Source organism: Lontra canadensis, unplaced genomic scaffold (assembly GCF_010015895.1).
Source record: "Lontra canadensis isolate GAN:19392208 unplaced genomic scaffold, GSC_riverotter_1.0 scaffold1, whole genome shotgun sequence".
Lineage (NCBI taxonomy): Eukaryota > Metazoa > Chordata > Mammalia > Carnivora > Mustelidae > Lontra > Lontra canadensis.
In genome coordinates this window covers 106,399,287-106,543,465 of record NW_022630995.1, presented here as the reverse complement: position 1 = coordinate 106,543,465, position 144,179 = coordinate 106,399,287, and the positions used below count along the sequence as shown (strand labels likewise).

The 144,179-nt window shown below is 38.8% G+C and overlaps 2 protein-coding genes across 3 annotated transcripts; one reads left to right on the top strand and one right to left on the bottom strand.

Annotated features, from left to right (window-relative positions):
- The first annotated feature begins 43,938 nt into the window (after nt 1-43,938).
- Nucleotides 43,939-110,071, top strand: METAP1 (methionyl aminopeptidase 1). Of its 2 annotated transcripts, none has more exons than XM_032861197.1 (11): nt 43,939-44,197; nt 76,657-76,708; nt 84,724-84,833; nt 85,977-86,037; nt 90,288-90,379; nt 91,553-91,636; nt 94,202-94,340; nt 95,883-96,014; nt 99,539-99,682; nt 103,561-103,626; nt 108,268-110,071. In XM_032861197.1, exons 1-11 carry the CDS (start codon nt 44,084-44,086, stop codon nt 108,429-108,431), a joined length of 1,158 nt encoding a protein of 385 aa, XP_032717088.1. In that variant the 5' UTR covers nt 43,939-44,083; the 3' UTR covers nt 108,432-110,071. The 2 variants fall into 2 exon arrangements, with proteins under 2 accessions (XP_032717088.1, XP_032717078.1); XM_032861187.1 differs by having other exon boundaries at nt 43,940-44,197; nt 84,721-84,833.
- Nucleotides 110,072-118,256: 8,185 nt separating this feature from the next.
- Nucleotides 118,257-132,776, bottom strand: LOC116869747 (alcohol dehydrogenase class-3). The gene is made up of 9 exons (XM_032861174.1): nt 132,673-132,776; nt 129,189-129,290; nt 127,221-127,362; nt 126,608-126,695; nt 122,787-123,006; nt 122,393-122,653; nt 121,373-121,508; nt 118,726-118,864; nt 118,257-118,601 (listed from the first exon to the last, which is right to left on the bottom strand). The coding sequence occupies exons 1-9, from the start codon at nt 132,682-132,684 to the stop codon at nt 118,577-118,579; spliced, it is 1,125 nt and encodes a 374-aa protein (XP_032717065.1). The 5' UTR covers nt 132,685-132,776; the 3' UTR covers nt 118,257-118,576.
- Between the last annotated feature and the right edge of the window lie 11,403 nt (nt 132,777-144,179).

Genomic DNA, 144,179 nt, shown 5'->3' with positions numbered 1-144,179 from the left:
ATTGTTGGTCATATGTAACTTATAAGGGTTAGTAATCAGGACAGATTTAAAATGATTGCTGTTTATCAGCCTCAAGAAAATTTTCAAGAAATTAATATTAAGGTGCTTTGTCAGAATCTGCCAAATGGAATTCCTAGTTTGAATGCTAGTAATTAATATGACATTTAATTCATCAAGAGATTGTGAATAGAACTGATGAAAAATGTGCTTTAAACTATGAAAATTATGGTTGTAGAAGATGAAGGAGTATGTTTGTGTGACTCTTATATCAATCTTGGTGATTTCTTTCTTTCTTTGTTTTTTGATTTTTTTTTTTTTAGATTTTATTTTTAAGCAATCTCTATACCCAACATGGGGCTTGAAATCACAACCCCAAGATCAAGAGTCACACACACATTCCACCAACTGAGCCAGCCAGGCACCTCAGTCTTAGTGACTTCTAACTCAAAGAACATGATTTTATTTTGATTGTGTGTTTGTTCATTGCTGTTTTCTTTCTTTCTTTTTTTTTTTTTAAGATTTTATTTATTTATTTAAGAGAGAGATACGGAGATAGTGACAGGGAGCATAAGCCCAGGAGGAGAGGGAGAAACAGGCTCTCTGCTGAGCAGGGAGCCTGATATGGTGCTTAATCCTAGGACCCTGGGATCATGACCTGAGCCTAAAGCAGACGCTTAACTGACTGAGCCACTCAGACGCCCCTCATTGCATGTTTTCATCCATGCACTGATAACAAGGAACAAGTGTCGAGAGACTGATACAATTGACTCTACATGAGAGCTCCTTGAAGAAATAGCATCTTATACTTACAACTTTCGAGGATCCTATTAGTGAAAATAAAGTTCAGAACGCCCTGTGTAACCTTAATGACATAAGTCGAAATGTTTTGTTTTGTTGAAACAAAGTGATGTTTCGGAAAAAAAGAAAAAAAGTGCTGTTTCAGAAGTGGTAGGAACAAAATGGGAGTGTCCTTAAACTAAAGAGAATATGTTACTTGGGGACTTAGCATAAGTAAAAAGAGGGAAATTATTCGAGAATCTCTTTTAAATGGAAGAACTTAGAAAAGACAAGAATGGGGGACGCTTGGGTGGCTCAGTGGGTTAAGCCTCTGCCTTCGGCTTGGGTCACGATCCCAGTGTCCTGGGATCGAGCCCCGCATCGGGCTCTCTGCTCAGTGGGGAGCCTGCTTCCTCCTCTCTCTCTGCCTGCTTCTCTGCCTACTTGTGATCTCTGTCTGTCAAATAAATAAATAAAATCTTAAAAAAAAAAAAAAAAAAAGACGGGGCACCTGGGTGGCTCAGTGGGTTAAAGCCTCTGCCTTCAGCTCAGCTCATGATCCCAGAGTCCTGGGATCGAGCCCCACATTGGGCTCTCTGCTCCGCGGGGAACCTGCTTCCCCCACTCCTCTCTCTCTCTCTGCCTGCCTCTCTGCCTACTTGTGATCTCTGTCTGTCAAATAAATAAATAAAATCTTAAAAAAAAAAAAAGACAAGAACGAATCTAAGTCTCAGGAACAAGGAATTTGAATGACTCTTAAACCTCTTCTGTTATTTGCACTCCGCATGTCTGCTTCATTTTCTTTCACAGCAAACTGTCTCCAAATTGTAGGAATCATGGCTGCCCAAAACTCTAAACTTCACTGTCATCCTATAGGCCTCGCTGCAATAGTGGTACTGACCCCATCGTTCTATGCTAAATTAGTCGCAGGGAAGGAAGTGTTCTAAGTCATGGGCCCCCATCTAGACCATAGCTGATGAAGTCCAACAAGGATGGGTTGATACGATTGGTCTGACTTAGGTTATACACTTCTCTTGGACCAGTCAACTTTGCCTGGGAAAGGGATAGTGTTTATAACAACGTAGTAACTTCTGTGTGAGTCAGAGAGTTGGAGGGGAGGGAAGAGTAGATTACAGACAGGTGAAAGGAGTGATCGGCTGCCAGGAAAGGAGTGTAAATTTAGAATAGAAGAAAAACAAAGACAAAAGCTTCATTAAAATCATACACAGGAGCACCTGGGTGGCTCAGTTGGTGGAGCGTCTGCCTTTGGCTCGGGTCAGGATCCCTGGGGTCTCTTGCTCTCAAATAAACAAAAATCTAAAAAAAAAAAAAAAATCATACAAAGATGGATAATTAACTAGATCAACCAATCTTGATAAGATAAATAAGCTCTAATAGAATAAAAACTGAGGTTATTTTTTTTAAAGATTTTATTTATTTATTTATTTATTTGACACAGAGAGAGAGATCACAAGCAGGCAGAGAGGCAAGCAGAGAGAGAGAGAGAGAGAAGCAGGCTCCCCACCAAGCAGAGAGCCCGATGCGAGGCTGGATCCCAGGACCCTGGGATCATGACCTGAGCCGAAGGCAGAGGCCCCAACCCACTGAGCCACCCAGGCACCCCGAGCATATTTTGAAAGAACAATAATATGAAAACATCCAGAGGAATACATATCCGTGTATTAGCAATGGTAATTTCTGGAGAATGTGTGGGGGGAAGGATTGTGCAGACACATCCATGTTTTACATGTCTATAGTGTTCGAAATTTTTATGATTATATGTACATCTGTAGTGTACCAAAGCTTGTGAAGAAATAGCAAACAAAGACAGAGGACCCAAGACTCTTTAAAAGTCTGTTAAGCAAGAGTAATAGAGGAATATTGTATACTGGGAAACTAAAAGAGGTATCGTGTATGATGACAAACTCACCAGAACCTATAAAATGTAACGGTCACCAGTTCCATGAATTTTTTTTTTTTAATTTATTTGACAGACAGAGATCACAAGTAGGCAGAGAGGCAGGCAGAGAGAGAGGAGGAAGCAGGCTCCCCGCTGAGCAGAGAGCCTGATGCGGGGCTCGATCCCAGGACCCTGGGATCATGACCTGAGCCGAAAGCACAGGCTTTAACCCACTGAGCCACCCAGGCACCCCACCAGTTCCATGAATTTGAAATGAACAGAGAGAACAGTTTTTCGGCTCTCTGGGGGAAGAATATCTGCAAAAGAAGTAACACCCATTGATGAAGTAGGTGTGATACTTACATGAGGTCGCAAAAGTGCACTGAAGTTCAGATAGATAAAAAAGAAAATGAAAGGTGCCTGCGTGGCTCAGTGGTTAAGCCTCTGCTTTTGGCTCAGGTCATGATCTCAGGGTCCTGGGTTCGAGCGCCATATGGGGCTCTCTGCTCAGCGGGGAGCCTGCTTCTCCCTCTCTCTCTCTGCCTGCCTCTCTGCCTACTTGTGATCTCTCTGTCAAATAAATAAATAAGATATCTTAAAAAAAAAGAAAGATGTGTGATTAGAGGAATCTGACGCAAGAGAAAGTTAGGGGCCGTTCAAAGATTTCTAAGGCCTATGTTGTAGAGATAAAGCCATAACCAATACCCCCAAATGAGGCAGAGAGTAAATTTAGTTGGTTCAAGAAGCTAAAAGCACAGTATGATACAGTGATGAGTTTCCCTAGTGAGAATGGAACTCAGAAGTGTAATGTGTTGTCCGTTTAGGTAGAACTTGACATTTGTTTTAACAAATTTAAAAATTGCCAGGTGCTACTCTAAGCAGAGATACAATTTCAGTTTAGAGCAGATCTTTTTTGGGGGGGGGAGGGGAATAGAATCACTTTTAGTTATATAAATGCAAGAACCCAGGCACCCCATACCCTTTATTTTGTCTTGACAAAGGCTGCCTCTCCACATGCTTCTTGATATGCAAATTTTCTTGGAAAACAAGAAGCCTCCGGGGTGGAAAGGAACCAAGGCCTTGACCTCTTCTTGTCTGATATTCCAATTTATTACAATCTATTTAATGGATTGAGATGGTCTCAAATGATGTCTTTTGGCAGTAAAGGACACCAAAGGTACCAGGAATTAGCCATGAAGAAAGGGGGAATCTGGGGACAGGAAAAAATCCCTACGTCTCATAGCATATGGTTCATGAGTAATCTTTTCTCCTTTCTTTTTTTTTTTTTTTAAGATTTTATTTATTTATTTATTTATTTGACAGAGAGAGAGAGAGAGAGAGAGAGCATGTGGACAAGCAGGCAGAGCTGCACCAGAAGGAGAGGGAGAAGCAGACTCCCTGCTGAGCAGGGAGCCCTATGTGGGGCCCAATCCCAGGACCACGGGATCAAGACGCTTAACCAACTGAGCCACCCAGGCACCCTGCTTTTCTTTGTTCTACCTCATAACTTACTTGTCTAGGAGAGTGTGTCCTTAAATTTGTAAAAATGCTATAGTTTAGGGGGCACAAACCTGGAATGATCTGTGCCCCATTTGGATCAGCAAGGTATTATTGTATTAGTAGACAGAATCATAACTCCAAACTAGAGCTGTTAGTGAACTGGTATGTTTCTCCAATTCCCTTTTCTGTGGCTAAGAAGTTTAGAATTAGAACAGGCCTTTTTGGACTGAGTAAGTTTCCAGACTTTTTAATAATTCAGTGCGTAATGCCAAAACAGAGCATATTCCTCCAATAATGAGTAGAAAATAACAAAATTCAATAAAGATGTCCCAGGTATAAATTTAGAGAAGCACAATTGGATTGCGATTTTATTTTAGTTTTTTATTTATTTTTTTAAAAGATTTTCTTTTTAAATTTATTTAACAGAGAGACATCTCAAGTAGGCAGAGAGGCAGGCAGCGGGAGGGGGGGGTTGGGGGGAGGGAAGCAGTTTCCCCACCCAGCAAAGAGCCCGATGTGGGGCTCGATCCCAGGACCCTGAGATCATGACCTGAGCTGAAGGCAGAGGCTTTAACCCCTGAGCCACCCAGGCACTCCGGATTGTGATATTTTATTAAAAAAAAAATTTTTTTTTTTAAGATTTTATTTGCCAGAGAGAGAAAGAGAGTACACACAAGCAGGCAGAGAGGCAGGCAGAAGAAGGGTCCCTGCTGAGCAAGGAGCCCAATGCGGGACTAGATCCCAGGACCCTGGGATCATGACCTGAGCCAAAGGCAGCAGCTTAACCAACTGAGCCACCCAGGTGTCCCCGGGTTGTGATTTTAAACTGAAATGAAGTGGTTGCAATATATTCTGCCTGAACAATTATGCTTTAACAAGGGAGAGGTAGTCTCCCTGTCATATTTAAAAGGAAAGTTGAGAAGGATAATTTTGGCTGTTCCACTTGCATATTCAGGGCCTTGAAACACAAATATGGTAGCTGATCTGTGAGCCAGGAATCTCTCCTTATTCTAGACTAACACAGTTGGTGACACTTGTGGTTATTAAATAGGATGTAAAACCTAAAGGTAGCCCGATAAAATTAATCCTAAAAAATTGCTTCCAGATGAATGCTAATGAAAATAAGTGGAATCCAAAATATTATTAATCTCTCTTCTACCTAAACAAACATGTTTCTTTTCCTGAATTCTTTATCCTGGTTATTAATAAAAATCCTCTTCTGGTCACTATGTTTTTCTACAAATCTTGTCATCAGCCCTCCCGTGACTCTCTGTCTCATCCTCCATATTTAGAAAATCATCAGGAGGGATGCTTGGGTGGCTCAGTGGGTTAAAGCCTCTGCCTTTGGCTCAGGTCATGATCCCAGGGTCCTGTATTGATCCTGTACAGGATCAAGCCCTGTATTGGGTTCTCTGCTCTGCAGGGAGGCTGCTTCTCCTTCTCTATCTGCCTGCCTCTTTGCCTACTTGTGATCTCTGTCTGTCAAATAAATAAATAAATAAAATATTTTTTAAAAAATCAGCAGGAATAAACATTTTTTTTTAACATTCCCAAATATTTCCTCATCTCTTCATTCTCACTACGTTAGTGTAGTGGACATCTTTAGATCCCTAGCTCAGCTTTCTCCTTCCTCTGGTAACAGTGATTCTCTTCTTCTGATGGCCTACTCCTCTCCCTCTCTAACCCTGTGGTCTGACTGGAGTCCCTCTCAGAGATCTCCTTACTCCGACCACAAGTGGAAGCATAGGACCCAGGAGAGGAAATGAAAAGGGAAGCTATAACTTGAAAGGAAGTGCTTCAGACAGTTAACCTTCTGCAAGTCAAGGTTAATGTGGTGGTCTTGGCAGATGACTCCCCCGCTGTGGTCCCTCCCCAAGTGATTAGCCTAAGTCAGTAATTCCCTACTATTGACATTTGGGGTCTGATAATTCTTGGTTGTGGGGGCTGTTGGGTGCATTGCAGGATGTTTGACAGTATTCTTGGTTTCTACACATCAGATGTCAGTAGCACCCTGCCCCGAAGTTGTGACCCAAAAGCCTCCAGATATTGCCAAATGCCTCCTGGAAGGCAAAATCACCTCAGGTTGAGAACTACTGGTCTAAGCTATTTATGATGATTTTCTTACTTTTGCCAATGGTAGATTTAGGACTGGGTCCCTATCCTCAACCCGGCCAATGTGTTATTAAGGAATTGTCCACTAGAGGGCTTCTAGGAAGCGTTCCTCACTCCTAGGAAAGTAACCTAAAAAGAGACATTCTTGCTAGAAGTTTTCTCCATGTGAGTACTTAAATTGCCGCACCTATTTTGTAATCATAGAAGAACAAGTCTAGGATGAAGGCACTATGGAGGGAGAAATGGAGAAATGGAGGAATGTAGAGAAATCCAAGAAATGGGCATCCTTAAGTACTGAGCTGATGATTTCCTTCCTATACACAATCCTATGTTCCTATACACAATCTTATTTCTGGAATACCACTTATTTTTGACTATATATACACTAATTTACTCATTTGGTGCATATATACATACGCATATATATGATAAACAGCAGTATACATAGTGTACTCCCATTTAGGTAGGCATATATTTTTGAGTATATACACACATTTTTTAAAAAAGATTTTATTTATTTTTTTGACAGACAGAGAGAGATCACAAGTAGGCAGAGAGGCAGGCAGAGAGAGAGGGGGAAGCAGGCTCCCCGCTGAGCAGAGAACCCGAGGCTGGGCTTGATCCCAGGACCCTGGGATCATGACCTGAGCCGAAGGCAGAGGCTTAACCCACTGAGCCACCCAGGCGCCCCCATTTTTTTACATATATAATATTTTCACATAATGTTTGTAGGTGATGCTTCCATAAAAATATATAGAGAAATTCTTCCTTCTTTTCATTGTAAGTGATTCCATTTTATAGATGAAGGAGGATTTATTTAACCAGTATCCTGGTGGTTTTTATGTGCTTTTTTTAAAACGTTTTTTTAAGGCAAGAATGGTTCAACAAATTTCCATATACATAAGTCATTTCACATGTGAGTATGTGCACGGAAGAGAACCCAAAAGAGGAATTGTTAGGTAAAAAAAGTGTATGTGATTATGTGATTCTTGTAGATAATTGTAAAATGTCCCGGACAAATAATAAAGTATATAATACTCATTAGCAAACCGTGACAGGACCTACTGACTCATCCCCTCATGAACAAAGTCATCAAACTTATTGTGCTTTAGTAATTTCGTGAAACATGATATCATAATGTTGTAGTTTGTCTCTCCTAATGAATCAAATTGAGTGTTTCCTCCTGTATTTGAGAACCATGTGTAATTTCAAGTTTTATGAAATGTCTTTTCATATGTTTGTCCATTTTTCTATTGAGTTGTGAGATCATTTTATTATCGACTTTAAGAAGCTCTTTATGTATGAAGGAAATTTTCTCTTTGTGGCATGAATTGGAAATACTTTTTTCCCAGTTTATAGTTTGTCACTTTTCTTAACTGTTGATGAGTTTTCCTATTCAAGAATTAAAAAAAAAAATTTTAATGTGATTCATTTTATCAGTTTTATGCTTTATGGCTTATGGGGTTATTTCCTACTTAGGCTATTCAATCTTATTTTAAGAGTATGGTTTGTTTGGTTGGTTGTTGTTTTAAGTAGGCTCTATGCCCAACGTGGGGCTTGAACTCATGTCCCTGAGATCGAGTTGAGGGCTCCATTGACTGAGACAGCTAGGTGTCCCTCTAAGGGTATGTATGTTTGTTTGTTTGTTTGTTTTAATCTCTCTTTTGTGTACTTTATGTTTTTATTTTTACATCTTAAGTTTAAACCTTTGAATTATTTATGTTTTTTGAAGGAATATGTTATTTAAGAATCCAACTTTATTTTTCTAAACTATCATCCAGTTGTACCATATGTTCTTTTCTTTCTTTTAGTTTGTACATTTATTTATTATTGTTGGGCTTTTCTTCATAGTTGCATTTATGAGCAGTTCTATCCAAGTCTGTTTTTTTTTTAAGATTTTTACTTATTTATTTGACAGACAGAGATCACAAGTAGGCAGAGAGGTAGGCAGGGAGAGAGGAAGAAGCAGGCTCCCTGCTGAGCAGAGAGCCTGATGCGGGGCTTGATCCCAGGACCCTGAGATCATGACCGGAGCTGAAGGCAGAGGCTTTAACCCACTGAGCCACCCAGACACCCCCCAAGTCTGTTTTTGTCCGAAAAATATTATTGATGACTTCTCCTTGGTTGCTCATTCTCTCTCTACCTGGGAACTATTAAACTGTCCTCTAATTATTAGGGATGGGTATATTCTCTTTGTTATAGCAACCAGTATCCCTTACTGTGATATGGAATATGTACAAACCCGGCTTCTGAAGCCTGAACGTTGGATTGTGTCTGTTGTTTACTAACTGTATGCCCTTGATCTTCTTAATATCTCTGTGGCTCAGTTAACTCACTGTCAAATGAGGCTATTGTGAGGATTTAGTGAGTTTATGCTTGTAACACATCTAAAATGATGGCTGGTGTATAGGCAATGATCTGTAGGTGTTGGGTATTTCGAGTACAACCCTCCTGTGGCTAAGAAGAGGGAGGAAGTGGGTTGAGGCCCTGGGCAACTTGAAAGCTTTGTGGTTCTTGGGCTTTTGATTTAGAAATAACTCAGGCAGTCTTGCTCAGAGATTGTGTTCTTAACCTCTAATGTTAATGCTTCTCCTTCAATTTTTCCTCAATTTTGTCCAAATGCTTCTGTATTTGGAAGATGTTTCACAAAGTTTGGAAAGAACACATTTTAATTTTTTAATATGGAAAATTCCAAACATATGCAACAGCAGTAAAAATCGCAACAAACTTCATTCCAGCTTTAACTGTTACCAACTTATGGCCTTCAAAGTTCTTGGTATGAGGTTCCCTAGCTTCCACACAAATGAGGCTATTGTCTTAGGACCTAGGACAGAGATGATCTCTGGGCTGGTACCTATCCCTCCAGGTTTCTAGAAAGTTTCAAACCTAATACTTGAGCTATCCTTATTAGCTGCTTTTTCTTGCAACTCTAACAGCTTCTACAAGATTGTTACATCTGTCCCACCCTGGTATTTCCATTGTAATTCCCTTATTCTGAAGATTTTGTTTATTTTTTTAAAGTTAATTCTTCACCCAACGTGGGTCTCAAACGAACGACCCCATGATCGAGAGTTACGTGCTCTGCTGACTGAGCCAGCCAGCTGTCCCATATTTCCCTTACTTCGAACCTTCCTCACTCTGCACATCTAAATCATGGCAATAGCAGCCTCACTGATCTTCCTGTACTCAGACTTCTACGTCCAGTCCACCCTTCTCACTGTTGAGAGATTACTCTTCTTATACCTCAAAGCCTAATGACAACACTCAGAATCCCAACAACTGCTTTCAGTTATCCAGAGAATAAAATTCAAATTCTCTTTTTTCCACAAGGATCTGAGATAGGCCTTTTTAGCCTTTCATTAGAATAGTTTTAACTACATACTATCGTTCTTCAGTTCTAACATGCTGTTGATCATGACATATGATTGCTTTAATAATAGCCTTTGGGTCAGGAAACAAGAGCACAGTGGGCCCTATACATCATGGTTAAGATACACCATGATCTCATAAGGATTAAAATGTAAAGACATATTTAATGATTCTTTTTTTTTAAAGATTTATTTATTTATTTGACAGAGAGAGAGAGAGATCACAAGTAAGCAGAGAGGCAGGGGAGGTGGTGAAGCAGGCTCCCCGCTAAGCAGAGAGCCCAACGTGGGGCTCGATCTCAGGACCCTGAGATCATGACCCCAGCTGAAGGCAGAGGCTTAACCCACTGTGCCACCCAGGTGCCCTATTTAATGATTCTTATAATCACAGATACAGTATTAGGGAAACAGCAAGAAACAGATGGCATAATAAACTGGATGATTCGAGGAGAGTTAACAAGGGAATTACTTATAAGACATGGCCAAAATTTATGTAGTCACAGGAAATGGTGCAGCATCCTTAAGGCTAGCTCTGGGATAGGATGGGGAATATTACAACCTCTAAGTCTGAAGGGGCAAGCGAAGGACCATTACCAAGACCCAAGTGTATTGAATGGGTCTCTAAACAAGAGGGAATAAGGCAGGGAAACGGGGCAGGGCGGGGTATGGGGAATAGATATCCCTACTTCACTCTTGCCCCACCTTCCTATCTTCACATTAGCTGAACCCAATCAGAACCCAAAGGAAGGGGGTTGGGGGTTTGGGTGAGCCTGGTGGTGGGTATTAAGAAGGGCACGTATTGTATGGAGCACTGGGTGTAGTGCATAAACAGTGAATCTTGGAACACTGAAAAAATAAATAAAATAAAATAAAATAAAATGGGGGTCGGGGAAGAACCCAAGGGAAAAGCAAGTTTATGAGTGCAGTAAATTTTCTGGCGCACAGAACATGATGAAGCAGAGTGGAACACAACTAGAAGGGACATGAAAGGAGCAAATGAGAGATATCCTGCACAACTTCCATCCCATTCACTCTCCTCGTAAACCACAGATTAAACTGCCACAGGTCTGTAGAGTTTGTGCTCTGCATCTAGTCTTCAAGCCTAACTTAAATTCCACCTTTTCCATGGAGGCTTTTTGGTTTCTTTAGTCAATTTGTCCTCCAATGTGTTCCCATTAAATTCCACTTAAGAGATTGAAATTTTACACTTTATTAAGAGCTGCCTGTATATTTATCTTCTCTGGCATGGTATAAACTCTTTGATGGTGAGGGACATTTTACAATCATTTTGTCTCCCGCTTCCCCCCAACCCCCCAAAACACACAAAACTGCCCGTCTCAATGTCTCCTGCCCAGAAACAAATATTTCAGAGCTGGAAAAAGTCCTAGAAACATCCAGTTCAACTATCTCATTTTATGGGTGAAAAAACTGGGTCTCAAAATCGGTGTTGGTAAGAGCCCAATAAATGCTAGTTGAAGTGAAAATGAAGATTCGGCGAAATAGGTCAAAAGATATCTTCTAGAGTGCTTTGAAAACAGTGGGGAAAAAATTACTTTCTTGTAAAGAATCTATGGTGACCTTTCACCTGTAATACAGTCTGTGATTTTGGTTTTTACTCAGGCTTTGACGCCCTTATAAGAAGAATGAAATAACGCATGTGGGGTATCTTAGCAGAGTGGCTGGCACATGGTAAACTTAAAAAGGGGTATTTGTTCTAGGGTGATTATGGTGAGTTCTTTCAAGAATTTAGAAATAAGAAAATAAGATTTTCTTCTAATACTTAACTTTAAAATTAAACACCAACAAATGATGGAAAACTCATACATTGTAATAATACCTACCTGTTAAAAGAATAACATACATTTCTAGTTATTGACATAGAAAAATATCTATAGTATGTTATTGACTTAAAACAGCACATGATGTAAAGGCATTTATAATATAATACTTTTTTTTTTAATTAAAGATGATTGGGAGGGAAGTTTACCAAACTGTTAAGGATGGTTTTAACTGGGTAGGAGGTCTCTGGTTTATTTTATTTTATTTTATTTTTTTAAGATTTTATTTCTTTATTTGACAGAGAGAGACACAGCAAGAGAGGGAACTCTAGCAAGGGGAGTGAGAAAGGGAGAAGCAGGCTCCCCGCTGAGCAGGAAACCCCATGCCTGGCTCAATCCCAGGACTCTGGGATCATGACCTGAGCCAGAGACAGACGCTTAATGACTGAGCCACCCAGGCGGCCCTGATTTTACATTCTTTATGCTGTTCTGAAATATTTAAGTGTATTATAACCAGCTTGGGGTGGTTGGGGGATGGACATTGGGGAGGGTATGTATTATGGTGAGCACTGTGAATTGTGTAAGACTGATGAATCACAGGGGCACCTGGGTGGCTCACTGGGTTAAACCCTCTGCCTTTGGCTCGGGTCATGGTCCCAGGGTCCTGGGATGGAGCCCCGAGTCGGGCTCTCTGCTCAGCGGGGAGCCTGCTTCCTCCTCTCTCTGCCTGCCTCTCTGCCTACTTATGATCTCTGTCTGTCAAATAAATAAATAAAATCTTAAAAAAAAAGACTGATGAATCACAGACCTGTACCCCTGAAACAAGTAATACATTATACATTAATTTAAAAAATAAAAATAAAAAATAAAATCAGAAAATAAATGTTATTCTCATGTCAAAAGCAAAAACCAATAACGGTAAAGTCACCTTAAATAGAATGACTTCTAGACCAACTTGACTGGACTGTAAAAGATAGAAAACATTAACGTATCAAAAGAAAGAATGCCGGTGTCAGCCAATAGGGACTGGTCTGCTATGGAAGCACTGAATGAGAAGAGTCAGAGAAACTAATTTAGGCAGTATTCATCCAAGTACTATCCAAGAGAGGGAGAATCATGGCCTGTGAAGGGGCTTTATAGACAAGACCATTCCTATTGTGTTGATGAGTTATTTCAGGCACTCTCAGCCTAATGACATTAAATTATAACAAAAGAGAGAGAAAAACCAAACCTATCATGTTAGGAATGAGAGAGAGAATGAAACCAAAAATTCTGAAAAGATTTTTTAAAACTTACATAAGCATGTTTTATACTAACTTTTTTGCAAAAAAAATTTTTAAAAAGAATTTAGTCAAGGAATGCCCTAGTGGCTTAATCGGTTAAGTGTCTGACTTACCGCAGCCAAGAAGAGTCATGGATAAATACTCCAGTAAAAACAAAAAATTGAGAAGATGGTCAGAGTTAACACTCCCCAAAACAAAAGGCTTAAATGGTTTAAGTGATAAATTATATCAGATTTTAGAGAGCAGGTGCTATATATTCTATTTAAATATTTTGCAGCAAATACAAAAGATGGAAAACTTTTCAATTAATTTTAAGAGGCTAACATGACTCAGACATCAAAACCAAAGAACAAAACTTAAAATTAAATCTATAGGAACAATCACTTAAAAATAGAGGAAAGGGGGGCGTTGGGAGATGATTGAAAGGGAGCAAAAAGGGGCACTTGGGTGGTTTAGTGGGTTAAGCCGCTGCCTTCAGCTCAGGTCATGATCTCAGGGTCCTGGGATCGAGTCCCACATCAGGCTCCTTGCTCAGTGGGGAGCCTGCTTCTCCCTCCCCCTCTGCCTGCCTTTCTGACTACTTGTGATCTCTCTCTCTCTCTGTCAAATAAGTAAAATCTTAAAAAAGGGGGGGGGCAAAAAATACAAACTTTCAGTTATAAAATAAATAAGTCCAGGGATATAATGAACAGCCTGGTTACTATGTTAATAATACTGTATTGCATATTTGGAAGTTGCTAAGAGAGCATATCTTGAAAGTTCTCATCATGGGGCATCTGGGTGGCTCAGGTGGTTAAGCGTCTGTTTGCCTTCGGCTCAGGTTGTGATCCCAGGGTCCTGGAATTGAGCCCCATGTTGGTCTCTCTGCTCATTAGGGAGCCTGTTTCTCCCTCTCCCTCTGCTTATGCTCTCTCTGTCAAATGGATAAATAAAATCTTTAAAAAAAGAGTTCTCATCACAAGATGAGATATTTTAACACATGTTAACATAATAACATACATTTTTAGTTATTGACAGAAAAATATCTGTAATATATTACTGACTAAAACAGTACATTATATAAAGCCATGTATAACATAATACTCTTTTTTAATTGAAGATGATTGGGAAGAATGTTTACTGTGTATGTTTACCACTATATATGTTGATGGATGTTACCTAGACTTATTGTGGTGATCAATTTTCAATATATACAATTATTGAATCATTATGTTATACACTTGAAACTAATATAACATTTTATATTGATTATACCTCAATAAAATAAAAAAAAAGAGAAAAAAGATTCCAAATAAAATATTAGGGAAATATATCCATGTGTCTTAAAATGAATCATGGCAAAATATGATTTATTCAAGCAATGCAAAATAATGCATTTATTAAAAGCCTATTATATGTATGCATGTATTGGGTGTAAAACTGATGAATTTAAGCCCTTAATCAGAAAAAGTTCACAAACTCAGCCGGATAACTACTGAAAGTATGTTTAATAAAAATTCAGTGCCCACTTCAGATTCAAACTAGAACTGTGATCTACTTCTTTATTATCATAATAATTACTTATAATTACTTATCTGAAACAAATAGCCAGTTAGTCATTCTTAACAATGAAATCCTACAGATATTCCTCTGAAGACGCTCCTGGACATTTTCATTCTTTTTGAAATCTTTACCAAGACAATAGTTGTTAAGTCTTTCTCTATGTATTCACTTAAGTCAAGTTTCTGAACATAGCCCAGAAGCTTCAATACCTACAAGCCTGGGCAGATGGCATAAATGAATGACATAGCCAGGTATAATAAAGTCTTTTTTTGCTGCAAGAAAGAATGCTATCCAGGTAATAGCAGACTGTAGGTGTTTCACGAAATAAGAAGGAAGGGAAGGGGGAAGATATTTACTAGGATATGAACAGTGATGGTGTTGTGTGGTAGGACTAATTAAAGACTACTTTTTCGTTTCCTTTATCCTTTTTAACAGGGATGAAATTTTCTTTAATGAGCATGTACTTTTAAAAATAAAAATTATATTAAGAAAAAAAGAATGCTACCTTCTTTTTTCAAGAAATGTATGAAACATGGGTATAAGGAAGGTTTCCTGTCCTCTGAACTTTATTACGAGAAACACAGCAATGCAAGTATAAGGGTAAATGTCAACTGACGACAGCATTACTGTGGGAAAGCTCTTTGGAGTGATGAGAGCCGGGTGTGCGCTTGCTGGCAGACAAGCAGAAAAACACGAGGAGAGCTTCAGGTGTGACTCTATCAGTCTGACTCTTACATGTAACTGTGAACAATTAACAAATCAGAGGTGGGCCTCAGGGATATGATGAGGGCATTTTAAGTCTCTGTTTACATTATGAAATGGAAGAAATTGTTCCATAGGACAAAAATTCCCCCAAAAGATAGTGTTGAAATATTTTTTTTAGACCATGTTCATATGATGACCAGACTTCTGAGGTGTCTTCCGGTAATATTTGGCTTTGGTTTGCCTTAGTCCCTTTGTAATTTGGGATCTCTGACCCTGCATGTTGCCTTGCCCATCAGTACTATCCCCTGTTCCCAGGATTTCCCTTAAGTCACAGAATTTTCTAATTCATGGTCACATCTCCTGGATAGCTTTTTCTCTTCAGCACACATAACATTTTCTATCTTAAAAATGTCTTAATGTTTAGTTTTTAGCATATGTAAAACAAATGAGTGTCAGATAATTTTGAAAGTTCAAATTTTTAAAATTTTTAAAACACTTTTTTTAAAATTTATTTGAAATAGACTGAGAGTGAGCAAGAGAGAGAGAGTACAACCAGGGGGAGGGGCAAAGGAGGAGAGAGGAGGACTGGGAAGAAGGCTTGGGGCTTGATCTCAGGACCCTGAAATCATGACCTGAGTGGAAAAGGCATATGTTGGGTGCCTGGGTGGCTCAGTGGGTTAAGCCGCTGCCTTCGGCTCAGGTCATGATCTCAGGGTCCTGGGATCGAGTCCCACATGGGGCTCTCTGCTCAGTGGGGAGCCTGCTTCCCTTCCTCTCTCTCTGCCTGCCTCTCTGACTACTTGTGATCTCTCTCTGTCAAATAAATAAATAAAATCTTAAAAAAAAAGAAAAAGCATATGTTTAACCAACTGAGCCACCCAGGCTCCCCAACTTTTTTGTTTTGTTTTGTTTTTTGTTTTTTGGTTTTTGGTTTTTGGTTTTTTTACTTAAAATGAAGAGTATTCGTACATAAGTTAAAGGAATAATAGTGGAAATCAATTCTGCTTTATCATGTGTCAGGCAACGTTCTAAGGACTTTATCTATAAAATCTCATCTAATCCCCCCACAACCCTATGAGATATGTACTGTTATTATCCTCATTTTCAGACAAGGAAATAGGCATGGAGATGTGAAGTACATTGTACAGTCTTGCGCTTCTAACACATACGGCATCAAAGTGTAAACCTACACTGTGTGGCTGGCTCCAGTCTCTCCCCCAGCCACTTTGCCATGTTGCTATAAGACCACAGGCCAAAACACTGAAGGGAAACAGTCCTTCCTTTACACATGCCAACCATTGATTTGCTACTCATTTATCATACTATTTGGAATGCATACTATGAAAAAAAAATGCTCTTCTGGGAATAGTAAAAACATTAAAAAGCAAACAAATAACCAGCAGGTGCTACAGAAACTGAAGAAATATGTAAACTCAGTAGGAATTTAATAGATTAATCAATTATATTAGTGATTTATTATAATCAGATTTGCAGTTAACTCTTATTTTTATATTTTTAGAGAAAGAGAGAGAGAGGTAGAGGGAGAGAGAGAGAATCTTAAGCAGGCTCCATGCTCAGGGCATGAGCCTGACTCTGGGCTTGATCTCAAAACCCTGAGATCATAACCTGAGCCAAAATCAAGAGCCAGCTGCTTAACCAACTGAGCCATCCAGGCGCCCTGTGCAGTTAACTTTAATCCAGTTCATGACAAATTGTTCTTTTTTTTTTTAAGATTTTAAAAAATTTTTATTTGTTTTTATTTATTTATTTGAGAGTGAGAACGAGAGAGAGAGCACGCATGTGCACAGGAGCAGGGGAAGAGGGGCAGAGCAAGAAGCAGACACCCTGCTGAGCAGGGAGCCCAATGTGGGACTTGAACCCAGGACCCTGGGATCATGAACTGAGCTAAGGCAGTTGCTTAACTGACTGAGCCACCCAGGCTCCCTACAATTGTTCTTGAATTCCTAATAAATGTTTTTGACATTTCTCAACAAAACTAACTGAAAACTTCATTTTATTTTCTCTATTTAATTCTGTTTAGTTTGGATAAAAATTTTGCTTTAAGCCAATCTAATTTAGTCACTCTCTTTGAATTATCATGATAGATTCAGTCTTTATTTGTTATTCAGTCCTATGAATTACTGACAGCTTTCTAAATTATTCTAAGATTCTGGAGTGCGATGATTTATTATTTGTGCAATAATTTCTGCAAAGCTGCGGAAACCTGGCAAGTCTATAACTGATTACATATATTAGACTAAGCATTTGGCTCTGACATGAAGTAGGTTTTGTTTTTCTCATCTCTACAGTATTTTCTGTCACTGTGTTATCACTTCGCTATCTATAGGAATGCCTTATTTCTGTTTTAGTGGTGTTGAGAGCATATGTATTTGCGCACATTACTTGACAATCTCCTTTTAATCTGGAAGATAGAACTGGGAAAGAACAATATAGCCAATGGTACTGAAGTATAGGGTGGAGAAGCAATTTGAAATTAGGGTAAGTTTCAGGCATGAGCAGGGATGTCTGGCAAGCTGGTAGGAGAACGTTTGTATGAAAACAAAGTTAGTATCTTGTAATAAATCACCTTGAAGAAGACCAGGTCAGAAACAATGGACTTGAGTTTGTCAGAGAGCATTATCAGGAAGAGAATGGTGCTCTGCCGGCCTCCTGGTGGCTGTTATTTTGCTCAGTCTCTTTTAGAAGTGGATATCTAGGGCCTAGGGAGACACAGGGCTCTAAGTCAAAAGTGAATGGGTGGCTCAGTAGGTTAAGCGGCTGCCTTGGGCTCAGGTCGTGATACTGGGAACCAGGGATCAAGCCCCTCGGGCTACTTGCTCAGCAGAGAGTCTGCTTCTCCCTCTGCCCCTCCCTTCTGCTCATGCTCCCTCTCTCTCTCTCTCAAATAAATAAATACAATTTTAATTTAAAAAAAATTGAAAGTGTGTTTCACTGAAGGCCTTAAAACACTGACACTGCTAGTTTGGATTGTCCCACTCAGAACTGACAGGGGAGAAGCCTGTTCCTTCAGTGCTTGGTGGCAGACGCTGGCAGGCAGAACCAAGGCTAAGACCAATAAGAACTGCCATGCCTGTTGGAGCAGAGCAGAAGATGGGACATCCCATGCAACACAGCAGTGTCCGCAGCAAACTTGGAAACCGCAGTGCCCATCAAGTGATCTTGATCTCTGAACATCAGCAGAACTCAGCAGAAGTTGCCATGCACAGATCCTGCTAGGGAAACAATGCTGGGGGAGAAGTTTCAGGTTCCTGTGAGCAAATGTGGTACCTGGTGGGTGGTTGCTGAATCAGGGTGTGTTGGTGAGCATATGTGAGACACCCACTGAACATGCCTAAAACACCTCAAGAAAGTGAGATTTCAAAAAAGAACTGAAGTCCTGCATTATGCAGGTGATGACATAAGCCAGTGACTAGTGGGCTATTCCTCTTACCATGGCCTTATTTGCATCTACAAGCTGGTGGAAGCTGGACAAATCGAAATGTTAAATAATCTAAAGGTCAGAAGTCATCATCAGAACTATTGAGGATTTTGAAGGGAACCTGTGTCATAACAATTTAGAGACAAATAGAACGTATCGTCTGATTTTGTAGCTATAGGCTACCTTGTTGTATAAGGTCTTACTTAAGACTAAATAACCCAGACTCTGGAGCATGTACCCGTTTGGACTCCGGTCATTGCCTCACAGAGGTCATGGAACCAAACCATGTCTGCATGGGGTAGGAGAGGCTTTATCCCCAAAGGTAAACATATGTTTATATTCTGGAAGCAGTATTTCCATTCTTTATTCTACCTTTGATAGTAACACTGAACAAGCTAAGCCTAGATATTGGTCTGCCCACAGCCCCTTGTAAGAGGTCGTTGCCTGTAATATTTTTCTAGAATTTTACTTCTACATAGAATTTTCTTCTCGTATAAAATCACCCTGTCATCTTAGCCGCAACTAGTGTGAACAAAGGCAGTTAGTTATCTGATCTGAGGAAAGCCAATAATCCATTTAGTCAATAATATATGAGTTGATCTTTCGTGGAAACTCTGTTGGAAATAATTGTAGTTAGTTAGGCTGATGAATATCATCTTTCCTTGAGAGGTGTTCAAACAGTAGCACCTGCAAAAACTGAAAGACAAAGATTGATAAAAGCTAGTTAGTTGAAGTCTATAAGAAGGAGAAGTCAAGAATGAGGAGATGCTGAAATTAGCTGATGCCATTATTTTGAGAGAAAGAAGATGGTCAGTTTATTGGTGGCACCTGGAGCAGGACAATCAGACACAGATAAATTGATTCTTTGTTATGGTCCAGCGTACAGTGAAGGTCACTGGAAGGTTACTGAGTCACTAGATCTGCTGAACATCAGGACAGACCTTGCAGTTCCCAAGCCATATCCTATCTCCTTGAGTCCTGGTAACTTGAATATGTCTCTATTCCTGTAACCTTCTAGACCCTAACTACCTCCTACACTACTGCAATGAATTTTGTCAGTTAAAAAAAAATGACTTGAATAGTGTACTTGTTTACATGATATACCTCATAAAGTTAATAATATGAGAATGACAATCTGAAATCAGAATTTGAGACTAATGAATTAGTAAATATCCTATCTTCAACGGTCTGTAATTGTTATGTATTTTTAAAAAGATTTTATTTATTTATTTGAGAGAGAGAGAGATTACAAGTAGGCAGAGCGGCAGATAGAGGGAGAGGGAGAAGTAGGCTCTCCGCTGAGCAGAGAGCCGGATGTAGGGCTCGATCCCAGGACCCTGGGACCATGACCTGAGCTGAAGGCAGACACTTAATGGACTGAGCCACCTCAGGCCCTCCTAATTGTTATGTATGTTGAGCATAAAATTTGAACCCAAGCTTCCAGGTATCTAAGGCAAATATTTAAACAAAATAAAAACAAAAACATTTTGAAACATTTAACATTTAATTAAGGCCAGATCTGTGCTTTCTTCACCAAGAAGTATGTACTAAGGATGGATATTGAAGTTGTCAGGAAAACTTTCTGGCTCTTATTTCAAACGGCTAAGCCTCATTAAAGGGCAGACGTGGCAGGCAGAGACAAAATTGCTGGGAAAAAGATGAAGTAAAAGAACTTCCCTCACTTTGGAACAGAAAGATTCTATATGTTCATTGGGGTCCAGAGGACTTGGGTTTTAGATACAGGAACCTAGATCATGCTCTCAGGAAGTATTGTTAGGGAGGGAGCAAGATGGACCTCAGAAAGGGATGGCTGGAGACCCCATGCTTGGAATTCTTGAAAAAAATATCCATGCTGCAAATTGGGTGCAGAAGCAGCCGAGAGCTGATGGACCTGAGCAGGACCAAGCAGACAGAGCATGATTCAGGCTGTGAACAGATGACCAACAACCAATAACCTTTCTTCCACCTGAGTGATGCCTTGGCACCACAGAAGACTCCAGAACCATGAACAGCCCAGGGTAGGTTGGGGTCAGCTCCAAGAATGAACAAGGTTTAATTTCCACACACCTGGTGGAATGATGACGGCAGTAGGGCTCAGCATCAGGAAGCACCTTGATAGAAAACATTTTTGCACCTCTGTCCCTGTGACCTGAGATTCACAAAGCAATATCTTGCATTATGGGAAAAGAGAGAAATACCAAGATCACTTGTTAATTTCAAATGAATTGTAGTGGCTGTGACGACAGGCTCTTTCAAATCACAAGCCAAAATGACATGCTAGGGAAACTTAAATGATAGGGCTTTAAAGTAAGGCAGACAAATGACTGTCCTGCAGTCAGGCCCCCTGCCCCCAACTAGAATGAATCTGAAAGGTCATTTGGGATATTAGTAGTTCACGCCATTGTGTTGCCATGCCGCCATGGATGGCCACTGCGGTCCTATACCATTCTGGTGACTCAGCGCCTCTTTGTAGCTGCTCTTCCTGCTATCCCATTCTCTCCATTGTCTTTCTTAGCTTTTGCCATTCATGGTTTCCGACCACTGTTGGGTTTTGTTGCCTCACAGCATCTGATTATTGCCTTTTCTCTGGGTATTTGCTTGGTTTTGTCCTTTTCATTTTCGGAATTCTACCCCATAATAAACTGCTGACCTACTCTGTGTGCTAGACACTCAGCCTTTGCAAAAGAGGATCCTGGGCCATCCATTCAGCCATACAGCCGCCTCCTTTCAGTGGAGCTCTCACACCTGGATCATTTCCGCTGCGGGCAGCGAGATGTGTTCTTGGGCCTTTCTGAGCCTACCTCAACAAGGAGTGTGTTAGGGACAGACTCTTTGAAAATAATAATAGTAATAACTAACACTTAGGGAGTGCTAACTGCGGGCTGGACGTTGTTCCAACCTCTGAAAAAATTCCCATTTGACAGATAAGAAAGCTGATACCGTTAGAGGTGAGCAATATTTCCAAGGTCACACGCCGGTAAGCAGTACAGCCAGGATTCTAACCCAGCAATCTGGCTTTTACCCACTACATTTCCAGTTTGCCTGAATTTAAAGAAACCTACACCAGAGCTGCTGTGCACAGCAGAGTTGATGACTAGTGGCTCAGATTTTGTGTTCATAGTGGAGAGTTGTCATTGGGAAGCAGCTGCCCAACCAAAGACTATGTTTTCTGGTCTCCCCCTTTTTTTAAAAAATAAAATTAGTTTATTTACTTTAAGTCAGTCCCACACCCAACTTGGGGCTTCAACTCATGACCCTGAGATTAAGAGCCACATGCTCCACTGACTGAACCAGACAGGCACTCCTGTTTTCTAGTCCCTTTGAACCTAAGCAAGAATATATGACTGGTTCTTGTCAATGTGAACACAGGTGATGTGTTTCACATTCAGGTCAGAGAAGTTAGTGTCTGGTGTGCTTTCTTCATACCCTACTCTTTTTCCATGGGAACTTGGAATCCACCTGTTTAAGGTGGTAGTGCCATAAGATGGAAAGTGCCTGTTTCTCTGAGATGACCACTTGGAGATGGGTACCTCGGAATGTGACTGTGTTTGTAGATAGGGTCTTTAAAGAGGTAATTAAGGTAAAATGAGATTGTGTGGATGGGTCCTAATGTAACAAGACTGGTGTCCTTATAAGAGATTAGGACACAGATAGCACAGGCCAAAGGATGGCCAAGTGAGGGCACAACCGGAAGGTGGTCATCTGCAAGCCAAGGAGAGTGGTCTCAGAAGAAACTAAACATAACAACACCTTAACCTTGGATTTCTAATCTCCAGAACTGTGAGAAAATAAACTCTGTGAGCAATATTTTGTTACGGAAGCCCTAGCAAACTAATAAATTCTAAAAGGCCCTCTGTCCCTCAGAATTAACATTCTGCTTCTTTAAATCTCCTAAATAAATCCTCACAGGTATAATCTTGCATAGTGTGGGTAGAATTTTTATGTATGAGTCGATCTCTAAATATTGTGAACACAAACCTTTTTTTTTTTTATTTTACCAGTTCCACGGCCAAGAGCACTTTTCAAAGTGCTCTTTGAATGAACACGACATTCCTGTGTGTTAGAAGTTGTGCCTTTATTTTCTGAATTGAGACAATTAATCCAACTCTTCAATTAAGTCAGGAATATTCACACCAAGCTGCCGATTGCAGTTCAATCTTTGAATATCACTAACAGAAAGATTCTTTTAATAATCTCACAAATTCAGTAAGCATTTTTTTCCTAAGTGGAAAAGAAGATAGAGATCTGATTATTGTAAATATTTTTCTTCAATATTCAAAACTATAAGGAGCATAACATGGTTTTGTTGGGGACCTCTATTTTTGTTTATTTTAAGGAAGCTTTAGAAGAGTAGTTTCACTAATATCAGACTTCTTCAGAGAATCCTCTAAAAGCGTTTTATGGTTGGGACGCCTGGTTGGCTCAGTCAGTTAAGCATCCAGCTCTTGATTTTGGCTCAAGTCATGGTCTCAGGTGTGAGATGGAGCCTTGCATCTTGCTCTGCACGCAGTGGGGAATCTGCTTCTTTCATTCTCTCTCTCCCTCTGCCCTTTCCCCTGCTCATGCTCTCATGTTCTCTCTCAAATAAATAAATAATTAAAAAAAAAAAAAGCATTTTATGGGGGCACCTGGGTGGCTCAATGGGTTAAGCCTCTGCCTTTGGCTCAGGTTATGGTCTCAGGGTTCTGGAATCGAGCCTAGCATCGGGCTCTCTGCTCAGCAGGGAGCCTGCTTCCCCCTCTCTCTTTGCCTGCCTCTCTGCCTACTTATGATCTCTCTCTCTCTGTCAAATAAATAAATAAAATCTTTTTTATTTTTAAAAAGAGGCTTTACTTCAGTCTTAAAATTTAAAAAAAACCCAACATTTTATGGTTATGTCCTATTCAGTTTTTATAAATTATAAAACCAAATATTTATGGATAATGACCAATGTTTTAAATATGATAACATGATATAAAGATTTGGAATACTATGCTGTTTATCATTGTAAAAAATACCAGAACACATGGAGAAAACAATGATAAAAATATAAAATTACTTAGGAATCTTAGAGATGCATTGTTAATATTCTTGTTGTAAAGACTATTATTTTTTTTAAGTTAATTATTTTAGTAATCTCTACCTCCAATGTAGGGTTTGAACTCATGACCCCAAGATCAAGAGTTGCATGCTCTTCCAACTGAGACAGCCAGGCGCCCCTGTAAAAACTATTATTGAAAAAACCTTGCCTAAATGCACCAAGTATTTGGGAAGAAATATGGTTTACCTGTAAGACAAGGAAAGAGAATGGAATTGCATTATTCAGTTACATTATTCATTTTGATGCTGATGAGATTGGACTAAAGCAAAATAAATAGCTTATGCAATCCCACGTTGCACATTGACACTTTGAATTATCAGGAGACACTTGATTAGGCATCATCACACTGTCACACAGGCCATTCTCACACAGCAGCTGTACTCACAGCTGGATGACGTCGCATTCTCACAAAGGCATTCTGACCTTGGTAGCATGTCTGACCTCTCCTTTGAGCCTTCTCCGCTAGCTTCTGCAGATCTCACCTCTAGCACTGCTCTCAGACATGCCCAGAATGGAGCTGAAATGGAGTCCTGCCATAAATCAAGGTCCATGAATGGATACTATACATTTCCTGATTTATATGCTACGTGGTATGTGTTCCTTTGAGGGACATAAATCTATGCAAATAGAGTAACTAGAAGGCATGATGGAGAAGGAGCATTTCGTTTCCTAAGAAAGAAAGAAGAAATCAGTAAGCTTGTTTCTTGTGAGTGTACCACCCAGCAGTGCCGAAGGGCAGCTGTAGAGGGACTTAGAAGAAGCTTGACTCAGCTATCGGAGAAGAAGCAGAAGAATTTATCAAACAAACAGATGCTTGTCTTTCATTTCCAAACTGGTTTGGTGTAGTGTAGTTGTCTTTCCTGCCATTTACTTGGAAGGTATGACAAACCATTCTGTGTAATTTGAGCCCAGTGTGAAAGATGTAAAAGAATTATACTTCCCCTTGTTTCTTTCCTGGGCCTCTGTCTTTACTAAAAGGGTTGCCATGAACATAAATTATTTCCTTGTATATAAATTTTAGACGGGTAATCAAATCTCTATCTTTTAGATCCTGCTAGCCTATCGATGACAAGTTACTTCCACAGTTCAGATGATAAATAAAGTTTAGAATCTGCCAAGTGACTTTGGTGTTAATACATATGTCAAATATTTCGCAATTTATGGATATTTGTCTATCTCTAATCACTCAAAGATTTCACTTTTTAAAAATTTATCACAGGAATTCAAGACAGAACACGAGAATGGTACTGATAGTACACTACATTTCCAAATCCACTTCTTAAAAAAAAATCACTTTTAGTTCAACTTGTATGCGTAATCAATCTTAGAACAGTCTTACAATACTTTGAAGAATATGTCAGCAGAAATAAATTCAAGCAACTCTTCAATATCTCTTGCTGCCTCAAAGGGTTAGCAGATGATGCCTCTTGACATTTTAATTTGTTAAACAGTATTGAGGGAAACCAGACTGTAATGTGGAACACATATTTCAAATTAAACTTTGTAGTGCTTGGTTGATATTTATCTGAGGCATTGCATTTTCAAGTTGTATTAGCACAGAATTTGAGTCAATTAATTCTGAGGCTGACTTTTACCTGAAACATGTGTTTTCCATGAAAAGTAGTAAAGATGATCTCAGGAGTCTGCTAGTCTTTTGAGTTTAGTACTCTTTCTTAGACACTATTTTTTAGAAATTCAGGTTAAAGAATCCCCATCTTTATAACTGGACTGAAATCTGAAACTTGTAATTAATTAAAAAGAAATAGAAAAGATTGAACTAATAGTATGGCTATCATATTTATTATAAATAGCATATTGTGTTATTTAAAGAAATAATGTTTTGGGGCACCTGGGTGGCTCAGTGGGTTAAAGCCTCTGCCTTCGGCTCAGGTCATGATCCCAGGGTTCTGGGATTGAGCCCCACATTGGGCTCTCTGCTCAGCAGGGAGCCTGCTTCCTCCTCTTTCTCTCTTTCTCTCTCTGACTGCCTTTCTGCCTACTTGTGATCTCTGTCTGTCAAATAAATAAATGAAATCTTAAAAAAAAAAAGAGAAATAATGTTTCTTCTTTTAAAAATAACTTTCCCCCTTCATTTTAAGAACATATTCACTGACAAACCATGAGAGACTCTGGACTCTGGGAACCAGACTGAGGGTTACAGAGTGGAGGGATTGGAGGAGGAGTAATCAGGTGGTGGATATTAAGGAGAGCATGTGTAATGATGAGCACTGGGTGTTACATGCAACTGATGAATTGTTGAACACTACATCAAAACTAATGATTGAACATAACAACAAAAAAATAAATAAAAAATAAAGTCAAATTTCGGAGACACTAAAAAAAAAAAGAGCATATTCAATAAGAATACTGGAAAATACAGAAATGCAAAGAAAAAAACCCCTATTTGTCATTGTTCCACCATGCAATGATAGATATTATCCATATTTGAGTACATTTCCTCTGTGCTTTTTTATGCTTCTGTTTTGAGCTTCTGTTTGTATACAATTATTTTTTTATTCTGCTCTTTTTAGTTAATAATAGTAATACCACTTACCTATGTTAACACATATCTTTACAAATAATTTTAAAGGATCATACAATTTTCTGTTAAATGTGGATCTTTAAATTATTTATCTAGTCCCAGGTCATTAGGTATTTAGGTTGATGTAAGTTTTAGCTTTTGTAAAATATATTACTGTGAACATCTTTGTGCCTAGAACAAAAGCTTAATTTTGAATTTTATTTATAAAGGCTTTCTTCTCAGAAGGGAAATCACATTTAAAGACCTTAAAAAGAAAAGGACACTACAATCAGATACCATCAGAAACTTATGAGAATGCTGTTCAAGGACATTATTTTGCCAGTTATCATTCTTTTTTTAAAAGATTTTATTGATTTATTTGAGAGAGAGAGAGCATCAGTGGCGTGGGGAGGGACAGAGGAAGCAACAATGACCAGCATTATATATACGACTTCCTGTAAAACACAGCGCCATGACCATATACATTTATTTTCTCTTCTCTTCTCTTCTACTCAAAGCTTCATTAAAGAAGCTCAGTCTGTTAAGCATCTTACTCTTTCAACTCAGGTCATGATCTCAGGGTTGTGAGATTGAACTTCAAGTGGAGCTCTGCCCTCAGTGAGGAGTCTGCTTGGGATTCTCTCTCTCTCCCTCTTCCTCTGCCCCTCCCACCTCTAAAGAAATATGAAATAATGGCACAGAAAGCAGTGACTCCAGGAGCTGGCCAGAATAAAGGGAAAATATGCAGACTCTTTGCTGGGGATTGAGATTGTCAGATATATACAATTTCTTGGCAGGAGATAAGAGAATTATTTTCTTGAATAACTTAAGAGGAGGAGAAAAGACCACCAAATAATAACATTTTGGGCTCCTAACACCAGGGATGACTTGTTGTCTGAAATATTCAGACAGAAACTTAGAGAAAGGGTGGAAAATGTAAAAAGGAACTTAAGAGTCACATAAGACACAGAAAAGAAATTGAATATATGTGTAAATGGAATTTACTTTTAACATATGTGTAATGAGAGATACTACGAATATTCAAAATCCAACTAGAGTCATCAAGCCACAGAGCCAGGAAGCAATAGACTGTAAGCAGGATAAATCCAAAGAAAATCATGTCTGGGCACATCATAGCAAAACTACTGAAAATCAAAGGCAAAGAAGGAAATCTTTAAAATATTCTGGGGGGAATCACTGTCAAAGGAACAACAACAAGGCTAACAGCTGGCTTTTTAAACAGAAGTCCTAAAGACCAAGAGCTATTAGAATGATAACTTTAGGGGCGTCTGGGTGACTCAGTCACTTAGGCTCTGCCTTCAGCCCAGGTCACAGTCCTGGGGTCCTGGGATTGATTCCCACATCGGCTCCCTGCTCAGTGGGGAGTCTGCTTCTCTCTCTCCCTCTGCCTGCACCCCCCCCCACTTATGCTCTCTCTCTCTCAAATAAATAAAGTTAAAAAAAAAAGAAGTATAACTTTAAAGTCCTTTTTAGGAGTGCCTCCATGAATCAGTCTTTACATCTTTTTTCCTTTTTTGTTTCAAAGTAATTTTTAAAAATTGAGATATAATCCTTATATCATAAAATTCACCTTTTCAAAGTATACAGTTGAATCGTTTTTAGTATATTTACAAATTTGAACAACCATGTCCAGTATCTGATTTTTGTCATGCAAAAAGAAACCCTCAGTCACTCTGTATTCTCTTTCCACCTTCATCCCTGGAAACCACTAATTCAATTTCTGTTTCAATGGATTTGCCTATTTTGGACATTTCATATAAATGGAGTCATACAATATGTAGCCTTTTCTGTTTGGTTTCTTTCACTTAACATAATGTTTTTGAGATTTCCCCATGTTGTAGCATGTATTAGTCTGCCATTCCTTTTTATGACTGAATACTGTTGTTGCATGGATATAACACATTTTTAAAAATTCATTCGTCAGTTGATTGACATTTGTGTGGTTTCCAGTTTTTGGAAAATAAATGTATGGATTTACTTCTGGACTCTCAATTCTATTTCATTGATTTATATGCCTACCTATAAACCAGTACCACAGAGTTGTGTATTTTTTGTGAAAGCAGTTATTTATTTATTTGATTCTTGTCAGAACCTTCAAGAATACAAAGTTTATGTTGTCTGTTGTATCCTGAGAATCTAGAATAGTGTGTAGGGTATGATAGGTAGCAATAAAGCAGGCTAATTCTATCGCATTTCTGCAGTAAAAATTATTATTGGAGATACAATTTACCATATCCATTATCTAACAAATACCTGGATGTTGTAGATAAGCCCAAGGATATGCTTTATGTGGTTCATAGCTGAAATGTGCATTTGTGTAATCTCATTGTGCTTTGTTACTCTGTGCACATATACACATAAAAACATACACAAATATGTACATTGCTAATATTAATTGTTAAAAATTCTAGTAGAATTAAAATATGTACATGCAAAAATTAAAGCGTTTGAATCAGGGTCAAAGTACCACCTCAAAGTAGGTCAGGCAATTTTCACAATACCTACAGCTAGGTAACTTATAAATTGTAAGCAGAGTTTATTATACAATGCATTAGAAAAAATGACAAGCATACATAAAATATTATTTTTTAAAGATTTATTTATTTTACAGAGAGAGAGTGAGAGAGAGTGAGCAGGCAAGCAGGGGGGAGGGAAAGGGGAAGAGGAAGAGAAGCAGACGCCTCTCTGAGCCCAGAGCCAAACATGAGGATCGATCCCATGACCCTGAGATCACAACCCGAGCTGAAACCAAGAGCAGAGGCTCAACCAACTGAGCCACCCAGGTGTCCCCATAAAATATTATTTTATAAATACTTTGCATAGGATGAGGCTACTTTTCTTGAAACAATCTTAAACTTAGAGAAATTATAAGTACAGTACAAAAATTATCTTTTCTTTGACTGTTTGAGAGAAAATTGCCTATCTGATGTCCATCACCCCCTAATTCTTTAGAGTGTATTTCCTACAATGAAGACATTCTCCTCTGTAATTACACTACCATAAAAATCAGAAAATTACTCAGTAATACTTCAGTAATACAGAAATAAATAAAAAATAAAAAGACAAAAAAATCAGAAAATTAAAGAAAAAAGAAAATCGCCATTGACACATTACTACCATCTGATCAGCAGACCCCATTTAAGTTTTACCAGATGTTCAAACAATGTCCTTTAGAGCAAAAGAATCCATTTCAGAATCATAAGTTTTTTTTTTTTAAAGATTTTAAGTATTTATTTGACAGAGAGAAATCACAAGTAGGCAGAGAAGCAGGCAGAGAGAGAGAGGGGGAAGCAGGCTCCCCACTGAACAGAGAGCCTGATGCGGGGCTTGATCCCAGGACCCCAGGACCACAACCTGAAGACAGATGGTTAACGCACTGAGCCACTCGGGCGCCCCTCATGAGTTGTTTTTAATTGTCATGTCTCTTTAGTTTCCTTTGTCCAAAAGCAGTTTCTTAGTTCTTCTTTTATTTACCACACTTTAACTTTTGATTATATTAAGGCATTTGTCTATATAATGTTCCTCAATTTTGGTTTGTCTGATGTCTCTTCACGACCAGATGCAAGTTATGCATCTTTAGAAGAGACATACATTGTCATTGAATCCTATCATGTGGAACACTATTTTGATTTGTTCCCTTGATGATACTGTTTGCTTTGATTACTTAAGGAGGCAGCTGCTGGGCTTGTCAACTCTGAAGATACTTTTCCTCCTTTATAATTAACAAAAATTTGTGGGACAGTATTTAAAATTGTGTAAAGATTCTATTCCTTACCAAACTGACAATTTATTCGTTTATCATTTTATAGCAATAAATGATTTATGAATCATTATCTCTTACTTTATTTAATGGGCTATAATTTATTACTCTTATTATCATTATTTTGGTTCCTGTTAGTAGAGACTGATATTTAGAAGCCAGAATCTAGCACTAGGTATGATATTTGCTTTTGGGATGATGAAGGTCTCAACCTCATTCAGTGGATAGAGCTAGGGAATGGAATGTGTCTTTATTTACATACAAATATATACTTACAATTAAGTGTATATTTATATCTATATCCATATTGCTATATGTTGAACATATCTCCATATGTTGAAAACCATAGCGCACACCAATTCCTCCAATTTCATTCACTCCCACAGGGATTTTTTTTAGTGTTCCCCCTTTCCATGTTTGTAACTACCTTCTATGACAGAGAGTGAACTAGCTTTGATTATTCTTAACATATTTATTTGTTGGATCCGGCATATACAACTAATCCTTATTGTTCTTCTTGACCTCCTGTGAATGCGTTTTCTTTTTTTCATACCTGAGCTCCCACACCCCACATCAGACTTCTCCTTCACTGGTATGATTTCCTCACCCAACTCAGGCTGGGACACTCCACATCTGCCCCCTTTCCCTGTGGGCCTCCTCACAGCAGCTAAGCTTTGACTACCCATATTGGCCCACCCCTCTGGAGGGAAACCCACCTGATCCTCTATTAGGCTAAGGTGCCCTCCTGTGCAGTTACCCTCCCCAATGTACTCAAGGGTTGACTTCTCTTGCTAGCCTATCCCTCTTCTGGGCATGTCCTTCTCACCTTGCTCTGGTCATGACACTCCAGGTGGGACCATCACAGAGAAGTCATTATCATCATGTGGGGCTCTGACACCCTACCCCTGGCCATCTTCTTTGGAGCGACAGAGCTTGAGCAAGATGAGAAGGGAGTCCCCAAAGAAAAGATGCCTAGCCTGAGTGGGGTGCATACAGTGTCAGGCTCTGATACTTGACATCAAGCTGTCCCTCACGTGGACTCCTTCCAAATCCTGTTTAGGCTCAGATACTCTGTTCTGAGCTGCACTGGCCGCCACGCCTGAAGAAGGAGAAGACTCCTTCTTCACCTTTTAAACTCTGACACCCTGTGTCAATTGGTTCCTCTCACCTTCCCATGGAAACTTTTCTCATACCTCCTGGTGCTAAATACTGAGAATCTCTTGAAAAAAGAACTAATTAGAAGGGTTTGCTCCTTCAGATATCAATACTTATTATAAAATTATATTAATTAGGGCAGTACAATATAGAACCAAGGGATAGTCAAGAAGACCAATATCACTTAATAGCATCAAGACACAAATACACTCACATATGGACCTTTGATTTAAAATGAAGATGGCAAACAGAGCAGAGGGAAAAGGGTGGACTTCAAAAAATGAAGCTTTTGTGTCCTGTTTAAGAAATTGCTGCTTTCCACAGTGTCATGGAGATATTTTCCAATGTTATTATCTAGAATCTGTATTATTTTTCCTTTCACATCTATATCTATCATCCCCAGAAACTGAATTTTTCTGGACTATCCGGGAAAAAGAAAGAAAGAAAGAAAGAAATGTGGGCTCAACACAGAAGTCTCAAGGAAGTTAGACTTCTTGCATGGTGGTTAGGTACCAATGGGGAGTATTCCAAGAGGAATTAAAGTTGAAGCTGCAGTTCTCTTAAGGTCTGACCTCAGAAACTCTAGTATTCACTTGATCCAAGAGTGTTCATCTGTGAGGAAGAATGAGGTGGCAATGATGCAAATCTTGAAGTGGAGCCCTTGTTGCTTCAGAAAGGAATAGAAAGGATTAGTCTCTTGGCCAGCAGATTGAAATTATAAGCCATTCATGTGAGATTTTGGAAGTAAGATTTCAGGAAAAGGTGCTTCTGGCTCTGTTTCCTAAGGAAGGCAGACACTGCCATGATGTTATTAGAGAACAGGTCTAGTAATAGAGCAGCAGAGCATTTGCTAACCAATCTCCCCAGACCCATCTCTGGGAAATAAGACTCTTGAGAAACTACTAGATAATCAGTGGATCTTAACAGCAGACAGTGATAAAGTTGTAGTCACTTTAGCTGACACAAATTCAAATTAAGGTATTTTGAAAAGCTAAAAAAAAAAGATAAGTGGATGTTATGTACGTTCATACGTGGATATTTCATTCATTTATTTATTCTACAGATAACTATTGAATGCCATAGCAAAGACTGGCTAGATGCTGATCAAACTCATTTTCTCCTATTTTAAGGCTACAGTGACTACACTTTCTAGTATCACTTGGAATATGATGTGGCCAGAGACTGACTTCTGGCCCGTGGAATGGCCTGGAGTGAAGTATACCACTCTCAGGGTTGGCCTGTTGAATCTCATGCACAGGAATGTTCGTGTGTCAGCCTATCCTCAAGAGATGATTCCAAGAATCTATAAGGTGGGTGGAGATAAAAGACGGGTCTGGAATCTATGATAACTAAGAGGGCAGGACTTCCCTTCTTCCCTAGATGATCTATACCTGACTCTGACATAAAAGAGATACAAACGTTTTCCTTAAGCCTCTGAGTTTTGGGATTGTTGTAACAGTTAACCTTCCTGATTAATAGTAATGCAGTGCCTATTCTGTACCAGCCCTCATTCTGGACACAGTAGCAAACAAGCAAAAGAGATAAGGTTTCTGCTTTTACAGGACTTGTTATAGAAAAGAAGGCAAACAATAAATAATAATCCTTTACATTCATATGGTGCAGTTTATAAAGTATTTTGTAGCACCAATTCATTTGATCTTCATAATATTTTACAGATGAAGAAACAAAGCTCAAAGATTTCCACGCCTCGCACAAGACAAAGTTAGCAACTAGATAGATAAAGCTCAGTTTTCTGACTCCCAGCCTATTGTTTATGCCATGTTTCTTCAATATAAGGGTACAACAAGAACAAAGAAAGAGTTTTTGTCAGAAAAATCCATTATTAAATTTTATTTTAAAATGACATATTATGTGGAAGTGTGAGAATCTTTATGGCTGTACTGATTGTAAGAGCACAATGTGGAAAACAAAGTAAATGTCTGTCAGCAGGAGAATGCATATATTGTGGTATATTCAGGGAATAGAATACTCTATCATAGGGAACATAAACAACCGGGAGCAGTAAATTGTCCACAAAGATGAATCTCACAATCATAATGAAGATTGAAGGTAAGATGAAGACTAAAAATGGTATAATGCCACTATAAAATTTGAAGATATTCATGGGAACAATAAATACCAACTTTAGGATAATGCCTCCCCTGCAGGAGAGAGGGAGGCTGTAGGGAAGGGATACACTGAACACTTGAACTGTATTGGCCGTTTCCATCTGAAGATGGGTGGTAGGTACAATGTTGTTCTGGATTATCTTCTATTTGCCCCTGTGTATCCATGTTCCACCCTTGCCAATCCAGCCCTGAAAGGCTGACTTACAGGGTCCGCTGTAGATCAATGGGCTCTTTATCTTTTTTAGCTTTTAGAGGATTGAAAGGAGGGAAGAGAATGAGGTCTAAGACTGACTTCAATGTAGCTTTGGGTTAGCTAGGTCTCTTAAGCAAAGCTTTCAGCTCCTGGTAGAGGCCCTCTCCTCCCAACTTACTCTTTGTTTTGGTATTTTCCCAATTCCCTCACTCCTTCAAGCCTAGGAATAGAAATGTTGCCCCATTGTTTTCTCTGTTTATTGCACTATTTTTGTTGTTTTTCCAAGACACTGACTTGCCTTGGTACATAATATCTTTAGGAAATCCTTCACTCTTCTCAAATTATCCAGCTTGAGAGTATCATAGGCTTCTTGCTAGGTTCTAAATGATAACCTAGGTATTCTCTCTTTCTGTCTCTAAGCACACACATACACACACACACACACACACAATCTTTTTTCTTTTTTGTATATATGAAATAATTTGTGTTTACAAAAAAAATTAAGGAAAAACATTTGTTGAGCACTTATATGATAAGCATTGTGATAGGGTTAAGGATTGGGAATAGAGAGAAAAACAAGATATAAACCTTATATCACAAGAAAGTCGCAGTAGGAAAGACAGGTGAAAAATTATAGGCAATGAAGTATAATGGTTAAAAGCAAGGGATTGATAGTCAGACTTTCAGACTTGAGCTCAAGTCCAGGCTAAGCCACCTACTGACTATGTGATCTTGGGCTAGAACCTTCCTCACAGGGTCATTGTGAACATTAAAAGTGAACCCATTAGCATCTATACTTACTATATGCTAAGCATAGATACATGCTGTGATCTATTTGTGCTTAGCATAAATTAAGTCTTCAATAAATACTACTTAAAATTATTGTTAATTGGAACAATAGTACTTTGTGTCTGGTTTAGAGGTAACACAGAGAAGGTATTGATTAGCTGGAGCTGAGGTCACTGAAGTTTAATGGGTGAAGTAATGTCTGAGCTGGATCTTGAAGAAATAGTAATTTCACCAAGAGATCAAATAGGGAAAGGCAGTTGAGGCAGAGGAAACAGCATCTATATGAACATGGAAAAATGAAATAGCATTGTGTGTTTAGGGAAACATGAGTGGTTTGTTATTGCTAGAGGGTTGAGGCCAAGGCATGAAGAACAATGACAGATGAGGCCAATGAGTTAAGCAAGGGCTTACTACACAAAAAGAACCTGGTTTGGGCTTGATCCTGCAGGTCATGAGCATCTAGAAAAAACTTTCAAAACTTTCTTTTATATTGAAATATTTTCAAACCTAGAGAAAAGTTACAAAAATTGTAAAAAGAACGCTGGTATACCCAAGGCCCCTACTTGTTAAGATTCTGCTACAAATGTCTTACCATTTGCTATCTCTCAGATATGAACATATAAATGTATGAATTATATATTCAATATATAATATATATATGAATTACATATTTGTGTTATTCTGAACCAATATTGTAACCATGATATAATTGTCAAAATCAGGGAATTCTTAAGGATACAATACCATCTTTATATTTCCTTTTTGGCAGAAACTTGTTTTCTTTTCATCCAAAATACAACCCAGTTGTTGTATCTCTTTAGTCTCTTTTGATCTGGAAGAGTTCCTCAAATCTTTCTGTCTTTGGGATATTGACATTTTGAGGAGTACAGATCATTTATATTGTATATTGTTTTCTGTTTGGGTTTGAGTGATGCTTCCTCATGTTAGAATCAATTATGCATTTCTGTCAAGAATACCACAGAAAATAGATTATGTTCTCAGTGTTTCATATCAGAAGGTGCACAATTTGTCTCATTACTGATGATTTTAACTTTGATAACACAGTTAAGAAAATATCTGCAAGGTTTCTCACTGTGAAGTTATTATTTTGCTTTTTTATTATTTTAAAGATTTATTTATTTGAGAGAGAGAGAGAGAGAGAGAGCGCACATGTGTGCACACATGCATAAGTAGGGGGAGAGCCAGGGGAGAGGAGAGGGAGAGAGAGAATGTCAAGCAGACTTCCCGTTGCAGGGCTCCACCTCATGATCCTAAGATCATGACCTGAGCTGAAATCAAGAGTCAGGAACTCAACTGATTGAGGCACCCATGTGCCCTTATTTTCCCTTGTTAAATGATAAATATTTTGTAGGGATTTACACTGAGACTATGAAAATATCCTGTTCCTTAAGAACCTTTCACCCAGTGAAAGTGTCTGTGTTTTTTTTTTTTTTTTTTAGCATCTGTTGATGATTCTGGACTGAATAAATTACTGCTATAATGATTGCCAAATAATGATTTTCTAACTCTGTTATTCTTTCCATTATCTTTTTTTCTAGTTTTATTTTATTTAGTTAATTTATTTCTTAAAAGATTTTATTTATTTATTGAGCAAGTGAGCAAGAGAGAGAGAGAGCATGAGCAGGGTAACGGGCAGAGGAAAGGGGAGAAGCACTCTCCTGATGAGCAGAGAGCCTGATGTGGGACACAACCCAGTGTGGGACCATGACCTAGCCAAAGGCAGATGCTTAACTGACTGAGCCACCTAGGTGCTCCTTTATTTTATTTATCTGAAGTGTAGTTGACACAAAATATTACATTAGTTTCAGGTGCAAAACATAGTGATTTGACAACCCTACACAGTATGTGATGCTTAACACAAGTGTAGCTACCATCTGTCACCGTACAGTGCTATTTCAATACCTTTGAGTATATACACTGTGATGTACCTTTCATTGTCATGACTTATTCATTCTATAACTGGAAGCCTGTACTTCCCATTCCCGTTCATCCATTTTGCCCACCCCCCTGCAAATCTCCCCTCTGGCAACCATCAGTTTGTTCTCTCTCTTCTTGCTTTTTGTTTCTTCATTTGTTTTGTTTTTTTAGATTCCACATGTAAGTGATCATACAGTATTGGTCTTTCTCTTATTTCACTTACCATAATATTTCTAAGACCATTTATATTGTTACAAATGGCACAATCTCATTCTTTTTCATGGCTGAGTAATATTCCTTTTTAGATACCTGTACCATCTCTTCTTTATCCATTCATCTACCAATGGACACTTGGGTTGCTTCTGTATTTTGTCTATTGTTAAGTAATGCTGCAATAAATATAGGGGTGGATATATCTTTTCCAATTACTGTTTTTGTTTTTTTTGTGTAAATACCCAGTAGTGGAATTCCTGGTGTTTGTTGTATTTTTATTTTTAATTTTTGGAGGAAGCTCCACACAGTTTTCCACAGTGGCTGTGCCAATCTGCACTCCCACCACCAGTGTATGAGGGTTCTTCTTCTCCATATCTACGCCAAGTCCTGTTATTTCTTGTCTTTTTTATTTCAGCCATTCTGACAGGTGTTAGGTGATATCTCATTGTGGTTTTGATTTGCATTCCCTTCATTAGTGAGGTTGAGCTTCTTTTCATATGTCTGTTGGCCATCTGTATGTCTTTTTGGGAAAATGTCTATTCAGATTCTCTGCCTATTTTTAAGTTTTTAAAGAAAATTTCATTTTATTTTATTTTTTAAAGATTTTATTTATTTATTTGATAGAGATCATAAGTAGGCAGAGAGAGGGGGGTGGGAAGCAGGCTCCCAGCCAAGCAGAGAGCCTGATGCAGGGCTCGATCCCAGGACCCTGGGATCATGACCTGAGCCGAAGGCAGAGGCTTAACCTACTGAGCCACCCAGGTGCCCCTAAAGAAAATTTTTAAAAACATTTTACTTATTTATTTGAGAGAGAACACGAGAGAGAGAGAGAGAGAGAGAGAGAGAGAGGAAGCGAGCGCATGAGGATGAGCATGCAGAGAGGGAGAAGCAGGCTCTCCGCTGAGCAGGGACCCCAATGCAGGGCTCTATCTCAGGACCCTGAGATCATGACCTGAGCCAAAGGCAGCCACTCATCCAACTGAGCCATTCAGTGCCCCCTGCCCATTTTTTTAGTTGGATTTCTTTTTTTTGGTGTTGAGTTGTATAAATTCTTTGTATTTTAGATATTTACCCCTTATCAGGTGTATTGCTTGCCAGTATCTTCTCTCATTCAGTAAGCTGCCTTTCTGTTTTGTTGATAATTCCTTTGGTGTGCAAAAGCTTTTTATTTTGGCTTAGTCCTAATAGTTAATTTTTGCTTTTGTTTCCCTTGCCTGAGAGATATATCCATAAATATTTTGCAAAGGCTGATGTCCAAGAGATTGCTGCCTATGTTTTCTTTTATATTCAGGTCTCAGATTTTTGTCTTCAGTCCATATTGTGTTTATTTTGTGTATGGTGTCAGAAGTGGTCCAGGTTCATTCTTTTGCATGTGACTGTCCAGTTTCCCCAACACCATTTGTTGAAGAGATTGTTTTATCCCCATTGTATATTCTTACCTCCTTTGTCATAGATTAATTAACCATATTGGTATGGATTTATTTCTGGACTTTCTATCCTGTTCCCAATGATCTAATTCTGTGCCAGTACCATATATCAGTTTGATTACTATAGCTTAGTAATGTACTTTGAAATCCGGGATTGTGATATCTCCAGTTCTTTCTTAAGATTGCATTGACTATTCAAGGTCTTTTGTGGTTCTATACAAATTTTAAGATTATTTTAGTTATGTGGAAAATGCTACTAGTATTTTGATAGGAATTGCCTTGAATCCATAGATTGCTTTGGGTAGTATGAACATTTCAATGATGTTAATTTTTCCAATTGATGAACACAGAATATCTTTCCATTTGTTTATGTTGTCTTCAATTTCTTTCACCAATGTCTTACAGTTTTCAGAGTATAGGTCTTTCATCTTCTTGGTTAAGTTTATTCCTAGGTATCTTTTTCTTTTTGGAGCAATTGTTAATGAGATTGTTTTCTTAATTTCTCTTTCTGCTGGTTTGTTATTAGTGTATAGAAATGCTGCAGGTTTCTGTAATTAATTTTGTATCTTGCAATTTTATTGAATTAATCAGTACTAATAGATTTTGGTGGTCTTTGGGGTCTCCTGTAAACAGTAACATGTCATCTGCAAATAGTGAAAGTTTTACTTCTTCCTTACCAATTTAGATGTCTTTTATGTCTTTTTCTTGTCTGATTGCTACAGCTGGGACTTCTAGTACTATGTCAAATAAAAGTGGTAAGCATGGATATGCTTGTTTTGTTCCTGATCTTAGAATAAAGCTCTCAATTTTCTTCCAATCTCTTAGTTGACAATCTATTGTAAAGAAGGGCTTAGTTTTGTCCCCCATTTGCTAGTTTATTTATGTATATTTATCAGTATGGGCTCATGGAATACTATTTTTCTTCAGTGTGTTATCATCTGATACTATGATTATTTATTCTAGTGCCCAAATTGTATTCAGTTTGGCCAGTGGGAGATGCTTCAAACTGTCTACTGTGTCCTTTCTACAGTCTCCATAATTTTTGTGCTCTATTTCATGTGCTGGTACAATGAGACTTTCCAGACTTGTACTTTCTGTGCTCTGGTCCTGGAATGAGCCAGCTCTCCAAAGAAATCTGATTCCTTTTAGTGGAGAGTAGTATTTAGAAACCAAGATCTGAAAATTAAGTGTGCTCATTGCCTATGGGTCCCCTTAGTGGTCAGAATCTCATATACATAAATACACACACATCCATATTACCTATCCATTAATCAAAACCTTGAGTTCACATCAATATTTCTAATACCAATACAACACCACATGATTCACCTAGCCTTCATTGTTTTCCTATTTGTAACTCCCTCCTCAGACAGTGATAAACTTGGCTTTCATTATCCTTAATTTAGTTACTTATTTGCTATTTTCCCTTTTATGTTCCAAGCCCCTGATCTCCTTGACTGTGTCCTTACCTTTGGCCTTCATGGTCCATAGATCTCCTTAATACTGTTTCCTTAACACAAACTCTGCAGGTTCTGGCCACCTTTTGACTCTGGCTCCAACTCTCCAAGCCCCAGATTAGTGAAGGATTTTAAGCAGGGAAAGGCATGATCAGATTTATCTCTGAGAACAATCAGCCTGGTGGTAGGGTAGATTCGATGCATTAAAGGCAGTTAAGAAGTCACTGTAATAGTCTGAGCAAAGGCTTAAAATGGCCTAAATTAAAGCTGCAGCCATAAGAATAGAGAGCACACATTAAAAAAAATATTTAGTGGATAAAATCTACAGGACTGATCAATTCATCTAATGGGGGGATAAGCAAGAGAAGGGGCCTAATTTTTAACTTGTGAGGCAAGTGGGTAGAGGATGTCACTAAGCAAGACAGGGGAGTAAGGAGAAAAAGCGGATGTAAAGGGCAAAAGTGGGTAAATAGAAAATAATTGTTTCTTTTTGGCCATGCTGGATTTGAGATGTCCATGGACACTAGAAATATAGTAGCTAGTTGGACGGATGGCTTTGGGCATGTGCTTAGACACGATCTCAAAAGTGCTCTCTGCCCAGAAGTCCCAGGAAACAAGTGCCTTCCAAGGCCAAAGGACTCTTTATCATTTATCAGTGCCAAATTCTGAGATTCTGAAGTCCACTCTTTGTCCTCGAAGTGGGTTGGCTGAACTTTGCATATAGGAATTAAAACAAAAACAGGATGTCCAATGGGGACTTTGAGTTAAAATCTCAGAAGGAAGAGAGGAATAAAACCGGGACTCTGACATAATTTTGTAAAAATCTCCCATTTTGTCATTTTTTTATGCTTAAATAAGAGGGGTCTGCATGATTATCTTAAGAATAGTCAGAAAGATGGTCTTAGGAAGTTTATCTCACTGAACAGCTGGTTTTGTGGAAGGTGAGGAGGACCATGGAAGGAGAAGTTAATGGCAAGGCTAACTAATTATCACTTATGGGGTTCCTAAGCACTTCACAAAATCTATTCAATGCAATTATCATAAAACTCTATGGGTAGTTACACTGGCCGGTATTTTTCAGATATGGAAAATAAGGTTAAACAAGTTTCTCATGAGAACAGGACTAAGGAGAGAGTGTTGGAGGTAGAGGTTTCAACCCAGGTCTGCCTATCTTAATGCAACATTCTGTGTTCTTAATTGCCCCACAGCATCGCTTTCCTGAAGGTATGAGGACACAGCATCCTCCAGAACAGATAGCCGGCAAAAGCAGAGACTTTGCAGGCTTTTCCTGGTTGAGAAGAAGCCCGAGGGCCTTTTGGACTAGAATTATCAAAAATTCCTGTTCCTCTATTTGATTAGCTTAATCTGAACACAACCCATCAGGGGACAACAAACTGGAATTCCTCCAGATTTGATGGAGAAAGATTGCAAGAGATCTAAACATACTACAAGATAGAAGGGGATGCTGTAAGACTTACAACCCATAATACATGATGGTCTCAAACACAGAAAGAACTCTCATGTAGAAAAGTAATAGAATTTAGTGTTTTTCCTAAATTTAAGATTAATTCATGGCATAATATTATGTGAAAATGTAGAATAAAAATTTTTATCAATAACTGCAAATATGTAAACACTGAATATGCATGTGGATAAGGACCGAAGGTGATGTAGGAAAGACGGTGTCAGGGTTCAAAGCTGACGGCCAAGAAAGAATTCTCAAGACGTCTTTAGTGCAAAAAGGTGATTTTATTAAAACATGGGGACAGGACCAGTGGCCAGAAAGAGATACACCGGGGTCGTGAGGAGTGGTGCATTATATACTTTCCAGTGGGGAGTGGGTTAGGGATAGAAAAAGTCTCTAAGGAATTTTGGAAGCAAGGTTTCCAGGACCTTGAGAGGGCTAGTTATTGTTGGAACAAGGTCAATTATTACTATCTAATGAAACGTTAGTCATGAGACCTTTCAGATGTATATCAGTGGGCCATGTGCTTACGGATGATTGCCAACACGTATCTTGGGGGGTTTAGAGATAAAGGAAGTTTCCAAAGGAATTTTTAATATGTTAAAGTAGACTTACAAGATCCGAGTTGGGGGGGTTGTTCAGGCTAGGATTGCCTTTTGCCCTTAGCAAAGTATTAACATTGAGGCAGTTGAGTCCCTAGAGGAATGTCACTGCCTGTTTCAGGGACTTGTCAGTGGGCTCTGGGTAGTAAGGAAATTAGTAATTTTTCTTCTGCCTTTGTTTCCCACATCAAAGGTAACAAGGACAAATGAAGCATTGATGTGTTTAGGCAATGGCAGTGTGGCCAATTTGTCTTGGCTTTTTTTTTTAAAGTATTGTTCTGCAAAAAAGAAAATTTGACAAAAGCAAACACATACAGGAAAACATACAAATGCTGATAATCAGAGAAAAATGTTCAGCCTCATTATAATATAAAATAAAAAAACACGATACAATTTCCCATTTATCAAAATGACAAACATTAAAATAAATAATAGCCAGCACTAGTAAAGTCTCAGGAAATAATATGTCAGAATAGTTATGACCAGATTGTAAATTTATATACTTTTTAAAAAAAAAGATTTTATCTATTTATTTGAGAGAGAGTGAGAGAAAGTGTGCACAAGCAGGGTGAGTGTCAGGCAGAGAGAGAGGGAGAAGCAGCCTCCCGCTGAGCAGTGAGCCATGTGCGGCTCATCCCAGGACCCTGGGATCATGACCTAAGCCAAAGGTAGACACTTAACCGACTGTGCCACCCAGCCACCTCTTATATACACTTTTTAAAGGAAAGCTTGACAAATCATATTATAAGAAATAAATAGTGACAACCCTTTGATGTAGTAGTTCCACTTTTAAGAATATATCTTTCAGGCACCTGGGTGGCTCACTCAGTTAAGAATCCCACTCTTGGTCTCAGCTGGCCGTGGTCTGGGGTTGTGAGTTTGAGCCCCATGTTGTGCTCCATGCTAGGTGTAGAGCCTACTCAAAAAAAAAAAAAAAAAAAAAAAAAGCATATATCCTAAGTAAATAAGGATGTACACAAAGTTCTAGCTAAAAGGGTATTCACTGAGGGGCGCCTGGGTGGCTCAGTGGGTTAAGGCCTCTGCCTTCAGCTCGGGTCATGATCCCAGGGTCCTGGAATCCAGCCCCGCCTCAGGCTCTCTGCTCGGCAGGGAGCCTGCTTCCTTCTCTCTCTCTGCCTGCCTCTCTGCCTACCTGTGATCTCTGTCAAATAAATAAATAAAATCTTAAAAAAAAAAAAGGGTATTTCACTGAAGGCTTGCTTATAATATGTAACAATTAAAAATAACTTACATTCTTATTACTAGTGAATGTGGTTCAGTAAACTAAACATACAATAGAATATCATGCAGATGTTAAAATTATGTGGTATTATTTATTAAGTCAATAATTTAATGGTTTAATGATAATTAAATCAATAATAAATCATACTATATTTAATGACAAAAAAGGAAGTTCACGATGTAATAACCAAAGAAAGCAATTAACTAAAGATTCTTCATGGTTTTAAATTTTAAATTTTTTTTAACAAAAAAATATTTTTGTTAAAAAATATCATATATACCTATACACATATGTAGCATTTATATATATATATATATATGCATCTATACACACATATATTTAGTGGTTGATATCTTTTTGTTCAGGTCTTACTTTTTAAAGTGTATTTGGGGGCACCTGGGTGACTCAGTCCATTAAGTATCTGCCTTCCACTCAGGTCGTGATCCCAGGGTCCTGGGTTGAGTCCTGCATCCAGCTCCCTGCTCAGCAGAGAGCCTGCTTCTCTCCCTCTCCCTCTGTGCCCACCTCCCCACTCTCTCCTCTCAAATAAATAAAATCTTTTACAAAAATGTGTTTGATTTTATTATTATTTGTGCTGCTTACACAGCAAAACATATTAAAAATAAAAGTAACTGAGTTTTTCTCCTCTATTAAATGTTAAATTAAAAAAATATAGATTAGATAACACAAAGTTCACAATACTTAGTTGATGATCAATAAGTATTAGTCCCTCTCCGTTCCGTAGTGACACATATTCAAGCACAAGTTCGAAAATGGCAGATCTGGGATGTAGTTGAAGAGATCTGGGCAACAAGTTGCATCACAAGACCTCTAAATCTCCTTTCAACCCTGATGATTCAAAATTAATACAATTCTTCCCTACTCACCTTTTAAATAATCGACTGGGATAACACGAAATTGTTTTATTGAATATCTAGTAGTTGTAGTGTTACTATTACTAGCATTGTACATTGTGAATGGGGGTGTGTGTATGAAGAAAATCAGGCACGAAGGAGGGTTGATGCAAATCTCAGCCCATCTCCTCCTGACAGCTCTCTGGCTCCCCTTTTTGTGAATGACTGAATCGTGGTCCTTAGGCCTCAGAGCAGACACTATCCGTGAGAAACAGAACTTTAAAAAAGGAATTACTTTCCTTTTCCAAGAAGCTGCCGGGTGACCAACGCAGAGGAGCGGGGCGCCCTTTCCAACCTCCTGTGAGTGTGGGGGACATTCAAGACCCTGCGATCCACTAAGGCAGGACCAGAGCGCTGTCTCTCTAGATACACACGGCCCAAGACATGAGGGCCCCTCCCCGCCGGCAGCACCTGGCCTTCTCTGACCAGGGCCAGGAGGTCGCTCTCTCCCGGGACACACGTGAGACCACGCGGAGCCGGCGGAGGTCTCTGCCACGATCCCTCGCAGCCCCCACGTGCTCGCCTGGCGCCGGGAGGCGGGGGCCGCCGGCGGGGGCGGGGCGAACGCCGCGGGGCGGGGCGCCAGTTGCGCGCGCGGGGCAGGGGCGGGGCGCGCAGCGTGGTCTGGGCCGGCCCGGCGCTCCTCCTGCTTCCGCGCCCAGGCCCTGCGGGCCGAGCTCCTCCCCTGGCTCGGCCTCTGTCCCCTCCTCTGCCCTTTCTCCTCCTCCTCCTCCTCTTCCTCGGTGAGGCGCTCCTCGAGCAGCCAGGCAGCATGGCGGCCGTGGAGACGCGCGTGTGCGAGACGGACGGCTGCAGCAGCGAGGCCAAGCTCCAGTGTCCCACCTGCATCAAGCTGGGCATCCAGGGCTCGTACTTCTGCTCCCAGGTAGACGCCTGCTCCCCCTTGGCGCCGCTGCGGCCGGCGGACTTCCTCCGCTCTCCGTCTGCCCTCGCGGCCGGTCGGGACGCGCTCCTCCTCTTCCACCCACCCGGGCGCGCCGGCCGCGCTCTCTCCTCCACCAGCCACTGTCGCCGCCGCCCCCTCCCGCCTCCGGGGATCTTGGGCCCCTCCGACGCGGGCGCGGTCTTCCAGCGGCCATGTGGGCTGGGGGCGGAAGCGGACTTGACCCGGGCAGCCCGGCGGTTCTAGGTGAGGGGCGGCTTCCCGAAGCGCATCCTCTGCCCTTGCTGGGACTGTCAGGTGTGCGGGCTACCCGAGACAGGTGGGGACGCCCCGGGGAGGGGGCAGCCTCAGCCGTGCGTATCCCCACAGCCGCAGTTCCCGGCAGCACTCTGGTCGTGGTCGCGGGGCGTCGCGGGGCCGGGTAGTCAGGCACTTTGGTCCCGGCGGGATTGGGGGTGGGAAGAGACCCGTTGGGGTTTTGAGGAGTGGGTTGCCCGGGGTCGCAGAAGACGAGGAACGCTAGCTCCAGCCCCACCTCTCTCCTTGTGTTTTACTACCGCGCTTTGACACTTCAGCAACTTTGGGCTTGGGGATGGATAGGGGTCTGTAATTCATTCGTTTGCTTTGGCATCCAAAATTATTAATTTAGCAAACCATAAGTTAGCGCTATGAGTCACCATTCTCATTTACAGAATTTGCCACTGAGTGAAAAAGTCAGTTCCATTAAGGGTTATGCTTTAAGGCATGGTGTATTTTAATAAGTTTTGTGCAGTGGAGCAAACCCAGCACTGAATGGGGTCCTGACTGAAACGTGTGCTAGTGTTTATGTTTACTGAAAAGCACTCGTGTTCCGGTTGCATTTGGACACTCAGAGTATCGGCAGGGCCGCAGTGGTATGGCTCTTAGTTCCAGTCCAGGTCTGTTGAAGAGGGAGACGCGTGAAAGTTCATGTATTAAATTAGCAGCGTCCTGTGGGGAGAAGAGCATGAACAAAGAGTCTGAAGGCCTGGTCAGGGCTCTGTCTTTGCCAAGTACTGTGCAATCTTGAACTAGCCAAGTTACCTAACCTTTCTGAGCTGCACTCCTACCACTGTGCAGAGGGGAAGATGATACTCTTACTTACATATTTCTCAAGGTTGTTCTGGAGCTCAAATTATCCAGTGAATGTGAAATGCTGGTAAGACGTGAAGCATTATTTTCTTCTTTTAAAGGCTGTTTGAACACTGCCATATGAAAAATATGAATGATTGGAATGAAAACAAATAAGAATAGTATGTACAGGTAATATGAATATTTTAAATATAAAGTATGTAAATATAAAGACATGTAAAATACAAGTAAATCCTTCAGGCCACACGACTTGTACATAAGCTATTCTAAGAGATCCTGGCTATGTTGTATAGGTCTTGTTTTTAGATAGGATATGATTCTTGACCTTGTTAGTATCATTTGGAAAAAGTTGCACATGAGAAGTGTTGCTCTTTCTAAAAATAGCATTGGGACTACTCAGCATGCTAAACGTGGTATGAGTCTTTTTGTTTCTTTGAAATAATTTTCAAATTTTAATTTGTTGAAGGCTATGTGGGACCTGGATTTAAAACAAAAAACCCAATAATTTGCTTTTGGAAATTGTGTACCATGAGTGGAATAATGTGGTTTACCTTGAGTTTAAAATTAGGTTGCATTTTGTAATGCTGAATGAGTTAATACGTATAGACACCTACTTGTTGAGATTTTGACTGTGAAACCATACTCATCAGGCATAGATGATACTCTCTTAGGCATGGTATTATTCAGTAGAAAGAACATTGTCTCCTTAGGATTTGTGGAAAAATGCCAACATATTCATAAAAACATGACATAAGGCATCTCCTCGCCACTTCTGATCATCTTCAGTGGTCTGTCTTCTGTCTGCCTGCTTCTCTGGTCCCCTGCCTGGCTGTCTGGCCAGCTTATGTGGGAACAATCTGAGAACAAAACTATAAGAGGCCATAACAGAGGTAAGCCTTTCCCAGTTACTTACTCACAACACCTTGATTTCCTTTAGGATATTTTATACAATCAGTAGTTATCTCATTTATTTTCTTATTTAACTGTTTTTTAATCACAAGGTGAGGTTTGTGAACAAGCTATCTTGTTTACTGTCCTCTCATTTCTCAATACAATGCTATACATGCAGTAGGTGGGCATAGAATGTTTGCGTCAATGATAAATGCATCACAAAGCTGAATAAAGAGGTATATGCTACATTTGGATCATGACTCCATCATTTACTAGCTGCATGATTTTGGGCAAATAAATTTACTTCTCTGTTTGATGTTACATCCAGTGGGCCCATGGATAGTACAGGATTTGGGTGTAAATACTAAGTGTATGTAAAACACTTCACACATTAGTAAATTTAATCAATGTTAGGTCTTCTTGTTTAAACATTTTTAAAAAACATTTATTTATTAGAGAGATACACATTTGCAGGGGGAGGGGTGTTGGGGGACAGGGAGAGAATCTCAAGCAGACCCCTCCCCCCTCAACTGAGGGGGGAACCCATTGCCCAGCCCAGTCTCAGGACCCTGAAATCATCACCAGAGCCAAAATCAAGAGTTGGATGCCCAACCGACTGAGCCACCCAGGCACCTGTCAATGTTAAGGTCTTTGTAGTATTATGCTGTGTTTTATGCTTAAGGTACAAAAATATTTTTATCTAAGATTCCTTAATTTATTTTTTTTGAGTTGGTTTTTTTTTTTTTTTTTTTTTAATCTCTGCATCTAATGTGGGGCTTGAACTCACAACCCTGAGATCAGGAGTCACATGCTTTTCTGACTTAGCCAGGTAGGTGCCCCTAAGATGTTTAATTTTAAGAAAAGTTTTGGCTCTCTATATGAATAAAATCCCTTTTACTTGAAAATTGAGCTTTTCTGATGTTTGATGGCATTTCCTTATAGAAGTGTTCATTGTTATTTAATAGTAGTTTACTAATTTTAATAGTAGTGTAATAGTTTATGCCTAGTTCCTAGGAGTCTGTAAAAATATTTTGAGGGTGAAGGCTGTGCTTTACATATTTTCATTTTCTCTACCTTGTACACTGTAGGCATTCAGGTTTTTTTTTTCAGGAATTCAGTTTCTTAATGAAAAGAGGTCGTCATTGGGCCTGACAAGGAAAACAAAGAGCATTCAAGCCCTTAGTAAATAGCTCAGGGCAGATGCTACCTTGTCTGTAAAGGATCAACTGAGGACATGAGTGATTTGTAACCACTTATAAGATGTAAGAACTTTAAAGAGTATAGTATGAGTGGAAGGAGACTGGGTTTATAGTCTGACCTGAGTTAAATCTTTACTACCATGTCCTTGGCCAAGTTTTCTCTTAAGTTTGTAGTAGAGGGTTAATGGTGTATCCTCTTCATGGAATTGATGGGAAGGTGAATAAGAGAGCATGCAAAATACTTAGCACAGTGTTCAGTGAGTGGTTTTATTATGCATGTAGTTTCATGTCTAATACTATTACACCTAGTTATAAGGAAGGTTTTTTGTTTTGTTTTTTAAGATATTTTAAAATTTATTTGCCAGAGAGGGGGAGAGAGCGTGCGTGAGAGCGCACAAACAGGGGGAGCAGCAGGCAGAGTGAGAAGCAGCCTCCCCTCAGAGCAAGGAGCCAGATGTAGGACTCAATTTCAGGACCCTGGGATCATGACCTTAGCTGAAGGCAGATGCTTAATCAACTGAGCCACCCAGGTGTCCCAATTATAAGGAAGGCTTAAAAATGTTTAAGAAGTATCATTTGTTTATGAAAATTTTATTTTTGTTTTTTTAACTACAAAAACAAATTTTGTTTCTCCATAATAGCTTTTGAAAAATAAAATTTTAAAAGTTGTTATATTAGTAACACCCACGGAAATCAAACAACTAGAAAAAATGTAATAAAAGCAATGAAAGATCTCTACACTAGAAACATACATATCATTGCTGAGAGAAATTAAAAGCTAGGAATGGAGGTACATATAGGTATACATATAGAGGTATATGCACACACACACACACATACACACCTATTTTATTTTTTTTTAAAGATTTTTTATTTATTCATTTGACAGCGATCACAAGTAGGCAGAGAGGCAGGCAGAAAGTGAGAGGAGGAAGCAGGCTCCCTGCTGAGCAGAGAAGGCAGAGGCTTTAACCCACTGAGCCACCCAGGCACCCATATACACCTGTTTTATTGTGCTTGCTTTATTGGGCTTTACACCTACTGTGGTTTTTACAAATTGAAGATTTGTGACAATCCTGTGTCAAGTCTCTTAGCCCCATCTTCCTTCCTTCCTTCCTTTCTTTCTTTCTTTCTTTTCCATTTTTCTAATTGTCTCTGTCACATTTTAGTAATTCTCACAGTATTTAGAACTTTTTCATTTTTTCTTAAAGTTTTTAGTTTGAGAATAGTTGACACACAATGTTACATTAGTTTCAGGTGTACAACATAGTGATTCAGTATGTCTCTACCTCAGGCTGTGCTCACCACAAGTGTGCTACCGTCTGTCACTATACAACACTATTACAGTATCATTGACTATATGTCCTATGCTGTGCCTTTTATTCCTGTAACTTACTTGTTCTGAAACTGGAAGCCTCTATCTCCCACTCCCCTTCACTCATTTTGCCTCTCCCCCTACCTCCCCTACTCCTGCTTCCATCTGTTTATGAACATTTTGAACACATTCTTGGAGTAGATTCTTTCAAAGGAGCAGTAGCACGGTAAGGTGATTTGGGTCTCCAGGAAGAAAGTACGTAGCTGGGCATCTTGGGAGTTGGATTTGGAACTGAGGAAGGAATTGCCCTTCCAGCATGTAGCAACTTTGAAATGTCACTGTACCCTCTGAAACTCTTGTCCTTCCATAACAAAGTTCCTTCCTAATAATGCAGCATGTTTCTGGAACTCATCTTCATCACTGATGGAGATATTACCATATTATACTTTGTATTTATAAGGATTATCTTTAAATTCCTCGCATTATCTCATACCATCCCTAGGTACTGCTGTAAGTTAGGTGGTTGGGTACAACTGTCATAGCTTCTTATAAAGATTATTGATCTTGCAAAGACCAATGTTGGTTTGAGGACATTGTGGTCAGTGGAGATATCCTTTTATTGACATGCTTATATTATAAACAGTTATGCTGGGGTTTGGGCACGAGTTATATTTATATTCTAGTAGAACTTTTAAAAAGCAAGCATCATTTGGTTGGTAGGTAATCAAAAGTTGAAGTCTTTATTTAACTCAGTTTTTTTTTTTTTTAAGAGATTGAAGGGCTGGCGGAAGTAGGTGTGATCTTATATTGTTCATACAGTTTGTAGATAGAAGTTTTAGTCATTTTTTGGGGGGTGAATCTTTTTCATACAAAATTTTTATTTTCTTATTTTTGTTTTTTTTTAAAGTTTTATTTATTTGTCAGAGAGGGAGAGAGAGGGAGAGAGAGAGGGAGCACAAGCAGGGGGAGTGGCAGGGAGAGGCAGAAGCAGGCTTCTCGCTTAGCAAGGAGGACTCTGGGATCATGACCTGAGCAGAAAGCAGATGCTTAACTGTGCCACCCCGGCATCCTAACATACAAAATTTTTAGTTTGGTATTAGTAAATTTGGTAGGGGTTGATGTAATAGACACATATGCACATAGCTAAACACATACTTAGCTCTAAATGTTAGAAGAGAGAAGCAATAGCATGGTAACTCCTGTACTAATAAGGAATTGTCCCTGGTATTGATAGCAAACCCATTTAGTAGATGTACTGTAGTCAGGCATACTCCATAGAGCAACCATTATAAATCTCTGCATAGTAAAGTTTTAATGTAATGGAGTATAAATACAATTATTACCCTTCCTGGTTGATCGTGAACCTCTCCCGATCTCCTGTTTTAACATGAGGCATTTGCTTATTCATGCTTGGGCAGGTAGTACTCCTAGCTCAACAATTATGTGTTTTTATTTCAATTCTTTGATTGGTATCAGTCTTGTGTCTGACTTTGAATAAAGAGCAATTCAACATACTCTGTAAGCTAGGTCTTTTTTGCTATGTGTTTGGCAGCTGTAGTTGAACCTGGTAGAAGGACCCTGTGATACTTCCCTCAAATTATACATTTCACACAAGTTCTCTTCTTGTAGCACTGTTCACAGTGGCTAAGTCGTGGAAACAACCAGGATGTCCATGGATGGGTGAATGGATAAATAATTTGTGGTATATACACACAGTAGGATACAACATAGCCTTAAAAAGAAGGAAATTCTGCAGTATGCCACATTGTGCTACCTAAAATAAGCCAGTTAGAGAAAGACACTGGATGATTGCACTTACATGAGGTATCTAAAACACTTGAGTTCATGGAATCGAAGAATGTAATGGTGGCTGCCAGGGGCTGGGAGGAGGGAGAAATGGGGAGCACTCATCAGTGGGCTCAGAGTTTGAGTCACACACGATGAATAGGCCCTAGACATCTGCTATTCAGCATTGTGCCTACAACAAAGAAAATTATATTGACACTTAAATTTGTTAAGAGGGTAGATTTCATGTTAAAGTGTTCTTACATTAAAAAAAAAGTTCTGTTTTATTGCAAGGTTCCATAGGGACTTCTTCCTGATGACACTACCGCTGTGCCATGTCTGGTGGAAAGCATTCCTAAAATCCTGTTAGCTGGGGTCTGCTCGTGTGGCATTATTTGGGTCATAGGCTCAGGCCTCTACTGGTTAGGGTATAAAAGATAAATGAAATTGTGACTTTCCTTATGGTCATAAAGTAAGAGGAAACAGAGACTTCTCCATATTACGAACCTGTATTTAATGATTCTACCTTGATAAAAGGTCAAAAGGGCAAACTTTGTATCTGATTCTGAAGGCTGCTTTGTCCTTTTTGTCAAGCTGTGAGCTTAAATCATTGAGTAAAATAGGTAACTGTAGGTGCCTTTAGATAGGGCATGGCTTTTGTTTTTTTCCTCAAATGGGGCATGGCTTCTTGGGTTGGGGATTTATTTTATTCCTCATTATTTTCCTAATTGGCACTACTGATAGGTTTGACTATTTGAATACTGATAGCTTTGCATTGTTCACTACTAAATAAATGCAGAGAAATTTAAGTGCAGTTATTATGTGAATAATTTAGTATTGTTTTTGAATTGAGGTTTTATGTACCTTAAAGTCAGTTATTAATTTTTTTTACTCAGTTATTATTAGATTTTGAGTAGAATAAAAAAACTAATAGTGAATCATTAATAGAATCTAAAACAAAAATGATAGAATAAATGCCTATATACTTAGCACCTAAGTTCTTAAAAAGAACATTAGTAGTAAAACCGGAAGGTTTCACTGTGTTCCTCACACAAGAGGAACTACTTATCCCGAATTTTGTGTTTATCATTCATTTGCTTTTCCACGTTTGATTCCTTAGATAATGCATTGTTTACTTTCGATGTTTTTGAAACTTTTATAAATGAAATCACTGCTAGTATTGTTATGCAACTTGTTTTCTTTAACATGTTTTTGAGATTCATTCACGTGTGTAGCTCTAGTTCATTCATTTTTTATTGCTCTGTGGTATTTCAGTGAATCCATATATCATAGTTCATTCATTTCTTTGTTAATGGAAATTTGGGTTGTTCCAGGTTTTTGTTCTTGTATAGTGCTGCTTTAAATATTCTTTTTTATTTTTTTTAAAGATTTTATTTATTTATTTGAGAGAGAGACAGTGAGAGAGAGCATGAAAGGGGAGAAGGTCAGAAGGAGCAGACTCCCCATGGAGCAGGGAGCCCGATGCGGGACTCGATTCCAGGACCCTGGGATCATGACCTGAGCTGAAGGCAGTCCCTTAACCAACTGAGCCACGCAGGTGCCCTGCTTTAAATATTCTTAAGCCAAACTCCTGGTGCCTGTGTGCAAGAGTTTCTCCTGGGTATACACCCATCAGAAACATTCTTTAGTAATAGAATATGTATGTGTTCAGCTTTGTTTTGGTGGTGCCAAATTGTTTTCCAGCATGATTATACTTATACTTCTGTCATCAAAAGCTTTATATTGTTCCATATCCTAGCTAAGACTTTAAATTAACAGACATTTTGATTTTTATCAAAGTGGTCTTTTATGTTACTTATGAATAACAACATCTGTTGGGCTATTTATATATTTGTAAACCTGTGAAAATCTAAGTGTCCTTGAGGGACTTAAGGTTACTTGTACAGACAGGAAGTACTTTAAAAAAAGATAAGTGGTTGAATCAGGATGTTGTGCACCTGAAACTAATATTATATGTGAAGTTTGCTTTATTTAAGAAAGAAAATAAATCATGAGGTGGTGCTAAGTGAAAGAGACAAGGAGTTATTTTTCCCCTTACTTATTTTACAACTTTATTGTTTCCCTAGCTTTTTGTTGTGAAGAATTTCAAACATATAGAAAAGTTTAAAGAAGAATATTAATAACTAATTGCAGTATTCTCATCACCTAAATTAACATTTTGCCCTGTTTGCTTTATTTGTGTCTGCTTGTGTGTGTATTGCATTTGTGTATTTGTTGAAACATTTGAAAGTCACAGACAACATGACACCACACCTGTTAATTATTCAGCGTGCCTCTTTTAATGACAAGGACATTCTTCTTTCTTGTTTACAATGCCATGATTACATTTAAGAAAATGGACAGGAATTCCAACATTATCTAACAGTCAATCCTATTCAGATTTCCCAGTTATCCCCTAGGCATCTTTAATAGTTGTATTTTTTGCTTTTTATTATTTTTTGAAATTAATATCATATTGGAGCTCACAAGTAGCATTTGCTTGTCATGTCTCTCAGTCTCTTAATTTAGAAGAGTCCTCTCATCTTTATTTCATGATGCTGACTTTTTAAAAGAGATTAGTCAGTTGTCTTGTAGCACGTCACATATTCTTGATTATCTCATTATTTCCTCAACATCACATATTCTTGATTAACTCCTTATTTCCTCGTAGTGTCTTTAAGTTGTTCTTTTATCCCCTGTATTTTCCTTCAGCCAAATATTATGTCCAAAGGCCTAATTAGAATCTGTCGAGATTCACTTGAAAAGACTCCTAGGTGATCCTGCATGCCTTGTATTTTATCACATTAGGAGACACAGAATGCCTGGTTGTTCCACTCCAAAATTTGACATATGGTTAGAGAGGTTGCTGCCAGATCACCACTGTAAACATGTATTTTTCACTTTGCAGTGACTGTGTAATCTGTAGGGTGATACTCTGGCATGATGAGAATATGCTTTTCTTCATGATCTTTCTCCAAATGGTTTTAGTATCCATGATGGTCGTTGCCTGATAATTATTTCATTAAGGGTTTGCACATAGTGATTCCCCTTCCAGCCCCATTCTGTCATTTACTGTCTGATTTTTTTTCCCCCTCTAAGGAAGTTCTTCCTCATCAACTGGTTAATAAAAACTATGTTCTCCCTAAAAATGGTAAGATTCCTACTTAGAAGACATGTAATGGTAATATATTGGTTACTTCCAGGGATCACAAATGTTTGTTGTAGTTTCCCCATTTTTCAGTATAGGGACCTTTGGATTTTTTCCCCCTTCATTCCCCTGCCCCGAGAGAGAGAAAGAGAGGCTTGCGAGTGCAGTGGGGAGGGGCAGAGGGAGAGAGAAAGGAGAGAGAGGGAGAGAGAGAGAGAGGAACCAGACTCCATGCTCAGCGGGAAGCTGGAAGTGGGGCTCAATCTCATGACCCTGAGATCACAACCCCAGCCAAAATCAAGAGTCAGGTACTTAACTGACTGAGCCACCCAGGTGCCTGTGCCTTCATTGAACATTAAAATAAGTTGCAATCCTTATTCTTTTGGATGTTCAGATTGTCTCAGTTTGTCAGTGATAACCACTTTCAGAGTGGTTTCTATATCCTTTTGACCCTCCTGCATTAGTCTCTGATTGCTTCCTGGCCTTCTGGCACAAGACAAATCAGATTTACCTTGTAATTTCCCTATCCCAGATCTGGAATCAGTCCTATTTCTAAGGAGCTGTTGTTTCTGGTAGGAAAGTCTTTAGAACTCTAGATGTTGGTGCTAAGTATATTTTATGCCCCTGGAGTGCCCTTGCCTGTAGGAGAAGGAGTAGTAACATCTTCAAGGAACTTTGCTGATGGCTCTATGAGGGACACAAATAAAACCTCTATAGGGCAGCTTTTTCAAAGTCGCATACTAAATTGGTGAAAAATGGTATAGGTAAAGACAGGAAGGCCTCCTGAAGGAGGTGAGTTAAGAACTGGATTTTGATAAGTTACAAAAGTAACTAAAAGTGGAAGGGTAAATCAGAAAGTGCTCATTAGAGTGTAGGAGAGGATATTCCAGGGGAAGGATAGCTTATGGAAGTAGAGAAGCCAGCTGAAAAAGTGTGTTATAGTAAATAGAATAGCTTTACTGTAGTGGAGGGTCTGAGTCCAGAGATACATAAGTAAATAAAGTCATTGATAGTAGGTATAGAGACCTTGCTGTTACATTAAGTATACTTTTTGAAAATGTCAATATCTCCTTTTGCTTTACATTATAAAAAGCAGTACATAATCTTTTCATAAATGTAATAGAAGTGTATGAAATGAAAAGTCCATCATGAACAGAAAGAATCTAAGAGAATGTTAATAATTTGGTTCATTATCTTTCCAGACTTTTCTGTAGGTATTGCATAGAGGTTAAGAGCATGAATAGTGTCTCAAGAGGGTCTGTATTTAGAACTTGGCTTTGTGGGGTGCTTGGGTGGCCCACTTGGTTAAGCGGCCAACTCTGAATTTTGGCTCAGGTCGTGATCCCAGGATCCTGGGATGGAGTCCCACATTGGGCTTTGCGCTCAGTGGAGCGTCTGCTTGAGGATTCTCTCTCCCTCCCTCTTTCGCTGTCCACACCTCCCCTTCACCCCTGGCCCGTGTGCTTGTGCATGTGCACATGCTCCCTGTCTCTCAAATAAATAAATCTTTAGGGGCACCTAGGGGGCTTAGACAGTTAAGTGTTTGCCTTTTGTTCAGGTCATGAGCTGGGGATCCTGGGATTGAGCCCCACATTAGGCTCCCTGGAGTCTGCTCCCTCTCCCTCTGCTCTCCCCCACCTCCAATTTGTGCTCGCTCTCTCTCAAATAAATAAAAAACTTAAAAAAAAAAAAAAACCCTGCAAACCAAAACAAAAAAACGCTGGCTTTGTGTTTTTTGGACATGCTAAGTAACTTGTCTATGTCTCAGTTTTCTCATCTGTAAAATGGGATGGTAATAGCATTGACCTCTTATAGTTGTTGTAGGATTAACAGCATTAATACATAGTAACTGCCTAAGTCAGAGTTTGGCATATAGTATGCACTCAAATGTTAGCTGTTTTTATTTTTTCAAAACAAAAATTGGATCATTGCTCTTACATATATCTATACAGTTTTATAGCTTAACTTTTTAAAAAGGTTAAGCTATAACTTTTTTATTTTGGTAAAAAATGTGTCTTTTTTATTGTGGTAAAAAAAGACTTTAGGACCTTAACCATTTTTAAGTGTACAGTTTCAGTATTAAGTATATTTACATTGTTGTGGAAGAGATCTCCTGAAATTTTTCATTTTGCACAATTGAAACCCATTAAACAAGAATTCTCTTTTGCTCCCTTCTCCCAGCCTGATAACCACCATTCTACTTTCTGTATCTATGAATTTGACTACTTTAGATACCTTATACTAGTGGAATCATATAGTATTTGTCTTTTTGTGACTGGCTTCTTTCCTAAGATTTTATTTATTTATTTGACAGAGAGAGATAGAGAGCGCCCGCGCACGCTCACAAGCAGGGGTGGGGAGTGGAATAGGGAGAAGCCGGCTTCCAGCCGAGCAGAGAGGCCCAACTCTGGCTTGATTCCCAGGACCCAGGGATCATGACCAGAGCTGAAGTCTCAACCGATTAACTGCAGGTACCCTTGCGACTGGCTTATTTCACTTACCATAATGTCCTCAAGGTTCATCCATGGTGTAGCATGTGACAGGATTTCCTTCCATTTTAAGGCTGCACAGTATTCCATTGTATGCAGGTACCACATTTTGTTTATCAGTTCATCCTTTGATGGGCATTTGCGTTGCTCCCACCTCTTGGCTTTTGTGAACAGTGCTGCTTAGGAACATGGTACAGTTGTCTCTTTGGCCCTGCTTTCTGTTCTTTTGGCTATATATCCTAAGATGGATTGCTGGATCATTAATTAGTTCTATTTTAATTTTTTGAGGAACCATCATACTGTTTTCCACAGTATCTGCGTTATTCCACTATGGTTTTACACAGTAGTTTATGGTCCCGCCAACAGTGCGCAAGGGTTCCAGCTTCTCTAGATCCCTGCCAATGCTTGTTTTTAAATTTATTTTTATTTTTTTTAATAGCTATCCTTGTGGATATGAGGTGATCTCATATTGGGTTATGATTTATATTTCTCTGATGACTAGTGATATTTAGTATCTTTCAGATGCTTGTGGCCTTTTTTTTTTTTAAAAAAAATCATTCTTGGTGAAATGCCTATTGACATTTCTTAATCCGGTTATTTGATTTTTTTTCTAGTTGGGTTGTAGGATTCTTTGTATATTCTGGATTTAACCGACTAATACATTCTGGATATTAACCATAATATTATCAGGTACATGATTTGTAGATCTCTTCTTCCATTCCATAGGTTACCTCTTCACTGTCAGTTGTGTCCTTTGATGAGCGAAAGTCTTAATGTTTGGGGTGCCTGGGTGGTTTAAGTGTCTGCCTTTGGCTTACGTCATGATCCCAGGGTGTTGGGATCAAGCCCCACGTTGGGCTCCCTGCTCAGTGAGGAGTCTGCTTCTCCCTCTCCCTCTGCCCCTCCTCCTGCTCATGCTCTTTCTCTCTCTCATATAAATAAAAATCTTAAAAGTCTTTTTTTTTTTTTAAAGATTTTATTTATTTATTTGACAGATGGAGATCACAAGCAGGCAGAGAAGCAGGCAGAGAGAGAGGAGGAAGCAGGCTCCCTGCTGAGCAGAGAGCCCGATGTGGGGCTCGATCCCAGGACCCTGGGATCACGACCTGAGCTGAGGCAGAGGCTTAACCCACTGAGCCACCCAGACGTCCCCAAAATCTTAAAAGTCTTAATGGTTTGATGTAGTTCCACTTTATTTTTGTTTTTGTTACCTGTTCTTTTTAGTGTCAGACCCAAGAAATAATTGTACCTAATGTCATGAAATTTTCCCCTGTGTCTTATGGTTTTGGGCCTTATATTTAGGTCTTTTAACTCATTTTGAATTTATTTTTGTATATAGTATAAGATAAATGTCTAACTTCAGTCTTTTGCTTTTGGATATCTAGTTTTCCTAACACCATTTATTGAAGGCACTGTCCTTATTGAGTGGTCTTGGCACTCTACTAAGGTTGTTTGACTATGTATATAAGGGTTTATTTCTGGACTTCACTCTATTTCAGTAGTATGTATATTTATCTTTATGGCAGTACCATACTGTTTTGCTTAGTGTGGCTTTGTAGTATGAGATCAAGTAGTTTGAGATCAGGAAGTCTCAGTCTTCTAAGTGTGTTCATTTTAAAAGTAATTGTTTTGGCTATTTGGGGGCCTTTTAGATTACATGTGGATTTTAGGATGATTTGTTGAATTTCTACAAAATAAGTCTTTGGGATTTTGAGAGCAATTGTGTTGAATCTGTATGTTGCTTTGGGTAGTACTAACATTTAACAATATTAAGTCTTTCAGTCCATACACATGGCACTGCTTTCCACTTGGAGGTGATTTTAATTTCCTTTGGCAATGTTTTGTAGTTTTGGGGGTATAAGTTTCTCACCTTGCTCCCTTAGAAACATTTGTTTCTAAATGTTCTTTTGATGCTATTATAAATGAAATTGTTTTCTTAATTTCCTTTTCAGATTGCTCATTGTTAGTGTATAGAAACACAGTTGTTGCATGTTGATTTTGTATCCTTCAGCTTTACTGATTTTGTTTATTCTAATGGTTTTTCACTTAAGAATCTTTAAGACTTTTTCTACATATAAGATCATGGCATTTGTGAACTAAGATAATTTTGCTTTTCCTTCCTAGTTGGATGCCTTTTATTCTTGCTTAATTGCTCTGGCTAAGAATTCCAATACTATGTTGAATAGAAATTGTGAGAGTGGGAATCCTTGTATTGTTCCTGGTCTTAGAGGAAAAGTTTTCACTCTTTCACCATTGAGTGATGTTAGCTTTTCAGCATTTATTATGTTGAGATAGTTTCTTCTGTTCCTAACAAGTGTTTTAATCTTGAAAGAGTGTAGAGTCTTGTCAGATGTTTCTCCTGCATTAATTGAGATGACTGTGATTTTTGTCCTTCATTCTGTTTTCACGTAGTGGTGATTTTTAAATGCTGATTAGATTTTTTTGTATGTTGAACTATCCTTGAATTCCAGGAACCCATGTCATCATGGTGTGTAATTTTTTAAATGTGTTGTTGAATGTGGTTTGCTACTATTTTGTTGAGGATTTTGCATCAGCATATATCAGGGATGCTGGTCTGTAGTTTTGTTGTGGTGTCTTTTATCTGTCTTTGGTATCAGGGTAGCACTGGCTTCATAGAATGAATGCAGTGGGAATTTACCCTCTTTTTTTTGTGAATTGAGTCCTCTCTTTTTTTCTTAGTTAATTTAGCTAAGGGTTCATCAATTTTGTTGATGTTTAAAAAAAATTAAACTCTTAGTTGGGTTGATTTCCCCTCACTGCTTGCCATCGTCCCCCCACTGTCATTGTTTTTCTGTATTATTAATCTCTTGTACTCTTTATCATATCCTTTCTTCTGCTAGCTTTAGGATTTAGTTTATTCTTTTAGTTCCCTGAGGTGTAAAGTTAGTGTTATTAATTTGAGATCTTTTTAATTTTGTATTATTTTTTAATTTGTTTAAAGTTTTTTAAATATTTTTTATCATTTTTGAAGGGGAGGGGGGCAGGGGGAGAGGGAAAGTGAGAATCTCAAGCAGACTCTGCAGCGAGCACAGAGTCCAATGCAGGGCTCAATCTCCTGACCCTGAGATCATGACCCTAGCAGAAACCAAGAGTCTATAGCTTTAACGACTGAGCCACCCAGATGCCCCCTTTCTTCCGTTTTAATATATGAATTTATAGCTATAAACTTCACTTTAACTGCATCCCATAAGCTTTTTTTAAAAAAGAGTTACCTCTTTCTTTCTTTCTTTCCTTCCCTTTCTTTCTTAACGTCTTATTTATTTACTTTACTTGACAGAGAGCACAAGCAGGGGGAGCAGCAGGAAGAGGGAGAGGGAGAAGCAAGCTCCCTGTGGAGCAAGGGGCCTAATGTGGGACTTGATCCCAGGACCCTGGGATCATGACCTGAGCTGAAGGCAGACACTCAATTGATTGAGCCACCCAAGCACCCTACTTCTTTATTTTAAAGATAGAGCACAAGTGGGAAGGGCAGGGGGTGAGAGGAGAGAATCTGAAGCAGACTGAGCTGACTGTGGAGCCCAGCATGAGGCTTGATCTCACTATCCTGAGATCATGATCTGAGCTGAATACAAGAGGTGGTCCAGGTAGAGAAACCAGTAGGAAGCTGTTTTGATAGTTTGTCAAATTAGTAGAGCCTAAAATAGGATGGGAGATGTTGGGATTAACTAGATAAGAAGAATAAAATAGGAAATGACTTGTTCCAGCAGTGAAGTGAAAACACAAATATCTTACCCCTGTTGATACTTTTTTGCTGTCCAGTGATTCACAATCCTGGAAATAAGTAAGAATCACCAACATACGGGCATCTGGGTGGCTCATTCATTAGGTGTCTGCCTTCTGCTTGGGTCGTGGCCCCGGGGTTCTTGGATCGAGCCCCGCATCGGGCTCCCTGCTCGGCGGGGAGCCTGCTTCTTCCTCTCCGACTCCCCCTGCTTCTGTTTCCTCTTTCACTGTGACCCTCTCTGTCAAACACATAAATAAAATCTTTAAAAAAAAAAAAATCACCAACATAACCTGTCCTCAGAGATTCTGATTAAATTTGAGGTAGGAAACAGCATGAATATTTTTAAAGAAAATCTTTACAGATGATTCTAATATATAGGTAGGACTGAGAACCACACTATCTTCTATCAGCTCCTAAACGTGGTAGACCTTTTCCTTGGTGCTAAAGAAAAATACCTTCTCTTGGGGTGAAAACTCAAGGTTTACAGCTAGTTTTAATAGGTAATCAATAGACAGTGCTTTGGTGCTGTTCAGCAGGTAGAGAGTAAAGCAGTGGGACAAAGTGCTCTCATATAAGGACCAAATAAGCACATGTGACCTCTTAGGTTTGGGGGTGGGTTGGGGTGCGATGTGGGCACTATATGGAGAGGATAGCATTTGAAATAGACCTGAAGGGGTAGATAAAGCTTCTGAGAACTGAGATGTAAAGGGGAGTATCAGCAGCAGATAGACCAGGTTGTGGCAAGGAAAAGAAAGTGTTTTTGGGGAACTCTAAGTCTAATTTAGTTGGGTCATTGGTACATTTTGCAGAGATGAGTAGAGAAAGATTGCCCAGTTAAGCGTTCACAAGTCTGAATGGGTAGTCAGTCACTCGTGGTTTCGGGTGGTCCTAGTCTGGTAATGAATGGGAGAAGAAAATTAGTGGGATTGTGGGTTGGGGAAAGAACGCTGTTCAGCCATCAAAAGTCGTTAGGAGATGTAGGGATATTCTTGACACCCTCTGTGATTTTGAAGGCTATGACCAGGTTGTTTCATGGCCTCAGCAAGTAAGAGGAAGGTAGGTGTCCTTATATAGGTGAGAGGTGTTTTTTATGAATACTTTAGTTCCTTCATTTACTTGAACCCTTGTATATGTTGAAATACAAGTCTTTAGCTACTTAAGCTGTTCCGTGAGATATCTCCCCCGTTTATTTAATGAGAATAATCCTATTAGTCCTCTTACTAAAAAGTTGGAATTTGATGTAAGTTTTGTGAACCAAATGTAAAGCACTCTGAGGAATGCAGAAACCTAGTTGGATAGCTGCTTTTCAATAAATGTGTAAAATTTCAAAATGTTAGTCATTGATGGCTATATTGAAAATACAGTTGGGAGAAAAATTAAGTGGGGGTAGAGTTGATCCCCAGTGCGTTGTAAGCTTCTTTATAATACCAAGTAGTCTGGGGCACATGGGTGTCTTAGTCGGTTAAGCATCTGCCTTTGGCTCGGATCATGATCTCAGGGTCCTGGGATTGAGCTCAGCATCGGACTCCCTGCTTAGCGTTGAGTCTGCTTCTCCCTCTCCCTCTGTGATTTCTCTCACTCTTGTTCCCTCTCAAATGAATAAATAAAATCTTAAAAAAAAAAAAAAAGAATAGCAAGTAGTCTGAAATATGTAAAGTGCATTGTGTTTTTCCAGGGGTATGTTCATAATCTTGTTGAAAGTGTTCTTTGCTAAAGTAGAATCAAGCATGATTATTTTTAAATCTTGGTAATTACTACATAGCTTATTACTTCTCAGAATAGATATGAAAAAATAATTTTCTATGAAAACTTAAGAGGTATTTGAATGTTGGTCTTTATATATTATCTTGGGTTTATTCTGCCCACCCTGAAGTGAGGATGGAGTAGAAGGGTTTTGAAATGTGGTTCCTTTAAACATTTTTTACTGCTTTTAGTTTGTCCGAAGTTTACCTGAGAAGCGAAACAATAGTAGATATCACAATGGAATAGATTAAGTGAATTGTAGAGGTAGTTATTGCTAAAGAGTTTAGAAGTGTCAGTTTCCACTGAGGGACAGATGGTATTTAAAATCAGTTATTATTATATTCTGTACTCTTGAAGAAAGGTGAGGTTTGAATGGAGGATAGGAGAGCATCTGATTATTTAAGCTTAATTGCTTTGAACGATACCTATAGAGTTGGGCACAAGTGGGAATGGCATCAGCTCCCAGCTCCTGTCTTAGTCAGAGCCACTCTTTTTTCTGTTTTAAATACTGAAGACTGCTCTAGATTTCTTTCTAACAAGAGTTCCTTGATCAAGAGGGGTAAAAAGAAAAACCTTTGGAACTTAGCTCTGAACACTCCAGATGGCAAGTATTTGCAATTGGAAGCAAGAAGTCTTTGTTTATTTAAAATTCAGGAAGATTTGATGACTGGGTTCTGGATGTTGTCCTGTTGTAAATAACATGGCCTTCTGAGTATAATCTTGGAACAGTCAAATAATGATAACTGTGTAGACATACCCCTGTAAGGGGATAAGTCACTGAGTACAACAGGTGTTAGAATGGAAGTAAGATCAATGTGAAAGAAAGGGGCAGTCAGTCTAATTGTTTTAGTTCTTGATGTCAGTCTGTCAGGCCTAGTTCATCAGAGGAGTGATGTCCCCCAGGAAAGAGACTAAAAAATGTGGGCTGTGTGTTTTGCCCCATGGGATATTCACTCGTGGGGTGGAGAGTAACTTGTTCAGTCACACTATTAGCAGAAAGTATAAATACATTGTCCTAATCCTGTATTAATTGGTATAATGTTTTAACTCAGGAAAAGAAAGTAACTAGTCTTTTAGATGGATTCTTCACGGAGCTAGAAAATGGCATTCAATTTAAAATACTGACTGTAGGAGATGAGCCTTAGTATATATGCACTGTGCATTATAGGGAATATGATTTTGATTCTTGGAAAGATGTGCTTCGAGTCAAGTATTCTGTAATCCTTATACCACGTAATTTCTTTCAACATTTTTTTTCCAGTTCTACTGAGAAGTAATTGACTTAACTTTGTATAAGTTTAAGGCATATCAAGTTAAATGATTTGATATATGTATATATTGCAACATGATTACCACAGTAAATTTAGTTAATATCCATTACCTCACTAGTTACAAATATTTATTTCCTTACAAATATTACAAATATTAAAAAAGTTCCCTGATGAGAACTTTTGGATTTATGCTCCTAGCAACTTTCAGATACACAATACAGTATCATCATATTGTACATTACATCCTCAGAACTTACTTATCTTTATTTCAACGTTTTAAACAGATTATTTTGTCATTTAATTCCATATCTCTAAGTAACATGATTATATTGCTATGTCCTGATGATTTGGCTTAGGCTTTCTCTCTAGGTTTCCTGGAGATGCAAGAAGAGTATTTAGTTGTACCCCTTGCCTGCCATATGCTTATCTTCTGATTTATAAGTGATTTTGACAACAGTCATGTAGCCTCTTTGCCCCGTGGTAGACGGGTGACCTTGGGCAAGTCCTTTATCATCTGTATGTTTCAGTTTTCTCACCTGTAAATGAGTTTATAAATAGTACCTACCTCATAGGGTTGTTAAGAGTTAACATCTGTAAAGTAATTAGAACAGTGACACATAGTAGGCATTACATGTGTTCCCCATTATTACTATATTGTGATTACTTTTTCTTTCCCATGCAGATCCTTTACTTAGCTCTTTGTGTACTTATTTTTAATTTACCCCAACCCTTTCTTTGGGTTTGTAAATCTCTTTGTAGTTATATTTAAACATATTTGGTATTTGTCAGTTTTCATGTTTCTGTAAGAAGTCTCTTTTGGGTCTTCTGATCTTTTCAACTTGGATTAGTAGGTCTCTATCTCTGTTGTATAGTTTTTTTGGGGGCAGGGGGTTGGTGGGTATTTATTTCATATCATTCTGGGATTTGCTTTTACTTTCTCTGTGTAGTATTCCCTGTTTCCTGCATTTTGCTAAAATATTTGCAGGAGATTTCTTGAAAAACAGTATTTTGAGAAAATAGTTTCTTTTCTAAGGTTATAAAACATTTGTTTCTAATTTAAAACCACATCTGGGTGACAATTTTTTAATGCCCCCTTTAGTTAGAGGTAATTTTGATATTTGTTTATAGTTACAGAAATCAGTAATGGTGAAAGCTATTGAATAGCAATTTTACATGGAATACCATAGTTTGGACCCAAAATAGTTATTTTCAAATGCAGACTGTCACTCAGGAATGCTTTTTATATGTTGAACACTCACTTAATAGTAATTGATTGATTTTTGACAACTCTTAATCCTTCTATTTGACCAAAGTTTTATAGTAGAAACAGTCAGGTCTTACAGCTGCAAAACCACAATATGCCAATATAGTTGCTAGTTATAGTATTTCTGGAACTTACAAAACAGGTCTGTATCTTCTTGAGAGGACATTTTCCTGAACTTTCTAATGTTACTGTGTTCCTTTGTTTTCCTTGAGTCTAGTAGGTCTTCTAGAGTAAGCAGGCAGTTTTTTCGTTTTTTGTCCTCTTCATTTGAAAATGAAGAAGAAAGCACTTATAGCCTAACAGTAGGGTTTAAGAAACCATATTGTATAACATGCTGGCTGTGTTTGCTCATTTTTATTATTTAGAAGTAGCGTTTTACCAACATGAAGGATTAATAATCTAGTGGAGTGACTTATTAGCATTTAGTAACTTTTCACTGGTACAACTTAGAAGTTCTTGAGTTCATTCTGTTCATGTGAAGTTCTTTCTGGGAGCTGCTGATCCATCAGGATGGTTAACTTCTATTCAGTGTTTGGATGCTGAGTATTTTTCTGTGTGTATGTTTTAATTCCATGAAAATCTCTGAGATATTTTATTACCATATCCTTTGTTGTTATTGTTGTTGTTGTTGAAATAAAGGTAATACGTGTTAGTTGTAGAGAATTTGAAGTGAGGGCTGCCTTCCCCCAAGTTTGTCTCTTATTCCTTTGGAGTAATCACTGGTAATTACAGGTTGCTCTGTATTCCAAGAAGTTCTCAAGGTACGTAATCCATCTCTTAATGAACATCTTTATTCAACAGAATTCAATAAGAAACACTCTGTTTTCATGTCTGTACTTGATAACATGGGTTACATAGTTTCTAATAAAGAAATAATTTTGGTAAGAGAATTAGCATACTTATAATAATATAAGCTCTGTGGATAAAAACATCTAACATTGTAAAATGTTTGTAAAATGGTAATCTGATTCTGCTTGGGACCAGTCTCATACTTTTTCCTTTGATTTTGTCCTTTTGCCAATCCTTAGTATATACTGAGAAATTTTTCATATTCTTCATATTTATATTTTTAAAAATCTTAATTTATTTAGCCTTTTCGCTGAAATCTGTCCCCGTTTACCTTGATCTCATCTGCTTCTTCCTCTTTCTCCTCTATGCTGCTAGATTGTTTTTGTCTCTTCACATTTACTAATTTACTGTACAGAATACAACTCAGGGACAGCCAAATGGAAAATATGCACAGGGCACGGTGTTGCAGTGGGGAGGCAGTGGTGCAGACCGATATCTTACCCCTTTTATCTCCTTTACCAAGCTGTCGCTTCCTCCTTGCCCTGCCTTGTGAGCCCTGTAGCTGTGCAGAGAGTGGGCTTTGGAACCAGAAAACCCTATATTTATAGTCCAGCTTTATCACTCAATAGCTGTTTGAACTGGCTCAAATTATTTTGACTTTAGTTCGTAGGAAAGGTTTAAATAACTTCCCCATCTGTAAAATGGGAATATTATATCCAGTTCCTAGGATTCATGTGACATGTGAATGAGATAATGCATCCAAGATGCCCGATGCAACAAAGGCTCTCAACACATGGTGGTTCCCATTAATCAATGTTGGACGGAGGCTCCACGGGCTTTTATTCTTAATGGAAGGTGATGTTCTGCTAACCCACCTTGATGGGAACCTTCCTCTAAGATATTTGCCACCTGGTCCTTTTTATTCATTAAGAAGATGGCAGGAGTATTTATATTTTTGAGACAAATTATCTGTAGGCCAGTGCTAATAAGGGTTGGCAGTAATAGTGAAATGGCAGGTAGACAGGAATGGGAAGAAAGGGCAGTAAGGAAAACCTGAATTAAAATATCCAGCAATACACAGTGAGAGATATAAAATGCCTACAACTTTGCAAAAACAAATATTACCAAGTTGTATTGCATAGTATAAAAAAGAATAACCCACCATAGTCAACTAGTTTGTTTCAGGGAGGTAGAAATCATGAAATAATAGGAAAAGCTATTAATATAATAATACATTAAGCCATTATATCAAATACAAAATACTTTAGCATCTATAGATGCTAAAGATACATTTGGTGATATTCACTATCGGTCCCTAATTAATTTTAGGGTAGAAAAAGGAAAAATTACTTCCTTAACATAAGAAAAAGTGTAAGATTCCTCCAATTCTGTTCTTTTTCAAAATTGAGCAGTTCTAGTTTGTTTGCCTTTTCATATAAATTTTAGAATCATACTTTCTTATATCTAAAAAAAAAAATCCCAGTTGAGATTGTTTAAAACTTATAAATGAATTTGGGGAGAATTGACATCTTTCTGATGTTTAGTTTTCCACTCCAGGCACACAAGATGTCTCTGTATTTATTTAGATCTTCTTTGATTTATCATTGTTTCTTAGTTTTCAGCATATAGTTGCTGTACATGTTTTGTTACCTTTATGCTCTTTATTTAATTTGGGGAGGAGTAATTGTAAATGGTATTGCTTTTGTGTCATGTTCCAATTATATATTGCCAGTATATAGAAAAACAGTTGACTTTTGTGTGTTGACCTTGTATTTGTGACTCTGCTAACCTGATATTTTAGTTCAGGGAGTTTTTTCCTTTGTATTTTTATATAGATACTTATGTCATCTTTGAATGGGGACAGTTTTCTTTCTTTTCTTTTTCTGTCTCTATGGCTTTTATATATTTCTTTCTTGCCTTTTTGAGTTGCAAGACTTCTAGTGTAATGTTGAATTAGGAATGTTGAGAGTGAACATCCTTGTCTAGTTCCTGATCTTAGGGAGAAAGCGTTTTGTCTTTCACTATTAAATATGGCATCTGTAGACTTCTGGTAGATGATTTTTTTTTTTTTTTAAGATTTTTCATTTATTTGGAAGAGAGAGAGCAGAAAGAGTGAGAACATGAGTGGTATGGGTGGAGAGGCAGAGGGAGAGGGAGAAGCAGGCTCCCCGCTGAGCAGGGAGCCCGATGTGCGGCTGGATCCCAAGCCCCTGGGATCATGACCTGAGCAGAAGGCAGACGCTTTACTGGCTGAGCCACCCAGTGCTCCTGATAGATGATCTTTATCAAGTTGAAATGCTCTCCTAATTTACTGGGAGTTTTTATTATGAATGGATATTAATTTTTCTTCTAACTGTATTGTGGATTTTTCTCTTTCACTTTCATCACTTTTGCTTCATGTACTTTAAAGCTCTGTTGTTACACATGTATGATTTAGACTGTGATATATCATCTTAGTTGACCTGTTTTTTTTTTTTTATCATTATGTAATTTCCCTCTTTGCTGTCAGTAATTTGTTATTGTCACATTTGTCCCTGAGGCTCTGTTCGTTAAAAATAAATCTTTTCCCTGTCCAAATGGGATAATTTCTTTTGATCCTTTAGTTCACTGACTCTTTCCTCTGTCATCTCCATCATGCTCTTGGATCCACCCAGTTAGTTTTTTATTTTGGCTGCTGTATTTTTCACTTCTAAAATTTCCGTGTGGTTTTTCTTTATGTCTGTTTTTCATTGCAAAGATTTTCTCTTTTTCCACTGGTATTAAGAATGTCCTCATTGGTTTTTGGAGCATTTTAATAATACCTGCTTCTAGGTCTTTGTCAGTTAATGGTAACGTTCATGTCATCTTGGTATTGGTGTCTGTTGACTCACTTCCCTTGTGAGTTTAAATTTTTACAGTTCTTTATATGTCAAATAATTTTAGATTGTATCCTGGAGATTTTGAATATTATGAGATCTTGAGACTTGTTTAAATCCTGTGGAGAATGTTGATATTTTTGTTTTAGCAGCCTCCTGATCTGGGTTAGATTCTGGCTGTGAGTTCTAACCTTTCTGACCCAGTGCTCGGTCTGAGACTTGGATGATAGACTTGTGATTAGTTCTGTTCTCACAAGCATCAGCGTATTGTATTATGAACAACTCTGTGGGGTCCCTTTCTGGAACTCCTTCATAGTACTTTCTGGTTTCTTGGGAATTCTCTTTGTTTGTTCTCTGGCCAGAAATCTTTGGTTTAGTTACCTGCTTTGCTGCACAGTTTATGACTGTGCTTGTGTCTGGGGCCAAATGGCAGGAAGGCAGAGAGCAGAAAGTGGAGTTTGGTCCACCCTCTGTGGACTACAGCTTCACTGATTAGAGAAGGAAAATGCCTCTTCCTCAGAATTTTGGCTCCTGCAGGCTCATGGGTGGCTACCTCGGGATCACTTGGGGTCTGGGGTGTGAGAGGATAAAGAGAGAGGAGAAGGTGGTATCTGTGCTCTTTGAGCTCTGTTAATTCCCTGTTCTGGTCTTTGAGCCAGAATTAGAGCATTTTCTCTGGGAGCACTGTGTGTTTATGCTAGATGGTCACTTCTGGTACCGCTGAAGATATGAGTTCAGCTGGGATGCTGAACTCATCACCAGCTCAGTGGACCTTCAGATTTTGGTCTTCCCTAATCTGCCTGCTATTGTTTGCTTTTCAGAGTTCTTAAATAACTGTTTCATGCATTCTGTTCAGGTTTTACGGTTGGACTAAATCTTCTGACTTTTGCCTCCTTTGCACTGTGGCTACTGGTGTCACTGATCAATGTTTTATTTTCTATTTGTATTTTTAAAAAAGACTTGACTTTCTAAGGGTTGCCATTATGTCTGCCTAGCTTAGAATTCTGCCAGAGATTGGTCCCTGGTTGTACTCGGATGCCATGAGCCAGGAGGCTTGATTCTCTCTGATGGTCTATGTGGTGGGAGCAGGTTCGAACTTCGGGTTACATGTCCTCCCCAACAGTGCAGCTTCTGTGGGCAGTCATGATGCTAGAAAGATACAGAGTCACAGTAACGACTAGTTGCTTCATTGCCCATCGGTTTTCATAAGCTGAGACTTTGGGCCAGGATTGACACACGTTAAAGATAGATATTTAGATGCTTCATCTTTTCAAGTTTAAAATTTAAATTGCTTCAAAAATTAATAAAATTGATGATTATTAGAATTGAGCACTGCACAGTTGTTTTCCCTACATAATAGTTGAGGAAACTAGAACTTGAGAGATACTAAGTGTCGTACAGCTAATAAGTGACCAAGCTAGGATACAAGTCTGTCTGACTTCAGAGTCCATGATTTTTAGCCAACTAGCCACTTTTGAAAAGGAGTGTTTTAGGAAATCTTGTGGGTTTTGAGTTGTCCCTACTTATAAACCCTTTAGGAATTAATGAAGTATCCTTAGTACTAAGTAGTTAATGTTAAAGTATTCTTTTTTGTTTTTTTAGTATTAAAAAATTAGGTGAATATGCTAAATTTTTGGTAACATTTTAAATGCTTCTTTAAAGAAATGATGTCTTCCCCCTCCATTTCTTGTTTAAATTAGTATGTATCCCCTGCCCCCCCCCCCATTTAAATTGGTATGTAAACTTCTGTGTTCTCTAAATGAATCAGTTGGGATAGAGATTTTTTTTAACTTAAGGAAATGTGTGTCAGCTTCTGTGACGGTAAAAAAAGATCCTGGGTGATACAGAAGTGTTTTGTTCACATAACCTATTTAGAAAAGTTTTATAAATAGGTTGTATCAGAGTGCCAACTATGTAAAGGCAGATTTTTTTTTTTTTTTAAAGTAAGCTCTACACCCAACTTGGGGTTTGAACTCATGACCTGAGATCAAGAGTTGCATGCTCTGCTGACTGAGCTAGATAGGTACCCACTAAAGGCAGATCTCATTTTGCAGTTTTGATATGCATGAATTTAGTTAGCATAGTTTAGTTAAGTGAAACCAGTCTCCCAGCAACATGAAGTAATTAAATGAAGTACATACTTTACAGAGAGCTCTTTAGTCCTAGGATCATTGTGTAAATCACAGGTGGGCACCTTGATCAGTGACCAATCCCTCCTTTCTTTCAGAACCTATCAATGACTGGCCATTGTGCAACTCTCACTTGTTTCTCTTCCAGACAGCCAAGTCTGTGGTTGTGTTGCTTTGTTTGCCAGTGATGACTTCTGTGATATTTTACAAAAATGGATAATTGTCAACAAAGATAGAAAGTGCAGTAAAGAAATGGTAAATGATAACGCCGGAAGTGAAATCTAAATCCAGAAAGGGGTTTGTAGAAGAAATAGCTGACCACAGGAATGTTGGCATTGCTCACCGTTCTAGAAACTCTAGATGTGCAGCCAGAGCAACTCTGTGGGGCCAACATGTTGGAATAAATGAGGAAAATGGTTGTGATGAAAAGAATAGCAGTGTTGCAGGGGAAATAATACCAACAAAAACTTTAATGGAACTCTCAGAGGTATTGACAGTACAAATGATAAAATTTGGAAGCTGTTCCATACCTAGAAAGGAGTAGGACAATTTGCCAATCATAAAAAAGATGCTCACTCCGTTTCATGAGTTATACAATGGGAAGAAAGCAAAATTCAAACTGGTCTTGGTAAGTTTTTAAATAAAGAAAGAAAATGCTCTAATTCTCAGTGGTACAGTGTACTAATAAACAAACATGAGTTTTACTTTCTTCCGCAATACTCTGTGTATTTATAACTGACAGAGTTTTGGATGTCGTATCAAAAAATTTTAAAGGTCATGGAACAATTGTAATTTCCCATTGATCATGAAGATTACTTTGTACAGTTATGGCTTGCATGGTCGTTTTTATGGTTCTGTACTATTGTGCAAAGTAAGGACTGACTGCCTGTGTTAAAAACCGGTTGTTGGGGCACCTGGGTGGGTTGGTCGGTTAAGTGTCCAGCTCTTGGTTTCGGTTCAGGTCGTGATCTTGGGGACCTGGGATCGAGCCCTCCCCCCCTTTCTCTGGAAGCCTATTGGATTTTCTCTTATCGCACTATTACAAAATTTCATATTGCATTCCTTGGGCAAGTTGAGTTTTATCTTTTGGGGGTCTTTTCAGTCTGGAAACTCCTGTCTTTCAGTTATGGGAAACTTTGAATTTATTTCTTTGCTCTCTCCTCTCCCTTTTCTTTCTGAAACTTTTGTTATTCAGGTATTAGACTTGTTGGTTTCTTCTTTTTTTTTCTATATATATATATATTTTTTTTAAAGCTTTTATTTATTTATTTATTTATTTATTTGACAGAGAAAGCAAGAGAGCACAAGCAGGCAGAGCAGCAGAGGGACAGGGAGAAGCAGGCTCCCCACTGTGCAGGGAGCCCGATACGGGGCTTGATCCCAGGACCCTGGGATCATGACATGAGCTGAAGGCAGATGCCTAACGACTAAGCCACCCAGGCGCCCCCCCTGCTTTTTAATAAGTAATCTCTACACCCATTGTGGGGCTTGAACTTATAACCCTGAGATCAAGATTCCCATGCTCTACTGACTGAGCCAGCCAGGTGCCCCAGACTTCATTGGTTTCAAATCCTTTTTTTCAAAAACACTATCTCTTTGTTTTTAACTTTTTGTCGTTTTGCTTTACTTTGGGGGGGAAGATTAACTTTGAGATAATCATTTCTACTGTCACAAGTTTTTAAGAACTTGTAGTCTCTTCCATAATTACTTAAAAGATGGAATCCTAGGCTAATGGAGCTGAAGAGTATCTGAAAGTCATCTTTTGATAACCCTGCTCTGTTCAGAAGTCTCTTCTCTATTCTTGACATATTTTTTTTTTCATTTTTTGATGGTCTCCTGCCTTTTTTATATCCTGATTTTAATGATGGCAGGAAAAGGGTTAGCCAGGTTGAGGATACAAACTGTGCTGGTGCTTACCTAACAAGTGGAGTACCTTCGGATTTTGGAAAGGAGGGTGTATGTGACAGAGCAAAAAATCTGACCTTGATTTTTCTCGGGAAAGACTGTTTTTGCAGTACTTCAGTCTTGGCTGTATTAGTACCTAGGAGACGTGTAAGCCACTTCAGCCGTACATCGTTCTCATTGACAGACATTCAGTTGATTTATTCTAAGCTGTCCTACTGAAAATGAATTCAGAATTGTACCCAGCGCACTTAGTATGCAGATTAAGCGGATTAAGGGGACACTGGAGTCAAGGCCTGGAACTGAAGAGCAGCATTGGTACACCAGGCATGCAGCCCTGGTGGCATTTTGCCTCTGGACCTGGCTGACTCTTAGACTGGAGTTCCAGGACGCACCCTGAATGCCTCTCTCCACTCCTTTCTTCCCCATCCCTGAACTTTTCCTTGTTGACAACCTTACTGCCATGAATATCTCTGCTATCAGGTAGGCTGGACGAAGGAAAAACAAGTGAAACTCCAATCTGTCTCATCACCTTTGCCAATCTTACCCATGATGATGAGTAGTTTGGAAAGGGGAGGAAGAGTAGGGGTTGAAATGGCTGACTGAAGCTTCTTAAAATAAGTCATATGCCTTTGTTGATCCCATTTAAAAATCACTGTGCGTAATTGGGAGTTGACCTCATGAATAAGTACATGTAAACAGAAAAAGCTTCAAGAAAACTGTAATTAGTCCTTCATCCCCAGTGCCCTAATTGGAATCATTCTTTAGGTGTATGCCCTGGTGTCTTGTTATTTACTGCCTTAGTTTCCTGTGGCTGCTGTAACAAACTGCCACTGACAAGAGTGCCTGAAACAACAGCAATGTATTCTTTCACAGTTGGAGAGGTAGGAAGTCCAAAGCCAGTTTCTCTGAACCAAAATCAAGGCGATGGCAGGGCGGTGCTCCCTCCAGAGGCTCTACCACATCACTCCAATCTCTACCCTTCTGGCCATATTACTTCCTTTTCTGTGTGTGTGAGCCTCCCACTGCCTCCCTGTTCTAAGGACACTCATGATGATGGCATTTAGGGCCTACCAGGATAACCTCCCTATCACAAGACCCTTAATTGAATCACATATGCAAAAATACCCTTTTTTAAAATAAGGTGACATTTACAGTTTCCAGGGATTACAACCTGGTGTCTTTGGGTGGCCATTATTCAACCTGCTGTAGTTGTTATAGCCACCTTCATCCAGGGCCCTTTTCCCCCATCCCCACCCCATCCCCTGCCTTTTAGTCTTATGAAATAGGTGAGTGATTGATTTATGTCACTGTTCTTCGAGCTTTTGTTTCTCATAATCTAATGCAATTTATAACCAATACATCTTCCAAAACTAAAGGTGTGGAGTTTTTATTTTAATGATGAGGAGTCTGGAGGTGCGGATATTTGAGACTGGAACAGTTCCACGAAGTCATCAGGGACCCTGGCTTCTTGGGGTGCACTCATTACTTTGTGGATAGAAGACTGCCGCTTTACCTCAGCCAGCGTCTCTCGGTTTGAAGCAGGGAAAGGGCAAAGAGAAAATAGGTGCCTGTTTTCTAAAAAGCTTTCCAGAGGCCTCACCTGACAACTGGGCTCACATGTTGGCCATACTAGGTCACGAGGCCACTTGTATCATCCAGGAGGCTGGGAATGTTTTTCCCAGGGTCCATTACAATTCTGCTGTTGCAGTGTTCTTTGGTGTCCAGGAGAGGGGAGAAAGGCTGTGGAGTAGGCAGCTTGCGGTCAGTCCTGGAAGGTGATGGAGGGTTTACATTTCCATCTACAACCAGAAGAAGGCTTTGTGTATATGATCACATTAATTTTTGTTCATTCTTTAACAAAAACCAAGAAAACTGTTCAGTGCCAGGCATAGTGATAAGCCCTGGGATGTCAGGGGCTCCCATATTTTGATACTTGCTATGTGCTAGAAACTTTGTTAACTACTTTCCCATGAGTTATTTACAGGATCTCCTTTAATCTGCTATCTTATCTTCCCTAGACGTATCACCCCACTCTATAGGTTTGGCAGTTGAGGATCCATGAAAATGGTTAGTAGTTATCATTTCCTAGATTTAAAGATAAAAATTTATTGATTTTTTCAGATTTGCTTACTTATTTTGAGAGGGAGCAAGAGCGTGAGCACAAGTGGTGGGAGAGGCAGAGAGAGAGGGAGAGAGAGAATCTTAAGCAGGCTCCACGCCCAGTGTGGAGTCTCTGATGCAGGGCTCAATCCCATGACCCTGAGATCATGACCAGAGCTGAAACGGGGAGTTAGAGGCTCAACTGACTGAGCCACCGAGGCGCTCCCTTAAAGATAAAATTCTAGAGGGGCGCCTGGGTGGCTCAGTGGGTTAAAGCCTCTGCCTTTGGCTCAGGTCATGGTCCCAGGGTCCTAGGATCGAGCCCCACATCAGGCTCTCTGCTCAACGGGGAGCCTGCTTCCTCCTCTCTCTCTGCCTGTGTCCTCTGCCTACTTGTAATCTGTCTGTCAAATAAATAAATAAAAATCTTAAAAAAAAAAAGATAAAATTCTAGAGCTTATAATGGTAGAGCTTAATTGCATACATGTTTTCTAGTTCTGAGTTTGGTACTAAATAGATGCTTTGAATTGAATGTAAACTCTCCACACACACCCACACCTACTCATCCATACACAGAAGCAGTGAGAAAGCATGATCTTAGGTAATCCTGGGTTTGTGTTCTCATTCTGCCTGGTGTGATTCTGTTATGTGACAGACAAGTTATTTAGCTGTTTGTGCTTCAGTTTTGTCATGTGTAAAATGGGGATAATGCTTTCTGCCTTGCAAGATTTTTCTGAGAATGAAATGAGATACAGGTTTATAGTGCACATAGTAAATGGTAACTTATTTATTATGGCTGTCTTCATATTATAGTTTAATACTGACTTTACCTTTCTTTTCTTAGGCTGAATAGATGTAGTACTGAAGAAGTCACTTAATCCTGTTTCAGTTCTTGGGACTTTTCAGTTAATTACAATACCTCTTATGGCAGAATCATAGATGTGTGTGTGTGTGTGTGTGTGTGTGTGTGTGTGTGTTTCAACCAGTTTCCTGTAACTCCAGGGTGGAGAAAAACTGACCTTTTTGCCGGTTGTGAGGGTTTTTGCAGTGTGACAGCAGATAGGAATAACTATTTTCCCTCCTGTATTAGTTTCCTATAGCTGCCATCACAAATTACCACAAATTTGGTAGCTTAAGACAACACAAACTTATTTTCTCACAGTTCAGTAGGTCAGAAGTCTGCATAGGTCTCAGGGTTAAAGTCAGGTGTTGGCAGGTTGGCAACCTTTCTGGAGGCTTTGGGAACTGTTACTTGCGCATTGTAGTTTCTAGAGGCTAGTGTCTTAGCTCATGGCCCCTTCCTCCATCTTCAATCCCAGCAATGTAACTTCTCTCCAGCCCTGCCTCCATCATTCCTTCTCTGATGACTCATGCCTCTCTCTTCCTAAGGTCAGTTTATTAGCAACTTTAATTCTCCTTTACCTTAGTTGTAACCCAACACATTCACAGGTTTCGTGAATTAGGACATGGCCATTCCTGGGGGTGCCGTTATTCTGCCAACCACATCCCCCAATCCTCCCCAAAACACTGAGCTTAGTTTTAGCTTCATAATTGAAAAAAATCCTTGAATGTTGTGGATACCTTTTTATACATTTGAAGTCTTGGGGTTTAATGTTGCAATAGGAGGTAATAGGTATGACCTGGGTTTTCTTAACCAAACAGTTGGCCTGCTGTGGAGGATACAGGGAGAGAAAAGGGGAAGTCGTGAAGATTCTGGCCCTGGAGGAGGAAACTAACCCCTCAGCCTTTGGATGAACCTCGGGGGAGAATAGCTTTAGCATCACTAGTGTAATGTGGTTTGATTACTATATAGTCCTAGGGGTGCTTTCTGTTTTTTCTTAGCTTTTTTTAAAATCCGTTACTTACTCTTTTGTATTGCAAAGTCAAAACATTTGTAGGATTTTGTGAATTTTCTTCATATTGATAATGATTTGTTTGAATAATTTTAAAGCCTTTGAAGGAAATACCATAAAAATGAAAGCATGCTTAAGATCTGTGTCTGGTTGAATTCATTTTTTTCCTAATTTATTACTTGAGTTGATTATTTGAATTCAGTTTATTACTTTAGTTCATTTTCCCAAGATAGTACTTCCTACTGGCATCTGAAATATGTCACATGAACTTTTTTTCTTAAGTGAAAAGTTGAGTCTTCCTGGTCATTGATCCATTCTGCTCAAAGTTCTCACTGAAACTCCACTGTGTGCTAACTACTGTGATTGGCTCTCTGGATGTGGGGGTAATCTTGACATAGTCCCTTCCCTCACTGAGCTTACCATGTAGGGCTGGCAGCATGGAGAAAACAAAGAGGAGGGTATAGCTAGCCAGGAATCAAACTACTATAAATAATGGAAAAATCTGCAAATTTTTCCTTTTCCCTCCCCTAGTATACAACTGATTAATTGGGTTATGGTTCTTTTCAAGTACTTCAAAATAATTTGATGACATAAAATTGAAATATAACTGTGACTGCTATTTATAATATAGGCTAATGTTTCTACTTATTTGAAGTACTTTAAGTTTAGGTTCCTTTCTGAAGTGAATTTTTAAATAGGTATCATCATTTCTTAAGCCTTCCCAAATACAGGATGTACTAAAGTCACAGATTTTGACTTGTGCAAAGTGTCCGGTGTCTATTTTTTACATACAGTATTCCTTAAAATGTCTCTGAAGGCCTGACACTAATTTTCATGTTTGCTCTTTCAGGAATGTTTTAAAGGAAGTTGGGCAACTCACAAGTTACTGCATAAGAAAGCAAGTAAGTAAAATCTTATATCTCTATACCATTTGTCTTAGAAACGACTTTTATGCAGAAGACTAGAAATATTCCAGTTCTGAAAGTGTATATTTGTATTTTTAAAATTTTTAAAATTTTTTAAAATTTAATTTTATTTTTTCAGCGTTCCAAGATTCATTGTTTATGCACCACACCCAGTGCTCCATGCAATTCGTGCTCTCCTTAATACCCACCACCAGGTTCAACTATCCCCCCATGCACCTCTCCTCCAAAACCCTCAGTTTGTTTGTTTCTTTTTTTTTTTTTTTTAAGATTTTATTTATTTATTTGACACAGAAGGAGAGATCACAAGTAGGCAGAGAGGCAGGCAGAGAGAAGGTGAAGCAGGCTCCCCGCTGAGCAGAGAGCCCGATGTGGGGCTCGATCCCAGGACCCTGAGATCATGACCTGACTGAATGAAGGCAGAGGCTTAACCCACTGAGCCACCCAGGTGCCCCCCTCAGTTTGTTTCTAAGAGTCCACAGTTTCTCATGGTTCGTCTCCCCCTGATTTCCCCCAACTCACTTCTCCTCTCCATCTCCAGTGTCTTCTGTGTTATCCCTTATGCTCCACAAATAAGCAAAACCATATAATAATTGACTTTCTCTTCTTCACTTATTTCACTCAGCATAATCTCTTCCGGTCCCGTCCATGTTGATAAAAAGTTGGGTATTCATCCTTTCTGATGGAGGCATAATATTCCATTGTATATGTGGACCATATCTTCTTTATCCATTTGTCTGTTGAAGGACGTCTTGGCTCTTTCCACAGTTTGGCGATTGTGGCTGTTGCTGCTATGAACATTGGGGTACAGGTGGCCCTTCTTTCTACTACATCTGTATCTTTGGGGTAAATACCCAGTAGTGCAATTGCAGGGTCATAGGGTAACTCCATTTTAATTTTTTGAGGCATCTCCGCACTGTTTTCCAAAGTGGCTACACCAACTTGCATTCCCACTAGTAGTGTAAAAGAGTTCCCCTTTCTCCACATCCTCTCCAACATTTGTTGTTTCCTGTCCTGTTAATCTTTGCCATTCTGTTTTGATTTGAATCTCCCTGATGGCTAATGATGAACATTTTTTCATGTGTCTGTTAGCATTTATATGTCTTCTTTGGAGAAGTGTCTGTTCATGTCTTCTGCCCATTTTTATATCAGTTTTTTGAGTGTTGAGTTTGAGTAGTTCTTTATATATCTTGGATATCAGCCCTTTGTAGTGTCATTTGCAAATATCTTCTCCCATTCTGTGGGTTGCCTCTTTGTTTTGTTGACTATTTCCTTTGCTGTGCGAAGCTTTTTACCTTGAGGAAGTCCCAAAAGTTCATTTTTGCTTTTGTTTCCTTTGCCTCCATGTGTCTTGAAAGAAGTCTTCCAGTTCTGAAAGTATATATTTGAATTTCTGAAAGTGTAATCCCAAGAGTGAGAATTAGGACATGTTTTAAAATTTTTTTATTCTTTGTGGTTTGTAATCATGGAAATAAAATGTGGCTGAGCAATCTTTTTTTTAAATCTTGTATGTAACACAAAAACATGAGATGGTTGTTAGGATAGATGGATCTTTCTTGAGCAGTACCTGAGAATGTCCTAATTTTCTGGCACCCACTTTCCTTTGCTGGAAGTGTTTGAGTGTTATAGGCAGTGGTACTTGAGCTGTCTGGCTTTTAAATTTAGCCAGATCTCTTGTTTTTGTTTCATTTTCAAAATTTATTACTTTGCTTTTTTGGTGTTTTAATACTCTTATTGGGACACCTGGGTGGCTCAGTGGGTTAAGCCAATGCCTTTAGCTCAGGTCATGATCTCAGGGTCCTGGGATCGAGTCCCGCATTGGGCTCTCTGCTCAGCGGGAAGCCTGCTTCCCCCCCTCTCTCTGCCTACTTGTGATCTCTCTCTGTCAAATAAATAAACAAAATCTTTAAAAAAAAATACTCTTATTTGCAGCTGAATATTCGATTTTTCTTTCTTTTTTTTTTTTTTAAGATTTTATTTATCTATTTGACAGACAGAGATCACAAGTAGGCAGAGAGGCAGGCAGAGAGAGAGGGAGAAGCAGGCTCCCCGCCGAGCAGAGAGCCCAATGCGGGGCTTGATCCCAGGACCTTGGGATCATGACCTGAGCCGAAGGCAGAGGCTTTAACCCACTGAGCCACCCAGGCGACCCTGATTTTTCTTTTTTAAAGTTATTTTTTGAGACACCACAAAGTGAAACTCTTAGCTATTGCTGTCAGCCACATGGATCTATTACCAATTCACATGACTTTTCCTGCTTTGGCTACTCACTCATCCTGTAAATTAATTTCATCAGTGGACTGCCTTAAGGGCTTAAGACAATTCATTGCAGTTACCTGAAAATTGACCAGGGCTTTCTGGTCTTAAAACATTGCCATCTTGATGCATGAAGGTTTGGCAGACAACTCATGGTTCTTGGTATAAAGTTTCTGTTTCTTGACCTACTGATCTTGTTCTTTTTAATTCATCAAATTATGTATTTTTTTTTAAGGAATTTGCTGGTATAATAAACATAGAGAGATTGTTTTATATGTATCTATTTTAAAATCTCATTGAGGTCAGTTTAACCACCATTTGAAGGAAAGGGAAATAAAAATGAAAAGACAATTTCTGTGGTTCTGTAAAGTGAAGTCTACATTGAATGGAAATGCTAGGTTATTGTGGGAGGAAATGTTGTTAGAGATGAGAAAGAAGGATTGCGAATAAATGAGAGTTTAACAAAGCATAAATAACAGGATTCGTTACTTCAGATCAAAGTATAGAGTTTGGTTTAAATGCCATTTAACTTTATTCAGTCATACACTAAGTACTGTATTTCTAATGTGTTAGATATTTTTAGAGCTCTTTGACCAGTTATTAATATTTTATATCCAGGAAGTTAAAAAGTTTAGATAAGTGAAGGGTTGAGGTGAAATAGTATGTTAGCAAAACAGCTTAGAATGGGTCTCTACCCCAAACGTTTCCTAACATATTGAAGTGTGTGTCTCTCCCTTTCTTTCTTCCTTTCTTCCTTCCTTTCTTTCTTTCTTTCTTTCTTTCTTTCTTTCTTTCTTTCTTTTTAAGATTTTATTTATTAGAGAGAGAGAGAAAAGAATGAGTGGGGGAAGGGGCAGAGGGTGAGGGAGAAGAAGCAGGCTCCTTGTTGGCAGGGAATCCTACATGGGGCAGGATCCCAGGATGCTGGGATCATGACCTGAACCGAAGACATACGCTTAACTGACTGAGCCACCCAGGTGTCCCATGTGTGTGTGTTTCTTTAATACTGGATTCCTACAGGAAATGAAGAGCCATTTCAACCTACACTCCAAGAGAATTCAACAGCTAATGTACCCTAAGTAAAAAGATCATAATTATTATGCTTTAGACTGAAACTGTTTGCATTTTACTTATTGCTCTAGTGTTTACTATGGTGCCATCTTTTAGATGGTGCCCTCCTGGATCTTTGGGGATGGTTTTCTTAGTGGGTGAGCACTGTCTTGATCCCTTTGGGCTGTGCTGGATAGAGACAGCCCTCAGCTGGCCAGCCCTGTATCTTTCATATCCTATTAAATTAAACCTGACTACACCCACTGGGGAGGACAGTCCTAGAGGAGGAAATGGTGTGGGGAGGGTTGGTATCTAGGGCTAAGAGGAGTATCTGGAAAGGGATCAGTAGAAACGAATGTTGGGATGGCAAGGAACCAGGCATATTAGAACAAAGCATATCTTATTCCAAAAAACAATAGTGAGAGAATATATAACATGCAGTTCATTTTGTGAAGATGTTATACCCAGCCTTTTTCTTTTTAAGATTTTCTTTCTTTATTTGAGAGAGACAGATGTAGTGAGAGAGAGCAGGAGCAGGGAAGAGAAGGAGAAGCAGGCCTCTGCTGAGCAGGGAGCCGGATGTGGGACTAGATCCTAGACCCTGGGAGCATCACTTGAGCTGTAGGCAGATGCTTAACTGACTGAGCCACCCAGGCATCCCTCTTTTTCTTAAAACTATAATGTGTACTGATCTGTAATTAAATTGCCTGATTTATATTTATATTGGTGCAAGATATTAGTCTGTCATTTGCTTTTAATATTTTTGCCTAGTTTTGGCATGAGAGTAATCCTGGACTCATGAAATGGAAGGTGTTCCCTCCTCTTTTCTTTTCTAGAAGAGATTGTGTAGAATTGGTATTATTTCTTCTGTAAATATTTGGTAGAATTTACCAGTGAAGCCATCTGGACCTGGAGTTGTTTTGATTGCAGAAGCTAATCAGGACTTAGGAAAATTTCAAGTGTGAGTTAAAGAAATGACTCAAGGGCAGAATTTACTTTTCATGTGTCCTAGGGAAGAAGACCGGTTAGATTGCAGAGCCCTTAAAGGCACACAGTGTTGACGGTTGCTAGGCACATACTACCAACACGTATCTCCTGTCAGAATGCACACAGTAGCATTGGCTTTTAGTCTGACCTGTAAAAGTTGTAAATAATAATACAGTAGGTTTTAGTTATCACTTTTTTTAGTTTATCACTGATAAAATCAGTATGTTTCTTTGTCACCTTTGCCTCCGATAAAAGGTAGGAGGAGTGCTTTAGAAGTACCTTTTGAATTGCCGAAAGTATGATATGAAAACTCTATTTAAAAAAAACCCAGGGGCGCCTGGGTGGCTTAGTGGGTTAAGCCTCTGCCTTCGGCTCAGGTCATGATCCCAAAGTCCTGGGATCGAGCCCCACATCGGGCTCTCTGCTCAGCAGGGAGCCTGCTTCCCCCTCTCTCTGCCTGCCTCTCTGCCTACTTGTGATCTCTGTCTGTCAAATAAATAAAATCTTAAGGAAAAAAAAAAACAACAAAACCCAAACCTTTAAGTAATTCTTTTTATTCTACTTCTCTACTACTCCGAACCTAGTATGCTTGATTTTTGGATTGCAGACAGAAGGTATTATGTAATCATTCAGAACTGGTTCCACCAAGCTTTGTGAGCATGGATTACGTTAAGCCTTACCTCCAAAGTGCTGAAATTACAGGTTTGTTATGAGGATTAAATAAAGAAATCCACATCAAGTGCTTAGCATGTGTACAATGCCTAGTAAGTGCTCAACAATTGTTTAATAATTATCTCTGCAAGAACTGAGTCAGGATTGTGAGCAGAAAATCCTGTCCCAGGCAAAGCTGAGATGGGTGCGTTCTGTATCCGCTGACTAGGAGGGGGCCGCCTGTGCAGGACCTTTTCAAGAGTGAGGCCTGGGTGTGCGGTGCTTTGGGTCATACCTTGTGCGTACCGGTTACTCTTTGCCGCTACCTGTGGTGTACCTGGCTGGTCTTTTTGCATTGAAATGTTTGGAAGACAGCTACAGAGGTTTATTTACACTGTCCTGTGTTTTCAGTCTTTTGACAAAGACCAGTGAGTAAATAGTTTTGTTCCTAACCCCCCAGTACAATTCATGCTTACTAGGTAGACACTGTTAATGTGTCTAGCATTGAGGGTTAGAGCAAACTGATCCTAAAATGTAAACTAACTTACTTTTGAGGTGTCAGTTTCCCTAAGTAAATTATACCTGGAGATTAGAAAAGAAATTACCATAATTCAGTCTTAATTTATTTGGGTAGCTTTGAGTTATATTATCTGTTGGAGGTCTGCTTTTTTTTTTTTTTTTTTAAAGGTTTTATTTATTTATTTGAGAGATACAGAGAGAGAGAATGCACACAAGCAGGGGGAGGGCAGAGGGAGAGGCAGGCTCCGTACTGAGCAGGGAGCCGGATGCGGGACTTGATCCCAGGACGCTGAGATCATGACCTGAGCTGAAGGCAGACACTTAATGACTGAGCCACCCAGGCGTCCCTTGGAGGTCTGCTTTTAATTCTCTTTTGGAAAATAGACTGTGGAAGGGCCTGAACACAGATCATCAGGAAGCTTTGGAAGATTGCACATCTCTTCTGTTCCCTTCCACACTCCCTGCAGTATGTCAGACCAAAAAGCCTACATCTTGTTTGCTGTTCTGTCCAAGGTTTCAGGTGAAAATTAATCTTGAAGTTTATATTTCAGAAAAAGCACTTGATGTAATTGATAGCTGAAGCAGGCATCCATTTGCCTGCATTTTGAACTGTTTTCTGAAATGTTTGACCCTGGGGTTAATGAATGGAGTCTGTTTTTGTCCTGGGATGTGTAACAGTTTTCCTATTGACATTCATGTCCTCCGGTGGCTTTCCTGAACTCCAGAGGGGAGAAAGATCTCAAAATCAGGAGCATGATAGAGCTTTTCTTTTCCTTTGCTCTTCTTATTTTTATTTTCTAGTATTACTCTTTTCCATTCCTTTACTTTATATATAATATTATAATTGCATTCCAAAGAATGCAACTACTTTGCATTACTGACCTGTAAAAGTTGTAAATAATACAGTAGATTTTAGATTGTCACAATTTTTAGTGAGAATTACAATTACTTTGCATTTCCAAAGTAATGTGACTGGACTGGCTGTACTTTTGCAGTCTTGTCCATTGTGCTTCAACCACCTTTCAATTCCAGGTTGACCATGGGCTCCGCGGAGAGGGCATTGCCCTGGGAGCCAGCATTGCTACATGTCTCTGCTCTTGTGAGCCATACTGCCTCAGTTTCTTCCTCTATAAAATGAGGAGTCAGTTAGTGTCGATGGCCTTTTTTTTTTTTTTTTAATTATTTATTTGTCAGAGAGAGAGAGAGAGAGACCACAAGTAGGCCAAGAGGCAGGCAGAGGCAGAGGGAGAAGCAGGCTCCCTGCCGAGCAAGGAGCCCGATGTGGGACTCGATCCCAGGACGCTGGGATCATGACCTGAGCCGAAGGCAGCTCCTTAACCCACTGAGCCGCCCAGGCGTCCCTCGATGGCCTTTTTGTTGCTGTTAACTTAGTCACCGTGCTGTATTTGACATGCCTAGAACTTACTGATCTTATAACTGGAAGTTTATACTTTTGGACCCCCTTCACTCATTTCACCATTCCTCGTTAGCCTAACACTGTGTGAGTCTCTCTATTCTCCCCAATTTGGATGTTTAGATTGTTTAAAGGGGCAGTTTTATTTTCCTTGCAGACCTCAGAAATTTTTGTTTGAAATCTGACTTTGATTTGTTTTTTAAATTTTTTAAAAATCTGACTTTCAGAAGCTATGATAGCTTAATGGTAAACAGGAGAAGACCAGTGTGCATGTAGGAGGGATTTGAATTTCTGCTATGTAAAAGTCTTAGGTTACTTTTATTTTACTTGGTGGATGAGAGGTGCAGTCAGGGTGCTGGCATCAAGCAACATTGAGGGTCTCTTCATATGCAAAGAAGTCAGGTGCATTAACATTATGTATTAATAGCTAACCTGGCAAGAGTGAGTATGTGTGATTCTTAATTTTTCTACTGAGTTTTCAGTAATTTTCTATTGATTGTTCTCTCCTCTTATCTTTGACTTTCCTACTTTCTTCTATTACTCCCTTTCTGAAAAAAGGCATATGATGACTATAAAATTTTCAAAACATTCTGAAGTACTTGTCTGAAAGCTTTTTGTCAAATAAGTGGGAAATTTTTATTTTTTACTTTAAATTTGGTGTGAAACTATTTAGAATCTGTTCTTTCCGTAGGAGCACAGAATCCATTTATAACATCTGCTCTCAGTTGGGAGGTTTTGCCTAGGCTTAAGATTTTATATTTTCAAAAAATGGGCTTCCTATAAATTGACATTGTGGAGAGAATACATTTAGCATTTTCTTGGAAAAGGAGTTCTCTGAGCTATTCCTGTTTGATATTGTGTAAAATCTTGGAATATGTTTAGCTTGGGTCTTTTCTCCCAAGACACTGAGATCTTTGAGGAGTCATAGGGTTGTGAACATAGCAAGAAAGCAGAAGCTTTGATGATTTAGGTTTGGGTGGAAGTTTGTTAGATTTTTATGCCTGGGCTCTGTGGCTTGGTTTCCAAACAAGTGATAGTTAAAGTATTCTTGTCCTCAGTAGCTTGACAGCTGAAGTACTTCTTTCTCTTTTTTTCTTGTCTGCCTACCTTCTAGAAGATGAAAAGGCCAAGCGAGAAGTGTCTTCCTGGACTGTAGAAGGTGATATTAACACTGATCCGTGGGCAGGCTATCGATATACTGGGAAACTCAGACCACATTACCCACTGGTGAGTAAATAAGGTAATAAAAATTTTTACATTCTTTTTTTTTTTAAAGGTTTAATTTATTTATTTGAGAGAGAGAGAGAGAGAGAGAGAGAGAGAGAGAGGAGATAAGCAGGAGGAGAGGGAGAAGCAGACTTCCCACTGAGCAGGGAGCCTGCTGTTGCTATCAGCCTCGATCCCAAGATCCTGAGATCATGAACTGAGCCAAAGTCAGACACTCAACTGACTGAGGTGCCCAAAATTTTACTTTCTTTTAAAACAATTTTCAGTTTCCTAAAAATGATACATGTGTTTTATATTGCAGTTATTAATCACACAATCAGGATCAAATTTGCATTCTAGCTCTTTAGCTTTTATGATGTAGTACTTGGAATTTAGGATAATTGACAGTCATGGACAAAGCAGAAAGAATTCTAGGTGAAGGCTTAAAAACATTTTAATCTTAAAAAAATGAGGTAGAATAGATATTTTCTGCCCTGCACAATGATAGTGTAAATTACTATTTTCCTATTTTTTTTAAAGCAGGATATATATCCACCTTAATTTAGATACAGCTTTTCTGCCACTCCCAGTCCTTCCTATGGTTCTTGGCAGGTGGACCTCAAGAATCTTAACATAGGAGTTGCCTTAAGTTGACATCTGTTTGCCATCCTTAAGTATTTAAAAACTCTTTACTGATGGTGTTCTTTTTATCAAAGGAGTGTATCTTTTATTTTTAAATTTGGAAAAATACAAAAAGTATGAGAAATTCTCTTTATTCTACCTGCAGAGGTAATGGGAGCATATTGATGTAGATATACTTTGAGATATTATTTTATTACTGTTTTTGGCTTGCTAGTTTGCTTAGAGCAACACGGGCATGTTGCTGTCCATGTTATCTTAAATCCTAACTTGTCTGCTCTCCTCCTTTTTTAAATATCCTCAGAAACGGAGTGGTGTTAGCCACTAGAAAAGGAAGGCTTAGTCTTCATGAAATAGATATGATATTTAAGATGTCATTTAAAACTTGTTTTCCATTTATATTTATGAATGAACTTTTATCTTTAGTGTGTTTTCCCCTACTTTTTATCTTTGTTAATAAATTTTAATAATGAAAGTTACTCCCAGATTTGAATTGGTTTTAACTAACCTCTTTGATGTTTTTAGATGCCAACAAGGCCAGTGCCAAGCTATATTCAAAGACCAGATTATGCTGATCACCCTTTAGGTAAATTCTGTGCTGATTCTTCATTTTTGTTTTGTTTTGGTTTTTTTTGGGTAGAAATTTTTCAGTGCTGGATTTCCAGTAAATGTAAACATGTTTTTCTGAGACACACTAGAACATTTGCAACAATTAAAGTTTCTTTCCTTCCTTTAGAAATCTACCCAATTCTGAAAACATTGTTTATGTAGCTGCTAACGGGTATATTTAACATAATGTATTTTGTGTTGTTTTGTCAAATTCTAAATTAAAAAATTGTTTTGATTTTAACATGTCCTCCTACCTTAATTATGTACTATCTATTTAGATAAAAAACAGCTTGTGGAGACCTTGATTGAATGCCTAACTAAAGACTCTGGGCTGTAGCAGTAATAGAAATGGTAGTGAGGATGATTAATTCTATAATCGGTATTTATTTTTTCATGACCATGTGTCAGGCACCATGCCAAGTTCTTTACGTGTATTCCTTTTTCCATTTAATACTTTGACCACCCCTGAGTTGGGTTCCATGGTCTTCTCCATTTTATAGATATTGATAGTGAGGAACCCAGAGAAGATAATGGAATTTGCAACACAGGTTAGTGAAGCAGTCTGATTGTAGGGCCTACATACATAGCTTCAGCTGGACTGTGTGACATTACTGATTCTCCATGTCTAAAATGTTGAGCGTCATCCTTTTCCTGTGGTTTAATCTACTAAGCTAAGCTACCTTTGCTTTGCTTTGTTCTCTAAGAAGTGGGAGGTGTATTAATGTCTTACGAATATAATTTTATTTTTTTTAAAGATTTATTTATTGATTTATCTTAGAGATAGAAAGAGAGAGAGTGCATACAGGCAGTGGGAGGGGTAGAGGAAGAGGGAGAGAGAATCCACAAGCAGATTCCCCGGCTGAGCACGGAGCCCATTGTGGTGCTCAGGGTCAATGTCCTGAGATCTTGACCTGAGCCAAAAGCAAGAGTTGGCTGCTTAACAGACTGAGCCATCCCAGGCCAGGTGTCCCATGAATATAATTTTAAAATTTAGTTAAATTCCACAATTTCAGATGAATTGAAGGACAGGACAGTCTGAATGAAAGAACATTGTTAAGGATGTATAATTTCATTACTCTGTACTTAATATACTTGAGTATAGTTTTAATTTGTGTTTAAAAAAAAAAAGACAAGGTAAATTCTAATAGGATAAAATGTTACACAGCGAAAAGTAAGTCCTATTCCCCATAGGTAACCAGTGTTAACAGTTTCTTGGGACAATTTCTAGGGATATTTTATGTGTATACGCATGTAAATACCACACCCCCGGTTACACACAAAAGGGACAAACCGTATACACCTTTTCACTTTTCGCCTTGTGATATTCTCAATACTTCTTGGAAACATTCCATATAAACCCACCTCTTTCTTTTTAATGACTGAGGTATATTCCATTGTGTGGATGCGTCATAGTTGGGTAAGCCAGGCCTCTTCTAATACATGGCTAGTTTATTTTCAGGTTTTTGCTTCTTAAAATTTGACTGCAGTAACTGTTCTTATAATTACATCTTTGTGAACATGTGAGAGTATTTCTATAGGTTAATTGGCTAAAGTGAGTGAGTAGATCAAAGGATGCATGCATTTTTTAATTTTGAGAGTTACTACAAATTTCAGAGCTTTTTGCCATTCGTTACTCTCATTAAAAACATATGGGGGTTTCTTTTCCTATATTCTCCCTTGTATTGACTGTTGCCAAGTTTTATGATTTGTGCTAATTGATACTGTAATTTATATTCTTAAATTGTAAGGTTGAGCATCTTTTTATATGTTAAAGGTCATTTTTATTTTTTTTCCTCTTGATCTGTCTGTTCATATTCCTAGGCTTACCCCCCTTAGATTTGTAGTTTTTTCTATTCTGAGTTGTAAGTGTTCTTTGTATATTAAGAAAAATAATCCCTTGATGTACATGCTATAAATGTTTTTTCCCAACTGAATATTTACATTTTTGTCTTTGTAACATTACATTTATGACAGACTTGAAACATTTTTCCGTAATAAAATTTGTCAGTGTTTTCTTTCAAGGTGTCTATGGCTTGATGAACCAGAAAGACCTTTCTGGTTCAGATATTACAAAAAATATTTTTCTTGTCTTTTCTTCCACTGTTACGTGGTTTCACTCTTTTTGTGTATGATAAGATTTTTGGTGCTTTTATCATTTATTATTAGGTGTTAAACAGGGATGCAACTTAATTTTTCTGTCAGAATATCTGGTTGTCATATCACTAATGTTTAAGCAAATCAGTTGTCTTTTAATTGATTGTAAAATGCAATCTATATCTTTATAGTTAATTCTTACATGTCTGGGTTTGTTTTTGGTTTCTGATCTGTTTCATTGACTGTTTGTCTAATCATCTGCCATTGCCAAACTTTTTTTTTTTTTTAAAGATTTTATTTATTTATTAGAGAGAGGGAGAGCAGAGGGAGCATGAGAGGGAGAAGCAGGCTCCTGCTGAACAGAGAGCCTGATGTGGGGCTTGATCCTAGGACTCTGAGATCATGACCTTAGCCAAAGGCATTAACTCAACCCACCAAGCCACCCAGGTTCCCCACCAAACTTTTTTTAATTATTATTGCTATATAATGTTTTAATACTTGGTAAGCCTTGTTGTGCCACCTTTCCTCTTTTTTTCAGAATTTTCCCAAGATTCTTGCATGTTTGTTTTTCCATGTGAAATTTATTTTATTTTATTACGTTTTTCCATGTGAAATTTAGAATCCGTTTGTCTGGTTCCCAAAAATACCCTGTTGCCATTTTTCTTGGGATAGCATTAAATTTATAGATTAATATGGGAAGAACTCACACCTTTACAATATTGAGAATTCCTACCCAAGAGTAGGGTGTTTTTCTCCTTTGTCTCCTTCTATGTCTTTTAGTGGTGTTTTCAATTTTTTCATTAGGTTTTTTTTTTTTGGTTTTTTTTTTGGTTCTTTATTATTTATTCCTAGATACTTTATCTTGTTTAGTTATTCTTAGGAATAGTATCTTCTGTATTTTGTAGCAATGGTTTGTATGTGGGAAAGTTAATTGACTTTGATACATTTATCTGATATTCTGCCAACTGCTGCATTCTTATTTGTAGTCATTTATCAGATATTCCCTCCTTCTAGGGTCACATAATCATATCTAAAAGTGGTGAGGATTTTGTTCTTTTCTTTTTAGTTTTATACTTCTTATTCTTTCCCTGTTTAATTACATTTGTTAGTACTGTCAGAACATTGTTAAATAATATTCCTGACAAGTGGGCATTCCATGATGATGGTTCTTAGCTTAAGATTTGTATTTGTCATGTTAAGGTGTTAGTTGGTCATGTTATCAGAATTATCTTTGAAGATGATCGTTTATCTTTCCTCTCTTAATCTGTGGCCCTGATGAATTATATTAATAGATTTGTTACTATTGAACTATCCTTGCCTTTCCACTGTGAATCTCATTTAAATCATGCTGCATTTTATGTTTTTTGGATTCTGTTTGATAAGACTTTATTTGGGATTTTTTTAATCATTTATAAAAAAGCTTAGTTTATGGTTTATTCTCTTTTGTCAAGTTTTGAAATAACCATTATACTGACTGTGACACTTTTCAAATGTATGAATAATTTGAATTAAGCTAGTTTTATTAGTTAAGATTCTTAGGGCGGTATTTTTCAAACTTTTTTGACTATGACCTAGGATGAGAAATGGATTTTATAACATGATTGTGTGTGTGTGTAAATTAACAAACATTCCACAACAGCTCTTACTCCTGTTCTATATGATTTAGTCTAATAGTTTATGTTCCATGTATTTACTTTAAAAAGATGTTAGCCAACTTAGGTTCTTGTTTAAAAAAATCAATGAGTATAATGATTCATCAGTTGTTGGTGTATAATTGCTTCATTAGTTGATGATCATGACCGCAATTTGTAAATTGCATAGGACTATTTAAGTGTGAATCATTTACTGACCTTACCAGCATATTGCCTGTACGTGATAAATACCCCACATTGACTGATTTCTGATCTGGGAGTTTGTTCTTTAGAGTTCTGTCTTCTGTTTGTTTAGCAAATTTTCTTTTCATGTTGGAAATATTTTTAAAAAATACCTGACCTGGACCCTCTAAAATGATGAGATACCATTGTGTGAAGTAATGAGACTTGACGATTATTGTTTTGTCAGGAAGACAACTATGCTAATAAATACTACATCTTTCCATTCATTTTGGCTTTTCTTACTGATTCTCTTTTTTAGGAATGTCTGAATCTGAACAGGCTCTTAAAGGTACTTCTCAAATTAAATTACTCTCATCTGAAGATATAGAAGGGATGCGACTTGTATGTAGGGTAAGAGTTACTTTTTTCCCCATGGGGTAAGCTATGTTTAAGTGGACATGGAGTGATTAGACCTGAAGTCAATGATTTGTTGATGTATAAAGGTAGCAGTTGTTATATTGTTAGACTTTGGCTAGCCATACTTACTTTTCTTTAAACTAGTGTTAGCATATAATTTTATGCAACTATTGTTTTCTACATCGATAGCTTGGATAGCCTATTTGAAAAATAATATGGCAGGTAATCTAGCTTAGTTGGCAGTCAATTTTTTGACACTTTTTTTTTTAATTTTTAATTTTTTATGACACTTTTTCTTTTTTTTAAAAGAACCAGGTATTCATGGTATTTTGTTATTTTATTTTTGTGATTCATCGTAACAATAAGGCAAAGTTTAAGGCTTTATATAACTTTAAGTTAAAGCCTCCGTTAAAGCCATGAAATATAGTAGCTCACCCTTATCTGTGGTTTCGCTTTCCATGGTTTCAGTTATCCGTGGTCAACCACGGTCTGGAGGCAGTTGATCTTTTTTTCTGATGTATTGTCAGAAGGTCATTAGTACCCTAGTGCTACATCACAGTGCCTATGTTGTTCACTTCATTTTATCTCATCATGACAGCATTTTATCATCTCACATCATCCCCAGAAGGGTGAGTAGAGTATGGCAAGCTATTTTGAGAGAGGGAAATCACATTCATATAACTTTTATTATAGTATATTGTTATAATTATTCTATTATTGTTATTAAACTCTCACTGTCATTTATTTATAAATTAAATTTTATCATAGGTTTATATATGTAGGAAGATATAGCATATGTTGGTTTCGGTACAGTTTGGTTTCAGGTGTCCCTAGAGATAATGGGAAGCTGCTGTAACTAGGAAGTATAAAAATGTGAGAAGACTTAACTTCCACTAGTTGATTATTATTTAGATTCCTAGGATATGCATTTTCATATAGAAATCAGGCATGCTTACTTATTAAGCTAGTTAGCCCAATTTTATCTATATATTTATATACACACATCTGTTGATTGATGGACATTAGAAATGGAAAGGTTTTAAAAATGAAAATTCAAGATTATATTTAGGGTACGATTCTGTCACAAAACCTAAGATAGTACAACATACAGATTCCTCTTTCTGTTTCATTTCTTCTTGAATGTATTAAATATTTTTTTTTTTACAGCTTGCTAGAGAAGTGTTGGACATTGCTGCTGGCATGATTAAACCCGGTGTGACTACTGAAGAAATAGATCATGCTGTACACTTAGTAAGAACTCTACTTTTGAAAATGTTTTTCACATTATTAGATGTTTTAGGCTTCTAAAAATTAAGTAAACTTAAGTTCTAAATGTCAAAAGTAATATCTAAATTAACATAGCTAATTTGAAAGCAGATTCTTGCTTTATTTCAATATAGAAAATATTCAAGTCTTTATTCCCATTTTTAAGTATCTGTGATATTTACGTCTGAGGTGAGCTTGAAATATCTTGTTTCTGAAATCTCACATTTTATAATGTTTAGTTTAGTTTTTATAAAATGGTAATTTTACAAATTTATAGTGCTTTATTTTTTTAACGCTAGTGCTTTAAATAAACCATGCCACTACATACATTAAGTATTCTGAAATAAAGAAGAATACAACTTCTGAAACTAGATTAGAAAAAAAATGTTCCCTTTCATATCTATAATAACAAAGCAGTGAATAGAACAGTGTTTGTAGTAAATACAATACAGGGTATCTTTTTATAAAGATTGCCTATCCATCATGGAGAGACCTTAGTACATGAGTAGTAATGAATGCACACATTATATGAGTAGATTGTTCACAAGAGAAGAACAATAATTAGTTAATAAATCACAGGGAAAACTAATTAAACCTGCTATGGTAATCAAACAAAAGCAAATCATGAAGACGTACTGAATTAGTTCAGTATTTTAAAGATGTTTATTTCCACTGCCTTTATGGAGAAGATGAAGCTAGTACTTCTTTACATGGTGGTGCTACTGTAAATTGGGACATCCTTCTTGAAAAGAAATTTGACAGTGTGTCTTGAGCCATAAAAATGTTCATAAAATTATTTATGCACACCCATGTGTGCAAATGGTGGAGGGACAGAGGGAGAGAGAATCCCAAGCAGCCTTCTTGCCCAGCACGGAGCCCAGCAGCGAGGCTCCATTTCGCTGAGATGCTGAAATCAGGACATGAGTCGAAACCAAGAGTCAGATGTTTAACCGTCTGAGCCATCAGGCACCCCAGCTTGTAAAATTTTTTATTAAAAAAAAAACTACAAATTCCGATTTGGGGAAATTGTTCCATATATTATAAAATATGTAATATGCAGTAATAGCATTTTGCGCACTTGTCATAGCTCAGGTGCTCTTTATATATGTGTGTGTGTGTGTGTGTGTGTGTGTGTGTGTATGTATTAGAGATTGAGCATGTGTACAAGCTGGGGGGAGGGGCAGAGGAAGAGGGAGAAAGCAGGCTCCCTGCTGAGCAAGGAGCCCGATTTGGGCCTTGATCCCAGGACCCTGGGATCATGACCTGAGCAGAATGCAGGCACCCAGCTGACTGAGCCACCCAGGTGCTCTCAGGTGCTCTTTTACATGCTGCTTTTACTAACTTACTTAATCTCTGCAACAGCTCAATGAAGTAGATATCACTGTTGTCTCCCTTGTATAGGAAAGGAAACTGAGGAAGGGGTTAATTGACTTGTCCAATGTTAGACACAACTCGTAAGTGATGGAGTTGGCATTTTTCGTCAAGACAGTTTGCTGTGTAAACTATTATTTATACTGGCTGTGAGAAGTATAAGAGTATATCATTAAGTAAGGGAAAAGTGACAGGAATGTTGTTATTGGTTGTAACATTTTATGTAATTGAGGAAACTTAATTTAAATTTTCCAATAATAGTGGAATCGGCAGTAAAATTTTGGTGTATTTCACAAATCATATTATATGCAACTACTTAAAAATTACTAGTGTGAAGACTGTGTGGCAGTATGGAAAGAGAAAGCATGTATGCTATAACTCCCACTGTGGAAAAATATCCAAGTAACCTAAGATTCGTTAAGGAAAACCTAACCGTTTTCTTAGAGGTTCCTTTGTTGTTCTATATGCATGTAGTGCTTAAAAATGTATCTGAAAGTACTTTCTCATCTCTTAATTATGTTGGTATTCCTTTTTTTGGTCACAGGGATATAGGGTTGTTGTATAAGATATTATACTTACATTAAAAGTACATATTATTTTCTTTAGAAATTATCTTTTAATTTTAAATAATACATTTTTAATAAAAAGTAGTTAATTCTAAACTAGAATCTTCAGATACATAACATTTGTATTTGTAAGTATTTGTAATATGTGAATTTGCTTTTCTTTTGCAATTATTAGTAAACTGGATTGCATAAAGCCTGGTATATATTGTTTAAGATGACATTTACTACCATTTCTAAAATAAAATACTAAGTTCATTAGCAAAATTAGCATTAGCATCTGTGCAACATATTTTTTCACATTTTTCAAATTTTAAAACCTGGCTAATTGCAGTGCCTGGATGGCTCAGTCTGTTGAACGTCTGACTCTTGATTTTGGCTCAGGTCCTGATCTCAGGGTCATGAACTTGAGCCCTACGTTGGGCTCTGCTTGTGGCGTCTGCTTGAGATTCTCTTTTTCTCCCTCTGCCCCTTCCCGCACTTGGCACACTCTTACTCTCTCTCTTTCTAAATAAATAAACACAATCTTTAAAAAAAATCTGGTTAATTGCATATTGATTAATTTTTTTCTTTTGTTCATTCCAAATTATTTTCTCTGTATTTTACTTTATTGTAGGCATGTATTGCAAGAAACTGTTATCCTTCTCCCCTGAATTATTATAATTTCCCAAAGTCTTGTTGTACTTCAGTGAATGAAGTGATCTGCCATGGGATTCCAGACAGACGGCCCTTGCAAGAAGGTGATATTGTTAATGGTAAGAAATATGTAAGTGTGACTTTTATCCCCATCAGTGAAACAACAGCAAGATTTTGGACATCTGATAGTGACTTCATTTTGTTCACTTTGTTCCGGTCTTGACTTACCCTTTTTTTGTATTTAAAATGTAAAAGAAATCCTAAATATATGGAAACGTTTTTTAATGATTTTAAGATATTGCTTTTAAGATACTTCTAGTATATGTTTGGTACAGCATGAATTTCTTTAATGCCAGTTATCGTATGTGAATGATAAATAGGTGAAAGATGAGTGAAATGTGGAAGTAATGTTCATTCAGCTGGGATATTTTTCCCCTTTTCCTTTTAGTCCACTGATGATTTTGAAGAGATCAGGGCAGGTTTTCTTACAGATAAGAAGTTTTTAGTAACATCTGAAGACCCTAAGAAAATAGCTAAAATCCTACAGAAGTACAGAAGCCTTCCTTGATGTAAAAAGTTCAGAACGTAGCTCTGAGGACCACTGTGTTAAGCTCTCTTGCAAGTGTAGAGGAAGGAGCTGCCAAGACATTTCCCTCTGGGATTAAAAGACATAGTGACAAGCTGGTGCAGACCACGTATGAGTGCCTGATGCAAGCCAAAAAAGGCATCCCTAGATGGCATTTTTAATATTGATGAACTTGGTCTCATTAGTAATCAGATATCTTCAAAGGCTTATGTATCAGATCGGGAAGCATGAGCCCAAGTGGTGAAGGCTGCTGGGGATGCAGTGCCCGCGATGCTGGCTGGGTGCAGTGCTAGAGACAACGGACACCTCTTATTCTGGTTATAACAGGGGGGCTGTTTATGAAATGCCATAGGTGTTGAGATATCTGCCTGAACTCTTTTTTTTGTACAAACCCTGTTACTTTTATTACATGCATAATGTGTGTGGTTTTTCAGGAATATATGTGTCATGCTAGCCAACACACTATATTGTGATCTTGTAGGTTGGTTGAAAATTCATGGTTTAAAAATACTAATTTAATGTATACATTTAGTGTTTTATATACTAGTAGTCTGTCCTCTTAAATATGGGGACAACGGGAGGGATGAATATTCACAAATAAGGAGAAGGCAGATGAGTTTTTGAAAAAACAAATATAGAATAGCGTAAGCGTTTCTATTTATGGATGTGCTTGGAGGAGGAAAAACTCATTGAAGATGGTAAGTGAAAGTATTTTCTGTTTAATGTCAAAACGTAGCATAACTCTCCATTTAATCCTATTAATGTGACTTACTGATCTTGCATGAACGTGTCCTCAGTAGGTTTCTTCTGCCGCCCATGATCTGATTACTGTTGTATGTATAGAAGCCCATCATCTGGCTTGTGCTGTGTGACCACTCCATTTTCTCCACAGTGAGTTTAGTTACAGGCAAGGGGTGTTTTTCAGGAATTCACTGTATATATCCCTTAGTGTCTGCTTGGAGAATGCAGTAATTGTCTTGCTCCTGAAACTGCTTGATGCTGCCATGTTGGAGAAGTGACTTGTATTTTGAAATAAAAACAAATGTGGCCTTTTTATTTGTCCGTTGTTTTGCAGTGGACATCACTCTTTATCGCAACGGTTATCATGGGGACTTGAATGAGACGTTTTTTGTTGGAGATGTGGATGAGGGAGCGCGGAAGCTGGTGCAGACCACGTATGAGTGCCTGATGCAAGCCATCGATGCAGGTCAGTGTCTGTGCTGGGCACCCGCTGGAGCTGCTCTGTGTTGATGGGCCTCACCTGGCTCTTTATTGCATTCCGTGTCCCTACCAGTTCTGCCTCTACCCTAGCTTGAGTTTCTTAGGATTTTAGCAGTGATGGATTTACAGGTGATTTGGGAGTCCCTTGATGAGCTGGACCAGGACCAGATGATTGCTTATCATCCTTTATCTCTTCTGTGATTTGTTAGCCTTTTCTTTGGCTGATAAATGCGGAGGAATGTATAGTTCTTGAGTGCAGTTTGTTTTCCTTGTTAATTCTTTTACAAGTATTATGTTCTCATAAAAAAACAAGATGCTAGATTATGAGAGAAAAATGAATGATCTTCCTTTATACTTACCTCTTTCCTTTTTATGTCTTTTTAAATCTACTTTTAACATTTAGGTTTTTTCCTACTTCTAACATTTAATCTTTTTCTCCCCTGTGTATTAACAGACAGACAGACCACATATACCTGTATGTATGTTTTGTTAAGTTAAATGGAGTTATAGTGTTGGTAGTAGTATGTAATTTAATATTTTCTCAATAGGATCTTTATGAGTTTTCCCAATTAGCGTATATATCTGCATGCATAAATCTACTCCCTTCTTTTAATGGCTATATATTATATTCCATAGTGTAAACATTTACAGCTATTCCCCTACTGGAATTTGGTGTTTTCTAGGTATCTTGCTACTATAGTGAATAATAACTTTTTGTGTGTGTGTGAATATATTTCTCTAGGCTTTTGCTCAGGCTTTCTTTTTCCATACAAACAGCTCATACAGATATTTTTTTGGTTGTTGTTTATACTTTCTTAGGAGGAGAGAGAAGGAATGGCTTGTTCGGAATACTAGCAGACTGTTACTAAAAGGACAGTTTGCATGCAAACAACATTTTCAGTTGAAACCCACAACATTTTAGCTGTATTGTTTAGTATATTATCTGTGCCACCCCTCACCCCCCTCCACCCCCTGCACAATAAACCTAATACATCATCAACAAAGTATTGGACATGACCAGGTTTTTTGACAAACACATAGTTATCTCTAATGACATAGATTTGTTATTGTTTTGAGTCTATTTTAACATGCATGGGAGATGATAAGATTTTTACTAATAAATTTGGAGAAATGAGAAATGAAAACGTGATATTCTCAGGTGTCCGTGTATGAGAGGGTATGAGATTTCTTTTTACTTATTATTCATTGTGGATTATTTAAAAACTAATATTCTTTAGTGTTTAGTTTCTCATTTGTGGAGGTTGGAGTTTAAAATAACTTTTAAGGTTTTTGCCAGATTATGTCTTCAATGTTTATGTCCTTTTTGCTTTTCTGTGAGTTGATTTAAGTAACCAGACAGTAAAAGTGTTGTTTTATGGGGTGCCTGGGTGGCTCAGTGGGTTAGGCCGCTGCCTTTGGCTCAGGTCATGATCTCAGGTTCCTGGGATCGAGTCCCGCATCAGGCTCTCTGCTCAGCAGGGAGCCTGCTTCCCCCTCTCTCTCTCTCTGCCTGCCTCTCTGTCTAGTTGTGATCTCTCTCTGTCAAATAAATAAATAAATAAATAAATCTATCTTTAAAAGTGTTGTTTTATGAAGACTCGGGAATGAAACTTGCCAAGAAGCTATCAGAAACTGAGGTCTTCATAACAGTAGCCAGGAAGGAATAAAAGTTGCCTGATCTCTGGAAAGTGCTATTAATACCATGTGTATCATTCTTGCCCCCAATTTTCTGTTAACTTGGCAGCTGAGTGTGGTGCAGCATAGTAGAGAGCTTCACTTGTGTTGACATTCTCCTTCTAGGATAGGGCTTCTCAGCCTCTCCGTTACTGGTATTTGGGGTCTGAGAGTTCTTTGTTGTGGGGCCTGTCCTGTGCATCATAGGATGCTTAGCCACGTTTCTGGTATTTACTCGCCAGACACCAGTTGCACGGCCGCTCCTACTTGTGACAGCCAGAAATGTCTCTGGATTTTAATGAGGTGCATCCTTGGCGTGAGAACTGCCTCGGGTTTGAGAACTAGGGAGGAATCTCTTCTCTTCTACTTGCTCATTATTTTTGAACAGGGATTTTCTTTGTTGTATATTGTGCAAAATGAGTTAAAATTTTGCTTTCCCTCCCCCACAACTGGGACTGATAGGAAGTCTCCGATGGGAATGCAAGCAAATCATTATGAAAGTCAGCATGGTTCCTCAAAATTATTAACATACTACCCTCCCCACCCCCCAAAAAAGAACATCTGGAACATAGAGTTAAGTGCAAGTATATATTAACTGAAATGATTACTAGAGCTATTTTCTCAGAGATTTGCTTGGCTGGAGGAGATACATTGTATCTGAACCTCAGCTTGCAAATCAGGCAGAGTAGGAGACTGTATGGAGTCTGAGGACCCCAAGAACCATGGCTAGGTTCCCCAGGAGTCTGACAGGGCCCAGCTCCTGGGGTCTCAGTGCTAGGGGAGCCAAAAGAGCAATGAGAACCACTTCGTTTGTTTTAATTTTGATTGAAACAGTGGTAAAAGTCATAAAAATTAAGCAGAGCAAGAATATGTAATAGGAAGTATCTTTCTTTTAAAAGATTATATTTGAGAGTGGGGAGGGGCAAAGGCAGAGGGAGAAGTAGGCTCCCCGCTGAGCAAGGAGGCTGATATGGGGCTCTATCCCAGCACCCTGGGATCATGGCCTGAACCAGAGGCAGAGACTTCACTGATTGAGCCACACAGGCGCCCAAGAAGTATCTTTCTATACCATACCTGTCGGACTGTGTTCAGAGTTCAGAGGCAGCTCTGAATAATTTTAGGGTCACTTTTATGGGGATAAAGAAGCCCAGGGGAAGTAATTCTTTGAGAAATTGATCAGACTGAAACTGAGGACAAGTCAAGTTACTTTCTGGACATTCCTTTTTCTCCCAGTGCTCTCTCCTTTCTTACCTCTTCTGCTTACTTTAAAAGACTAGCACACTTGGGGCACCTGGGTGGCTCAGTCAGTTAAACATCCAACTCTCGAATTCATCCTGGGTCATGATCTCAGGGTCATGGGATCAAGACCTGTGTTGGGCTCTCTGCACTGGGTATGGAGCCTGCTTTAAGATTCTCTCTCTCCTGTGCCACCTCCTCTGCTGCACCCCCATCTCTCTCTCTCAAAAGAGCAGCACACTTGACCTTAGAGAAGGAGAGGAAGACATGCATGTTTTCCCCTCTTTTGTTTATTAAGAAAACAAAAGGTATGTCTCCCCAAGCCCTTCGTACTGCACCTATATGTCCTTTTCTACACTGAAGGATGGAGTACAGACAGGTGCTACTGGTTTGAATCTCAACTTCACCATTTACTGGTGGTACAGAATCTCTGTCCCTTGGTTTCCTCATCTGAAAGTTTTGTACATAATTTGTTTATGTGGAGGCGTATAATGGAGGCATGTAAAGCATTTAGAAAGGTTGCTGGTGCATAGATAGTAGTTGCTCAGTAAATATTAGTTGTTATTACTCTTCGTCATGACTCTTCTTTTTTCCTTTCAGTGAAACCTGGTGTTCGATACAGAGAATTGGGAAACATTATTCAGAAGCATGCCCAAGCAAATGGATTTTCAGTAGTTCGAAGCTATTGTGGGCATGGAATCCACAAGCTTTTTCATACAGCCCCCAATGTACCCCATTATGCCAGTAAGTACTCTCCAAACACTTGGTCTTTGTTAGCCATTTATTCAACTCATATTTATTTAGACATTCAACAGGACCTACGATTTTGTACTGACTTACCTATAAGCTGTTAGACATGGACCGCCAAAATGTATACTTGCTCATACCTAGCACACATTTGTATCTTGCTTAAGTAACAGTCCAGTGTGTGTTTGCTGACTGTTGAGGGTGGTGGCAGGGCAGTTACTCTGTGATCCAGTTCCTCTTATCTTCTATCTGTCACTTCAGGTTACTCTTCTAATCTGTAGATACTGGGAAGGACGGGAAGTATGTTTGGAAGAAGGGGTATGTTTGGAAGGTTTTGATGAACCAGTCTGGAATTGGCATAAATCTCTTACATTGACTTCTCATTGGCAGGAATGCAGTCACAAGGCTGTGCTAACTGCAGAGGAGGCTGAGAAATGGAATCTAGTTGAGTACTCAGAAGAAAAGTAAACTAGTTTTGGTGAACAGCTAATAGCCTCTGCCATGGGTCTAGCTATCATTATTCTGATTCCTTAAATGAAACTGGTTTGGTTTGGTTTGATTTCGTACTGTACGTCAGATACTACTATTTGTTGGTATAAATTCAGGGGAATAAACAGAGTACTTTTCCTCAAGTTGAGTGGTGTTGGATAGACTATCAAAGGAAGTGTGGGACAGTTGATGTCTTCCAGAAACCTTTTCTCTTGGAGAGCCAGGGTATGCAGGAATAAGTCTGCTATTTAGTGCTAAAAAGGAAAACGGTCTACACTATGTGACCTGAGAAAAAATTTTATTTTTTATATATATTTTTTTTGAGAAGGAATTTTAATATGTATGTATGAGTCGTTGCTATCTAGACACTTGCACACAGCTTCTTGTGCTTCAGTTTTCTCGTCTTGAACAATAAATGGCACCTCCCTGAGAAGGGTTCGTAGGAGTGAGACAGAGAATATGTGGGGAGCACTTAATGTTAACTTTCAGAATGATCATGATGAGGATGATGATATACATTATTTCATTTGATCTAACCATTCTGAATAATTTCTTAGCCTTATTTATTTATTTATAAAGTTCCACTGGGTGTGGAGCCTACCATGGGCTTAAACTCATGACCCTGAAATCAAGACCTGAGCTGAGATCAAGAGTCAGATGCTTAACCGACTGAGCCACCCAGGCGCACCATTAACCCTATTTTAAAGAGCAGACTGTGAAGGAAGAGAGAAAGAAAGAAAGAAGGAGAGAAAGAAAGATTGATTATTTGCTTAGAGAAGTAACTTTATTCAGGTTCACACAGACTAGTAAATAAATTATAGGGCTAGGATTGGTACCTGGGTTCTGTCTTTCTAGAGGCAGTCTTTATTTCTGTACTTTGTGCTGCCTGGTGAGGACTGAAGTAGTTGGAGGCAGGTCCTGTGAGAGAAATACGGAACCATTGAAATTTTGGTTCAGTGGAGAAGATGAGGAAGAACATTCCAGGTATAGGGTATCATGAGCAGATGCTTGAGGTTGAGACTGAATAGAGACAAGATAAGTTGGGGCTGAGTATTTTGTGTTAAAAGCTAGCAGTAGGCAGTTCCAGACCGAAGATAATTGACTTCATTTGCAGGGATTTGCAAAAACATTTTTGAGCAGAATGACAAGGTGAAGTGCTATTTCAGGAGGACAGGTTTGGCAGTGGTATCTAGAACGTATTGCAGGTGTGAGCGACTCAGGCTAGCCAGCCCGATGCACAGTTGCTGCAGTTGAGATGTGAAGCTGGAAAATCCTAGGTGTCAGTCGTTGCGAAGAAAAGGGAAATGAGTGAGAAGCCTCTCAGCGGGAGAAGCTGGGGAAGTAGTTTAGAGCACAGCATTTGATATATATCAACAAACATTTACTAGCAGACCACAGAGTTCTTATTTAAGCTGTGAATTGTGCTTGAAATAAAAACTAGCAACAGAAAATAAGTTACTAACTTAATTCCTTCCTGGGAGGCCCTGTAGTGGTCCAATGTGCATTCCATTAACAAAATGGAGGTAGCTGGTGTGATTACAGTGATACAGGCGTATGTTTGTATATGTATGTGTAAAAAGAGTGTGTGCAGGGGAGGGGGTGGAAAAAGTCCCTTTACTTACTGAATTGACAAACTCAGGTTTAGATATGGATTATATAAAGAGAGACTGAAGAAGATAGAATTTATGGGAGAAGGGGATATGGGTCAGTGATGATTGTGTCCATAAAGCACATAAAACCATTTAATTAGTAAAAAATGATTCTGGAAAAAGAAGCAAGGACCAGACATGTACTTGTTTCGTAAATTTGAAACATTTATGAAAACTCCAGTGTAAATTGGGTTTGTGTAAATTGGGTTTATTTAAATTAGAATAGGTTGTGATCACTTTAGGGAAGTGTAAAAGAAAACTGTCTTTGTAAAGAGGAGACCTTTTGAAATGTAAATGATCCCTGCTTTGGCTTGTCGGTCCATATTCCTAACCGACTGAAGGTGAAACCAGGAAATTTTGTGTAACTTCCTTCTCTATGTAAGAGAAGTCCTTGTTAGTTTAGAGTGATGTCCTTTAAGTCATCATGGTTGGGAAGTGATGATGATAATACCCTATATTTAGAATGTATTTTACAGTAATTCTTTGAGGTAGATGGTAGACCAAGTACAGCTTTTAAAAAAGTACTTAGTATAGTATCTGCAGTACTATCGTCAATCAGATAAGGTACATTTGCTGAATGAGGTATGTTGAGAAACTGAAACCATGAGTCAAGTTGAGTGGGAGTTGTAACTTTTCTAGAATAATGAGTCAGTGGCAGAAACAGGAGTGGAACTAGATTTCTCTGTATCAGCACTGTCTGCTCATAATGTCTTATTAGGCACATATGTAATTTAAAACTTTCTTGCGGTCATATTAAAAAAGTAAAAAGAAATAGGTGAAACTAATTTAATGGTCTGTTTTATTTAATACATTGCATTCACAGTGGAAGTATTTCAACATTGGGTCAATGTAAAAATGATCGAGATTTGTTACATACTTTGTCTTTGAGATTGACTCATTTTTTTATACTCTGAGCCGATACCATTCTGACTGGCCTCTTTGCAAACACTCCTTGGTTTAGTGCACTGGCTGCAGTGGGACAGCTCAGCCCCAGAGGCCTTTATCCTTTTCCTTTCTGTGACACCACACAGACACTCTTGACATTAAAAAAATATACATATATCTCCAGGGATTATGACCAGTTCTTTATATGTAGTAAGTTGCAGTCACTGGGAAAGAAGGTTCATGGGATTAGAAATAGAAAGTCAAAATTACGTTTTGCCTCTCAGATTTTATGACCATTTACAAACTCCTGATTTTAAAATCTGCAGTAAGTGTATTTTGGCAATACCTAAGATAGTGGGGAGCAGCATGGTAGCTCTGCACAAGGAAGATGTGCAGGTAAAAACGTGTGGGTGAGATGAGACCATACCCAGGAAGAATGGTGTTTAGTAGATGCAATCTCCAGATTGCATCTCCAGAAGTGTCCTTTCCTGAAGTCCCCGTGGTGAGAGCAGCCTGAAAGCCAGTGCCTTTGCCATCTCGTGGTCAGGCAGAGCAAGTGCAGCCTCTTGTTCGCTGATGTTCACATCCGTTCTTGTTTTTGAATTTGAACTTTAACCTGGTTCTCCATTTTTGTCTGACATTGTCTCCAAAGATCTGTCCCTATTATTACCTTTTAGCCTTTTTTGGAGGATGGCAGGTCTGGATACTGGAATTCATAGTTGTGTTTCTCATGATGGTCCTGAAAAATACTCTCATGTTCACGCACAATGTGTACTCTTACCAATGAGCTGTTCAGGAGCACACTGTTGAGTTTTTGCTATGTTTTGAGAATTTTATTTTCTTTAATTTCAGAAAATAAAGCAGTTGGAGTGATGAAAGCGGGCCACGTATTTACAATTGAGCCAATGATTTGTGAAGGTGAGAAAAAGGGTTGCTGTAATGTCTTTTAATTGTATTTTTATTTACTTTTAGTTATTCATGATCAGATTAGTAGTCTGCTCTGTTTATTTTCTTTTTGGTTTATTTCCACTTCTGTCCCATCTCAAGCTCAATTCAATATCATGTAGAGAACTGAGACTTGTAAGGGTTGTCAAGAAAGCAATCCTTTCTGCCTGCTAATTCTGCTCTCAGTAGATGCTCAAGTACTTGAATCCCAGTCCCTTTTAATGAAAGACTCTATCAAGGGGGGTGTTGTTGACAGTCCTGAGTCTCCACCGTGCGGAGCTTGCTTGGTGAGGGTCCAGGTGGAGGAACGAAGAAGTAGAGCCATTCACTTTGAGACAGACACAGGTATATGTTTAATTCTCCACAACGTGTGAGGTAGGTGCTGTCCCCATTATGTAGAAGAGCAGACTGATCCTTGTTTAAAGTCACGAGCTAGTTCTATGACAGAGTTTGTCTGACACTAACCTCAGGAGCTGTTCTGCCCCTTCAGGTTCTGTGCTCAGGCCGTCTGAGGAAAGCACAGCTCAGACAAGCTTAGTGCTGGCAGATAGGTGCCCTCACTGTCACTGGTCCCCATGGCAGGCTTGTGGTCATGATGAAGATCCAGTGGCATGATTAGGACTTCTCACCCAGAGGCTCATGTGTTCCCTTCATCTTTCTTCTCAGCCAGTTCTCTGCTGGATTAGGGGTTGCAGTGAGGCAGTGGTAGTGGGGCCCGTGTGTCCTGGGGCCTCACTGAAGGATACCTCCTTTCTGGATCCTTCCAGTCTTTTTTATAACCTGATCTTGGGAGTGACATCCCATTATTTCTGCCAGATTGCAGTCACTTAGGAGTGAGTCACTGAATCCAGCTCACAGACTGGTTTATAACATGGTACTTTGCTGCCTTTTCTGTAAAGTGGAAATGACATTCTTGAACCTGTCAACTCCCCAGGGCTGCTCTAAGAATTGAGACGATTTATGGTAGCACAAAATACCTTGTGTATCTTAGAGAGCTATACAGATGTAAGGTATTGTTTTTGTCATCCTCATGGAATAACAATGAAGTTCTGATCACATGGAACCAATTGCAAGGGCAGTAAGTATGTTAGACAAAGGCAAGGAGCTCAGAGGAAAGTGTTTTGGTCATACACCTGTTTTCGTTAACTGGCACCTAGTTGGTGAGACATAATGTGGTATTTCCAGGTATGAGCAAATAACTTTCCAAGGAGCCTGGTCAGATAGTCATCAAATTATAATGCATATACTTCAGTGTAGCTCAGTGAGGTTAAATCCTACCTCTGGAGTGGAAAGTTTCAAATCCAAAGAGGAATTTGTATTTTCTCAGGATAATATCCAGGCATGTTTTACTTGACATTAGTGTAAAGAACCTGTTTTAAGCAAATCACAATAAAGTCAGAGGAGTATTGTATCTTAAATCAGAAGGTGAAAACGTTACTCATTACATCAGAAAATACCCAGTCACTTGTCTTTAGATGTTTGACAAAGCATGAGTTAACTTTCTTCAAGCTGCCTCATATTTTTTCTTTTTAGGCTGGGATTTAATATTGTAAAAGTAGGTTACTTCACTGCAGAGTTTATGTTCTGGGATTTTACTGAGTCAGTGAGACCTAATCTTTGATAAAGATTACTCAGAATGAGGGTTGTATTGATTTTTTGACCTCTAATTTGGAGACAAAGTAAGTCTCTGTAAACACAGTTTCATAGCAATATCCAGAATTGTAGAACTTTCTCATTTTACTTCCACCTCTCTCCCCCACTCTCCTTTTCTCTCTCTCTCCCCCTCCCCGTGCGCCCCCCCCATTCTTTCATTGTCTTAGGGCTGTTTTCACTGTCCCTTAGTATCCTTTCTCTAGTCTTAGCCCCTCCCTAACCTCTTTCGCCTCACTGTAATTTCTTAACTTCCCTCACCAAGCTCTTAGCCCTGTCTTCTGCTTAACAGGAGTGTGTGGTCCACAGAAATTACACAGTATAATCTGTTCTCACCATCTGTGTGCCTGCCATTTAAAAATAATATCAGGAATCAAGTGCTATAATAGAAGTATAAAAAGATTATATTCTTCACAGTATGCATTGGCTGTAGTTTAGTCAGATGCCAAAGTTAAACCAGAAAAGAGCTAAGTTCATTAATTCAATTTTTAACTCATAGTTCTATAGTGAGTGGTATCAATATATTTTCTGAAATGAAACCCAGTGCCTTTATTTTGGAAATACCATCTTGATTTGATATTTGGGAGGTATAAAGAACCTGAAATTATAACATATCCAAGGAAATTTAAAATGTCATCATTACTTCATTGGACTAAGGACCAAAATCAAGTTGGAAGGACTAAAACAGTTGAAGTATAAATAGGAATCTTCGTTATTATTACTGAAGTCTAGTTGACGTGAAGTCTGTTAACGGTAGTTTCAGGCATCCAGTAAACATACTGATTGGACAGTACTGTATCAGTGCCCATCATGGTAAGTAAGTATAGTCACCATCTATCACCATATAGCATTACAATATTATTGACTGTATTTCTCATGCGGTACTTTTCATCTCTGTGATTTGCTTATTTTATAACTGGAAGCTTGTACCCCTTAATTCCCATTATCTATTTCCTGCCCCCCCCTTTCTCCCACCACATACCGACCCTCTGGCAACACCAGTTTGTTCTTTGTATTTAAGAATCTGTTTGTTTGAAAATTCGTTTGTTTTGTTTTTTAGGTTTCACATATAAGTGAAATCATAGGGTTTTTTTCCTTTGTCTGACTTATTTCACATAGCATAATACCCTCTAGGTCTACCCATGTTGCAGCAAATGGCACAATCTCATCCTTTTTTATGGCTGTGCAGTATTCAATCGTGTATGTATACCTTATCTTCTCCATTCATCTATCAGCAGACGCTTGAATTGCTTCCATATCTTGGGTATTGTAAATAATGCTACAATAAATGTAAGGGTGTATGTATCTTTTCGAATTACTGTTTTTGTTTCTTTAGGTAAATACCTAGTAGTAAAATTACTGGATCGTATGTAATTCTAAATTTTTTTTTTCAAGATTTTATTTATTTGATAGACAGAGATCACAAGTAGGCAGAGAGGCAGGCAGAGAGAGAGAGAGGAGGAAGCAGGCTTCCCTCTGAGCAGAGAGCCCGATGTGGAGCTCGATCCCAGGACCCTGAGATCATGACCTGAGCTGAAGGCAGAGGCTTAACCCACTGAGCCACCCAGGCGCCCCGTAATTCTAAATTTTTGAGGAAACTCTACACAAGTTTTCACAGAGGCTGCATCAGTTTGCATTCCTACCAACAGTCCATAAGATTCCCTTTTCTCTGTTTCCTCACCAGCACATGTTATTACCTTCTTGATTTTAGCAATTCTGACATGTGTGAGGTGTTATCTCATTGTGGTTTTGATTTACATTTCCCTGATGCCAAGTGATGAGAGGGAGGGAGAACACGAGAGTGGGGGAGCTTCAGAGGGAGAAACAGATTCTCCACTGAGCAGGGAGCCTGATGCGCGGGCTTGATCTGGGGACTCCAGAATCATGACCTAAGCCGAAGGCAGATGCTCAACTGACTGAGTCACCCAGGTGCCCTTCTTCTGCCCATTTTTAATTGGATTATTTGTGTGGGGTTTTTGTTGTTTTAGTGTATAAATTCTTTTCTTTCTTTCTTTCTTTCTTTCTTTCTTTCTTTCTTTCTTTCTTTCTTTCTTTTTTTTTTTTTAAGATTTTATTTATTTATTCAACAGAGAGAGAGGGAACACAAGCAGGGGGAGTGGAAGAGGGAGAAGCGGGCTTCCTGCCAAGCAGGGATCCCAGTGTGAGGCTTGATCCCAGGACTCTGGGATCATGACTTGAGGCAAAAGGAGGCGCTGAACGACTGATCCACCCAGGCAACCCTGGTGTATAAAATCTTTATGTATTTTGGATATTAACCCCTTATTGGATATATCATTTGTGGATACCTTGTCCCATTCAGTAGGTTGCTTTTCTGTTTTGTGGATGTTGTTGTTCGCTGTGCAAAAGCTTTTTATTTTGGTGTAGCCCCAATAGTTTTTTTTTTTTTTTTTTTTTTTTTTTAGATTTCTCTGTTTATTTGAGGGGGATGCAAGGAGAGGAGCAGAGGGAGAAAGAATCTCAAGCAGACTCCATGCTCAGCACAGAGCCCAAGCCAGGACCCAGTCTCATGAAGCTGAGATCATGACCTGAGCCAAAACCAAGAGTTGACACTTATCCCACTGAGCCACCTGGGGACCCCCTGTAGTTTATTTTTGCTTTTGTTTCCCTCATCTGAGGATACAATTCATAAATATGTTGATGAGGCTGATGTCTAAGAGATTACTGCCTATGTTTTCTTGAAGAAGTTTCATGGTTTCAGGTCTCACATTCAAGTCTTTTATTCATTTTGAGTTTATTTTTGTGTGTGGTGTTAAGAACACGGTCCAGTTTCATTCTTTTGCATGTAGCTGTCCACCATTTGTAAGTAGGTGTCCTATAGTGAATTTTCTAATTGTTTCTGTGATATCTCAGCATATGGGAGTACATGCAAATACACTTACCTCAAGAGTTTGTTGAGAAAACTGAGTGATAGAATTAAGAAACTGTTTTGTTTGTGTGTTTAAGGTGGATGGCAGGATGAAACCTGGCCAGATGGCTGGACCGCGGTGACAAGAGACGGGAAGCGGTCTGCTCAGTTCGAGCACACCCTGCTGGTCACAGACACGGGTTGTGAAATCCTGACGCGGCGACTCGACAGCACGCGGCCTCACTTCATGTCCCAGTTTTAATTCCTCCTGAGATGGCGCATCTCGATAATACCTTCTGGCTGTACTATGCATTTTATAGAGAGTACAGAATGGAAGGGGAAAATTTTTATTACTTGTTTTGTTTTGACTATAGATAAGGAAGGACTCCACCTTTGGATGAGTGTCCTCCAGAACTTGTCTCGGGTCTGGAAAAGCTGAGAAGAATAAAGGAGACATTCTCAACTCTTTTCAGTGCTCCCCTGTCCCTCCAGAAATCTCTGCACCCCCGTTTTCTCACTTGGCCTTTGAGCACTTTTTACTTAAACCTGCTTCTAGTTGCTTTTATCACTGCCACAACTGGGCCAGCAAGAGCCAGCTGTTCTCCAGGTGAATGTGGAAGATGAGAATCCTTGAAACTTTAGCAACATATGTTGTTCCAGATTTTTTTTTATTCTATATGTATGGAAATATATATGTATACGTTTTAAATTCCATGTATGTAATTACCGAACACTATATGACCTGGGTTTGTGTTGATTCTGCTCTGACAGGGTTATATGCTGTCATAAGTGGACCCATAGTTTGCAGTGATTCATTTCCCAGTTGGGAATTGGCCTCCCTCCTTCCCCATGCTGATTATTTACCCTTGTAATTGTGTGTAAGGAAGCACTCAGTCATTGAGACTCTCTCCAATGTGGACTCTGTCAGTGAGTGGACGTGGCAAAATTCACTTTGGAAAAGGGTTGTCAGCTTTTTAAAAATCTAGTTTATGGCAAAAATAGCCATGCTTCAAATGGTAACCGACTGTTGCAGAGCATGAGAATTTTGTAAATGTTGCTATTTCAGACCTCTGTTTGGTCGAAATGGGAGGGAGAAAGCTCCCTTTCTTCCCCTCTGTTTTATTTCAAGGGCACACCTTGGAGATATTCAGAGAAGGGTGAAGGTTGCACTGTGGAGGTTGATGGGAAGAGACAGTTCTGAAATCTCTTTAGCAGCAAGCAGAGTTAAGTCTGGTGGACTGTTAGCTTCTGACATTTAGCAAACCTGGTACTGATGAAAAAGGAACTTCTTCCGAGACTGGACTGTTTCCTTGCGGTAGCGGTGCAGCTGTCCTTGGTGTGTTGAAAACACACTTTACCTTTACGTAGTTGGGAACCTCCTTAGAAATGACCTCAGCTGCCCAATATCTGTGTTCCTTTCAGTAGTTCAGTCCAAATGGGAGTGTATCCAGTGAACACATATCAGGTCGAAGTTACTGTCATTGGAGCGTACTTGATTACTGGGTATCTGGTAACTTTCTTTAAGATAATTTGATACCACTGACATGTTAATACGAGAACATCTTTCCCAGAGTGCCTCAGACCTTTATTGCTTTAAAAGAATTATGATAATGTTTTCATTACTTTTATTATTTTAATGATTTAGTGAAGTGACTGAATCTGGTATAGACTTTGGGGGTATGTGTGTGAAGTTTTTTATCAAACTGTAATATTTGTGAATGGAATGCCTTGCAATATGAATGTTAATATAATGTGTAAAGGGAGATTAAAAGTTTGAGTGATTATCCTGCTGTGTAGTCATTAACTTTGCTGCATTTGTTGGGGATTTCAGAGGGCAGTGGTGGGAATAGGGTGGGTGATTTCATAATCTCAAATAAACTCCATGACCATTTGAGTAAAAAAGATTCCAGTACTGTGTTTGTTTCAGCAGAGTCTATCAGCAGCATTTGAGATGCAACCATATTTTTGAGAGCTAATTTTAAGATCGAGTGCTGAAAATTTAGGGGAGCATCTTATGTACTGATTGTGGAATTAACAGTAAGGGCTTCTTTAATGTCTGTCCTTAGAAAATAAGCTCAAGGGGAAAAAGTCTTGTTGGGATAGTTTTGGAAAAGATAAACCAACACATTGGTGATGATGCTTTTTTCGGTTTGGGAGATTTCAAAACAATATGGACTCTAGTCTAAATGTAAATATCTAATATCAGATGTTTCTTAGATTTAGATGAAAACATCAAGTTATATCATTCTGCCAACTTTTCACCAAAATAAGTCAGTAAATTTAAGTTTCCATTTTTTGGTGTTAACTTTTAAAATAATAAATACATTTTTTCCTGCTATTCCTTCATCTTCCTTGGGATTATAATTTAGAAGCAGGGAAACATGTTTGCCTTTTATCTTCATTTTATGTCTTTTGCTGATAAAATGGATTAAGGTACATTAGAACCCACACACTGACACTTCTATACCATTTGCCACAGGTCAAAATTAATAGGAAGAGGGTTAGGAATTGTTTGCTATCTTAGCTTGATTCATTTGACCTGTAACCACATTTGGCTTTTCTTTCTGTTAGGTGAGAATAGAAGGGCTGGTGCTTCACTTGGCTAAGGTCCCCCAAATCACCCTCCTGGTATCTGCTGTTAACTTCTTAAAAATATATTTTTTTTACGTCCAGCCTTTTATTTTGAAAATTTTCAGATTTACATAAAAGTTAAATGTATAGTACAACGAAATAATCCTAAATCCTTTTCCTGTGTTCAGTGCCCATTACTTGGCTGCATCTCTCTCTTGAGGTACTTCCTTTTGAAAGAAGTTGTTCCATACTTCTCTCATTACTATTGCAGCCCGTCTGTTAGAAGGTAAGCACATTTCCTGTCTGATCATAATACAATTACGGCACCCAAGGAATTTAACATTGATACAGAATTCTCTTAGAGTACACATTCAAACATGAGTCTCAATTTTTTGCTAGTGTTCTTTAAAGCTTTTGTTCTTCTGTGAAAATCCAGGATCCAAACCCATGGCATTTGGTTGTCCCATATCTGTAGTCTTCTTTATTCTAGAACAAGCCTAACTTTTTGGTGTTTTATGGAATTGACACTTAAGCAAGCCAGTTAGCTTGTAGAATTATGTATTTCTCTGTTTCTCATGAGTAGGTTCACTATAAGTATTTTGGCAGAAGAGTGAGCTGATGATATGCAGCATGTCTTTTTCATGGTATCACATGAGGAGACACAATGTTATTGTCACATTGCCAACATAAGTTCGGTCATTTGCCTTGTCAGATCTTTCCATTTTAAGGATATCTTTTCTTAAGCAAATAATCTGGGAGGAGATATTTGGGAGATCATTTTGGTATCCTGTTCACTCCATGGTTTTAACATTCATTGATAATCCTTGCTGGGGTACATTATTTTATTACACTGGGGACTGCAAGTTGAGATTTTCTAAGTCTAGCATTCCATCTACATTATTAGCTGTCACTCTTTTACAAGGAAGCATTTTTTTTTACCCTCCTACCCATTGCTTTTGAGTATCCATATGAGATCATCAATTCATAAAAATTCTGTAAACATCAATTCTTATAAATCAATTACTGTAATTGATCCAAATTTGGCCAGCAGAAGCAACTTTCAGCTTATTCATGTGTCATTTTGACCTATGCCTACCAGTCGTTTCACACTTTCTTGCTTTTTTCCATAACAAGATGTACGTTTATCATACAGTTTTCCTTTCCCTCAATAGGACAGGCTGTTTCTCCAAGGAGCCCTACTTCCTTTTCATGGGAACTGCTATTTGGAAATCAAGATCTGGGTACTACTGGTTGTCATTGTTTCCAGTCACTTTCAGGGAACTGAACAAGGAAATGCATTTAAAAAAAAAAAAAAAATCATGAGTTCATTCTGATACTTTTAAATCTACCACTAATCTTCCTCACCTTTCCCTGTTTCATATTTGTGTCTGCTTTATCCCATGGTGGGAACTTTGGTTCTCAATAACATTAATATTTACTTATTTGCTTGAGTCTATAAGACATGTAAAATTTAGAATTACTCTATCAGAATCACTACCAACAATGAACCTAAGTACAAAATTTGTGATTTTTACTAACTTGGAACATGACTCACTGTGAGAGTACAGAGTATTGGTTTAAAAATTACATGAAGTAATTTTGTTCCTACTATATTCAAAATTTCCTAAACTGAGCTACTTTTTAAAAAAAAAATGTTTTTAATTAACATATAATGTATTACTTGTTCCAGAGGTAGAGGTATGTGAATCATCAGTCTTACACAATTCACAGCACTCACTATAGCACATACTCTCCCCAATGTCCATGACCCAGCCATCCCATCCCTCCCATGCCCCTCCCCTCCAGCAACCCTGTTTGTTTTCTGAGATTAAGAGTCTCTTACAGTTTTCCTCCCTTGGTGAGCTACTTTTAAACAATGAATACAGTGAATGTTGGGGGGAAAACATACAGTAGGAGGAATGGGGGGGTATATTTTAGTGGTCTGGGAGTTAGAAATATTGGAACTGTTTGAGGTAGTGTGATACGATTCTGTCTACATTTGGTGTTTGACTTCTACCACACTCTAACTATAACAGGAGCAAATAATACCACTTTGTAATGTGGATATATGGCCCATTTTGCAGTAGAGAAGAAAATCTGGACATTGATGCCTTAGGAACAAATTGTTTCACAATGTAGGCTACATTATGCTAATATCCTAAAGGTTTTTAATGTGTTGTTTCATTTTAAAAATAAACGTGCAAGGAAAGGTTAGCTTAGCACAGGCTCTGGGGAGAAATTCCCTGGCTCTCCCATGTTTGAACTCCGAGCAGCAAGCAGCCTTTGGTGGCATCCTTCCCCCCCCTTCCTCTTTTGGTGCTAAGTATGACAAAGAAGAATGGGGGTGTGTATTTGGTTATTTTGAGAAAAAGGAAGCAGGAATTAGGTGGCCTTGGCCCCCTGTTACCATTTGCTTTTGGGGGACTGTGGATGAGCAAAAATAGAACTGTCAGTCTATGGCGATTCTGTGGTTATATTAAAAAATGTATCAACACTGGTATATCTTATTCAGATGTGCCAAAAAGTCAAGTCAGTGGAACACTTGAGGAAGGGCTTCCTGGAAAGTTACCAGTAATATGTTTGTTATAGCTTGAAGTATTTCATTAACTTTTTAAAAAATGGATGTTTAATCTTTTTACCATTGTAAAGTTTTCCGGAGAGTAATGGCTTACATCTCCCGAGTGCTTAGCCCTTTTACTGTTACCCCAAGAACAAACAGGCTAACACTTCCAATACCTGTAGATACATCTGTACTTTGGTGTCATGAGAAGAGCACAAGACCAACAGTCAGGACCCCAAGGCTCTGATTTCTCTAATTTTTTACTTGGTTGCCTGACTAGGACAAATCATCGTGCTTCTCTGTGGAGAACTCCAATTTGTAGAATGGTAATCATAACTTAGGAACTGTTTTATTCTATGGATAATGTTGACTGTAAAATTCACATTATTTCAATACCTGGGTCAGGGGTCAACAGAAAATAGGATAGATTTTTTTTTTTTTAATTAAGATTCTATTTATTTTTGAGAGAGAGAGAGGGGAGCTCAAGTGGGGGGAAAGACAGAGGGACCCTGATGTGGGGCTTTACCCCAGGGACCAAGACCTGAGCTGAAGGCAGATACTTAACTGACTGGGTCACCCAGGTGTCCCTCAGGGTAGAAAAAAACTTTATTAGTAAATCTGAGCCCTGAGTGATTCGGAGGAAACAAAATAGCCGAGGATAAGAACATTTAGTATGAAGATGTGTAATTTAGAGAAAGAGCAGTAGGTATTTTAGAGCCCATTTTCACTGTTGATCTTGCTTCATATAGCCTGGTTTTGGTAGTCAAGGACATTTGAGTCCATTCTGAACTGGAGGCGATTCTATGGTACATTAGCACTCCTTTCTTGAAAAGAATATGTGCAAAATTTATCTCATAAGGAATTCTGGTATAATGTCATCACCTTGATAAAAACCAGTCTGCTTAAAAGTCATCCCACCTGCTTTGTCTCAGAAAGAAAAGTTCTACCAAAGCAATTTGTATAATGGAGGACTTTGTATGTCCCTGTTCACTTTGTAATTATTTCTTTAAAGACACAATTTCCTTAGTTCTATGCATTTATTATCTAAATATCTCTTTAAATATAATTTATGTTTTCCAAATATGTTTGTGGTATACTTTTTCTAAATCTGATCTTGTGTATTAACTGAAATAAATTTGGCTGAATCCAGAGTTGGTCTTTTTCCCGGGTCACAAAGTGACTCTAGGCCCAAAGGGACTGTCAGTTACTTTAGGACTTTGATCATCAGCTTAACTGGCAGATTGGTAGGCAAGCAGAAAAAGTTCTGAAGAATTCTGTGCATGGAAAATATGTTCCCTCTATTCCCAAATCAACAAACGTTTTCAGAATTACCAGCTATGTATACTTTTGCATTCAAATGGGATAAATGGAAATAGCATTATGTATATTTTTTGGAACATTGTTTTGTTTGGTTTAAGTTGTACACACATTAACTGGTTCCCTGTGACTTGTTCTGGATATAATGCAGTTTTTTTCCTGCCTCCATCCCCTAAAACCTCATCATTCTATATGTTCCTACTTTATAGGTTAGTTCTCTGCATGTAATAAAGAACTTATTCTAAGTCAGACATGTCTGTCTTTGGACTATCTTACTCTAGTGAACATTAGTAGGGTTAAATAAAAAGAATAGCACAGCATGCTGAAAATAGATATGCAAATAAGATTTGAAAAATATTAGCTAGGTATAGTAAAAATTTTCAGTAAAAAAGATGCTTAGTTATTTTTATTTTTATTTTTTTGAGAGAAAGAGTGAGTGTGGGGGCGGGGAGGGGCAGAGGGAGAGAATCTCAGGCAGACTCCCTGCTGACTGTAGAGCTTGATGCAGGGGGTCAATCCCACAAGCCACGAGATCACAACCGAAACCAAGAGTTGGATGTTTAACTGACTGAGCAACCCAGGAACCCCTAAAATTAGTTCTTAATACTGTAAAATTTTAGGTACTTAAATTAAAAATACATTTTACTAGCTTTCATGAAATATATAATGGGTTAGCCATTTGTGTTAAAATTATGTATCTGTCCAAGAAAGCAGTTTAAGATACTTATAAAAAAAATTCTCAACAATACTTCCAAAGTGGTAGACTCCTAATTTTGGGCAACCAGGGTAGATTTGCTGACATACACACAGTGAATGGATTTTAACCATTTAACTATACCTTCTTCCAAAGCCAATAACATTCTAGATGCCATCCAAGAGGATGTATTAAAAGGATTTTGAAAAAGCTTGAAAGTCCCATGATCCAAGAATCTTTATAATAAGGATCTTATAAACTTGATTGTTTCTGCTAGTTCCTTGAATAGACAATTGTGCTCTCAGCCAGGAAATGCTCCTACTTCTTAAACTGAATTAGCTGGCTCGGGAGTATGTACTTAACTGTGACAGAAATAAAAAGTAAATTCTCTAATTGGCCAGCTACAAGAATTGGAGTTAATTATTTTATATTTAAAAATGGCTTTACTTCTCACACTGGTGAACATAAAAATGCCATCTCATTTGTGTATACCTCATGTATAAGAAAAGCAATGGGGAAAAAAACTTTTTAAAGAATTATTAGCTCTCCATTATTACCCTACATGTCCATTTTCTTAGTGCAATTGCTCAAGGTAATAATATACTTGGTTCCTGGAAGTCTAGGCTAAATCAAACCTGATTAAAAGCCTATTTCTGAAGCTTTGGTAGAAGCTAGTTTTAATTTCTTCTTTTGGTTTTCTCAGGGCAATAGTTTGGGGCTATTGGGCCCCTAGTGCACTCTAGCCCTCTAGCTAAAATGAAAAGCTAGGTTGCACTGCCTACAAATGCACCACAGAACCAAAAAGCAGAGGGCCCGACTATAATTGCCACTTTTCTACTTTTCAGTCAACTAGATGGTGCTCAGAAACACAACATTTTTATAGGAGCAATTAAGCCATATTGTATTAAAACAATAAAAAAAGCACATGGGTTCAATCCAACCAGAAGAGATGTGCATGGCATATCCAATGTGTTGATACAAAGACAGTCTGCAATATGCTTTGTGTAGTCTGAAAGGATATGTATCAATGCTCTTATATGTACTGAAACTTCTGGGAAAATATATAAACTTAACAGTCAACTACGTTTATATTGGGAAGGGAGTGTTGCTCTTCTTATATAGTTTTCTCTATTTGAATTTTCTAACCCTTGGATATGTTGCTTTTATGTTTTATTTTTTTCTATGTCAATGGATTACCTGGATGGGAAGATTATGAATCATTTTTGCTTCTTTATATTGCTTAGGATAAAAAAACATAAATGTTACCTAAGAGCACCACAAAAAGACTGATATATTTGACTCTATTAAAAATAAATATAAGATAGGGGTGCCTGGGTGGCTCAGTGGGTTAAAGCCTCTGCCTTCAGCTCAGGTCACGATCCCAAGATCCTGGGATCGAGCCCCACATCGGGCTCTCCGATCAGCGGGGAGCCTGCTTTCCCCTTTCTCTCTGCCTGCCTCTCTGCCTACTTGTGATCTCTGTCTGTCAAATAAATAAAATCTTTAAAAAAAAAATAAATAAATATAAGATATATTAAAGTAAGATATAAGATGGATGAAGGGCTGGCATCTATAGTAACGCCTAAAAACTACTCGGGAAAAGATAACTAATTCAACAGAAAAATGAGCAAAGTATGTGAATGAATACTTCACAAAAAAGAAAATACAAATGTGTAATAGTACTTTAGTAACTGAGGGGAAAGGCAGCTAAAGCAACAAAATACCATTTCATGTCCATCTCACTTGCTAAAGTTTTCAGCCATTTTGAGGAACAATCTGGCAATTTCTAGTCAAATTAAGATGCGCTAATCCAAGGATATATAGCGGACTCTTGAACAACACAGGGGTTAGGGCTGCTGACCCTCCACACATTTGAAAATCCACATATTACTTCTGACTCCCCCAAAACTCGACTAACAGCTTACTTTCAACTGGAAGGCTTAAGAAACAGCTGATTAACATATTTCTTATATATGTCTTATAAATGGTATTCTTACAACAAAATAAGCTAGAGAAAAATGTTAAAGAGAAAATACATTAACAGTACCATAATGTAAAAAATCCACGTGTAAGTGATCTGTGCAGTTCAAACCCATGTTGTTCAAGGGTCAGCTATACGGCCTAAGTAACTAACACAATCTGCAAGATGTACAGTGGTTGTCACCAGTGTTAGCAAAACAGAAATTGCTCTGGAAGTTGCTTTATGCCATCATTTGGACAGCAAGTAAATTATGTTATTTCATATAACTGAATACTATAGCACAGTATTAAAAACAGCATGACATGATTCATCACACAATAATGAGTAAAAAATGAAAGCTGCAGAATGAGACAGTATCAGGGTTTCCATACCAAAGGCTAGAAGGTTAATGGATATGTATAAAGTATAACAACATGCACGAAGAGTGAAAAACACCAAATTCTGGGTGGTGAGGAAAGGATGTGGGCAGGTATTTCACAAGAAACCTCTGGGGAGGAAAGGCAATGTGATCTAGAATTGGGCAAATGTGAAAAAGTATCTGGAAACTTTGAAATTCAGTATATATTTTTAATATGCTTGAAAGTTCATAGAGCTGCCACCAACACACACACACCTTCTGCCCAGAAGGTAGTTTAATGAAGTTTAGTGCCCACTGTGGGCGAGATGCCATACTAGGAATTAGGAGAGTAAGTCTGAACAAGGCATGGTATCTGTTCTCAAAAATGTACTCTCACAGAGGCTGACCTGGGTTCTGATTAACTTTGCCCCTGATGGTGAGGGTTATCTGTTCCTTACTAAATGGGCCAGAGACTTAAAAGTTAAGCAAACATTACTGAGGATGGAAGAAGGCAAGGTTCAGATACTCACCACTGCCCTGTTTCCTCTAGCTTTCCTTTAAAGAATGAAGATAATGGGGACAGGAACCATGAGAATGAATTCAGCATAAAAGAGAGATAAAAATATCTACACATATGCAGAACTTATTTTTATTATGTTGGGATATTCCTTAATGAGTTGGCAATTATTCATGTGAAGGAGAGTTGAGAAATCAGATTTATGACTCTATTAGTCTTGTCCTTGATTAGAGATTTATGAATTATATAAAAAATACTGCCTAAAGTAGGTTGCTCTAGAAGTAACAGTAGAGAAGGCCTAGAAGGTCTTGAATGTCTAAGAGGCTGTGAACTTGGAAGATCTTCTCCCTGCTTGTCTGGCTGTTCCAGCTGGACCACAAGACTTAAGTACAAGGATGAACTGCTGAATTTAAAGCTTTCTCTGTTGAATTTAAAGCTTTACAACAGTTCGAATGCTGTAAGAGAAGGAAACAATAAATGGGTTTTAAATGCTATCTTTGAAGACCACTAAAACTATTTTTTTAACCCTCCCTCCATAAACCCTAAATCATTACTACATTTTATAATATGGAAGCTTACCTCTTTCCTGCATGCATCAGTTCAAAGGCTTCATTAATTTGGTCAAAAGACAGATTATGAGTCACAAATTCATCAACTTTTATCTTTTTGGACATATATTCAGACACCAACTTTGGGACACTTTCCACACTCTTCCATCCTAAAAGAAATCATACATCTATTAATTCTCCCAACAAATCTTTAGAGTATGCTTATTACTTAGAGGGTGACAGACATTTAAGAGAATAAATTTTATCATGAATTAAAAGGGAATGAAGACCTTCAAAATCAGCAGAGAGGAAGAAGAATTTAATGTTTGTCTTTAGTTAAGAAAATAGTAAATGCCTTCCGAGTATTTTCCTTTTTCTGTATTAAGACTTACTAAAATCTCATTAAGTTTTTAGCAAATTGAGACAAAATTTTAAACTGCCTTGGACAGAACTATGGATATTTCACAACAAATTTACTTAGGTCCACAAAAGAAAGATTTCTATAATCGTGAAATTCAAGGAAGAATAAAACTGATGTGATACATAACTTTATTCCTTTGGTTTTAAATTTAGCAATGAAATTAGGGATAGCATCTCACCCTAGAAAACTGTGAAACTGAAAACAAAAGTGGGAAATTTTTAGCTATTTAAGATTTTAAACAAAATCAGGGGCTTCAGCCTTTCACTTATACTGAAAGATGCAATAAAACGACAAAGAAGCCTCTCCACCTTTTAAACTAGGGACACTTTGTAGCTTGTTTCAATCCACTTTTGAGCCTTTTCCAAATCTCCCTCTTAATATCTTCTACCAATCACTCTTCTCCTAAGAATTATGGGCCTTTTTCTTTGTCCTTTAAGAACAAAAAAGTGTGTGTGTGTGTGTGTGTGTGTGTGTGTGTGTATAATATTGATTGATTGTAGGCTCCATGCCCAACATGGGGCTTGAACTCATGACCCCAAGATCAATAGTCACATGTTCTTCCCACTGAGCCAGCCAGGCACCCACTTCTTTCACCTTTAAATCTCCTGGTAACCGAGACAAGTACAGCCACCACTATTCTCTAGACCAAAACTTCTATTTTCATCTGTGGGTCATATTTTAACAACACCCACTGGGCCCCAGTCCTCCAGTTTATTTCCCAACCAGCATGTGCTGGGAGGATGAGGCTTCAGTGAGGGGTTAGGATCAAACCCCAGGCTCAGTCTCCCAGGCTTAGAATGTCCTTTCAAATGCAGATAAGAACCTGGGAGGACGTGTGACCTTAAAAGTCTATTCTAAGATACTCAAGTGAGGCATATATCTAGTTGGAAAAGCAAGTTTAGTCAGCTTTATATATTTTTCTTAATAGAAATCCTTTATTTATTTTAAGATTTTATTATTTTTTTGAGAGAGAGCAAGACAGAGAAAGAGAGGGAGCTCACCTGAGTCAGGAGACGGGCAGAGGGAGAAAGATAATCTGCAAGCAGAACTGAGCTGAGCCCAACGTGGGGCTTGATCTCACAACCCTGAGATCATGACCTGAGCTGAAACTGAGTCAGACACTTAGCCGACTGCACCACCCAGGTGCCCCTTGACTTCTTTTTATGGTGAATTCTACAGTACAGAGACAGAAAACTTTGGCCAAACTCCTCATACTTTCCTGATCTTTTCCTCTGGGCTTCAAACAAGTGGACATAATACGGACAATGGGGATCTTAAGAGACACTTTGTTAAATACAGATTAAAAACTCATGCTATGTGATTTTTCACCCCTAAAAGAATGGTAAGAATATGTGTGTGTGTGTGTATTTAAAAACCTATAAAAACTTAAGATTTCATTCATTCATAATTGTTGGGATATAAAAGCATGATTTGTGCTTCTTAGCTGAGCAACCACGAAAAAGATGGAAATGATTTTTCAGCATTCTACCAGTAGTTAGGCAACCGCAACCAACCATGAACTTTTTAGGATCACAAAAGGGAAAAATGATCAGTCTGGCAACTTTTCAATTTTATTATAAAGTTTGGTGTAAAATAGTATTTTCAGGGGCGCCTAGGTGGCTCAGTCATTGAGCGTTTGCCTTCATCTCAGGTCAAGATCCCAGGGTCCTGGGATCGAGCCCTGCATTGGGCTCCCTGCTCGGCAGGAAGCCTGCTTCTCCCTCTCCCACTCCCCCTGCTTGTGTTCCCCCTCTCACTGTCTCTCTCTGTCAAATAAATAAATTTAAAAAAAAACCAGTACTTTCACATTAAGGCTTTGTATTGGTTACTGCTGAAGTCAGTACTATGTAGACAGAGGTATGATCACATCCAGCGACAGCTGCACTCGGGAAAGAGGAGCAGAAATGCCAACAGTTAAGTCCAGAGCGTAACAGTGTGGCTGACACTGTTGTTTGTGTATCCTGGAACCAACTCCTCACTCCTGCCTGACCCCCAACTATTTCCTCATCAACAGGATACTGACTGTGTGTGCAGAATGTGATCTTGTGCTTCACAGGAAGGTGAGCATCTCCCCGGCCCCGGGGTGAGTACTGAACGAACGTGAAACCCTCCCATTACAGCAACTATGCAACAACTTGTGATGAGAAGGTAGTCTATGAAAATTCTTGTTAAAACAAAACAAATAAAAATCAGCTTGGGATTAAAATTCCGCCAATGGAAATAACAATAGAGAAAATGTGCTCATCCACTGAATTACCTCCAAAAGCAGTGCCTTTCCACGTGCGGCCTGTTACCAGCTGAAATGGGCGAGTGGAGATTTCTTCACCAGATGCAGCTACTCCAACTACGACGCTGACACCCCAGCCTTTGTGGCAGGCCTCCAGCGCTGCTCTCTGCAGGCAGAGATAGGACCAAATCACAGAGGTCAGCGCATCTGGCTGAGAATATCAGCAAAATAGCTTTGCGGGGAGAGAGTGGTAGCTCAGAGCTTTTTAAGAAAATCACAACAAAATGATCATACTGAATATTTAGTAAATATAATTTCATTCAACAGTATTTTTTAAAAAATTATTAACCTGGCTAAATATTAACACAAAATGAATTTAAAGCTTTTATTTGCTGTCTAGTGTTTTTTTTTTAAAAGATTTGATTTATTTGCAGAGAGTGAGCAAGCAAGCACACACAAACAGGGGGAGCGGCAGGCAGAGGGAGGAGCAGGCTCTCCGTTGAGCAGGGAGCCTGACATGGGGCTTGTTCCCAGGACTGTGGGATCAGGACCTGAGCCAAAGGCAGATGCTCAACAGACTGAGCCACCCAGGCGCCCCCTGCTGTCTAGTTTTTAAAATAAATCCTAGTTCAAAATTCTAAAGACTTTAATAAAGGAAGCTGGTGGAGAATAGTGATACTCCTGCTGAGTATCAACTCTGTGTGAAGGAGGTGTCATTACTGTCTGCATTTTACACAAGAGGAAACTGAGCTTTAGAGAAGCTGTTGCTTGAGGTTAGTAAAGTGGATGTACAGCTAACCCCTGAACAACACACAGGGACTGGGGCACCCATCCCCCATGCAGTCGAAAATGCACACATAACTCCCCCCAAATTTAACTAATAGCCTACTGTTCACTGGAAGCCTTACTTATAATAATAATTCATAATATTCATAAAATATAAAATAATTTATAATAATATAAAGTCAATCAGCCAATATTTTGTGTATTTTATGCTCTATTCTTATAATAAAGCTAGAGAAAAAAAGGAATGAAGTGAAACATACCTACCATGACTTTTACATTACCAATGCACTCGAAGGAATAGTCCACACCCCCGTCAGTCATTTCAATGAGCACTTCCTGGATGGGTTTACTGAAGTCCTGGGGGTTAATGCATTCAGAAGCTCCAAATTCCTTGGCCCTTGCAAATTTATCTTTATTGATGTCCACACCAATGATCCGGGATGCACCAGCCACCTTACAGCCCATGATGGCCGCCAATCCAACTCCTCCTAGGCCAAAGATGGCACAAGTAGAGCCAGGCTCCACCTAACAGTAAAGACAGTCTATTAGGTACTCATTGCACAAGTGTCAAGGAAATCACTAGGTTTCTTACATACCAGGCCAAGTTCACTATTCTAGCAAAGCTCTGTTTTATCAAATTTGAAGGCCAATGTCTTACCTTGGCAGTGTTCACAGCAGCACCATAACCAGTTGAAATGCCACAACCCAGAAGGCAGACTTTATCCAAAGGTGCTAAAGGATCAATTTTAGCAACAGAGATATCAGCCACAACTGTATATTCAGAAAACGTGCTGGTTCCCATGTAATGTAAAATTGTCTTTCCTTTGCAAGTAAATCTGCTAGTACCATCTGGCATTAATCCTTTCCCCTGAGTAACTCTAAAGAAAATAAAAAAGGAAAAAGGCAGGGTAAAATCAGGTTTCCCAAAATGCACAGGAAAATCGATTTTAAATATGACAGAAATGTGTGCTATGACCCAAAGTCCAATTTAAAAAAAAAATATTTCAGAGAGAAAGAGAAGACAGCACAAACGTGCCAGAGAGAGCACATGCACACGTAAGCAGAAGGGGCAGAGAGAAAGGGAGAACTCAAGCATACTCTGTGCTTAGCACGGGATCATGATGTGGGGCTCATTGCACGACCCTGAAATCATTACCTGAGCTGAAAACAAAAATCAGACACTTAACCAACTGTGTCACCCAGGTGATCCCTAAAGTCTAATTTCTATTGTATTCGTTAATAATTTAGCACCTTTCAGCAATGCCTTATTAAGGAAACTTAAGAAAGACATTTGCCAACATTCAATATCCTTCTGGATCTTACTGTTGGTATTGAAGTAAATTTAACAGATACAGCTTACGGCAGATGAAATAATTTTAAAATTCCATCATAAAACTGTGAGCAAATATAACTTCTGAAAGCACAGAGCCAAAGCCAGAATCTACACAAGGAGAGATTATGAGCAATTATGCAGATCAGGTGATGAAAATAGATAGCCACACTGGCTAATTTAGATCTTTCAGGAGGCTTGTTTTTTCAAAACGGTCCTCAAGGATTCAAGTTATCTTTTCTTTCTGTTTTTTTTTTTTTTTTGCCTGTGTAGTTGGTAACACTAATGAAGGATTAAAAAAAAAAACACCTCACAAAGGACACCAGTATGATAAATGGTATCAAAAGTTATTTTTGACATTCTGAATAGATAGGTAATATAATGTCCTGCTTAGGAGTACAGGCCCTAAAGTCAAACACACTTGGGTTCAAATCCTGTTTGATCTTGGGCCAGTTAATTAGCCTTTGTGCCTTAGTTTCCTCATTAGAAAATGGAGAGAAACAATCATATTTTCCTTACAGATTGTTATAAAAATCAAATGAGCATTTGTAAAGCATTGGCACAGGGACAATACTAATAAATATTTAATAAGTTAATTTAATAACTTATTTAATAAATATTTGTTGTTTTTAGTAAAAACAATGTACTATAATTTGATGTGCATTCTTAAGCTAATCTTTTGGAATACACAGAATAAACAAATACACAGATGAAGAGAAAATGGATTGCCTCTAGACATAAGAGCATATACATTCCCTTGGAGAGAAAAATAAGACCAGAAACAAAAAACTATGTGACAAAGCTCTACCACAAATAACTTCTATCTTTAAGAGAACAACTTAAGTTTGTTTAGCCTTCCTTAATGTAAGAAATCACTTCTGTTCCAGAGGAGTTTCTTTAACAAAAGGTGACATGGGATACATTTTATGCTTTGAAAGGACTTGTCCCTCTGAAAGGTTACAGACAGCCACAAAAAGTCCATTATCACTATTTTACTTGATAGGTCCCAAGCTTTTAGACAGTGTTTGAAATTATCTTTCAAAACAAGATTTGTTTTGGTTTTAGCTTTGCCAAAACTAATTGGACTTATGTTATAAAGTAAATGGAATCTCGTTTCCCAAAAATATAAGCTAATTTTATCAATGGCACTAGGAAACAAATATGAGAACACATGGATTTTCCATATATGACTCAATCTTCTAGGTCATGGACACAATTCCAATGTGTGTGTGGGGGTGTGTTCCCTCACACACAACACTGAACAATTCTTGGACACAGCAGGGTCCAAGAATTCCAACTCAATTCTGACACCAGCTACCTGGAGAGCCATCAGGTTCCACAGATTAAGGACTCAGTCCTGTAGGACTGCCCCTACCCTCTGCTTCAAAAGCCAGTTGCAAGCTCCAGGCTGTTACAAGGGCCTTTTTTTGTTTTTTTTTTTTTTGGAAAGATTTTATTTGAGAGAGAAAAGAGAGTATGTGCAGGTGCATGCGTGCATATGCCTCGGGGGAGGGGCAGAGGGAGAGGCAGAGACTCTCAGACTTGGTGCCAAGTGCAGATCCTGACACGGGACTCGACCCCACAACCCTGAGATCACGACCTGAGCTAAAACCAAGTGTAGGAAGCTCAACTGACTGAGCCACCCAGGTGCCCCATGGAACCTATGCTTCTGACCCATAGGCTACAGATTGGAGGTTCCAAAGACTTCCTCCTTAGGTTCTTTTAATTCTCCAGAGCAGCTCACAGAACTCATGGAAACACTTCTGTTATTAAAGGATATGATAAAGAATACGAATCAACAGCCAGATGAAGAGATGCATAGGAGGTATGGGAAAAAACTGAGGAGCTCCCACATGCTTTCCAGGTATGTCACTCTCCCCAGTCTCCATGTGTTCACTAGCCCCAAAGCTCTCTGAACCATCCTTTTGGGGTTTATGGAAGCTTAATTATAGTCATGGTTGACACTGGCCATTGGCTGATTCAACCTCAGTAGCCCCTTTTCCTCTACCAAAGGCCAGGCCGTTTGTAGGTTTCCTAACGGTTTTCCAAAGGTCACTTTTACTAATACGATAAAGACACCTTCATAGCCCACATCACAGGAAATTCCAAGGGTTTTAGTAGCTATGAGCCAGAAACCATGGCAGAACACCAAATATGTATGAGAAATATAAATCTGGTCATCTAAATGAAATCACGGTATTATACTCAGCAATTCTAATCTTAGGAAAATACCCAAGAGAAAGTAGTGCATATATTCACTAAAAGATATGCACAAGAACGTTTATAGCAGCATGAGCCACGAGAGCCCCAAACACTGAAGGAGCAACTTAAATGTCCATCAACAGGGGAATGGCTAGAGATAAATGAATGAAATATGGCAGAGCAACCTGGATACATCTCATTGACATTCTGAATGAAAGAAACCGGAAAAAGAGCACACAGTATGGGATTCTATTTATATGAAGTCCTGTAGCAAATGAAATGAGAACAGTGGTTCCCTTTGAGGGAGGCAGGTACTGACGTGGAAGGGATAGAATGACTCCACAGGGTGCTGGAAGGGTTCTCGATCTTGATCTAGGTGGATATAGGTGTGTATATACATAACAATTCATGGAGCTGTACACTTAAGATTTATAGACTAAGTATTTTATTATATATGTTCTACCTCAAGAAGAAGAAAAAAAAGGTGAATACATGGAGATCTTAAGTAGCCTCAAAACAGAGTTAAGTGCTGCTACCTTACTACAATAAAGTAAGCACCTTTTTCTGTGTAGTAAGGGGTTATGTTATCTCTCGTAGTCTTCCTAGTAACCTATGAGTTTTATTACTTGGATCTCATGGACAATAAAATGGCTCTTTAAATGGTTTTATTTAATTTCATAAGCATGTCCCTACTTAATGTATATTTTGGCAAATTTAGCCTAGTGTTATGGAAGGAGAATGGGTTCAGAAAATTCTGTTTTATCTAATAGTTATGATATTGGGTAAACCACTTAATTTCTGAGTCTTAATTTTCTCATCCATGAAAATGGGGATATGAGTGATAAGGTTGCCACAAGGCTGAAATGAAATAATGCAGGTAGAATATTCTGTATACATTGCCACACAATTACTTATTATTTTAAGAAAAAAATCACAAAGATACTAACCTTATCTTCTGGCAAAGGTTTGTTTTAGGGTTTAGACAAAATTTGCATTCTCCACACTGTGGGATGTAAAGTGGGATGACAGTATCACCTGGGAAACAAATGCAAAGACACTCTCCTGAATAGGGAAGCTCTGTTTCTAAATGGATACATCAGCCCCTGTAAATTCCCACTCCTGTCAACTCGCATGGCTTTCCAAATTAACAGCTTCCACTTAGAACACAACCTACATAACATCATTCAGACACCACTGACTATACAAGAAGTACAAGTTTTCAAAATTTTGATTGAAATGAAGCTCTTAAAATTGTAACCGGAAAACAAGGTCATGGGCTTTGAAATATCGATTCACTGCTGAATCTTCAAAAATTCTTGTATAATTGTTCAAAACTGGCTTTGGGAATAAACAGTTTCAGAAGAACAGTAGTCTGCAAAATCCAAAAGAAAAAACTCTCCAGTATTTGTACTTCCCAGATAAGGAATAAAATCGTTCTTGACAAATGACTCATGTGATAATCTGTTCATGAAGAAACAATGTATAGCTTATTGGAAATATAATTTCCTTGCAGAAATTAGTTGAAATTATGAAATCAAGTGGTTCAAATATCCTCCTTACCTGCCTTCAGCTTAGTAACTCCTTCACCAACACTTTCCACAATTCCAGCACCTTCATGTCCCAGGATCACTGGAAAACTCCCTTCAGGATCAGCCCCACTCAGGGTATAGGCATCGGTGTGGCAAACTGCAGTGGCAATAATCTAACAGGACATTAAAGAGCATTTATGTGTGTGTGCATGCAATTCAGAGTGAGATACAGGTCAAAGGCAAGGCATTTTTAATACCGTATTTCACTGATTCTAAGACACATTTCTTTGATATTTTAACCTCTTTGAAAATCAGCATGTGATTATAATCTATGGCCTCTTAACAATTAGAACTGACAGCATTTTTTAGTGATCCATAAAAGTAATGGTGTGTTTATATGCAAAGGAAATGGTTTTTCTGTCTCCTTTCCAGCGCAGGCTAGCAAGAGCAGGTAAACATGGTGACTTTATGGGCCCTGTGCCTCCAGATATGGAGAGGAACATGACCTGTGTACAAAGCAGGTGGAGCCCACTTCACTGCTGGGATCCTCCTGACTGCTGACAATTGTGATTTCTAAGGAGGTATGTCCTACTTCTGAAATATGACAGGCTACTTATTCTAAGCCCAAATTCAGAGCTTTTAGTGAAACTGACTCCCTCTTTAGCAACCACACACAATTTCTACTGAAATAATCCTTCATTCCTATCTCTCTGGTTTTTAAAAAGTACCTTATCTTTCTAAGCACTAAAAGCACAAGAAAGAAATCTGGGAGGAGTGCCTAGGTGCTTCAGCTGGTAGAGCGTTTGCCTTCGGCTCAGGTCATGATCCCAGGGTCCTGGGATTGAATCCATCCAGCCCCATATTGGGCTCCCTGCTCAGCGGGGAGTCTGCTTCTCTCTCTCCCTCTGCCACTCCTTCTGCTTGTGCACACACATACTCTCTCTTAAAAAAATAAAATCTTAAAAAAAAAAAAAAGTATGGAATGCTTGTATTTATGCTTCTCTGTTTCTCACCTATATACCTGCTATTTGTTAGTAGCATCCTATCGCTCTACATCTCATCTTAGTACATCCCAGGACACATTTTCTTTTTCAGTAGCAAAATCACAATCAGGTTAATTTCTGAACTTAAGGAAAAACATCTAAGCCTTGTAGATTTCAGATTCCTGGGTCCAAGTTGAATAGGATCTTAAAAAGTTACTTGGCCCTGGTCTCCTCCACTTGGTATTTGATCCCTGGGAGCATGAGCGTTTGGAGGTGAGATGGGGAAGGTATACTCTGATTCAGAGCAAAAAAAAATTAAAAACAAAACAAAACAAAACAAAACCCTTACTTTTCTAGAATGTTAGTTTTACTCAGTGGTCACTACTTTAAAGTATTAATTTTGCATCAAAACAACAGAGTAGAATGCTAAAAATATCCAGGTGACTGCCTTGTGCAACAGCCTTTTCTCCACGGGGATCTTCCTTTCTCTGCCACAGTAGAGGCTGAGTAGGACTGGACTGATCCCCTGAACCCTAGCCTTGCCTGCAAGGGTCAGTACATTTTAAAGCTCTCTAAGCAAGCGGATTTCACTTGGCTGTTGCTCCAGTTAAATCAGGAGCCTCTTTCCAAATCTTATTTAAAACCTTGTCTAACAACTGAAGACCATTTCTACTTCTGTTTCTAAAGGTCTTCATACATTTTAAGCCATGGGATCAGGAGAAAAGGGAGCATTTTACAAATTCATCTTAAACACGGGCTACAGAAGGTCAGTTGCAATAATCCATTGATCCGTGGGGAAGGTTGCTGAGTTCAGCTCAACATCAAAGCAAAAAAGATGGAGCAGTGTTGCAAAAGCGAACTGGGTAAAATAAGAGGAAGATGTTGTGATTCTAAGGTTTGATGACTTTCGATACCTTCTCCTTGACACTGGCCTTTGGGATTTATCCTCAGAGGATTCACCTACCCAGAGACCTAATTTTAAGTCTTCTCTTCCAGGGCCTTAGATGTATCATTACCTTAATTCGAACTTCATGAGCCTTTGGGGGTGCCACCTCTACCTCCTCTATGGAGAGAGGCTTTCCTGCCTCCCAGGCAACTGCAGCCTTGCACTTGATAACCTGAAATGGGGAAAAAAAGAGAGCACATTGTTTATCCTCCTGCACTAATAATGAACTACTTATTAGTTAATTTAGGTCCTGAGGAATGCTAATCTTAGAAAGTATACCACACACGAAAACTCTACACCCCGAAGTGATAGGGAGAACTATTTTGCATGTTTTTAGATTTCATATAAATAATGTTCATGGAAAAAATTTAATTGAGATGATCACATGGTCAGATATAAAAGCCTCTTTTGGTTAAGAAGTTTTGTTAACCAAATAATTAATGGCTTTCTACAATGCATAAGCAGGAGCACATCAAGAATACAGATTCCAGGGGCACCTGGGTGGCTCAGTGGGTTAAGTGTTTGCCTTCGGCGCAGGTCAAGATCTCAGGGTCCTGGGACTGAGGTCCATGTCCGACTCCTGGCTCAGCAGGGAATCTGCTTGCCCTTCTCCTTTTGCCCCTCACCCCCACTTGTGCTCTCTCCCTCACTCTGTTCTCTAATAAATAAATAAAATCTTAAAAAAAAAAAAAGCATACACATTCCAAGACAATCTGATTTAGTAGGTCTGGCATAGGATCCAAGGAATCTGAATGCTTAACATATACCCTAGAGGATTCCTCTAAGGCTGGTTTAAGCTGACACTGGTTTAGTGCAAAACTGCAAAGTGGGAAGAAGCATAAGGAGTAACAGAAGGCAGGAACTTTAAAATACTACATCTACTCCTTTTAGCTGTTCTATACAAATACAGTAGCCACTTGCCATGTGTGTTACTGAGGAGCTGGAAAATGGCCAGTCTGAACTGATACAAACTGTAAGTGTAAAAGTTACTCAGATTATGAAGACTTAGTACAAATAAAGTAGAAGTATTTTAATATTTAAAAAATATTAATTATATATCATGATAGTAACTTGAATACAGTAGTTCTTCCTTATCTGTGGAAGCTACCTTCTCAGACTCTCAGTGGATATCTGAAATTATTATGTTTTTCCTATACAAATATACCTGTGATAGTTTAATTTATTAATTAGGCACAGTAAGAGATTAACAATGATAATAAAGTAGAACAATTATAATAAGTTATGTGAATATGGTCTCTCAAAATATCTTATTGTACTGTTATGTAGTCACCCTTCTTGTGATGATGTGAGACAATAAAATGCCTACATGAGGTGACATGGAGTGATGTAGGCACTGTGATGTAGTGTTAGGCTACTAGTGACCTTCTGACAATAGGTCAGAAAGAAGATCACATATTTCTGGACTGTAGGTGACTCTGGGTAACTGAAACAGTGGATAAGGCAGGGCAGGGGGTGGTGTGGATTACTGTATAATGGATTAAATTTTTATCCAATTTTCATGTGGCAACTAGAAAAATAAAAATTACATATGGGACTTGTATTATATTTCTATAGCATAGCATTGCCTTAGAAATTCTAGTCAGTACACTCCTCCTTTACCAGAGAATCATGTGTAATGAGGAGAGTTTAAACATTTTTTTTTTAATTGAAGTATGATAAACATTGAATATTATATTAGTTTCAGGTGTACAACATAGTGATTTGATGTTTATATACATAAGGAAATGATCACCACAGTAGGTCTAGTTATCATCTGTCACCATACAAAGTTATTGCAATATTTTCTTGACTTTATTCTTAACAGTGTACTTCACATTTCCATGACTTCTTTATTTTATAAGTGGAAGTTTGAACTTCTTAATCTTCCTCACCTATTTTGCCACCTCCCCAACCCCGCAGGAAAGTTTTGATTAGTTCACATAATGCTTATGAAATCTGTTGACAGAATAAAGGTTGCAAACTGCTGGGTTTATAGGAGACAGACTTGAAAGTCAACAATTCCAACAAGTGTAAGTTAAAGGGAGAGGCATAAAGTGCTACAGAATGCACAAAGAGGAGAAAGAGTTAACTTTGGTTGGTGGGTTTGAAAAATCTTCACTTTTATCTAGGATACCAAAGGATGAGAAAGAGTTACAAAAAGTGATAAAACACCTACAATTACAAAAAGCTATTGTGAGAAGTAACTGAAAATGAAGTCCCTAAAACTTCCTTGGCATTGTGTAGCTTTGCAATAATAAATCAATACTTATTAGTAGCAGTAGAACAAAGACTGGAGGAAAAGGAGAGTTGAACTACATGGAGAGATGAATGGCTTGTGTAAACTGGTGAGGCTGGAAATTATTGCTTTTAAAATTAAAATGTAGATATTAAATCTGATGGTCAAAAAATTCAGACATTGTATTAGAATCGGTTTCCAACTCAATGTATCATTAAAGCTCAAAACAAAGTCCTAAAGGTCAAATTTGGAATAGTCATGGATCCTAGAGAACTTAAGCAACATGAATAAATAATTCACCTATAATCTAAGTTTTTATGCCCCTTCCCCTCATTTCAGGAATGTTTGAAAGATTAACCTTTTCCTTTCAATGCCGATTCTAAGCAGAAAAGGCTCCACCCCAAATCCATAGACAATTGCCCTACTTCAACAATTGAACTATCACAGGATTATAATTTCTCACCTTCTTGGAACAAAGGCACTTGGTAATAAGGATAAACAACTTGCCAACTTGTTAAGTCTAAAAGATTGTCTACAGTTTACCGTTTCTTCTCAACTTCAACACTTAAGGTCCTAAATCTTTCTAGAAAATTTCTAAAGTTTGCAAAACATTAAAACACCAAATAACTTTTAATTATTCATGGTATTCGTATATTTCTGCCTTTCTTTATTGTCCAGTGCATATTTCAGGAACCTAGAATAGTCCTTGCACAGGAACAGACCTGGACCGGAATCTTGGCTACCTTAAAGTGACCACTAAGCACGCCAAACCTCTAAGCCTCAATTTTTGGTCTGTAAAATGGAGATAATACCCCGCAGAAGTGTCACGGGAGGATTAAAAGGATATAAACTTCTGGTGCCTTAAATGCTCAAAAATGTTACTACTGAAAGGGCTCTAGCAGTCTTTGGTGTCACCGTCACTGTTCAACTATGAATTACGATCATGAAACACAGCTATCATAAGGGTTAGACGCACAGGTTCTGCTACCAGCCAACTATGACCCCAGGCAAGTTAGTTATTTTAACACTTGCAAAGCACAAGCGCTCCTAAACCACTTCTAGCAGGAAACCGACCACCCCTGCCCCCCCTCTCTGCTGCCCTAGAAGCAGCAAAACCTTTTCAAGTAAGGAGCCAAACAAAGATTCTTTCCCTTCCTTCCTCCAGAGCAGCTCGCCCCAGGCACCGTTTCTGATCCGGCAGCTCAAGCCTGTCTGCGGGTCTCGCGCTCCCCTCACAGTTAGCGGCCGGGTTCCATCTTACGCTTTCCCTTTATCCCTTCCTTCCTAGGAGTCGGTCGCGCCACACAGGATGGCCTACCTGGCTCGCCATGGCCTCGGGCTCAGTCAGCTAGGGGCGGACATCCGGGGTGGGACCCACGGTACTGGGCAAGTGGGCGGGGCGTGCGCCTGGCGCTGGGGGCGCGGCGGGGGGGGCGTGCTCCTGGCGTGTTCCCGCCTCCGCCTGCACCGGGGGCGGAGCGTGAATGCGGGACTTGCTAGGCCTTCTTTGGTCGCGAGGGGCGGGCCCTGAGCTGGGCGGGGCCTGGGCTGGACGCGGCCGACGGTCTAGGACGCGCCCACGTGGTTTCAGCTCTGAAGTTGGAGGGGTTTCGCGCGGCAGTCAGGTTGGATGTGGAATATCTGTGCCTGAAGGAGTTTTCCCCCTGTAACTTTTAGCCCAGGCAGCGTAGATAAGGCTTATGAAGGAGAGAGATGGAATGTGAGGAACGAGGAATTTAACTGGAAGTACGTGAGAAACAGGACTGCACCATTTTGTGCTCCTTCTACACACTATTTGTGCGCTTGAGATGACAACGTGAGTAAGATCTAGCCCTTCAAAGGACTCTTCAATGGCGCGGGGAAACTGAGCTGTGAGGACAATGGTAAAGGGGACACAAAGGACGTACCCATTCGGGAAACTTCCCAGGCTCTATTCCAGCTGTTCTTGAAGGGCGAATAGAAGTTTTGGCGGTTAGCAGGATGCGGGGAGAGAACTTTGTGAGGAGGGGCACGAGTGAGTGTAAAGCCTCCGGAGCGTGGATGTATTTGATGTGGTGTGGTTTAGGAGTGGCCAGAGTGGAGAAAGAAGGTGGAGTATTTGCCAGTTTCTCTTAAACTCTATTGTGAATGCTGAATTTTTTTAAAGAATGGCTCTACCAGACCACTCTCTTCCTCTGCTTCATGGTCTTTTTCGTGGCTCATTTTGCTCAGTATGTATCTAAAGTGCTGGCGATCTAAAAAAAATTTCTGTCAAACGACTTTCCCTTCACTCCACTCTCATTTACATGGCTTTTAACTTATTTTTATGTAAGGACAGCTTCTAGGTTATGAATAAGGATGGCTGTGGTGAACTCCAGGCTTGGGCATACAACTGACTACTAGACATCTGTCTCCATTAGGGTATCTCCTAGTTATCTCAAAGTCGACTTCTTCAGAAGTCTTGTCATCTTTTCTTCTTAATCTTCCTTCTGTCTGTGTATAGCACCACCATCCTCCCCTCCCCCCCACTCCTCTCCTCTTTTAAAGATTTTATTAATTTTTGGGAGAGAGAAAGAGAGAGCACCAGTGGAGGGGAGGGGCAAAGGGAGAAGCACTACCCACTGAGCAGGGAGCCTGATACAGAGTCAATCCCATGACCCTGGGATCATGACCAGAGCCACAGGCAGATGCTTGACCTACTGAGCCACCAGGCACCCCCACCTTCTTGCCCCAAGCCAGAAACCTGGAAACTGCAACTTCTCCCAGACACTCAGTGCCTCCACTCAAAATGTCACCAAACCCTAAATACCTCTTATATCTTGTGCCTTCTCCCTCTCTCTCTCTCTCCATCTCCCCAAATTGGTTTCTTTCCATCCCCCACCCCCCACTGCTGCTGCCTTACTTTGTGCTGTCATCACCTCTTACAGGGTTTCTGAAAAAGCCTCCCATCTGATGTCTTTGTTGTCAGGCCCCTGAGTCTAAGGCATTTCTGACTAATTGACCCCTTAGTGATCTTTCTGAAACACACACCAATTCATGCCATTTTCTTTCACCTTTAATAGCTTTTGAATCCTAGTTATCTCTATATGCTTATTTTCTGCTCTTCTACCACACAAGTCTCATTCCAATCTTATGGAACATTTGCATTTTCTTAAAAGGACTGTTCTCTTTCTTGATTCCAAGCCTTTGTATATAATAGAACTTTTGCCTGGGATGCAGTGAAAGAACGCTTTTAGCAAAGAGTTAATGTTCTTTTCCCTACTATAGTTATATTGTCTATTTTCTGGGAAGAGGCATTTGCATTTTTGTGATACCTTCCTAGTTTGCTAATTTCTGGTCTGACATATAAGGGGATTGAAAGTTGTCCATCCATCCTAATGAGTAAAAAGCTGAACAAACTGAGAAATCAAAAACTCTTCTTAGATCTCTCAGAGAGTTGAGAACTCAGGGTAAACCAATGACCCCAGAATTGGAGTTAGACAAATACAGAAAATCACAACTTTTTGGAGCAAAAACCCACCTCTGGGGGAACCAGTACTGGTATTGGAAAATATGAAGTGTAATTGATGAATTGCTGGAGGCTTAGTGTGGATAAGTCTGAGAATTAACTCCAGAGAGATCTAGACATTTGCGGGGGTGGGGGTGTTCCCTCACACTTTTGTGACTTCAGGGAGTGTGCGGTGCTTCACCTATAAGTGGCCTATCAGAATTGAAATAGGGTCTTGGGCAAGCTGCTCAGTGGGAAGGAAGGGAAGAAAGTTTTGTTTTTGCTCCTTACTTGAACCTAATGGAAATGAAAGCACAATAAATTTGTGGCAGGTAGTGAAAGCAGTGCTTATAGGAAAATTTATAGCTTTGAATGTATATGTTGAAAAAGAAGAAAGATAAAAATCAGTTTGCTAACATTCTGCATTAGGAAAGTAGAAAAGGAAGAATATATTAAGTCCAAAGTAAGCGGAAGAAAAGAAATAATAAAATTTAGAGTAGAAATCAATGAAATTGGAAACTGGAATCAGTTGAGAAACTCAACAAAAGCAAAAGCTGGTTCTTTAAATAGACTAATGAAATTGATAAGCCTTTAACCAGACTAATTAAGTACAAAGAGAGAAACACAAATTACTAATATCAGAGATTAAAAAGGGACATTGCTACAGATATCATGGACACCCAGAGGATAATAAACTAATACTGTGAACAACTGTATAATTACAAAATTGTTAACCTAGATCAAATGGACAATTCCTTGAAAGACACAATCTGTTTAAAACTCACATAAGAAAAAATTGGTTATTAGAAAAGATATATCTATTAAAGAAATTGAATCGGTAATTAATAACCTTTCAAAACAGAAAACACCAGGTTCAGACGGGTTCACTGGTGAATTCTACCAACTGTTCAAGGGAAAGATTATGCCAGTTATTATAATCTTTTTCAGAAGACAGAAACAGAGGAAGGTAAATATTTACTAATTAATTCTATGAGGCCAGCATTACCCTAATAACAAATTTAGACAAAGTCATTACAAGAAAAGAAAACTACGGACCAATATCTCATAAACAGAGGTGCAAAAATTCTCAACAAAATATTATTAGATTGGTTACTACAATTTATAAAAAAAGTATATGGTATGACCAAGTGGGATTTATTTGAGGTATGCAAGGCTCATTCAACATTTGAAAATCAATTAACATAATCTGTCATATCAACAGGCTAAAGGAAGAAAAATCATGATCATATCAATAGATGCAGAAAAAGCATCTGATAAAATCTAACACCCACTTATGATAAAAACTCTCAGGAAACTAGACATAGAAGAGAACTTCCTCGCTTGATAAAGAACATCTACAACAAAACTACAAGTAAAAATATAATTAATGAAGAGAAACTAAAGGCTGTCTTGCTAAGATGAGGCACAAGGCAAGGATGTCTTCTCTCACCATTCCTTTTCAATATTATGCTGAAAGTCCTAGCTAATGCAATAGGACAAAATAAAATACAAGGTATAGTGATTGACAAGGAAGAGATAAAACTATTCACAATTGACATAATTGCCTATGTAGAAAATCTGAAAGAATCCACATAAGTCTCCTGGAACTGGTGATTATAACAAGTTTGTAGGGTACAAGGTAATAACCAAAAGTTAATTACTTTCCTATATACCAGCAATGAACAAATGGAATTTGAAAATAACAGAATACCATTTATGTTTGCTTATGAAAAAATGAAATACTTAGGTATAAACCTAACAAAATATGTTCAATATCAATATGGGGAGAATTTGCAAAGCTCTGTTGAAAGAGATCAAACAAGAACTAAATAAATGAAGAGATACTCTGTGTTCATGGAAAGACTTGATATTGTCAATATGTCAGTTCTTTCCTACTTGGTCTATAGATTCAACACAATCCCAGTCAAAATCCCAGCAAATTATTTTGTAGATATCAGCAAACTTACTTTAAAGTTTATATGGAGAGGCAAAAGAGCCAGAAGAAGTCAACATAGTGTTGAAGGAGAAGAGCAAAGTTGGAGGACTGACACCATCCAACTTCAACACTTACTATAAAGCTATAATAATTGGGACAGTAGGTTTTAAGTAAAAAATAGACAAATGGATTAATAGAATATAGCATCCACAAATAGACCCGTGTGAATATAATGAATGATCTTTGACAATAGCAAAGCAAATATGCAATATACAATACAGGAAATACAGTATTTTATTTTTTTAAAGATTTTATTTATTTGTCAGATAGAGAGGGAGAGTGCGCACAAGCAGGGGGAGTGGCAGGCAGAGGGAGAGGCAGGCTCCCTGCTGAGCAGGGACCCTGATGTGGGACTCCATCCCAGGACCCCGGCATCATGACCTGAGCCGAAGGCAAGTGCCTAACCCACTGAACCACTCAGGTGTCCCTGATACAGTCTTTCAAGAAATGGTGCAGAACTACTAGATATACACTGCAAAAAAATGAATCTAGACACAGACCTTCATCCCTCATAGAAGTTAGCCCAAAATAGATCATAGACCTGAAAGTAAATGTAAAACTATAAAACTTCTAGAAGATAACATAGGAGAAAATCTAGATCACCTTAGGTATAACAATGATTTTAAAATATAATACCAAAGGTATGATCTATAAAAGGAATAATTGATAAGTTGGACTTCACTGAAATAAACTTATGCTCTGAAAGATAGTGTCAAGGGAATGGGACAAGCCACAGACTGGGAGAAAACATTTACAAGGCTGTTTGATAAAGGATGGTCTTCCAAAATATACAAAGAACTCTTAAAACTCAACAATAAGAAAACTAATAATCCAACTTAAAAATGGGCAAAAGATTTGAACAAATTCCTCATCAAAGAAGCCATATGTATGGCAGGCAAATATGAAAAGGTATTTGACATTACATGTCATTAGGGAATTGCAAATTAAGACAATAATATGCACTACTACACAACTGTTTGGCCAAAATCCAAAACAGAACACCAAACGTGACAGGAACTCTGATTTGTTATTGGTGGGGATGGAAAATGGTAGGGCCACTTTGGAAGACATTCTGACAGTTTCTTATAAAACTGAACATATTCTTACCATACTATCCAGCAGTCATATTCCTTGATATTTACCCAAATGATTTTGTTCATAATTTCCAAAACTGGTATATGAATATTTACAGCAGCTTTATTCATAATTGCCAAAACTTAGAAGCAACTGAAGATCCTTTAGTAGGTGAATGGATAAATAAACTGTGGTTCATCTAGATAGTGTAATATTGTCAAGTGCTGAAAAAGAATGAGCTATCAAGCTCTGAAAAAACTTGGAGGAATCTTTAGTGCATATTACTAAAGGAAAGAAGCCAATCTAAAAAGTCTACATACTATATAATTCCAGCAATACAACTTTCTGAAACAGACAAAGCCTTGGAGATAGTTAAAAAAAAAAAAAAAATCGGTGGTTGCTGGGGTTGGGGGGAGGAAGGGATGAATAAGTGGAATAGAGAAGATTTTTAAGGCATTGAAATTATTCTGTATGATGATACTATAATGGTGGATACATCATTACACTCTTGTCAAAACCCATGGAATGTATAACACCAAAAGTGAACTGTAACCTAGAGTCTGGACTTTGGGTGATAATGATGTGTCAGTGTTCATCAGTTGTAGCAAATGTACCATTATTGTGGGACATGCTGATAGAGGGGCAGGTTGTGTCTGTGTGTGGATTCGGCAGGTACATGGGAACTCTGTTCAGTTTTTCTGTGAATCCTAAAATTTCTAGAAATAAAATATATTAAAAAATAGACAGAATTTATAAGTAGATGTGGAAGTCACATCTACTTTCTATGAGAAGGAAAAATTGATTCAAGGTGAAATCAGAGGCCCTCAGTTTCATTAAGGAATTTGCTAGTGTGGACTAGATGAGAAATAACCTGACCAGGTGATGTTTTCCAAATACAAATCACAAAACAGGCATAGCAGCAAAAGATAGAAGTAATAGGGAACATCAACCTCCAGGCATCATTTAGTTAAATTCTTGATCTATGTATCTTGCCTTCTGTTTCGTCTAGTAGAAGAGAGTAAACAATGATTTACACTGCTAACTTGTACTTAATTCTGACTCTCAATAAAAAAGTTCAGGGCACCTGGGTGGCTCAGTGGGTTAAGCCTCTGCCTTCGGCTCCGTTCATGATCTCAGGGTCCTGGGATCGAGTCCCGCATCGGGTTCTCTACTTGGCAGGGAGCCTGGTTCCTCCTCTCTCTCTCTCTGCCTGCATCTCTGCCTACTTGTTATCTCTCTCTGTCAAATAAATAAATAAATTCTTTAAAAAAAAAGTTCAGTTTATTTTGAACTGAAGGACTCGTTAGGTGACGATGACCCATCATTTTTTTTTAAGAGATTTTATTTATTTGACAGAGAGAGAAATCACAAGTAGGCAGAGAAGCAGGCAGAGAGAGAAGGGGAAGCAGGCTCCCCGCTGAGCAGAGAGCCCGATGCAGGACTCGATCCCAGGACCCTAGGATCATGACCTGAGCCAAAAGCAGAGGCTTTAACCCACTGAGCCACCCAGGCGCCCCTGACCCATCATTTTTGACTTTATAATAGCAAATAAGTGTATATAATCAAACATTTCAAAAAGTGGAAGTATATTTCATAAAGCTCGCAAGAAAGATAAATACTGAACAAACTGAAAGAAGAGTTCACGAAGCCATAACTATCTTCTTCATTTTCAGGGGAACTATACCCCCTTTGCCCCCCCGCCTCCCATTCTAGTTGACATTGCTTGTGTCCATGCTCCATCTGAGAGGCAGAGATAGCCAGTGCTATAGACCCCATGAATCGGAACAGAAAACTGAGTTGAAGGAAGCCTCAGATGGGTTTACATGAGAGAACCAGAAGTGGCTTGTACTGATTCTGATAAATTGAAGGTTCCAGAGTTACCTAACAAACCTTTTCTCTTGGGAAACACATAGACACATAGCATACAGAGGAGATGGATATTTAGTTTGCAGCTACAGATCTAAATTATGTTGTGCAATTTTTCCTGTTACTTTTCAAGACCAACATATATCATAGAATCAGGAGGTCAGAGAGTTCTCAGGGGGCTCTGTGATCCCACATAAGTAAACTTTCTTTGTATTTTTTTAAGGTAATCATATATTAGAAGTTATTCTTTGTGGTAAATAACCTGAGCTTATCTTTTTTGGACAGGAACTTTGGAGACTCTGGAAAACCTGACACGCTGGAGAAGTATAAGGTATAATTTCATATTGTCTCAGTTTTGACTAAGAACTTGAAGGCTGAACAATATAGGTGACAAAATTACCCTCACATTCTAAGGCAAGGTACTAACCTACCTTATGTAGGACATACTAAGACACAGGCAATTTCTTCTCTCAGCATTAGCTCATCTCTTGTTTCTGAGCTCTGTAAGGGATGGCAAAGACTTCCTGAAGAAGGGCAGAAATAATTAGGAGGGACGATTTCTTTGGAGAGAGTTGTCAGTGTGCTGTATATGTCCTTCCCACCTTCTGGTGAGGGTGATGGAAGCACTTCCTTCTCATCTGAAGCCAAGAGAAGAAAACCACTCAAGAAACTTGAAATATATTCTCTGGAACTTGAATAACTCAAGGTCAGGTATCTGAAATAATAATAATAATAATAATAATAATAATGTCAGGCTAGAGGCTGGCTAGAGCAGTCTGTTTGGTGGCAAAATGAAGTAGAGGAGAATTTAGTGGAGTCAGACACACAGGTGTGTTTTCCCATGGACCAAATGTGGAGCCTGCAAAGGGATACAGTTGTAGATAATCTTAAAAGAAACTTCACCAAAGAAATCCGCCTGGAGAGGGTAGGTGATCTTGGTGGAAGTCGGGGACTGAAGGCAAAGTCTTAGTTGGCTGGTTGTGTGAAGAATCCAACCTGTAAAGAAATTGTAGGTAGGAGGTCCCTAGTGGGGTAGAGGGTTCTTTGTGAAACCCACAGAAATTCCCCACTCAAGAAGGAATCCAGTATCTCTCTGAAAGGTGCTGCACCCAGAGAGCACCAATATCAGATTGCAACAGTAGTTACTGGTCGTGTAGAATACAGTGTGTTCCTCCAAATTTCCCCTCCCTTTGAGTCTGAACAATGGAGGAGTTTGAGCAGTAGCTAGCAAGTGGTGGGAGCGATGGAGCTTGAACAGGAGAAGAAGAAAACCCCTTGTTCCTTCCCTACTGCAGATTTCATTTCCTGGGGTAGTTATGGCAGCCAAGCCTGTGGTGGTGGTCCTGTGCCCAGGGATGGTATGGTTCAGTCTGTAGCATCTGGAGCCTGATCAGATCAGTTCTGCATAGGCTTGGACATAAATTTCAAGCTGTATATTTCTGAAAGTGTTTTCTAGTCCTCTTGATAATACTGTGGCTTATCCAATATCTTTTTTGTTTTTTTTTAAGATTTTTATTTATTTAACAGATAAAGGGAGACAGCAAGAGAGGGAATGGGGGAGTGGGCCTGGGAGAAGCAGGCTTCCTGCTGAGCAGGGAGCCTGATGCAGGGCTTGATTCTAGGATCCTGGGATCATGACCTGAGCCAAAGGCAGATGCTTAATGACTGAGCCGCCTAGGCACCCCACTACCCACTATCTTTAAAACAAGTTCCTTATCATTTTAAATTAGCCAGAATTGATTTCTGTGACTTGCAAGGAAATCAGTCAAAAACAGTGCTAGGAATTTTGCAAGAAAACAGACATCAGTGGGTTAATCTGGGATTAATTATCTGACCTGGTCGAGGCTGAAAGCAGTGAAAATTCAGTTGATTCTAAAGGAGCAGAGCATCTCTAGGTATGCAGGGATGGATGAAATAGTTAATTAAAAAATCAACTCTGATTTTCTGGAATGAAGTGAGTAAGTATTGGAGACAATGCCTTGGGGACTACTCAGTTTTTGCTGTAGAAGAGTATTAAAGTGTGTGAGTCATTCAGAGCTAGAGCGGGTAGATGGTTGCTTCTAAAAGTGCTGGACAGTTTTTAGAGTAAGATCCCTTACTTCTTTGGTTAGATTTATTCCTAGGTATTTTGTGGGTTTTGGTGCATTTGTAAACGGGATCAATTCTTTAATTTCTCTTCTTTCTCATCATTAGTATATAGAAATGCACCTGATTTCTGTGCATTGATTTTATATCCTGCCACTTTGCTGAATTCCCGAATGAGTTCTAGCAATTTTGGGGTGGAGTCTTCTGGGTTTTCCACATAAAGTATCATGTCATCTGCAAAGAGAGAGAGTTTGACTTCTTCTTTGTTCATTTGAATATCTTTTGTTTCTATTTGTTGTCTGATTGCTGAGGCTAGGACTTCTAGTACTATCATATGGTTTCATTCATATTTGGAATATAAGAAATAGCACAGAGAATCAATCATAGGGGCAGGGAGGGGAAACTGAATGGGAAAAAATCAGAGAGGGAGAAAAACCATGAGAGACTCTTAACTATAGGAACCAAACTGAAGGTTACTGGATGGGAGGAAGGTGAGGGGATGGGGTAATTGGGTGATGGGCATTAAGGAGGGTGTGTACTGGGTGTTATATGCAACTGATGAATTACTCAACTCTACATCTGAAACTAATGATATATTGTATGTCGGCTCATTGCATTTAAATTAAAAAAAAAAAGAAAAAAAGTGCTGCACAGTTTAATGAAAGAGAATGATAAATTCTGGTTGCTCTGTGATGTCAGGGCTCTCGTTTAGCTGCTCTGCTCTTCTGTTTTTCCTACCATGGTTGTAAGATGGCTGCTACAGTTCCAGCCTCTCATGTCCTTACATGACAGCATCCAAGGGTAGGAAGGAAAAGATCTTCTTTTTCCTCTTCCTTTTTCTAAAATCAGGGGAGAAATCACTCCCCAAAGCCCTCTAACAGACTTTCCCTTGTGTCTTAACAGAATAGACCACGTGTCTATCCCACATCAGTCACTAGCAGAGAATGGGATTAGACCATTCATAGTTTAACTCTTGGGTCTGAGGGAGACTTCTACTTTCCCTGAGTTCATTATTGCCTGTTTCTGGAATGAAATTGGGGTTCTTTTCGTAAGGGAGAAGTGAGGAATGGCTAATGAGCCGGCAACCAATATGGGCAACACCATCTTTGGGCAGTTCTTACCTATTTATAGTGTGACCTAAAATCTGCTAGATTTGGTGGAACATAGAGCGAGAGAAGTCCAGCTGTTCTAGACTGCTGGGAGAACAACCTTGATGCTTTCCTTTTATAGACTCAATGTTTTTTTTAAGTGTCTGTGTTCTTGTATGGAGCCTATACAAACTCCAGTAGTAGATCTATGGTGGATAACCTCAAGTTTTAGAGCAAAATCATGCTCTCTTCAGTCCTGCTTTTGATTGAAAATGTCTGACTATGACATACTAGGCAATCATGCTTTCTGAATTTCTTACCATGAACTGGGTATTATTGAATTAACAGAATTAAAAGCCTGGACCTGCCCCAGGAGGATAGCATTATCAAGTGGAATTGTGTGTACAGGGCTGAATCCAAGCAGATCCTGAAGGCCCAGTAAAGTGCTGAGCAATTGATTCACACTCCTATTGCACTTATACTTCCATAAGATCAGTTGTAGAGGAGGAAGAGAATTTCAGCTTTGCTTACAGTGCTCTGCGCAATATTCTGGCAGTTGGTAGAGGTAGATTTGGAAAGTCTTACAGGAATACAGAACTTCAAGAATTATGTATATCTCTTTGTTTTTAAATTTTTTTTTTAAAAAGGATTTTATTTATTTGAGAGAGAGAATACACAAGAGAGCATGAGCAGAGGGAAGGGCAAAGTGGGATGGAGAGCAGCCACCCTACTGAGCAGGGAACCCATGTAAGGAACTCTATCCCAGGACCCTGGGATCATGACCTGAGCTGAAGGCAGATGCTTAACTGACTGAGCCCCCCTGGTACCCTGTGTATATCTCTTTGAGTCTTCTTTGACAGGAGTGAAATGGCCTGAGGTAGGGATCTACATTGATTAATAGGCAGTAATTAGTGATTTGGTCAGATGGTCAGGGACTTTGAAGGAATGCGGTTATAAGATTGGTAATAAGGAAATCTGGAGAAGAGATATGTGGTTGGAACTTTTGTACTGAGCACATATGTGAGAAAATTTATGTTCCATGTGAATTTCACCTAAAGTTCTGGTTTTGAAAGAGATTGTCAGTTATCAGGTGAACTAGGTGAGCCAGCCTGGGGATATTGTTCAGGTCCCCCAAGTGCTTGCTTAGTGGGCTGATACATGTGGTGCCCATAGATGTGAGCGTGGGCTCAACAGCAGAAACGTTCCTTTCCAAGCGTGTTCTGGCTCTGCCACTGCTGAGTGTTCAGACT

Bases quoted from the DNA above. Each gene is read 5' to 3' on its own strand.
- LOC116869747 (XM_032861174.1), bottom strand. The intron at 126,696-127,220 runs GTAAGGAGGATA...TTTGTTTCCCAG, and splicing joins AGTTACTAAGCTGAAGGCAG to GTGATACTGTCATCCCACTT. The intron at 123,007-126,607 runs GTTAGTATCTTT...TATTTTCTTTAG, and splicing joins AACCTTTGCCAGAAGATAAG to AGTTACTCAGGGGAAAGGAT.
- METAP1 (XM_032861187.1), top strand. From the start codon at position 44,084: ATGGCGGCCGTGGAGACGCGCGTGTGCGAGACGGACGGCTGCAGCAGC. The intron at 91,637-94,201 runs GTAAGAACTCTA...ACTTTATTGTAG, and splicing joins TAGATCATGCTGTACACTTA to GCATGTATTGCAAGAAACTG. The intron at 94,341-95,882 runs GTAAGAAATATG...GTTGTTTTGCAG, and splicing joins AGAAGGTGATATTGTTAATG to TGGACATCACTCTTTATCGC.